This window comes from Myxocyprinus asiaticus, chromosome 23, assembly GCF_019703515.2.
Source record: "Myxocyprinus asiaticus isolate MX2 ecotype Aquarium Trade chromosome 23, UBuf_Myxa_2, whole genome shotgun sequence".
Classification (NCBI taxonomy): domain Eukaryota; kingdom Metazoa; phylum Chordata; class Actinopteri; order Cypriniformes; family Catostomidae; genus Myxocyprinus; species Myxocyprinus asiaticus.
The window spans coordinates 31,096,942-31,241,120 of NC_059366.1; the positions used below are offsets into that span (position 1 = coordinate 31,096,942).

Sequence of the window (144,179 nt, forward strand, 5' to 3'; positions counted from 1 at the left end):
TGATACCAGTGTTGTCAGATTTTACTGCTGATTGTAAATATGTCCTTTGATCGTAATCTTGACAAACCGTTAAGGAGATTTCGGTCTTTTCCCATTCAAGTAGATAGGAGCTGCACTGTCATGACTGGAAGTAGCCTCCTGAGAGCATTCCAAAGATGGCCGACAGTGGACTGACTTGCTAGAAAGATTTTGACGCCACCAAATGGAAAAATAAACAATGTTTTCAAAACGGCTTTCTGAATACAGGGGCGTATTCAGAAAGCCATTTTGAAAACATTGTTTATTTTTCCATTCAGTCATTCACCTGCAGTTGTTCAAAGAGTCAGATGTGTGACTCATTCTCTCATTTCACTCATTCTCTGAAACATGCTGCGCATGCAGAGTATTTTTCCCTTTAAATGCATCATTTTGTGATTCACAAAACTATTGTATGGCTTCAAGAGACTTTAAATATAATGCACGAGTCATATGGACCACCTTAATGGTGCTTTTATGCTTCTTTAATGTCATATTGGAGCTTGAATGTAACGACCAAGACGCACAATAGCACAGTACCCGAGCATTGGAAAACGTGGTAATGCGCAAATGACCAAAAGAGCGATCACTTCACTTTAGGTAATGTTAACTTTAATGTGCAACATAAACAAAGTTTTTCCCAGATCTTTGACAAACCAAGATGTTACTAAACTCTGGATTTGAAAGGGGAAGGTGGATTTTGAATAGTCTACGATGCACTCATGCTGTCAACAACTTTTTCATGCTGTGGGTGTCATCAAAGGAGTTCCGTTCTGTCTCAGCGGTAAAGCATAATAACTGCACCATCTAAGGGACAGTTGTAGAATTTGAAAAATTTAAATAATATAAATTTTTGGCACGTGAATATCGATACAATATTGTGAGGGAAAATATTGCAATACTTTAACATATAGATTTTTTCCCCCCACCTCTATCCAAGATGTGTATGATTTTATTTCTTCCGCAGAACACAAATGAAGATTTTAGAAGAATATCACAATCTTCTTTTGTTTTTGGTGATTTGCATTCTTCTAAAAATGAGTTCAGCAAAAGACAGCAAGTCAAACACATCTGGGATGACATGAAGGTGAGTAAATGATGATAGATTGTTTTGCATGAACTATTCCTTGAAGTAAATTTTCCCCCTTTTTTGGAATGACACAACACCAACCCTCCTACATTGAAGAACATTTATTTTTCTCATTCGTTAATTAAATACAGAGTGCAAATAGTTAAAGACTTTAAAATAAACGAACACTGAACATCGTACAAAGTCGGACAGAGTTTAGTACAGCTCTGCAGTCTGACTATCGGGCCCTACAGAAGGACCACAAAGGTTTCCTTTTAACACTTACATGTGTCCCTACTGATCTGCACAAAAAAAAAAAAAAAAAAAATAGTTACCACATTTAGTAATAACATCCCCAAATTATCATTGTGTTCAAATACACAGAAAAAACAAAAACAAAAAAACAATCCACAATTCAACTTGATATTAATAAGTTTGTCTGTACATAGAGCCACTCTACCAGTGACAGTGAATTTAAGCGATTAATTGACATGGCATCAGGAGATTATATGACAGGCATGAGCTTTGTTTTTGTGTCATATTTTATGGCAGGAAATATGCACTGCAAAATAAAGCAGAGAGAGAGGAAGAGCACTGCAGATATAGAAAATATTTACTCAAGACTGGACTTCATGCACTTAAATCAGAAGCAATGGAAGAGAGAAGCACTTTGTGTCCCTCTGGCATATCTATAGCTCTATGATCGCCCACAAGGTGTTACTTATGTTTGTGAATCATCAGTGTTAGCTATTAGTGCAGGGCTTCACCAGTGACTGGCAACAGTGAGTTTTTATAGGAGCCAATAGACTAACATGACAATCATTTTTTATTTTATTTATTTATTTTTAAGATGGTATGTTGGCCTCCTGTGTAGTTGGGGTCCTTCAGTGCTGGCAAAAGTTGTTGTTTTTACTGGCTATAGTGTTTACTTGTACAGAAGCGTAGAGTTTATTCCTTCTTTTTGGCCCCAGGAACCTTCTCTCTAATTCTGCAAAGCAAAACGAAAAAAAAAAAAAAAGATTTATTTTTTATTTGGGCTCCCTTGTCTTTACATTAAAAAGTAGAATTGAAATCCAATTCATTCAGTTCCAACATGGTTTGGGGATGTATACAGGGTTCCCACAGTCATGGGGAATTTGGGGAATTCAAACGGTCAACAGGGAATTAAAAGATTGTAATTTCCAGGCATGGAAATTTCTATACTGAATATACATTTTTGAACTACAGCTTAACATGCTAATAATAAGTCAAGCATGCCCACAGTCTATAGTGCTGTCTGATTTGTGAGCAAATATTTTGAGTCAGTTCTTTTCAATAAAGGTTTCACAAATCTGTCTAAAAGACTTGTTAGCAAATTGGTCTGAATCAAAAAAAAAAAAAAAAAAAAAAAGCTAATTGAATTATCACAAATGACTGGAATGGTCATGTAAAAATCACGGAAATTCAGTGGCCAAAATGTGTAGAAACCCTGTATGTAGTTTATAGAGCACTCACTTTCCCATTATTGAGTTAACATTGGAGCGCACCAGGCCCAAGTATTGATCAATCTGCGTCTGAAAGAGAGCGAAAAAGTGAGAATTCACCATAGACAGCAGACCATAGGAGTACGAAATGTTTTGCCAATGATCATTGTGTCGAGAACATTTACCTGGTACTTCTCGTAAACAACTGGCAAGGTGAACATGGAAACCACCACTAAAGAGAGAAAGAAACAGGAGTGGTACAGTATGATCAGGACAACAGTTACAGTTACAACAGACACTGAGTGAGCTGCTCTACCAAAATGCTGCATGATGTAATTTGATTACAGTTGTTTAAGGTTATAACACCCTGACCTAGAGCAATGTGTATGTGATCAACTTTCCTAATGTGTCCTATTGTAATTTTGAGTGTGTGCTTAAAATACACAAACACATGCCACTACAGAAACTGCTGAATGCTCCTTGAGAATCAGCACTGATTTTTAAGCAAGGTTTTCAAACACCATTTTAACACCAAATCAAAACTGGAGTTTTGTTGTCCATGTCTATTAGCTGTAAAGGCGTTTTGATGCTCGTGTACTCCCAAAATTTCACAAAATTAACTTTTAGAAGATATACATGTTCCAAATTTACAGTCTTTCACTTCTGAGAAAACATAAAAAATATTGATGAATCGTGTTGCACTACACAGATTTGAGTCAAATCAAATTTTCTTTAGAATGAGATTATCACTCCCCCTAATATCACCTGCAACTAACTATTAAGTAGTAAATCATGCTTGACGATGGTTATCTATCTAAAGCCTATTGGCTATTTTATTTTTTTAAAAACAGGACGTGCCCTTCTCGTCCTTTGTCCCACCCAAAAATACTGTTTCATTAGACTAGGAAATACTTCAAAACAGGAAAGAAAATGACTTCATGGTCTCTCTTCATGGGGTAATTTCATGTTCCAAAACATGAACCAACTCCCTTCACCTTCTAGTATAGAACAGTAGTTAGTGTACAAAGTGTTATGTGTACTATGTGTGTTTGGTATGTATTCTTACCTAGAATCATCAGAGTCAGGCCATTAAACAGAGCTCCCACATAGGTCAACAACCACATCAACACTGCAAACTAAACAAACACAGGTATTTTTTTATTTGTATTTATTTTTTTGACAAGACATTAGGGTCTTTTTGAAGGGACTGTCGTTTTATAGTGTACTGCATGTTATTCCTATCACATTTTAATTATCTTAACACCCATCATGCCAACTGAGTCATTTAAAGTTTTACCTCTAACAAAAGTTAATGGTACTTAAAGGAATTTTTCACCCAAAAAATGAAAATCCTCGTTCTTTCTTCTATTGAACACAAACAAAGATTTTTAGAAGAATATTTTACGTCTGTAAGTCCATACAATGCAAGTAAATTGTGGCCAGAACTCTGAAGGTCCAAATCTCACATAAAAGCATCCTAAAAGTAATTCATATGGCTCCAGTGGTTTAATCAATGGCTAAGTTTACATGTACACCAATACTCTGATTATTGCAATAATCAGAGCATAAGGAATAATTAGATTAAGATGTTTACATGATTTGGGCAAACCTCTTCAATGCAGTTTACATGCTACTTGCCAATACTCTGATTATCCACTGAGAAATGTGTTTTAATGATGAAAAAACATCTTGTTGCAAATATGTATCTTTAAATACAGCTTGGCATAAGGAAGTCTTTTTGTAAGTTTTATTAAAAGAACCGGTTAATAAGAGTAATTTTCGACTACACTGGATGTGCTGTCTGTTTTGATATACTAAAAAGAATCGGTTCATAATAGTAATTTGTTTGGCAGATTACACTGGTTGCTCTGTCCCTTTTGTTTCACTAAAAAGAATCGGTCACTTGTTTGAATCGGAATACACACGCTGGATGTTGTTGTGTTCCACCCGTGAGGACAAACTCATTTGAAAGACGTACTTACCATTTTTTTTGCAGTATACAGTCTTTTTTATCTTACCAACATTTAATTTAGACTGCAAACGGACATTCACAACTCGGAAAAATGTGTTTTCTTTTTCCGTGGGGCTGTAGATTCTGCAGTTGGGGAGTACCACTGCTGGAAAACAGTGCAAGAAAATGCTGTTTCGCATGAAGCCAAGAAGTGGGCTAAGTGCAGCTTCTGTTTCGTAATGTTTTATGAAGCTGTGCATGAGCTTAACATCATCCATCTGAAGCACTGGCGCAGACGCACTTTGGTCAGAGTGGAAGAAATGCGATTAAAGCGTTTACATGCCAGTATAAAGTGATTAAAATAGGAGTACTCCACATATCTTACTGCGATTATAATTACTCTGATTATTAGCATAATCGCAATATTCTGTTTACATGAGCAACAGTTTAATCACAGTATTGCCTTAATCGCATAATGAGGGTGCATGTAAACGTAGCCAATGTCTTCTGAAGCGATCCAGTCAGTTTTGGGTGAGAACAGACCAAAATTTAATTCCTTTTTTACTGTAAATCTGCAGTCTCCTTAGCGATCATAATTTAAGCTCGATTACACTTCCTAGCGCCATCTAGCGCTCTGCACTTGTCAAGCACTAGGAAGTGTAATCAAGCTTGAAATCATGATCGTGCCTAGAGACTGCAATGGCAAGATGTACAGTCAAAAAGGAGTGATATTTTGGTTTGTTCTCACCCAAAACCGATTGGATCGCATCAGAAGACATGGATTAAATCACTGGAGTCTTATGGATTAATTTTATGATTCCTATATGTGATATTTGGACCTTCAGAATTCTGGCCACCATTCACTTGCATTCTGAGGACCAACAGAGTTGAAATACTCTTCTAAAAATCTTCATTTGAGTCCTGCAGAAGAAAAAAGTCATATACATCTAGGATGGCATGAGTGAGAGTAAACAATAAGAGAATTTTCACTTTTGGAAGAGCTATTCCTTTATTCATAATTTTAAACATTATTATTAATCACATAAAGTGAAGACTATTAAGATACATCCCAAATGCACATTGGCAACCCCTCTTATCAGACACTTTTTGTTGCAGAATGAATTAATCATGTGATAAATTTGTTTGCGAATAGGGTATTTCTATCATGGCATTTATTGGCAGCAAACTTTTGCTTTTGTGCTCTATTTGTACCAATAGTGTTATTAAGTCCAAGACCAAAAAAATAAATAAATAAATAAATAAAAAAAATACCGAGTGCACTTTTAAATCTCAAGATCATCTGAAAAATGTTTTGAGCTGAATTTCTGGCCTTGTTTTTACCTTTACGGAGTCCACCAGATCCTGAACCAAGAACACCCTACGAAGCTCCTTCATGGTGGAGTTGACATACAGCTGAGTTTTATCCACATACTTACTGATCTGATCTGCAGAAAGAGCAATCTCTACTTCCAGATAAGCCCTGAAAGAGAGAAAAGCCATGTCATCTTGGAATACAAAATTAATCATCAATACTCATATACACAGTTTGGCTTACAAACTTCATTACATTTTCAGTAGCATGACAATATCCCAGTTATTTTTAAAACTGTGTTGTTTTTTTCCAGTAATAAGCTACTTTTCCCCTTAGAGTAGCAGTGTAGCATGACAAAACATTACATCAATGTTCTTTTCTTTTTTCTTCTTTTTTAAACTACATTTTCAAAAGAGTAGCTTGATTGTAGTCCTTTAAATTTTAAAATTTTTTCCATAGGAAGCTACCATTTCAAAAGTACCTTTCCCAATACTACTCATATCTCAAATGTAGAAGACGTTTTCACACCAACAGACACAAATGGAGGGTTTGACTAACTTGAAGGGATGTCCCTCGTCGGTTTTCTGCACTGCTTGCAGGACTGATTTGTAGACTCGGAAGCTGATGGTGGCAGAGAGGACAGCCAGAGCGAGATATGCTACCACGCTCACCACGCTGAACTGGGTTAAAGAGAACAGCAGCAGCAACACGCTGCCGAACACTAGTCCAGACTGCTTCAGATCCCGCCAGTGTAACAGATCTACCACTGAAGAGACAGAGAAGATATTTAATTTATAAAAAATAATTAGAATGGTGAATGGTCTTTTTTGGGTGAACTCCACTAGAACAGTATTAATCTCACATTTCAGCATGTGCCTGGTTGGTCAACATCCACACAACTAGTCACATTTACAGTAACATGTCGACATGAACACACACATGCTAACCTCTCTGCACTGGTTTTGTTGTTTAACTCAGGAATTCTGCTTTGTAAAACATTGTGTTCAAACAATTTATATAGACATCTCAAATTATAGGCAGTTTTGGAATGCTGAGTCACAAGCATTTAACATGTTTCTGCTGTTTAGTGTTTGTGTCACGCAGATAGTAATCTAGTTAAATAATAAGTATAATCATCCATTATTAGTTATAGCATTGCTTCTAATGGCTATTAATATTACTTTCCCATGTGTGTGTAAAACTTATTTCCAGGGGGAAATGTCTAACCTTGAGGCTATCTATTCCCACCTGTCTTCCTCTCAGCACCTGCTGCCAATTTATCTAAACCTAACCTTCTAGCCAGTAGTCACGTTATCAGATGTGTTGTAACATAATGGCCAGTGCACACAAACATACAGTGAGCCTTGTGCCATCAGTATAACAAATGCATTGAAAGAAATATTACAGGTTCAATACAAATTAAGCTCAATTGACAGCATTTGTGGTATAATATTGATTACCACAAAATTTTGTTGACTTGTCCCTCCTTTTCTTAAAAAAAAAAAAAAAAAAAAGTGTGTTAACAGGATTTTAGTGTGATAAAATCACTTACTAACCTTTCTTTTGTGTGTAAAAATCGTATATAACATTTGCATTGACGACATAATTCTGTAAACACTAAAACAACAAGAAATTTAGAAATGATACAATTTCAATGCTCAAATAATGTAGTTTAAACAGAAGAATGATTGTAAGTGCTTTTATAAAATTATATGCTTCACATTTCTTCCTTTACACCCTCCAAAATTGGCCCCATTCACTTTCATTGCAAGTGCCTCACTGTAAGCTTGATTTTTGCTTTTTTCTAAAGAAAAGTATGGACGAGTAGAAATAAATTTTTGTGGAAATCATCATTATGCCACAAATGCTGTCGATTGAGCTTTACTTGTATTGAACCCAGAATATTCCTTTAAGGTTTTAGCCCATTGTGATATAAGACCTACTCATTCTGAGACTACAGATTTAGTTTGACATTAAGAGAAATGTGTCGTACAGACCTTATTCACAGCAGCGGCATCTTAGATTTTTAACGGGAACGACAACAAGGCTGTGAGGAATAGACATACAGTCTCTTCAATGAGCTGTACTGCAGTTTCAAGTGTTTTTAAAATGTTCAGTGGACAAAACACTGAAAAAATATCTTTCCAAATTTCTCTCCAGACTACATGAGTTGTGGAAAATCAGATGGGATCTAGGAGCGTCATACAGCTTTATACCATGTGTGACACTGAAGAATTGGTAAGCCTCGTTTTCATCCATGTTAAAAATCAAAGATGGTGCTACTGTGAATAAGGTCTATTCTGGCACTGGTAGGAGATGAAACCCTGCCTATGTGCATATGGTTGCAACAATGTTGTATGGTAAGACAAAATAGAATTCAATAGAATCTTAATTTATTGCCACATGACTAGGGTGGTGGAATTTGTTTCCATGATTTTCACATGACATCGCCATAGAATAGTACCATTTTAAGTTACAGGGACAATCCCCTGAAGTGTCTAGCTCAATGGCAGAATGGTGTTAACTCAAGCATCGCCCCTTGCTGGGTTCAAAACTGCAACCTATTTCTTTACAGAACAAGGATACTTCCCACCAGACGTACATCTTACAAAACTTGAGATAACCCCAAGACAGGGCCTTGGTCTCTCACTCGACCAAAAAGAAATTAGTTAACAAACAAATCTATAGTTGCTCTAAGAGAAACTCCATAGACCCTAATCTAAAACTGAAACTCTCTAAAGATCCCAGAAATGGAATATAACATTATGACTTCCTTATACTTCCCAAGACATTAATGATCCACAGCAGAATCAAAAGCTATATGGATTCACCAACACCATCAACCTTTCAACAAAAGCTAAATCATTTACTATCCCTCTTTTCAATAAGAATTTATACTTTTGTAACTCCTCACTGGGTGAGTTTACATGCACATCGATAAAACATGTTCACCAACTCTGACCAAATATCACAAAGATGACATAAGTAGAATTGTTCACTTGTTGCCATGAGAACCAACAGATTCAGAACTCTGAATCATCTTTTTAGTCTCTGCGTCAACCGAGAGCTTATTTTTGCTGTCATATTTTTATTTTACACCTAAATCTTGACACCTTCAGTTGCTGCTTTGGAAAAACTGTTAAGCACACACTCACTGAAGCTGGTCTGTCACTTTCTGGTGTGTGCACGACATCTGCAGTCCCCTGTGAGATTCTCCCATCGGTCCTACGGGGCTAAATTTAGCCTGGCAGAGCTTAGAGGAGGGCAGAAATATCGGCCATTTTTATCTGGGATTTTTGCTCGAAACCAAATCCAGGATGTAGGCAGCAGCAAGTACAGACTCATCAGCTCTTTAAAAATGACACACTATCATCAATTATTCATCATTCTGATTGAGTCACATCAATAATAAAAACACCACAAAAAAAGCAGTAAAAACCCTTGACTTTAACAAAAACATAAAACAAAACCCTTCGATGGTGACAAATTCACCTGCTCTGATAAATCCTACAGTCTGAACTCATACAGGTCCCATTAAACACATTAAAACAGCAGCATTCACACTCCTCACATACAACTGTCACATTGCTTTATTTATTGAATGTACACTGAAGTAAAGTAACACTGTTTAAGTGACTCTACAGAACACAGAATTGACTTATCCATCAGAAACAGTGACATCAGAAATGAACTCATTACAAGCATACAAAACAATTGTTCCTTAGAGATCTTTTATTTTTGATGCTAAAACACTAATACCATCAGAAGAGGGAGAGAGACACTGACCTGAACCACCCATGACTGCAGACAGCAAGAAAAAGAGAGAGAGACAGTGAGTGGGAACACACACAAAAGAGAGAGAGAGAATAAGAGGGAGGGGGACGACTCATACTACCATTGGCTAATCAGGAACGCGCGCACACACACACACACACACACACACACACACACAGGCTTAAGCATACTGGGTGACAAATGAAACAGACTGAGGCAAACGCACAAAAACACAATCCTTGTCATACACAACTATGTGTAACCCATTCACAGAGGCTAATTAATCCACCATCTTTCATATGTCCTATGTGACGATGAGTGTGTGTGTGTGTGTGTGTGTGTTTGAGAAGAGAAATAAAGGGGGCAGCAGCAGTTGCTATAGATACAGTGTTCCAGTTTCCTTTACACACATTGCTTAGGGAGCTTAAAATAAGAAGGTGTGTGTGTGTGTGGGGGGGGGGGGGGGGGGTAATTGTGTATGAGTGTGTGTGCTAGTGTTTAAATGTCGGAGTGTAATTATAGCATCAGAGATCCACATTCAGCCTGGCAGTCATGCCAACATAATACCCAGCCTTTCATATCCTGAGTGAAAGGTCATCACCATGGGGAAGGCTGAAGTGGTCAAGCCCAGGTTTGTCTAGTTAGCATGGTCCAGTTAGTCCCTACTGGTAGATGCCATAACTACACCATCTGGGCCTAAAAAAAGCATTGTTCTCCATTGACGGACATTCGGAAGTAGCTGTGTATTCTGACAAAATACAACATTTCATTATATTGTAGTAGATGTTTTGCCAGTGCACATTTTTGAGCATTCTTTTTAGTGTGAAATGGATTTATATTTTTTGTGGAAGGGCTTGGGACTGGGCATGTTCTTATGTCAAGCAACTGCCATTGAGATAATAGCGAATGCTAACAGATAGCTTAATCTAAGTATTACTGACCTTCTTGTGAAGGCCTATATTGGGACAGGAACCAATTTCAATCAAAATGGTTACATAAACAATTTTGCATTAAAGATTACATGCAATATGTTTAGTTAAAACAACAGTATTTGAGAAACTGATGGCGTTAGCAATAGCTCAGACGTCACTTTCAGTGTAGCCAAATCAGTGTTGCTGCTGTCACATTATTGTGCTAGTTCAAGTTTTAATTAGGGTTGGTGGTGGCTTATTGGCAGGGTTGGGGAGTAACGGAATACATGTAACAGGAATACATATTTAAAATACAAAATATAAGTAACTGTATTCCACTACAGTTACAATTTAAATAATTGGTAATTAGAATACAGTTACATTCAAAAAGTATTTTGATTACTGAAGAGATTACATTTTATTGTCATTTGTTTCATTTAATATTTAGTCCTTTCAGATGGAAAACATTTATACATATAAATGATGCGATCCAAAGTGAATTTGAACAGCGGTGAAACACTTTCTTATGATGTGTTACATTCATACGAGCAGACAGAGAAGTAAGTTTGAAGTAAATTTGGAGCAGAAGAAATAGAAATAAACCTTGTGTATATTGTCAGCTTTAAGCTAAGCTAAAATGCTATTTCTAGCCATTTTACATGCACATGTTACCAGGCACGATCATATTTTTTTTTATCAAATTCACTTTGGATCATAATTCATTTTTTTCTAGTAAGACCTTTGATATTAGGGCAAAAATCTTATTCTTGATGATAATTTTTGTATTGATTTCCTGTAAAAATATCTAAAAATCCTTAAAACAAGATCAATTTGATTGATCTTGTTTTAGAAACAACACTGCATAAGATATTTAGGTTTTTCAGAGAATGTATTTTTAACATGTGTATTTTGTCTTACTGTACTGGCAGAGTTTTTATAGTCAAAACAAGTGAAAAAATCTACCAGTGCTGAAGAAGTAATCCAAAGTATTTAGAATACGTTACTGACCTTGAGTAATCTAACAGAATACGTTACAAATTACATTTTACAGCATGTATTCTGTAATCTGTAGTGAAATACATTTCAAAAGTAACCCTCCCAACCCTGCTTATTGGTTAATAATCTGGGCTGCTGACATAAAAATCTCAAAAATAGGTTTCCCAGGCAGCAACTGGAAAGTTACTGAGATTACAATCCTGATGCTCTTGATTTTTGCTTCTAAGACCACAGATTGCTCCAGAGGGAGTTGTCCCTGCAATTACTGTGCTGTAAATCACTTTCAATGGAAGAATAATGAAAAATATAAAAATTCAGGCAATTTTCTGCAAGCCGAAATGCACTTATCAGTGCATTAAGAGAATAGTATGTGCATTTGTACAGTTGAAGTAAGAAGTTTACATACACCTTTGCCAAATACATTTAAACTCGTTTTTCACAATTCCTGACATTTAATCATAGAAAACATTCCCTGTCTTAGGTCAGTTAGGATCACTACTTTATTTTAAGAATGTGAAATGTCAGAATAATAGTAGAGAGAATTACTTATTTCAGCTTTTATTTCTTTCATCGCATTCCCAGTGGGTCAGAAGTTTACATACACTTTGTTAGTATTTGGTAGCATTGCCTTTAAATTGTTTAACTTGGTTCAAACGTTTTGGGTAGCCTTCCACAGGCTTCTCACAATAAGTTGCTGAAAATTTGGCCCATTCCTCCAGACAGAACTGGTGTAACTGAATCAGGTTTGTAGGCCTCCTTCCTCACACACGCCTTTTCAGTTCTGCCCACAAATTTTCTATCGGATTGAGGTCAGGGCTTTGTGATGGAGACTCCAATACCTTGACTTTGTTTGTGCCACAACTTTGGAGGTATGCTTTGGGTTATTGTCCATTTGGAAGACCCATTTGCGACAGAGCTTTAACTTCCTGGCTGATGTCTTGAGATGTTGCTTCAATATATCCACATAATTTTCCTTCCTCATGATGCCATCTATTTTGTGAAGTGCACCAGTACCTCCTGCAGCAAAGCACCCCCATAACATAATGCTGCCACCCTCATGCCTCAAGGTTGGGATGGTGTTCTTCGGCTTGCAAGCCTCACCCTTTTTCCTCCAGACATAACAATGGTCATTATGGCCAAACAGTTACATTTTTGTTTCATTAGACCAGAGGACATTTCTCCAAAAAATAAGATCTTTGTCCCCATGTGCACTTGCAAACTGTAGTCTGGCTTTTTTATGGCAGTTTTGGAGCAGAGGCTTCCTCGTTGCTGAGCAGCCTTTCAGGTTATGTCGATATAGGACTCGTTTAACTGTGGATATAGATACTTGTCTACCTGTTTCCTCCAGTATCTTCACAAGGTCCTTTGCTGTAGTTCTGGGATTGATTTGCACTTTTTACACCAAATTACATTCACCTCTAGGAGACAGAATGCGTCACCTTCCTTGGTGGTATGATGGCTGCGTGGTCCCATGGTGTTTATACTTGCGTACTATTGTTTGTACAGATGAACGTGGTACCTTCAGGCGTTTGGAAATTGCTCTCATTTATGAACCAGTCTTGTGGAGGTCCACCATTTTTTTTTCTGAAGTTTTGGCTGATTTCTTTACATTTTCCCATGATGTCAAGCAAAGAGGCACTGAGTTTGAAAGTAGGCTCAAAATACATCCACAGGTACACCTCCAATTAAGTACACCTCCTATCAGAAGCTAATTGGCTAATTGTCTAAAGGCTTGACATCGTTTTCTGGAATTTTCCAAGCTGCTTAAAGGCACAGTTAACTTAGTGTATGTAAACTTCTGACCCACTGGAATTGTGATACAGTCAATTAAAAGTGATCTGTCTGTAAACAATTGTTGGTAAAATTACTCGTGTCATGCACAAAGTAGATGTCCAAAACAACTTAAAAAATGAGTTTTAATGACTTCAACCTAAATGTATGTAAACTTCTGACTTCAACTGTATATCAATAAAGGCAAATGTGTATAGGTCTGTTACAACGGCACTTTGGCCTTAGGCCTGTGAGTGGTTTTAAAAATGCGGCACTGAATGTTTTATATATATATATTTATGTGTTGGTTTGTGCATGTCTATGTGTGTGCATGACAAAGCACTCAGAGTAAGACACAGAAACACCAGAAGGGTCTAGAGTTTGATATGAATCATCAAAAAAAAAAAAAAAAAAAAATTAGAAATGACTTCACAGTGATGTTATCCTTTCCTGCAGAGAATTAGTGATGTCAGCAAATACAGCAAAATAGAAGAAACAGGGTGAGAAAAAAGAGAAACAACAAAAAATTCCCATAGGCTTGCAATGACTCATTGGGGTCAGAATATCACTGAGATTTTGATGTGGGCTCTTTTGTTATTGGGCCAGGAGCCAACCAGCCAGAACACCCTAGAAACCAATTAGAAAACCTTAGCAAATATTGGGAAAGTTTTCACGTCAATATAGTGGAGTTTTGCATGGGCAGAATCAGTAAATCTATTTACAGATAGCAGTTTTTGATGAAAACACAACCACACAAAACAGAGTGCAAATACTAACACAATGCAGTTTCTATAGAAATAGTATGTCTGCACTCCCTCCCAAACCCTTTGTTCTGGGTGGACATTTCCAATGTGCCTGTCATTCTAAAGGAACAGCCAAGAGAACAATCCTCACCTTTTCTCTCCTTTTTTCTTTCTCTTTTAAAATGATCCTTTCTGTCCTTCTCTCTTTCCCTTTTTGTGATCTGCTCTTCCTTTCGCTTACTCTTTTCTAGGTATAATGGATGTTGTAGAGTTGTTCTGGTGCAACATCACAAAACCAGCAAGGTGCGTGGAAAAAAACGAAGTACTAGTAAAAAGCAAATCCAGCAATACTCAGGGAATGGAGAAAAATAAGGAAATAAAACTTATTAAAAGTTAATAAAAGTTCTATTTCCTTATTTTTCTCCATTCCATGAGTGTTCCTGGATTTGCTTTTTACTAGGTATAATGGATGCCTGTTCAAGAGAATGATGTAATCAGGATGGGTGTGACCTGGTTGCTATAGTGACAGCCTCATCCAGCGCTGCTGCATCTGTGATTCAACATAAAAACAGCCTAAACTCTGACAATCAGAGCCTATCTAGCTAAACAGCAGGCGTAGCATATTAGCATTACTCCAAAACAGACGGACCACCAGCCAACCCCCCATCCCAAAACAGCTGCCTCCCCTCTCCTCTCTTTGTCCCACCAGTGCAGAGACCAAGGGGACACTAGTGCTTCATGCAATACGCAAAACCAGCGCCTGATAACAGGGCCATAACCACCATAGACATAAAGAGGGCACGTCCCCCCCAAAATTCAGATTAGTGCTCGATCAATATGGATTTTTCAATGACCGATTCTTAAAATGAAGAAAATATTTGGTCTCCCCCCAGTATTGAATATACTGCTACATTTACTCTCCCTCATGTTGTTCCAAACCTGTCTAACTTTTACCCCGTCTTTATTTCATTAATTAAAAAAAAACAAAAAAATTTAAGCATAATGTTACCCTCGGTCACCATTCACTTTTATTTCCATACAACAAATGTGAATGGTGACTGAGGCTAACATTCTACCTTACATCTCCCTTTGTATTCCACAGGAAAAAGTCATACAGGTTTAGTAGAAAATAAGGGTGAGTAAATGATGACAGATTTTTCATTTTTTGTTTGAGCTATCCCTTTACCATCCAGTAATACACAGACACAAACACAGAGTCTGTACCCAGCCCTCTCCAGCTGCTCCAGGTACATTCTTTCTTCCCTTTATCCATGTCTTCCCCTCCTCTGTCGTTTGTCTCGCTGCTTTTGCGCTTCCTTTTTCTCTTTTGCTGATCTTATGTCTTCCCGAGACCCACTACCTGACACGTCCGAGTGGCATGAATGGCCAGAAGAGAGATAAAGAGACTAATACTGCTACTGAATCACACAGACAGAGGGACGGAACGAGAGAAAGTGAGGGAGAGGTGCTGGTGGATGACAAAGTAAACACTGTAGCCTCCACCGCAGAAAGCGGATCGTACCATATGCAACGCCTGGGGCATGATGTTAGGAATCAGATCAAAAAGGCCCCGCCCTTTCCTCCCTCCCCCCACAAACCTTATACATAAACATAAGCACTTGTCATGTGACCTCAGTGCTGTTAAGGATGGCGTTATTGTATTCTCAATAAAAGGGTGGAGTCTATGATGTCAGCATTATTATTTTTGAATGCTTCACAATATCTGTGGGAACCTTAGATGGAATTATAGGCAATGTAGTTCTGCTTAAAAATAGAAGAAATCTGGAACAGAATGGTCCTGATGCAAGCTAGAACAAATAAATACACAGCCTTTTAATTCAATGTTATTACTGTTGCTGTTTATCTGTATGGTGAGTTGCATTCTTTGCTTATTCATTTTCATCCTCTTCCTCTTCTGTTTCCTGTAGGATCTTCCCTCAATGGGCTTGCCACAGTAACAGCTCAAGCCCCCTGCCTCCCCCATTACTACTGAAACAAGCTGATCTGTGCTGTGATCCACATAGTCTCAGAATTCTGGTCAGTTTAATGCACTGATAGAATTGCAGTTGGTATAATGTTTTAATATTATCCATTAAAAACACACTCCACACTTTTACATAAAGATCTGCAGTCTTTACCATTAGATCTTTAGGAGAGATTTTGAGGATTTAATTAAGTATTTCAATTAAAAATAGCTGAGCTGTTACATAAACATGCAGTCTTTATCGCCCTCTGCAGGCTGTCTGAAGAAGAGCTTCTAAAAAGGCGTTGACCTCTTTTTTTTCCCCCAGCATTCCAGAACCTTCATTTCCACTCACCAGACAATGCATGGTATATTCAGTACACTGCATATGTGTATAAATGCAATGCACAACATAAAATATACATCAATCTGCTATACAACATCTCTACCTGTCTGTTAATTTATCTGTAGTTGCCTGGATACAAAATGAGGGAACCAACAATTTAATTCATACATAATTTCAACTGCTGTTCCTTCATACAAATTGAAAAAAAAAAAAAAAAAAAAGTAATTATGCTTGTAGCATCATATTTGCATGCACCACCCCAATTTACAAGAGGATTATACAAAAATACTGTTTACAACAAGATGAACCACTTCATCAAAAATACAGTTAATTTCTTTCTGATCTAACGCACAACTTAAGTTTATTCCTCCAAATGGCTTTCAGGTTAATAGAAATACTGTGTGCATCAAAAGGTGGACTCAAGATCCAGAATTAACAGCTTAGAATACTTTCTTTTTCATAAATGTTCAGATCAAGGATTTATCAGTCTTCAAGAAATATATATTTTGGATTACTACATAAGCAACATTTACATTTCATTGTTAAATAAGAAAATTTAACTGAACTCAGAAAGGTTTTAAAAACAAATTAAGTACACCACCATTATTTGTGCTTTGTTATTGTGAAGTTTTGTTCACACATGACAGTGCATTTTTTAAAACTCACCACTAGAGGGACATTATCCCTTTATTTCAGCCTCAATCAACCACTCTATACCATAGAAGATCTTTCATTGTCTCTGAAAGTCTCTCACATTGAATCAAGTCCATGTGACATAAGCAGGCTTTTCTAATTACACTCTTTGAGAAACAGCAGCTGTGACAACAACCTCCTCAACACTGCATCCTCTGAGCAGCCTTACGGCCTTATCAACTTAAAGTCAAGTCAAGGAATTGATGATAATAATAATAACAACAAAAACAACTAGATTAATAAAGTTTGTAGACATGCTGGCTTGACAAAGCCTTGTCTTAAAGGTTTAAAAAGTTTAAAAGATAGATAGATAGACAGATAGATTGATAGATAGACAGATAGACAGATAGACAGATAGCATGTTGCAGCCTCATAAGCAGCAATTCATCAAAACTCTCAATGTGTTTCTCTAAATGTCTTTCATGCAAGGTAACTAAGTGATGATATAAGCATCTGACTAATCCAAATTACCAAATTAAGCAATCTTACTGATCAGCAGGGCTTCAACACACTGATTTTAGAAAATCTATTCCAGTTTAAGGCAGCTTGAGGTTAAGGCAAAAATTTTCCCCTCATGACACTTTAGAACAAAACAGAAAAAATAACGCTATACTATTAAACATCACTAATACATCAATTGTGAATGACCTAGATTATTTAGATCAGGGGGTTTCAAACTTTTTGATGCCAAGGAAGGACCCCCAAACATGATGATCCCCTCACAATGGACCCTCTTCTAAAATAATTAGGCAGCTTTATATTTTCATGTATAAAGTCCCATTTATGCTGTGTGAGAAAAATAGTAAGCGTGATATATTATATAAAGACAACATGTTGTTTGCTAAATTAAATAATTGGCTTTTCTTGTGTTATTGGGTAACACTTTACAATAAGGTTCCATTTGTTACCATTAATGCATTAGGTATCTTGAACTTACAATGAACAATAGGCCTATTTTTAAACAGCGTTAATCTTGGTTAATGTTAAATGATAAAAACCCAATTGTTCTTTGCTTATTGCATTAACTAATGTTATTGTTAAGATATATATATATATATATATATATATATATATATATATATATATATATTAGTAAATGTTGAAATTATTGTAGAAGTAGATCTGGCACTACTTTACCCACTCACAAGGTGCATGGATATAAACAACAGAAATGGAGCAGTGGAATCCAGCAACACTTGCAGTGATAAACTTTATTGGACTTTAAAATGAATAACTCAAACCAACACGGCATGTAGGCCTTTATCAGACCCTAAATGTTGAAATTAACCATGATTAACAAATGCTGTAAAAGTATTGTTCATTATATTTATGTTACAAAATGCAGTTAACTAATGTTAACAAAAGGAACCTCATTTTAAAGTGTCACTGTAATAGAGGAAATGAAGAAATGAAAAGTTTTAAATATCTATTAATATAAAGAAATTATTTTAAATATAATTTTAAAAATCTGGAAAATATTACTTTGTATTAAGTTGAGAGCATATCTTTTTTTCTACCCACTGTTAAAGTAATGTTAGTTGTACATATAAACCTGAAGAAAAACATTTTCAATTAAATTAAAATGTACTGGTAGTGTGATGTGCACGAGTAATCGAGTAATAGATTAGTCGTTCAGCACCAGATACTCGAGTATTAAAGGTGCTGTAAGTGATTTTGCCCTTCTGGAATTTTCACGAGCTGAGCCGTTGGATTAGCCATGCCCCCTCTTTCCAAAACCCTAGACATCATAGATACTGTAGAGACCAAAACCGAGCAGAAAGGGTTGTTAAACACAACAGTAGCAAAAATAGCGCCCTCAATTGACAACTGTAATGAAAAACATGGCATTAACATGGCGTTAAGCCTCAATATATCGCTGCAACTACAACACTATGCAAAATGATTGACAGGCAGAAAGCATTTGATGTTTACAGAGTCTAGAGCTATCACAGAGCTCTCCGTACACTTATTTCATTAATATCTTTCAGGGAGTATAATTTTTTTTTTGCATAACTTTCCATGAAAAAAATAGCTTACAGCACCTTTAAAAACACTGCTCGATTGTCGCAAATTCATTTTCCTAACCGCATTCGTCTGCCGTGCACAGCGCTGAATTAACTGTTTTCCCTCTGATTCTCTCACCAAATATCACAGTTACAATTGAGTCCACTGGGAGGCGGTGTTGATGGGTGTCATTCAACATCGAGGTGTTGGATGAGAGAAGAAGATATGATGGCGTCTTTGCCAAGTGTGGATTTGTTTTGATTCTTTTTTAATTCTGCTCTATTTGTATTCGGTTCTTGTTAGAGCCTTGCATACCAACGGATGAGGATCTGCTTTATTGTGGAAAGATATAAGGAACTATGAGTTTATCAGACCAGTATGTGTGTGTGTTTGTTAAATCACTGAACACATTTTTAACGAGTAATCGGTTACTAGTTTTTTGTGGATTAGAGTACTCGACAACAAAATTACTTGAAAATGCCCATCCCTAATTTGTAGTTTTTAGAAAGAAGAATTAAAGAATAATATAGTCAAATTGTTTGTTACATTTTTTTTTTTTTTCTGTGTACCCCCTAGCACCTTCTTGCAGTTTGAAAGTCAATTTGAAAACCCCTGATTTGGATCAATGTGATGTAATGTTATTTTAGAGCTGAAACTGTCATATACTGGTAATAAGATATATTCAACTTTTTTTTGTTGAACATGTTCACAGATGGCACTTGGTGACTGTGCTCGACAGATGAAGCGCTGGTCCTCCTACAACATCACTTCATCACAGTTCATGACATTCACCTCCTCTCATCTTACAGCTGTCAGACACCAGAGGCACTGAAGTTCTAGCCCTGTCCTAGCAAGGTTCCAGTAATGAAGCTTATAATAACCCCTTTCCCACGTACAGTCCTGGTACTTTCCCCTTCATAACTTTCTAGATAAGAACTCTTAAAAGTAACTGCATACCCCAAGAAGATTTCCCCTCTTGCATTTGCACACACAAAAATAACCCCAGTGGTGACGTCATCTAGTGTCGACCATTTTTCTTTTGACAACAAAATCAACAATGCCATTGGAGAATGCCAGGATTGGAGCTACACTTTTGTTAGGGCTGTTTTACAAAAACTGTGTCTTCAGGTTATAGTCTTCACACTGGGCAAATGAGCCGTGCGGTGCTGCATCTCTCAAGCCGCTGTGAGAAGAGAGATGAGGTGCTCAGCCTGTTTTAACCAGCCTATTTTAAACATCTTATTATTTATTTCCATTATCCTGAAAACTTTAAAGCAGTAATCCAGAAATCAATTTGTTTTCTGTCTAGTCACACAGTACATATGCAATGAAAACTCAAAGGGCATCTCCCATTGAAGTCACAAAGCAGCTCTGCTCACCCTTCGCGCACACATAATATGTAAAACAGGCGATACTCAGTTGGATACTTAGTTGTTTTTATGTTATTTTTGATAAGGACATTAAAAAATTGTGGCAATCCTCCGAGTAGCAGCCTAGCAGCCACAAGTTTGTATACTCATGGCAGATACCGACTCTTCGTGTTTCTCATTGCTTTGTGCATCATACATATTTGACCAATCACAGGTTGCAGCACCTCCCACAGCCCTTATTCTCTCAATAAAGTACCTACCCTGGAGTAGGAGCTAAAAGGTCCCTCTAATGTCCCTCTAAACGGCTAAGAGGAACTATAGTTCCTCATGTGCAAAAGCAACAAAAAGTAGTAGTTCTGAGTAAAAGTACCTAAAATGTGCTTTAGTTACTTCCTGCAGTGGAAAAGGGCCTACGTAAACACTTTCTAAAATGCACCTCAGTAATCTATGTCACTAAATCACAGAAAACCTGTGATAGAATAGCTTGGAGGAAGAGTAACTCAGAAGCCTCTTACCTTTCTGTCTGGTGAGGCTCTGAAAGAAAGAGGGAAGAGTGGCCTCTTTCTCTGTGGAAACACTCTCAACATTGCTTTTGATCTCCTTGTTCTGACTGGGCTCCAGAGTTGGAAAAGATGTTCCCATTACTGAAGGCCTGGGTTTGGTGGACCAGCTGTCCTCTGGTTGCAGCTTGGGCTTCTCAACGGGGGCTGCTTTTTCCTTTTCCTTCTCTGTTTCTTTCTCTTTTCCTCTCAAGGTGCTGGCTGGGGGTTCAGGGAAGGGAGAGGCTGAAGCGCTGGAATTTATGATGGGTTTAGAGGAAGTGAGGCCCGAGGTCAGTGGAGAAGATGTTTCAGGATGTTTTGGAGCTGAGTATTCCTGTTCCCGCTTGGGACTCTCTTCAGAGGCTGATTCGATTAGCAGGTCGCTGTCGAGCTCTGCCTCCCTCTCCTCTCTTAGCAGACTGTAGAGCGGTGGGTTGCTGGATTGACTGAAACCACCCTTCGTACCCCCAGACAGCTCAAATGGGTTACTAGCACTGACCTTGTTGGTTTGATCCTTGTCAAAAGTGTTGCTAGCTTTATCGGTGATAGATGTGTAGTTGGTCTGCTCAAATGGGTTGCTTGGTTGGCTAAATCCACCTTTTGTGGGTGTGGTCTTGGATGTCAAGTCGTATGCTGGTGAATCGGATTCTTCAGCCACTTGCTCAATCTCTGAATCTCCAGACTCATCTCCACTGCCTTGAAGGTCTTGTGCCCATGGGGAGGAGGGTTTGGTTGTGCCCTTCATGTTCTGGTCTCCTGGAAGATTGGAATGATAGGTGGTGTTGCTGGAATCTTTGGTGGAGCTCACAGACTTCATTCCTGCAGGCTGGAAGAGAATGTCGGATGGAGACTCTCGGCCTGGAAAATTGGAATGAGGAAAGTAATGCAGTGAAACCGAAATGGAGGAATTTAAGTACTGAATAAATGGCAATATTAGTGTTGCAGGGGCATAACTACTAGGAATATGCAAAACGATTAATTTCACTCATGTTTAAAGAAAATGTTGGAGTTGACTAATCTAAAAAGAAACCAACCTTCAGAAAACAGTAAAAAAAACTGTTTATGCAACCCATTTAAAATACTTAATCTATTCCAAATCCAATGCTAAATTCCGCTGAAAAGGGGCATTTATCTGCGACGTGCTCGCCTTGAATTATGATAATTGTATATTAAATAAAAAACACGACTCCCATTTACTGAATCAACGTTAGCAAATACAGGTTTATTTACAGAAAACAACTGAATGAATAGTGCAGGACTAGCAATTGCGCAAACCTAATAGCCTGTTCTAAATGGAATTCACCAAGTTAAAGTTACTTAACATATTAAAACAGTCAGGACATTATTGAAAATAATTAACAGGTAAGCCAAATCTACGAGAGCACTGAAAAGTTGTGCATATTTCACAAGGTGCAGTCATGCATTAGCCATTGATCTAATATGACAGCTGTTCTGTAAATAACATTAACCAATAACAGTTCTGATGTAAAAAAAAAAAAAAAAAAAGTTATAGGATAGAACAAATAGGCCTGTGATGTAGCCTACAATAAACCCAGAATAAAAGATAGTTTAACCCATTAAGCAGTCGGCACCTCGTTGAAAATAGCCTTCTTAATCAGCTTATTAAAAAAATTGCATTCCTAGCCTAAAATAGTCATTTTCTAGGCTACTTACTCAAAAGCATACATTTTAGATGAGCAAAATTAACACGTCAACATGGTTCGGTGAAAGACAGGACAGGCGGCTATCCTGCACTTGAAAAAGTCCTCTCATACATAAATATATATATATATATATATATATATATATATACACACACACACATTACAGTAATTTAAGTCCAGCCTCTGTAAAAATATAAAGCCTAACGTAATTAAATGTGTAAAAATGTTGAACAGTTTAATGGGGAAAACATTAACCGACTAGTAATTCCAGTGTCGACTAGCAGCATCAGAACCGTTTAGTCGACTAGTCGAGAACATCCCTAATAACTACCATAAACATTGAGGGGGCAATGTTTATTGAATTGGTTTATTATTATGGTTGGGAACTGAAAACCAGTTCTTGTTCAGAACTTGTTCCATGTTTTTTTAAATACTGGAACTGTATGATTTTCATGCCTTTCAGTTCCATTAACTTGCAATTTTCGCCGATGCGAACTGAACACTGCTACAATACTCTGACAGCATTTCCCGCTGCGCTATTCAGGGGTAGCGGCATAGCGCTGCACCATTACTGAAACAACCGCGCGTCCAGTGTAGTCTGATTCCTGAATGAATTATTTTCCTTGAATCTACAGTGCGAAACATACAGCGCTGCCTGTGTAGTCCAATTCTCGAACAAACCACTCTCATGAGCCGGTTCTTTTTAGTGAATAAAAAAAAAATACAGCTTGACTAGTGTGGTGGTTCCCAAACGAATGACTCGAGTGAATCAAAAACACTCATAGCCCACATCAGTCAGAGCAGTTACTGAATTTATCTTACTCACGTGCAAGTTGTGACTTTCGTTGTGTTGAGTAGTGTTGTACTTAAGGCTTGTCAGACTTAATCAGGTAGTGCAGTTACTGGCTGGTTTTTCATATGACAATGTGTAGTTAAAGTTAGAGTTTGTAAGGAAATTAAGTGTTTCCACATTTTTCGTTTAGAATTATTATTTAATACATAGTTAAAATCAATAATTCAATTGCATTTATGCATCTCAAAAGTCTGTCTAAACATGCCTTGTACAAGAATTGAATTACATTTATTTCCAAGTTGTTATATCTGCTCTGTCAAAATCTGAAATGATCTCATCATCTTTCTTCTAAAAGAATCGTTAAATGGAGGAACCGGAATCCTTAAGAGGAACCCGAACTGGTATCAATAAATTCTTTGCAATTCCCATCCCTATTAACTAATCAGAATAACCCAGTTTTCAAATTAGAGTACGACCGATATGGATTTCTCAATTCTTAAAGGTGAAGTGTGTAATTTCTGCACTAACAACATCAACAAATGGAATGGTAATGAAAATAATGACTCTCCACAAGTAATGTTTCCTCAATACTACCCCACTTGACATCAGTCGGACAAAAAGATCCAGCCCAAAAATAATGACATTGGTTGATCCATTGTTGCTATATCAGGCAGGTCAGGATGTTCAAACAAACAAGAGCAATATTATGAAAGGGCTACAGAGCCACAGTGTTTACACTTTTTGGGTAAATCGGCCTACAAATTGCTTATTTATAGTTATCTCTGCGTATAAAGCTGGTATAGGATTAAGTATTTTAACACTGAAAAAATTACACACATCACCTTTAATCTATTATATTTGGCTCTTTGCTCTTTTATTCAGCCCACTACCGATCGGGCCAAATTCCTCAAAAATATATAATTAAATAAATATTTTAATTACTCATTAAATACAAAATGTAATCTATTTGGCCCTCCATAGTTAACATCAGGCATAAATAAATTTTGTAAAGTGATTACACTGAAACAGTTGAGTCACAGGTGGGAGGGATCTACCTGTAGGGGAGTGGTTAGGGGAGTGGTTAGCTGAAGAGGCTGCGCTGTCATCCTCTGGTTCTGAAAGTGTAACCGTGGGAAGACCCTGCTGCCCAAAACTGAGCACACTCTCTCTCTCAGAAACGCTCCCTTGTGGAGACACTCTTATTGGCTGGGTCGATGCAGCATGGGACTCTGTTGTCACGGTGATCTTCACAGGGCTGGCACTTTGTGGCATTTCCATCCTACGATATGATTGGTAATCTGCCATATCTTCATCCGAAGGATCCTCCACGTACGGAAACGCATGCTGTCCGCCCGCCGATCCCTTAACGTCCTTCACCTCCACATCTTCAGAACCAAGAGGGCTCTTTTCCAAATAGCGACCCAGATCAAAGGGGTCGTGGCTGGATTCTTTACTTTCCTTTTCTTCTTTCTTCGGCTTAAAGTCCTGAATGTCATCTTCATCATCATCGTCATCATCTCCATAGATTCCCATGGGATGCTGCTGCTTATTCTTGGCACTGTCAACACTACCAAAATCACAGAGGTCATCACCCATGTCCATGTAGCTGTAGTGGTCAGGCTTGTGTGAGCTCTGCAGGGTCGTATGATGGTCTGAGGGGTCACCTGGGGTCATGCTGATGCCGGAGTCGGTCCCGGTGGGAGCAGGTGGAGAACGGTTGCCCTCAGAGGAGAAGAGAGATGCGCCATCACTGAAAGGATTGGAGGAGGACTTAGAGGAAAGGAGAGAGGTGTACAGATCTCCCTCTCCAGGGGATGACTTCAAAAACATGTCAGACAAAGAGTCACCTAGAGAGAGAGAAAGAAAGAGAGGAGGTTAAGGCACAAGCAGAGACGTTGTTCAGCATTGCAGTCGGGAATTGAGAACATGTACTTATTACATGGGTTAAATTTTTTCAAGAATACTGAGCCTCAATAATATTTGTTTCGTTAATGGTTTATAAACATGTGCATTCTTCTACCGATGCAGATGGAACACCATACTAAAATACTCTGACAGTGTTTCATAAGACTTAAATCAATGTAATTACAGGCCATTATGCTGAAACATCAAATGCAGATGAAAAATTATCGGCATCTGAAGATTCTTTGGGCAGTTATTTTCTGTTCTTCATTACTGTCTGGTTGACCATACATATACACATTCAGAACAGAGGTTTGTTGCCATGAATGGCACTTTAATTAAAAAAGCACTTCAATATGTTCCCAAAAAGATACTGTTTTTGTTTTGGATCTTTGTATTTAAGTACTGTATATATACTTGGGGAATAAAAAGTACTGTACAAAAAGTACTAAAAGGAACTGGAATCTGAATTGGAATCATAACCAGAATCGTTAAATCTGCACGATTCCCATCCTTATCCAATATTGATGAATTTCTTTAAAGTTTAATTTAATCTTAACTTAATATATTTGTTTGGTTTAAAGATGCATTTAAATTCCAACCCGGCAGCCTTCACTAATGACTATATTGTATAAAATATGTTACAGGAGCACTTCATCGCAGTTACAGCATATAGACATGAAAAGCCCCTCTCAGTGCCCATACAGACAGTGCAATCCCTGCAGTTATTTGACACTGCATGATATCAGTTACAGATGAAGTGAAGATGAAGATACAGTAATAGACAGAGACACAAAAGAACAGAGAGTAAGAGAGAGAGCAGTGAGTAAGAAGAAGAATCTATGAAGATAATTAACGTTTTCCAGAAGCACTGTAAATCTGATTCCCACTGGACTGTGATGAAGAGCAGATATGAACTGTGAACATGTAGTGACATTCAGACTCTGTGCAGTCTCTCTGTGTGCTGGCCGGCCACTGTGAACACTGCACAGCCGTCTGAGACACAGCTGGAAGCATTTGCTCTGTCTCTGTGAAATCAGTCGAGTCTTAAGGGGATTACACAAAGTTGGACAACGAACCCTGCGACTGTCACAACACCAATAACAAGTGGACACTTGTATACATGCCCACCAGCCTGTATTGTAATTGCAGAGGGAAAGGCATAGTAATGGACCAATGGCAGGTTGCGCTTTTAGACTGATGTGATTGGTTGAAAAGCACTACAAACACATGGAACAGCCAGACCAGTCCATACAGCAAACACAGCTGCTTTATGTCTCAGACATACACACTGATGTATCATTATTGCACAGAAGAGTGGATAAACACTACAGCACATCACGTCACAAAGAATGTTTTTGTTTATGCGCAAAATGTGTGAATGAATGGACAATGTGTGAGATGAAGGGAGGACCCTTTCTCTCTCTCGCTCTCTTATTAGAGCACAAAAGGGATTGCCCACTGACCTTGGTTCCGAAAGTATTTTTCCCATTCATTTCTTCAAATACATTTTACAAAGTTCTTCAATAAAGGTTTCATGAAACATGAAAAAAAAAGCCATGAACCACACCAACAAGCTTCAAGATGAATCACAACATTAGAACATTTGATTCACAGCAAAAAACTTTACAACTGATGTTCATTGTATGAAAAAAAAAAAAACATGCAATGAAAGTGAATGATGACTGTGGCCATCTTTTTGTCTAACATGTCCTTACACTTTCCAAGGAAGAAAGAAAGTCATACAGGTTTGGCACAACATGGGGCTACGTAAATGATCGTAAAAATTTCATTTTTGGGAGAACAATCCCTTTAACAACTTCAGAGCTCGTGGCAGGTAGTGTTTGTCTTGAAAGCTACTGTATATGCATTATGGCTAAAAAAATTATTTCTCTATGGAAGAAAGAATGGGATTTTTACTTTCCGAAACCCTAAAGTTGCCCTCTATTATAGTGGTCCTTGTATGCTCTTTGGCTTTGGCTGAAAGTGAGAGGAGGAATGCTCATTTCACATTCACACTGCACTGTTTGTTGATCTCTCTCTGAATCTCTATCATGCCTGAGTGATTTTGTGAATGCAGATAGACAATACACACCAGCATTCTTCCTCGTCTAGGCCTTTTACCTGAGTGTAACATCCAGGCAGACTGAGAGGGAATTAGCCAGGGGGTTAGAGAGACAGTCACAGAGAAAACGGTGTGTGGATTATGATGGACATATTGACATCTGTGAGTGATGTTATTGATGGTGCGACCAGAGTTACTTTTCTGCTGGGTTGAGCCACTCACCGTGTGGACAGATTTTATTTCAAGCCCATTTATGTTGTTTAAAGTCAACATGAAATCAAAATGTATCCTATTTATTTTCTTAATGCGCATTCCTGGTCTTATTGTGAAGGCATCTTTGGCACCAACAGCCAAATAGCTATTTAGGCTTTGATTTAGCAAACTTACATTCAGGTCTGGCTCCATTCTGATAAATAATGCCTACGTTTCTATGATCAAGTCAATTGCAGCTGGATAAAATCGAGTCCCGTTCTCCATTTTACCCCTTGAATATCCTGTTTCACTCAGAATACGTCACATTATGGAAGTAAAATGGGTTGCGAACGGTAATTCATGTAGACTTTAAAGAGCAGTGAGCTCACTGGCTTGGCTACTGTCGAAAGACTGTGTGATCTCTCTCTCACTCAGCCTATAAATAGACCTCCCTCTGTTTATTTAAAAAGGGAGAATTCTGAAGACTGAGCCAACTACAGCCCAAACCGACATGGTATGAAAGACAGGAAGAGAGAGTGGGAGAGAGAGAGAGAAATGGGGAGGGAGGGACAGATGAAACAAGAACCTCACCATAGTGAAAGTGTGAGAGAGGGAACAAGAGAGAAAAGGTCTTTGTGAAAGTGCATTTGAATGTGTTTAAAGAATACGCGTATTTGGGTTTGCATTCATGAGAGGAAGACAGACTTGATGTTTGTGTGTGTGTGTGTGTGTGTGTGCTGAAGCTAACAAGCACACGGGGGAGCTGCGGGATTTCAGGCTCATGAATATCTGAGCATGTGAGACAGACTGTGCATGGGCGTATGCGTGTATATGTGTGCATGCCCAGTTTCCCCATAGCTAATAATAGCACTTTGAGCTGTAATAGCTGCTTAATCAGACCCTTAAAGCACCAAGGAGCACCTGCAGAACCAGAACCTGAGAATTAGCACTAGAAAAAAAGCCTTGAAAGTCTCAAAAACCATTAATTTTATCACATGCATTATTTACTCACCCTCATGTCAGCTTTCAAATGAAGTCAGAGAATGATGTCAGTTTATGATGTCATAACGTTTGGTTAAGAGACATGCAAGAATAAATTACATTTGATGTTATCGATATCCAACATGTGGCATAGGCACCACACTTGATTTAAGAGCTGTAGCATATGGGGAAGGTTATCAGTGAATAATGACTTATATTTTTGTCTGTTAATCACACAAAGCTAAGTATGATTTCAGAACACTTGGCATGTAGCGCCTAAGTCATATGGACTAAATTATAATGCTTTCATTTATTTATTTATTGGTCACAATAAATACAAGTTAAGCTCAAGTGACAGCATTTGTGGTATAATATTGATTACTACAAAAAATAAATTCGACTCGTCATCTTCTTTTCAAGGTTACAGTGAGGCACTTAAATGAGAAGCTTACAATTTTATAAAAGCACGTACATTCATTCTTCTGATAAAACTCATGTATTAATTAAGCTGTATTTGTTTAAATCTTTGTTTTTATGGTTACGGTTACATTTTAGGGTTTACGGTGTTATGCTGTCATGACAACAAAGTTTTTAAATTGGATACAACTTTAAACAGAAAAGATTAGTATGTGATTTTATCACACTAAATAATCACATTTTAACACATGGCTTCAGAAAACTTGGAATATAGCACTTTAAGATGTTTTCATTTATTTTATTTTTTTTCAGATTAACAATTACTTAATCCTTACAATTACAGATTCACATAAATGAACATAAATGAACACAGAATCAACTCATTTATTTTTTATTGTTTTTTTGTCACAATGAATAGAATTTTTGGTCATTGTATAGAAAAGATCTATTAAGATACTTCTTTTGTGTTTCATAGAAAAAACAATAGCATACGGGTTTGCAACGACATGAGGGTGAGTAAATAATGACAGAATGTTAATTTTTTGGGGGTGAACTATTCCTTTAAATCTGTTATGGTAATCATAAGCAGTTGAAATACCATAGTAGTAGGCAGGTGAAATACCATAATAGGTACCTCTATGTTTAAAAGTTTGAAAACGCATGTGAGTATCTTTTACCTGATGTATTTTAAATACTTGGTATGCGATATAGGCTGTAGTCATGTCAGTGCTCTGTGACTAAGAGGATTTCTATAGATACGTTGCTACTTTATTTGTCACGTTGATCCACAGAAACACTAAAAGTACATTAAAGGCTGCAGTATGACGCACAACTATTGTACTTTTGAGTACCTGGATATCTGCCTCTGCACATCCACTACAACATATACTGTAATTGTATATTTAATCCACACTTCCTTATAGATCAGTGTGTGGGACCTCATCGTTGTCCGTGGTTTAGGAGTCAGACTTCAAGACTCCAAGCCATCCTTTTAAACACAGTAAACTCACTATTATTCATTCATTGGTTATGGTGAGTGATGATTTAGTTTTAGTGGCTCAGAAAGACTCTCGTCAAAGAGTTCAGTGAAAAAAGAAGACTCTTTCTTTTTATTCCATGCTGATAATTCCCAGGTCAGATGTAGTTAATAGGAATGAAACATCTGTTTCATAGCTGCTTCAATAGTTGAAGCAACATCATTTTTAAGTTAACAACACAAGTACATTTTGAGCCAGACCCACCAAATGAGATGTAGATACTGTTCATTCACTCCTCTTTGCATTAATCATCTCTTCATATTCAAGAAAACATTTAGGCAGAATGAAATAAGATATTAAGTGCTCTACTTTCATGACCGCGCTAGACACAGCAATACACGAAATGACCATGTGGTTCGTCTTAATCAATTTCGTAAAAGCGTTAATTCTAACCACAATTTTCGTGCTAGCACAAGGTGCAAGTGGGCGTGGGTGGGAGTGTTTGCACTATCTGTGGGCTTATTTGCGCAAACTGTATTGTATGTTAAATGGATAGTTCACCCAAAAAGGAAAATTCTCTCATTTACTCACCATCATGCCATCCCAGATGTGTATGACTTCTTTCTTCTGCAAAACTTTCACTTTCACTTCCACATTCTTCTTTTTTTTTTTTTTGGCGATTCACATTCTTCGTGCATGTCGCCACCTACTGGTCGGGTCTGGTCAAAGATGGAGATTTATAATAAAAAAGGTCTTAAATTTTAATCGATTTCTCGCCCACACCTATCATATCACTTCTGAAGACATGGATTTAACCACTTAAGTCTAATTGATTACTTTTATGCTGCCTTTATATGCTTTTTGGAGCTTCAAATTTCTGGCCACCATTCACTTGCATTGTATGGACCAACAGAGATGAGATACTTTTCTTAAAATCTTATTTTGTGTTTTGTAGAAGAAAGAAAGTCATAAACATCTGGGATGGCATGAAGGTGAATAAATTATAAGACAATTTTCATTTTTAGCGTGAACTATCCCCTTTAATTAGCCAGTTAAATTGAATATATTATAAAAAACTTTAGACTTTGAAGCTGGTTAGAATGTGAGTTAGTAATTTTTTAATACTTTTAATATAAGTTTGATGTAAGTCTGAACTGTCATACTGAGGTGAAGTTTTGATAGTCCCGCAGTGCTACATGAGGTTTATTAGAAGGGTGGACAATGCCTAATTTTTGAGCCATACATTGTTATTTAGAACAGCGAGACAGGTCGAGGAGAAAGTCGGAGAGCAGTGAGACAGGCTGAGTAGTGAGTAGTGACAAGACAGGGGAAAGTGAAATATGCTGATGATAGAGAAAATAATGATGATTATTGTGGTTTTATGAACATCTGTCTAATATTTTAAAATGTTTTAATAGGCTTATTTTGAGAAGTGTTCATTTACCATTATTGTTAAATTCTAAAAACAGTTAGAGACTAACATTTTTTTTTAAAAATGTTTAGTGTTTTGTGTGTTTGTTAGATCATATGCTTGAACTAAAACAGTTGCCTAGACTAGAGCACACTGCGCTTTTGTGTAGGCAGAGACATCCAGGCGCTGTCACACCCATGGCCTGCTGTCTCTTCGTCTCAAATTCATCATCATCATCACCTTTCATCCCCGGTTATAACAGACGGATCTCGCCACTAAAATACACAATGCGAAATGTTAAAATCCCGAATTTACCAGTAGATGCAGTTTCTATGGCAACTCCGCTTCCTTCAAAGGGATGGAATTGTTGCTTTGGCTCGTTCGTCGTCTCGCGCTCCCAGTTCTTCGCGTGCAGATCGTCCCGCATCTCGTCAAAACGGGGCCCTGCGCTCCCAAACATTCCGTTCTTCTCCTCCTCCTCCTCTCCGAACCATTTCCCATCCAAATTAGCGGACATGCTTACAATAGTTGCACACGGAGATCACGGCGCAGCAGATTTGCTCCGAGGCGAGAACGATTCGCTGAAATTGCAGGAGGAATTCAAAGATGTGACGCTTAATATGGCCGATGCTGACCGATGCTTCCCGTCTCGCGGCAGTGGAGCCAGTGGGCTTGATGTGTTTGGTTCAGTGCCTCGGAGCTGACGTCACTGTATCTGTGCTGCTCGCGGTTGGCACAGATTTAGGTCGGAGAGAGCGACATTCCGGTTAGAGGACTGTCCGTGTGCGCGCGCCTCCAAACTACGGGCGTGGTCAATACTACATCACAGTTTAATACACATACAACATTTAAGCTTTTTCAATAACTAAAGCACTAATGGATTGATAAGAAGGAAATGCCACAGTAAACATCCGATTTAAACCTCACTCAGAAAAATAAATAAATGTGTGGTTTAATATGACTTCAACATTTGATGTGGTTTTGCTGTTATTGTTGTTGGATAAAACCTAAGGGGCAGGTTGCCCATTTGAATGAGTTTGCGACGGTGTTTTAGCGTCATCTGCTGGAGGGAAGCGTCACGTTCCAACAGGGCTTCCTTAGCAACGACGACCCACGCTTCCTTAGCAACGGCCTGATGTAGATATTATATGTTTAATTGTAGAAGGTATGTTAAACACTTAACAGGCATCATTAAACTGTTGATAGATTTGATGTGCGAAGTGCTGGAGTGTGAAGGAATTTGACTTGGGCAGTTCACCTGTCGGGCTGTGGAACAGTGTACAGTATAAAGCCAGTACACACACACACACACACACACACACACACACACACATTGGTGCAGCTATCATTATGAGGACTCTCCATAGACATAATGATTTTTATACTGTTCAAACTATAGATTCTATCACCTAACCCTACCCCTAAACCTAACCCTCACAAAAAACGTAATGCATTTTTACATTTTCAATAAAACATAATTTAGTATGTTTTTTAAGCAATTTGAATTATGGGGACACGAGAAATGTCCTCATAAACCACATTTATAGCATAATACCCTTGTAATTACCAGTTTGTAACCTAAAAAAAAAGTCCTCGTAAACCACTTAAACCTTGACATCATGACTGTGCCTAGAGACTGCAATGTCAGGATTTATAGTGAAAAAGGAGTTATATATTGGTCTGCTTTCACCCAAAATTGATTGAATCGCTTCAGAAAACATGGATTAAACCACTGGATTCCATTGGAGTTTTATGGATTACCTTTATGCTACCTTTATGTCCTTTTGGAGTTTGAAAATTTGGTCACCATTCACTTGCATTATATGGACAAACAGACAACATATCTCCATTAAAAATATCTTTGATTGTTTGTGTTCCATGGAAGAAAGGAAGTCATACAAATTTGAGATGACATAGGGGTGAGTAAATGATTGTCAGGTGTATTTTGTTGATTCATGTCTTTTATTTTGAAAAGTTTAGTTCCTGTTCCCTAGTCATGTGATGTCTTGTTTTCCCTCCATGTTCATGCGTCATGTTTTCATTGGTTTATTGTTTAATTATCTTGTTATCAGTTCTGTTTGTTCATTGGTTTATGTTCTCCCATGTCTTGTATGTAAGCCCTCATGTTTTCATTGTCTGGTGGTCAAGTATTGGATGTGATTGTAGATGTTTAAGTCAAGCCACGTTTATGTCAAGCCATGTTTAAATCAAATCAAGTCAAGCCATGTTTATGTTTATGTTTAGTTTAGTTCACGTGTAGTCAGGGTTATTGGTTCTCACTTTGTAAATAAACTGCACTTGGGTTCTTCATCTTCACGTCTTCATCATTGCCAGTGCCAGCACATGTTACAATGATGAGAAAATTATCATTTTTTGGGTGAAATATTCCTTTAAGGAGAACAACTTTTTGATGAGTAACATATTACTGAGGTCATCTTTAAATATTAGTAATACATATAGCATTATAAATCTGTTGATTTACATTCTAATTGTTAACATGTTTATCTCTGAAGTCATAGTCTGGATCCCAACATCAATCTCCAAAATCTTAATCTCTCAGGGAATAAAATCAGTTCCTTCAAGGTATGAGGTATATTTGACTAATTTCATTTATCATAACAGAGAAATGTAATTTCATAAATAATGCAAGAAACATTTCAGCAAGGCAGTTCCTATGAAGTTATCAATGGTATTTGCTAAGGCAAGCATCACTATTACTATTGCTCATAGTTGGAGTTAGGAATTTTTCAAACTCCCTAACCCCTGTTTGTTTGCTCTAGTCCAGATTAATTATAACTCTTTTGTTCTGGTAGGAGCTGACCCATCTGATCCGGCTTCCCCGACTAAGGCATCTGAGTCTGAAGGACCCTCAGTCCAGTTCAAACCCGCTGTGTCTGCTCTATAATTACTACACACACATCCTGTATCACATGCCACTTCTGCAGCACCTGGACTCGTACAATGTTTCCAACAAACAGCTCAAAAATGCAGCAGAGGTGAGAGAGTGTGTTTTATGCTTCTGATATGCATTTGCACGTCTTATTTTTTTTCAGTTAATGAAAATTATCGGAATAATGGGAATATGTGATTGTGCATCAGTCTATAGTGATGAAGAAGATTATTTATTACACCATGCGGGTACATTGTGCTCAAAAACAGTTTGAGGAGAGAATATGAGTATAAACACACTCACTCAGAAATGTGAGTATATATACAAATAGGCTCCAAAATAAACGTTTAACCTCATCTGCCAATGGAGAAAATGTACAGTCCATAAATATTTCTTTCTTTCTTTTTTCTTTTTTTTTAAATTCCCCAATTTGGAATGCTCAGTTCCCAGTGCGCTCTAAGTCCTTGTGGTGGCGTAGTGACTCGCCTCAATCTGGGAGGCGGAGGACGAATCTCAGGTGCCTCCGTGTCTGAGACGGTCAACCCGCTCAACTCATCGTGTGGCTTGTTGAGCGCGTTACCGCGGGACTTGACCTCTGACCTTTGCCATGACCATGAGCAGGAACTGCAGAACAAAATGGATGCTATCAGAGACCGACTGAAATTCTGAAAATGGTGTTTGGAAGAGTGAGTGTGAGTGTACAGTTGTGCTCAAAAGTTTGCATACCCTTGGAGAATCGGTAATATATGTAAAATTTTTAAAGAAAACATGAGTGAGCAGGCAAAACACATTTCTTTTATTTCTTATGGGAGTCATATTCAACTGTAGGTTATAACAGAATGGCACAATCATAAAACAAAACATGGCGACAAAGAAAAAAATGAAATGACCCCTGTTCAAAAGTCTGAATACCCTTAGTTGCCCCCTTTAGCATCAATGACAGCATGCAGTCTTTTGTAATAGTTGTGTGTGTGGCCCCAAATTCTTGCAGGTGGTATAACTGCCCATTTTTCTTGGCAAAATGCCTCCAGGTCATGCAAAGTCTTTGGTTGTCTTGCATGAACCGCACGTTTGAGATCTCCCCAGAGTGGCTCGATGATATTAAGATCAGGAGACTGTGATGGCCACTCCAGAACCTTCACCTTTTCTGCTGTAACCACTGGAGGGTCAACTTGGCCTTGTGCTTAGGGTCATTGTTGTGCTGGAAAATCCAAGAGCGTCCCATGCACTGCTTTTGTGCAGAAGAATGCAAATTGTCTGCCAGTATTTTCTGATAACATGCTGCATTCATCTTGCCATCAATTTTCACAAGATTCCCCGTGCCTTTAGAGCTCACACCCCCCCCAAAACATCAGTGAGCCACCACCATGCTTCACAGTGGGGATGGTATTCTTTTCACTATAGGCCTTGTTGACCCCTCTCAAACATATCACTTATGGTTGTGAACATAAAGCTCTATTTTGGTCTCGTCACTCCAAATTACAGTGTGCCAGAAACTGTGAGGCATGTCAAGGTTTTGTCGGGCATATTGTAACCAGGCTTTTTTGTGGCATCGCAGTAAAGGCTTCTTTCTGGCAACTCGACCATGCAGCTTATTTTTGTTCAAGTATCGTTATATTGTGCTCCTTGAAACAACCACACCGTCTTTTTCCAGAGCAGCATGTATTTCTCCTGAGGTAACCTGTGGGTTTTTCTTTGTATCCCGAACAATTCTTCTGGCAGTTGTGGCTGAAATCTTTCTTGGTCTACCTGATCTTGGCTTGGTATCAAGAGATCCCTGAATTTTCCACTTCTTAATAAGTGATTGAACAGTACTGACTGGCATTTTCAAGGCTTTGGATATCTTTTTATATCCTTTCCCATCTTTATAAATTTCCATTACCTTGTTACGCAGGTCTTTTGACAGTTCTTTTCTGCTCCCCATGGCTCAGTATCTAGCCTGCTTAGTTCATCCAAGTGAGAGCTAACAAACTCATTGACTATTTATACACAGGCACTAATTGCAATTTAAAAAGCCACAGGTGTGGGAAATTAACCTTTAATTGCCATTTAAACCTGTGTGTGTCACCTTGTGTGTCTGTAACAAGGCCAAACATTCAAGGGTATGTAAACTTTTGATCAGGGCCATTTGGGTGATTTCTGTTATCATTATGATTTAAAAAGGAGCCAAACAACTATGTGATCAACAATGAGGGTCAATAACTTTGGGGGCGTGTTGAAGCGGGTTTCGCCCAGGGCGCCATACAAGCTAGAACCGCTACTGGTGATAAATATTGTCAGATTTTGCATGTGCGTGTCTTTGTGTCTCAGGGTAGAGGTGTGTCACCAGCATGATGTGGCTTTGGCCTCAGACAAGAAGTAGATGATGGTCCACTTCCTGCTGATGGAGCTGGAAACCGTAGGGAACATTTGCTTTGAGGAGGGAAACACTTTGTATTTGCTCTGAAATGGCTTAAAATGGAGATTTTTTTTCAATAACAGCAACCATCATTTTGCCCAAACAACCATTGTAGCCAAGTGGGTTTGAAAAGTAAAATATGGTAAAATAAATAAATAAAGCATGTTTTTCATTTTTTTCATCTCCAGCAATTTTTCACTAAATTAACACAATATTTATTTTCATGTATTGTACCAATATTACAATATATTAATAAACAGCAGTGTGACGAGGAGGAGGGCATGGCCAGGCCGTGTGGATCAGCTGATCAGCGGGAGAGCAAGATAAGGGGCAGCCGGAGACGCCGGTTCGAGAGAGAGAGAGACACACGTGGCTGCATTGCATGTGTGTCAGTGACTGTGTCTGTTTATGTTTGTTATAAGTTGAGTTTTACATTAAACCTTACGTTTACTGTTCAGCCGGTTCCCACCTCCTCCTTGCCCATCCTTATACTGTTACAGTGGTCTGGGAGGGAGGAGGGAGGCGTTGTCACGGAGTCCTCACCGCTGCCATCCGCCAGGGGAGCTGCCGCGGCCGTCTGACTGGGGACGGAGGGGTCACTGCCGGCCGCCGAGAGCCGGAGGAACCGCAGCCGTCTGCAGAGAAGGGGAGGAGCGGTTCCCACTGTCCAGAAGTGCTGTCTCGGTCTCATCTTAGATGGAAAGTAGAACAGTGGAATCCGAGCCAAAGAGGAAAAGGACCATCCAAGCTGTTATTAGCGTCAGGTCCAAAAGCCATTGTCTGTATGGGCCAGGGGTGTGTCAGTGCTCATTGCATGGGTAACTCACACTTCTCTGAGAACACCATGAATGCAGACAAATGTGTAAATATTTTGGAGCAACATATACTGCCATCCAGTCCCATCTTTTCCAGGGACATCCCTGCATTTTCCAGCAGGACAACTTCAAACCACATACTACCCAGTTTACAAGTGCATGGCTGTGTAAGCAGAGAGTGTGGGTGCTAGATTAACCTGCCTGCAGTCCTGAGCTATCTCCAATTGAGAATGTGTGGTGCAATATTAAGCACACCATCCGGCAACGAAGATCCAGTACAATTGTGCAGCTAAAGACCTACATAATGGATTAATGGGGGAAAATTCCACTTTCTAAACTTAACAAATGTGTGTCTTCAGTGCCCAAATGCTTAATAAGTGTTTTTAGAAGAAAGTGTGATGTTTCACAGTGGTAAACACTCAACTGTCCCAACCTTTTTGGAGCGTGTTGCAATCATCTTATTTGAAATTACTGTACATTTAAAAAAAAAAATAATAATAAATTCACAGGGTAAAACATAATGTGTAGTTGTAGAGCTTTCAATAAGGGTGATTATAATTTACAAATCACTCATTTTTGTTTTTATTAGCATCATACTGTCCCAACTTTTTCGGAACTGAGGTTGTATTAATCAATATTTATCACAATGCTTCTTAAGACATTCACAACGAGGAGCCATCAAACAGTGTAATGTGCTGTAGATGTGGGAATCAAGCAGTGAATATAGTTTGGAGCTACCATCTGTCTCTCTCAGGCACTGTCTAGTTTAATTATTCTGGAACTGTACGGGAACCCCCTGGTGAACAAACTGGAGAACTACAGGATCTACATGGTTTTTCCACCTGCCATCTCTCAAAGCACTGGACAGAGTAGCAGTAGTAAAAATATGTCAGATGCTTCTATATGTGTTCAGTTTGTTTTCATAAATACACTTTTACAATTTTGTAATGGAATCGCTCGCCCAAAACAAGGGCAACATTTATTCAACTTCATGTAACTCAAACCCATATGACTTTCTTTCTTCTATGGAACACAAAATAAAAACTGTTGAAGAATGTGTTGGCCACTCTTTTCCATTCAATGAAAGTGAATGATTGTGTAGCTTCAGAAGACTTGGAATATACTACAAAAGTCATTTGTACCACTTTTATGCTGTTTTATACAATATATATATATATGGCAGTATATATATATATATATAAAGTATTATTATTTAATTTTGGAGCTCAACAGCCCTGTTCCAATTTACTTTCAATATATGGAAGAGAGCAGCCAGGAAATTCTGCAAAATAATTAATACAGGTTTGGAATGAATAACTACTTTATGCTGAATTTTTTTTAATCATATAAAAAATATAAAACTAAAAAGAATGTTCTGTTTCGTTTTTGTTATACTCATTGCTTCTCTTCTGTATGGTCATTGTTGCTCGTAAATTGTTTCATTTGTAACCGATAGAGATGTGTGTGTGCCGTGTAGGTGATGTGTGAGTCAGAAACTGCTAAAGACGTGTTTGGAGGGCAAATTACTGGAGATATGGTAGCCGAGAAACTTGGGCACTCCAACTACAGAGAGCTATCAGAGCTCAATCTGTAGTCCAGCTCAATCGGGTTCACTTAACGCTCACATTAACGTTAACGAGAATGTGCTGGTTCTCTCTCTCTCTCTTTATGTGTTCTGTTTCTGTGTGTTTTAGGATGGTGGGTCTCGCTCCTGCTGATTTGTTCATTAATTTGTGCAGTGTTAATTTTAATCTTATTTTCCTACCCAACATCAAGGTGTGTATAGAAGGTGTGTTTAGAAATTGATTAGTGAAACAAAAGTCTTTATTTGATCTCCATTTATTCAGATTGCTGTGTAGGAGAAACAATTGTGACATAAAGAGATGTCATTTGTGATCTCTAATGGGTATGTGTTTTTGTATTTGTTTGTGTCTGTATGTGTGTGTTGTCCCAGCAGGTGCTGTCTCTGAACTATAATCACATTGAGGCAATTCTGCCATGTCAAAAGGTTCAGTCACATCAGCAGCAAGCAGATTCTCTATCATAAAGTCAGTTCCAGTGGCTATGGGCAGCAGAACAGCAGGCCCAGCAGGTACCATACACCACATCACTCAATCATGATCCATTGAGGTGATATAATTCTTTGTCCAACCACTAGGGAGCATCCCGATTACATATAATAAGTAATTCTCTTTCAGACAGCAGTGATTGTCTGTTCCAGCTCTGTGAAGGACTCACAGTCTTGTAGAAACCATACATGTAGAGTTTTGGGAGTGTCAACCTCAATTGTTTGTGGTAGTAAATCCCCCAAGAACACAGAAATCATTCATACTGCCCCAAACTTGCAATGGTTGACATTGTAATAACCATAGCAACATTTTGGCACAGTACTCTATATGGGAGGTGTTTGCAGGGAAGGGGTTGAAAATATGAGTGCTTGGTGACCTCAGCCAAAAAGGAAAGTCATTTCAGAAGTGGATGAAGTTATTACATTTTGGTAAAATATTACAAAGCTTTATACCTCTCATTTGCTTTCTCTCTCACTCCCTTTCAAAATCTCCTTCTCATCCCTTTGAATGTAGGGAGGGAGTATCTAATGAAATTCTGGAGCCTCTGATGTCCAATTTAGATGTTTTACATCTTGGCTATAATGACATCTCCAACCTGATAAATCTACAGATCAGCCGACTGACTAACCTCAAAGCACTGTTCCTACAAAGTACCAAATGGGCACACATAAACACACTCACATACAAACTTTCTTCACTCACGGTATCTCCCTCTCTCTCTAGGGAGTAAAATCAGTCAGGTGGAAGGATTGAAGGGTTTGCAGAGACTACGTTAATTGTTTTTAGATCGAAATCAAATTAAATCTTTGAACGAGAACTCATTCTTTTGGCAGGTGGTTCTGCTGGACTTGCACTTGGCAGAGAATCGCATTTGGGAATTGACTCACATGCAGCCTCTCACAGGTCTGTAGAGACTGTTCTTAGACATGAACAAAATACAGGTACACAATAAACACCTTAACATGCATACAATACAGGTACACAATATACACTTACAAAAAGTACAGGTAAAGAATAAACAGTAAAATTTTCTATGAAGCCCATATTAATAATGCATTCATGATGTCTCATAAAACACCTTATAATAAGTTATAACTTCTCATTAATAATTATAACTACAGTTATAATAAATTATAAGACTTCCCCTATTCTTAGTTATACTTCAGAGTATAATGCATTATAACACAAGCAACATCCAATTTTAACGCAGCAGAAGCTAATAAAGTTAATCGTATAAGTGCTGTCATGCAAAAGCAGCTTAGTGTAAACAGTCAAAAGGCTTTATGACATGATTATATTATAAGTGGTCTTTGCCTGCTTTAAGTTACAAAAGCAATATCTTCTTATAAACAACCATAATATAAACTTGTAAAATACAATACATTACAAGTCAAACTTATACAGTGGAAGTTATTTATAAAATAAGTCTCCAAAAAAGATTCACAAACATTAAAGTTTATTGAATAAAGTCCAGCATAGAATCAGTCTAATTTTTTCATTTTTATTCTTGGGTCTGTTAACACCTAAGAAGATTGGCTACATGAGTGATATATATATATATATATAAGAGAGAGAGAGTTTCTGATATAGTTTAACCTTGTAGCTTTAGAAGTGTTTTTCATAATATCTCAAAATTTAAATTGAGTGGGTGTTATTTTTTATTTTGTGCATGTGTAATGTGTATAATTTCCAGCATGAGTCTTATAACCACTTAAAAATATGTTATGGATGTTTATAAGAAGACATTGCTTTTGTCACTTTACTTAAAGCATATCTAATATATATATATATATATATATATATATATATATATATATATATATATATATATATATATATATATATATATATATATATATATATATATATATATACATTATAACTTCTGCAGATAAAATTGGATGTTACTGATGTTATAATGCATTATACTCTAAGGTATAACTATGAATAGGTAAGTATTATAATGTATTATAATTGTGGTTACAATTTTTTATGAGAAGTTATAACATATTATAAGGTGTATTATGAGACATTACTAATGCATTATAATGACTTTACAATGCATTATAAACATGGGCTTCACAGAATGTGTTACCGAATAAACATCTATACATGTATACACTGGGCTATATATAGTATTTTTTGTTTGTTGATGTAAAATATAGACCATGAAAACATTACTGCATGCATGAACAGCCTGGTATCTTTCAGTCCTAAACATTACGCTTTGTCAGCTTACACTCAAATGTTGTTAAAATGAAACCAAGATATCATTAAAGGAAACATTCACCCAGAAACAGACATTGTCATTAACTACTCAACCTCATGTCTCTCCAAAAATTATTGTTTTTCTTCTATGAAATGCAAAAAAAGATCTGTAGAAGAGTGTTCAGACTGCTCTTTTCCAAACATAGAAAGAATGGAAACCCTGACTGCTTTTTCTTGTCCTAAAAGGACACAAAAGCACCATACATGCAGACCATATTACTCGTTTGCTATTTTCCGAATTTGATGAACCCATACAATCCATACTTTGGGTGAGGAAGAGACTGTAAGGACATTAAAGTCATTATTCGCTAAAAACCCTGAAAAATGTCGCCATTATCCATAATATAACACCTCTCTAAGAACAAAAACATTTAGTATGAGAGTCATGGGATATTTCTTGAAAAAATTTAAGCAAGCATTTGGTTGACACATCTATCAGTCAGTCAGGAAGCTCTGTCAAATATTGTTTATCCTCTCATAGGGGTAGTTTATTGTATTATCAGGACATGTTTAAGTGTTGTAAGTCAGGGTTTAACATGACTTTATTAGCAGCATTCATAAAAAAAAAAAAAAAAACTTGGGTACACCATTGTCATTATCCAGTCCATGTAGTGTGTCTGTGTGTGCGTGTGCGAGAGCATTTGAGTTTTGCTTTTATTATTCACCTCTCCATTCCCATCTATCTGTATGTGTGTGCATGCAGTTTTACTGTAATTACTAAATTACAGTAATTCAGCCACTTAGTGTGTATGTATTAGTGTTGTTAGGCCCTGTGAGAGCACTGCCTTTTGCCTGCCCCTGAATATAGAGTAATTATAGACAGCTATTACTGCAGCACCAGCAAACCAGCCCAAGAGGACAATTAGCCAGTATTTATATTGACTGAAGATCAGATGTGTGTGTGTTCGTGTGACTCATATTGTTTTATTCACCTCTCCATTTCTCTCACTCTCTCTCTCTCTCTCTCTCTCTCTCTCTCTCGACTGTGTGTGTTGTAAATAAAGAAAATCATAATACAATTGTTTAACCTAGCATAAGATTTTTGGTTGGGTAAAATTCTGAATTTAAGAATTGGCTCAGAACAATTGACATTTATTTTTTTAATTGCACAAAAAATTAAACAAGTAGATTGAAAGAAAATACAAAACTAAAACAATATTAGTGCTGGAAAGTACAAAAACCCCAAAAGGGCTTATACAAAGTACTTTCACACAACTTAAAGTTTGAATGAAATCAATTAAGCTCTTATTTTGTAAAGAAATTATGGAACAATAAAAGACAAAAAGATAATAGAAAAAAAAAAAAGATTAAGAGATTTATTTATTTACATTTATACAATTAATAGTGCCAACAAAATAAGATTTTAATTTTGGTGTGGTTGTGGGAGTTGGTTATATACTAGTGTTTTGGGAGAAAATAAATTCAATGAAGCCTTTTACCCCGCGTAGCCTTTAGCCCCGTTGTACCCTACCTTTTTTCTCTTCTGACTGTCTTCCAATCCACTGCTCTTTATTTTTTCATCTTCTTCCTCTTCTGCGTTCTAAACCTGGATATGTGAAAACCTAAGAATACCAAAGGAGTGTTTTGTTCTTGCTCATTTTATTAACTGTTTGGACAGTAATTGAACTTAGTATAGAGAAATATGTCTAATCAGCTGAGAAAAATGTTTTCTACATATCAGAGAACAAATTTGCCATAATATGTGAACATTTCTAGACCATCTCCATATGTTGTGTTGCAGGATATTTCAGAGCTGGAGAAACTGGAGGCGCTCCCTTCCCTAACTTAATTGTCTGTATTTTGTGACCCAGTGAGTCTGATACACTCATATGCATATAGCACACATTTTGTAGGTTCTCTGGCTTTGTGTATATATGTTTTTTCTTCTATAGGATGAAGCTCCTCACTACTATATACCAGGTCCTCGTTTCCTAATAATGATCGATCTTAGTTGTTAAGAGCGATTTCTACAAACGATTTAATGAATTTTCATTATTTTTTACGTGTGTTTCCAAAACATGCTTGTATCAAGAACGCTCGTACACATCTCTTAAGTACTACTTAACAAGACAATGTCCATTTTCAAGAGGTGCTGAAATGTTGATTGATTTAGTGACTGAGAAAAAGTTAAGACAGATTTTTATTAATGAACGTTAACCAAAATAACTGATTAATCACAACGGTACACTAAATTGTGTTGGTAAAGATAACAATTTACATTTATTATTATTATTATTTATGATTTATATTTTATTATGTGATGAAAAATAGTTGACATATGACGTGCACGTTGCAGGTGTCATGACTTTACAATCAACATGATGCATCTATAAAATGCCTGCATAATACGGACACTGCTTGATGAAAGAAAGATGTCGGAATGAGAAAAACGCAAGCTTGTTTTAGGCCTGAGGAAGTTCAGATTATGCTGGATGAAATTGAGAAACACAACATGGTTTTGTTCAGTAGATTTAAAGGTGCTAACACCAACAAAGAGAAGTTGCATGTTTGGGAGACAATAGCTTTAATAAATTACAGCAACGAAAGGTGTGAAAAGAAGTGGCCAAGATATAAGGGGAAAATGGCAAGATTTTTCAAGTCTTGCCAAAAAGTAGGGGGCTGCACAAAAATCATCTTTAAATAAAACTGGTGGTGGCACTAGCTCTGCCAGTTCTCTTACCCTAGAGGAGGAGAGGGCCTGAGCATAATGGGCCACTTCCATAGATGGCATTATTGGGGGTGTGAATGTCCATGGGGATGTCTTGCCCACAGTACCAACAGCTTCCGTGGAGGGAAGATCAGGTTCCCCTTTTCTCACCCAGCCTGAGTCTCTTGTCCCTCCTGGTATATTTTGGTGTTGTTGAATGTACTGGGACCTTAATATAAACTTTGCAATAAGAGGCCATCAGCTTTCCAAAACCATGTTTGCAACATCATGATAATTGCAAATTGGCCATGATATTTAGAGCACATCATAAGTAATCAACACAACATGTCTTCAACATGGAACTATTTATTTTGGAATGGTTTATGAACTCTTCTCATATTAATGGTTTATCAACCGTTATACTCAATATGAGTGTCAGATATGTTAAATTAATTACTTCATGAGTTTAAATCACACACAGGCCCATCTATTATATTGTCACAGTATATAAAAGGGAGGCATTAACTGCTTGTTTAAACTATATATGGCTGCAATACCATGTGTGATTCATTTGAGGGAAAGAGAATGAAAGAGAGAGCTAACGATGACAGCGTCTTCCCAAGAGTAGGTTGGTGCAAGTCAATGCCTTCTTGAGACATACCATCAATCCACTGGAGATCTTCAATGATGCGGCAATACTCGAGAAGTATCTACTGCGAAGGCAAGAGATTTTGATACTTTTCAATTTGATTGAACCAGACCTGATGAGAGCAACCAAAAGGAACTTTGCACTGACCCCAGCAACCCAGCTCTTGGCATCGCTAAGATTCTATGCAACGGGAAGCTTTCTACAGGTTCTTGGAGATGGACATGGGTTCTCCAAGGCCTCAGTGTCAAGGTCTGTGCAAGCGGTCACCACTGAATTGCTTCGGCACATCCCAGAGCACATAAAATTCCCCACCTTCGGAGAAGACAATTTTTTTCTTCTAACACAATATCCCCCCAAGTCATTGGGGTCATTGATGGAACACTAATTCCTATTCACACCCCTTCCAATGAGGGCCATATATTCATATGCAGAAAAGGGTATGTTGCCATTAACTGCCAAGTTGTGAGCGATCATCAGGGGCTCATAACAGATATTGTGACGAGATGGCCACAACTCTTATGACCACGATTCTTTTTATCCAATTCTTCTGTTGGCCAGGAGGCACACGCTTCCAGGGGTGAATGGCGGCTCCTTGAATACAGCGAGTATCCCCTGAGAACTTATCTTTTTACTCCAGTGGCCAACCCCCTAAACGAGAGGGATGAAAGTTACAATGATGCTCACCGTGTGGCCAGGAATGTCGTTGAATGAACGATTGGCCGTTGGAAATTATGCTTCAGGTGCATCCACAAGTCGAGTGGTGGTCTGCTGTTTGCCCCACCAAAGTGTTGTGCAGTCACTGTAGTAACTGCAATGCTGCATAATATTGCGGTGAGAGCTAGAGCACCCTTGGGTGTGTGGGAAGAGCAGTTAGAGGAAGAAGCAGAGGAAGATGAATTTGCAGATGGTGAGGGAAGATCACACCATGAACCACGGCATGCCCAATATGTTGCTGGTTTTGAAGCACGTCAACATGTAATAAATAATGTTTTCTATGATGTTAACTATGATGTTTTCACTCCATGTGAACTTGAATGATCCAAATCAACTACATAAATAATAACTCTATCAAATAATGTCTGCACCAAAGTTCTTAATCTAAAAATACCCCAGTTCCAGCTGGAACTTTAACTTCTGTTGTCCCAAAATATAAATCAGTCCTTTGTTTTTTCCCTTTAAAAAACCTAACTTTATGCATCCATATGTAGTTTTTAGAGTTGGCCTGCTGGTGTCTACACTGAGCCTCTTTGCTTAAAGAGGGTAGCACACAGGAGGCATCTGGCAGACAACATGGTGCATTCTAAAATTAGAAACAACTGTTTTCAATGAAGGTAGGCACACCGCTGTCAGCGGCGCCCAGCTACGACTTCAGATGCTGCTCAAATTTCTGCCACGCCACGGAGTGCAACTCACATATTTTCCATTAAATTCAACCCAAATCATTATTAGAGGACATAGGTTATTTACTTTAGCGTTCTTCATTCTTGAACAAGGGAAAAACCTTGGTAACTTTTGTGTGTACTGTCTGCAACCTGAACCACATCGACGTGCCCCGGGTTTGATACCTGTGCTGTGTCCTAGCCGCGCCGCGGTGTGGCGCTTCTCATCTGGTGTACGACCGCCTTAAGCTGCGTTCACACTGCCAGCGACACACAGCAACAAAACAACCTCATCACATTCATTTTCAAAGAGAGCTGGCGACTTCTGGCGACACGAGCGATGGCGACTGGATGTGGCCGTGTCCAGCGACGTGACAAAGTTGAGAAATTTTTTACTTTATGCAAATGAAGAGTGACTTTCGGGAGCGACAGCCAATACGAGAGAAGATGGTAGAGCTCACGTGATCCTTCTCTCTCTCAGCTCCTGCAGTGATGGCAAGATGGAGGAAAGGCTAATCCTTGCTGTTAGCAATTTACCAGTGTTATATGATATGTCTCTGCCCACGTACAGGGACATGTTTAAGAAAAATTATGCATGGAAAGGTGTATCTGAGATCATGGGGATTCCAAGTAGGTATAAATCATCAAATAGCCTGTAAAATTAACTATTAAATAATTTGTTTTGAAAATGTGTTACATGTATGACAGCAAACGAAACCATATAAATGATCAGATATAGTGAATAAACGTACCATATTAATAACCTTACTAATATTTTAATAATAATATTAATTGTAAAGAAACAGTGCTGTTTAGACTCTCCATACACACCACTAGCGACCTAACTGCCAGCCACTGGCGACATGCAGCGACAAAGTAGCTGGCAGTGTGAACGCAGCTTTAAGATGCATTTAGTGATCTACGACTACTCCAGAGCACTCGTTAATCTACGAACATTTTCAAGTACTACTTAAGTTACGATGGCTTTGGGAAACGGGCCGCAAAACTAAGATGATTTGCAAGATGGGTTCTACGATCTACTTGGGTTTACGATACTTTTGGAAACGAGGCCCAGAGCTGTGTCCGAAATCACCCCCTATCCACTATATAGTGAATAGTGAAAGAGTGAACGAGTGAGTATAGAGCCATATTTCTGCCAAAAGTAAACAAACAAATAAAAGATTTTGCAAACAAACACAGCCTGCTTTGCAAAGGAAAACTCGACTCTCAAACAAACAGAAAGCGATTTGTTAATACAAAGGGCCATTTGAGAGAAAATGAAGAGAAGCTGTCCTATACCACTGGCTTAACAAACAAATGCATTATGTTTTACAAATATGAAGAAAAAAAAATGTGTTTCATATGATCCTACATGATATTTCACAAATAAATACTATCTATTCTACAAATTCGACAGGATTGTTGAACAAATACAAAGTCCGATGTGAACAAATACATACCACTTGTGAGTCACGTGACTTTAGGCACAATTTTCTCAACCACAGTCCTGATTTTCTCACAAATGGGCTGAGCCACCTCCTCTTTTAAAACAGTAGATAGCGCAGTGCTGCCACATCCTTTCACTCAATTATGTCGTTACTACATATTACATGGTAAAACGACTTATTTTCTATTAAAAAGTAGATCCTTTCTGGTAATAACAAAATATGTCATGAATAACAATATTTTGTAGTAAAAAGATATTTTTATCCTTATACTTTTACATTTTTTTTCTTGATCAGTTAATAACGAGAAATTTTTCACTAATAACGAGATAAAAACGACGTACAAGAATAGCGTTTGTAGTCGTCATAGTATAATTAATTTAACTGATCTATTTATAATTTATCCTCACTTTAAACCACAAAGAAGGCAGAGGCTATTTGCATTTTGCACTAAGTGCAAATAGCGTTAGATGCTATTTTCTCTAAGTGTAAAAAGCAACAAAAAGCATCTTATTTGCACTAAGTGCAAATAGCGTTAGATGCTATTTGCCCTCTTTCGAAACCGGATCTCCAGTGTGACAACACATATACATTCCTTAGTTACACCCAGAGCTACTACAGCTGCACATAGGGGTACAGTTTTGTCTTAAAATCCTGTGTTTCCACCAGACTATTGGTGCACAAATAGTCACTTAGTTATCCAATCTCTTAACAGTGTTATTATAGTTTGGGATTTTTCATTTAGTTTTATTTCATTCCAGATTTGTTTTAGTTTTTGTTAGTTTGAACAGTTTGTCTGTTAGTTTTAGTTTTAGTTTTCTTAGTTTCAGTTTAGTTAGTTTTTATTTTAGTTTTAGTTATTTTAGTTTCAGTATTTTTCATGGCTGCCAAAGCAGAAGCATTTACTGGTATCATTTAAAAATGTCTAACATCATTACATTTCTCAGGGCAGTCATGTTGTTACCTCTATTTGTATTATCGTGTTTAATTTGGATTGTAAATGTTGCAAATTTTATAACATAGGGTGAATATGGGTTAAGTGACAAAAGACATTTAAAATTGATCCCCATTGTATCCATATGAATTTCCTTTGATGATTACAAATCATTTCTTAACTAATCTTTGGGAAGTAAACAATTAAAGGTAGTTCACCCAAAAATGAAAATTCTCTTATAATTTACTCTTCCTCATGTCATCCCAGATGTGTATGACCTTCTTTCTTCTGCTGAACACAAAGTACGATTTTTAGAAGAATACCTCAGCTCTGTAGTTCCATACAATGCAAGTCATCACGGTAGAAAACCTTGAAGCACCAAAAAGCACATGATAGCATCCTTTTTTTACTGTAAATTTTGACATCAGCAGTCTCATTGGTGATCTTTCCTGTAGACTGCAATTGCAAGATTTATAGTGAAAAAAGAGTTACATTTATAATTAATTATAATTATATTTATTTATCACACATTATACATTTGCACATATACAGTGAAATTCTTTTTTTCACATATTTTGGTCTGTTCTCACCCAAAACCGATTAGATTTCTTCAGAAGACATGAATTAAACCACTTAAGGATTACTTTGTTACCTTTATGTCCTTTTTATAGCTTCAAACTTTTGGACCCAGTTGACTTGTGTTGTATGGACCTACAGAGCTGAGATATTTCTATAATATCTTTGCTTGTGTTCAGCAGAAGAAAGAAAGTCAAACACATCTGGGATGGCATTAAAGTAAGTAAGAGAATTGTCATTTTTGGCCAAAATCTCTCTCTCTCTCTCTCTCTCTCTCTCTCTCTCTTTCTCTCTCTCTTTTTTTTTTTTTGAGGTTTAAATTGATGATTTTTACTTTGGGATATGTGGCAGAACTAATTTCATGACCACCGTTGGGAAAAGCAATGGTAAAGAAAATAACAGAAATTTTAAGTGTATTATTTGTAAATGTAACAATGATTTATGATGTAAAATTGTTACAAAATATTAAAAAAATAATAATAATTCTAAATACTTTGTAGATATTTTCTAGATAATCATTTTTCCTCAGGGATTTGGTCAAAATAAGGTCTTCAAAGGTTCTACTTCTCAATATTAAGAATTTCTTAATATCCCCCGTAACTCAAATATGCCCGCCTTCATTTGATCAGCAGTTGACCCCAAATCAATCTGTTGTGGCTGAGTTTGGTCTGAGCATTGGTGGGCGGAATTAGTATAAATAGCCTCTGCCAACAAGATGGGCTATTTGCACTTAGTGTAAATAGACACTCTGCACAAGGAATGCCTGTTGGACACTCCCCCAATCAGCCATTGGTCGAACAGATAGCCCCGCCCCAAACTCACACCATTGGTTGTGTCAATGTTACTGCCTGGCGTTCGGAATATTTAAACAATCAGAGCAATATTTTTTGAGTGCTACAAAGATGCAGGGGGAATTAACTAAGAATGAATTGTGCCCGGTAAAAGCAGCATTTATACGCTAAAGTAACTATACCGTAACTATACATGACTGTTTGACACAAATAAAAAGGGTTATAAACCACAATAAGCAAATGGACTAATTAATTAAAAATAAAATAATTAACCCTTGTGCGACCTTCGGGACATTTTTGTCTTTTTCATTTTTGATTTTTCGATGATTTTAGCTGTGTTAATGCCAACGGCATACATTTTGCCAAAGGTGCCTATTTTTTGCCTCAGTTCCTATAACACATCTATAATACACTGTGTACACAAAATAGTTACACTCAGGACCTTCAGCACAAAAATGTCCGAATTGAAACCCATTAAAACTGCAATATTTTTATCCCAGTGCCATTAAAGCATAAAATCATGAATTCTATGATATTATGCTTTCATTCCGGAGCCCTGGCTTCAAAATGTACATTTGTAATATTTTTCACCAGATGGCACCATTTTTCTCATGTTTAGCCTATGGAGCAAATACATGCTATTCTCCTATTTTCTGTTTGCTGTATTATAGAGCACTGCAGGCCAACTGAATAAATGATGCAGCTAAAATCGTGTGGGTGTGTTGGTATGGATGTCAGAGTGTGTTTTGTATGTGTGTATTGAGAAATTTGTGTGTGTGGGTAAAAAACAACGGTGGCATTATGTAAACAAACTGGCATTTAAAGGGTTAAAATCCTGAAAATGAATGAATATTTGGAAGTTAATTAAAACAATTAACTCATTGAATGTGGAAAATAATATTAATATATAATATTATTATGGCAGTTTTTTGACGCGGACAAAAAGGACCTCTGAGTAACTTTTGACGCACAAGGATTAAAGGTGCAGTATGTAAGATTCAGAAACCCTTGTTATTAATGATACCTGTGGCCGTTAAGTGAACTGCAGCCTGTTGCTCGTGATCGCGCTCGTGCACACACTCCATAGGGACGCGAGCGAGCATGACTCCATAGGGAAGCGAGACTGAACGTGATTCACCGGCATCATGATGACTGATGAGGTAGCATAATTAAAATTACACGGTTGTGATTGTTTTACTACAAGCTTTGAGACTGTATATTATATTTGACTCTCCAGTGCTGGAACAGGGCTAAAACAAAGTGTGGATATAGGTCTGACTATGCGAGACTGTAGTTTAAAATAATCACTTTTCTTTGCATGATACATTGACTGCATTTATATTATAGCTTATGTCGGCGTTAGCTAGCTAGCCAGCTTTATCAATAGCTGTTAGCTAAATTTGGTGGACGATGACAGTAGCAGTTTATAAAATAGACTGTACATTATAAAAATGTTGACACAATTCAGTATTGATGTGATTCCATCACAACTGTCATTTTGATATATCGATGCGCTATTGTTTTATAATAATAGATTGTATATATTTTCTGTATAACCAAGTTACATTACACTAATGAATGGGTCTTTTTGCATTACCTTGAACATTGTCTAGCATTAATTTCATGTGTTGTAGTTTACCTTGCTGAATAATTACAGATGAACATTATGTCAGTTACTGTGAATCAGCATACCTGACTTTTAGCATAAAGAGAAGATCGTTGAAATTATTTGAAAGTTACGAAGCAAGGTAGCTTGCAGTTCGTCAGCGTTAGCAGGCAAGATCAAGTTATCTAAAATGACACAGATCAATCCTTATGGCACTATATTTCACATGCTTTGCAGTTATGTAAGCTTACCTGTCCAATAAGAAGAACGCCAGTTCAGGGTCGGTTTTGATCCCCAAAACCGAATGAAGTTCCCTCCAGGAATCAAATGCCCTGCCGATGTTCACTCTAGTTTTCACTCGACCGCAATCACGTTCCCACTTAGGCAGATGGGATTCAGTAGATTTTTTTTTGGCTTACTCGGAGTTTGTGTTGTGCTGGGAGCCGGATGTTTGCTGGATTCCATCTCTAAGATAACGTTACCTAGTGTTACAGACTGTCTGTTGACGCTGTTGAACAGCGGAAGAGAAGCACTGAGGCAAGGCTCTCGGGAGCGCGCATAAACGTCACATCCTTTGGATTTTCCCAGCAAAAGCGACCCGCTCCCTTCGCATGAAAATCTAGGAAGTCCGGGAAGGGCTCATTTTTTAAGTTGCGTTACAAGCCGTTCACACATTGGCAAAAAAAAAAAAAAAAAAGGCTAATATTACATGAAAAATGTTACATATTGCACCTTTAAAGAGAAAAAAACAACTAATGCTTTTGAAATTATATTAACTAATAGTCTATGATATGTTACAATGGAGCAACACCTGTTTCCCAAACCAGCATGTAGATTAATTGCTATGTACAAAGTGCATTATTACGAGAGCTGTCTTATACAAAGGTGCTGATATACAGCAGAAACTTTTGGCAATATGTCCAGGAGTTTGTCTCATCAACACAAAAATAATGTAAAAAAAGCTGGCAAATGTGGAAATTGCATGTCATCTTGTCTACACACATATTAAAGTTATTGAACATTTATTTAACCTGTTGATGTGCATGCCCCCCCCCCCCCAGAACTGATGTCACTTTGCTTAAATTAGTTCACATATACCATATAGTCTAGTCAAAAAAGAGTTAATAATGTTGACATATTATAAAGATGTATAATTTGTCAACATTATGAACAATTTTGAACAGCACACTATATGGTAATTGTGAACTAATTTAAGCAAAGTAAAGTCAAACCCATGGGTGGGTTAATAAGGGAAACAATTATGGCTTTGGGAAAGACAGGTTTCAGAAGTAGCCTATTGGTGCTCAGCTTCTTAGGGATTCATAAAAGTGGCCTGAGATAAATGCATTTAGTGTGATACTCGATTTTATCATGATAGTGGGGTCTTTTTTTTTTAAATCAAACTGCAGAATCAAGACTTTAAGATATTACAGCTTAATTTTTTGTTACAGCATGATTTTCTGTAAAGCTGCTTTTTTTCTTTTTTTCTTTTTCTCCCAATTTGGAATGCCCAATTCCCAATGTGCTTTTTTTAAGTCCTCGTGATTGCGTAGTGATTCGCCTCAGTCCGGGTGGCGGAGGACAAATCCCAGTTGCCCCCGCGTCTGAGATCGTCAACCCGCGCATCTTATCACGTGGCTTGTTGAGCGCATTGCCATGGAGACATAGCGCGTGTGGAGGCTTCACTCCATCCACCGCGGCAACCACGCTCAACTCACCATGCGCCCCACCGAGAACGAACCACATTATAGCGATCACGAGGAGGTTACCCCATGTGACTCTACCCTCCCTAGCAACCAGGCCAATTTGGTTGCTTAGGCTTAGGATACCTGGCTGGAGTCACTCAGCACACCCTGTGATTCGAACTAGCGAACCCCAGGGGTGGTAGCCAGCGTCTTTGCCACTGAGCTACAAAGGCCCCCCTGTAAAGCTGCTTTGAAACGATGTGTGTTGTGAAAAGTGCTATACATATAAAAATGACTTCACCTGGCTCTGCAGTAACCACTCCTTTGGTTGAACAGATGCACACAGATTAAGCATTGTATTGAAATACATATCTCCGTTAAGACACTTCATTCATTCATTGATCTTCTGGTTTCAGGTCTAAGCACTGTGTATTGTAAAATAATGTAATGTAAGCTGATGTTACACCTGGGACATTTGTCCTAGCGGCCACTAGAGGTCGCCAGGTGTATTTAAGACTTTTAGTTTGAAGTTCGGTGTGCTTCTTTTTTTCTTTTTTTTTTTTTTCTCCCAATTTGGAATGCCCAATTCCCAATGCGCTCTAAGTCCTCGTGGTGGCGTAGTGACTCACCTCAATCCGGGTGGCGGAGGATGAATCTCAGTTGCCTCCGCGTCTGAGACCGTCAGTCCGCGCATCTTATCACGTGGCTTGATGAGCGCATTACCGCGGAGATGTAGTGCGTGTGGAGGCTTCACCCTATTCTCCACGGCATCCACGCACAACTCACCACGTGCCCCACCGAGAGCGAGAACCACATTGTAGCAACCACGAGGAGGTTAACCCAACGTGACTCTACCCTCCCTAGCAACCGGGCCAATTTGGTTGCTTAAGAGACCTGGCTGGAGTCACTCAGCATGCCCTGGATTGGAACTCACAACTCCAGGGGTGGTAGTCAGCGTCAATACTCGCTGAGCTACCCAGGCCCCCTGTTCGGTGTGCTTCTTGTCTTGTCATGTGATATCCTGTTTCCCTCATGTTCATGTGTCTCGTTCTCGTTGGTTCATTGTATTGTTAACTTGTTATCAGTTCTGTTCTGTTATTGGTTCCTGTTTAATACTCTGTTTAGTTTTCTGAGTTTGTGAATAAAGCCTGCACTTAGATCCTCTTTCTCACACCTCGTATCTACAGATGTTACAGATGATCTTTAAAGCATATTTTGCAACATTACCGGGAAACAGCCTTAGGCATAAAGCTATTAACATTTCTTATGGTTAAAAATGAGGATAAAGTATAAATGTAATAGAATGGATTGTAGTTTTTAAATAGATCAGTTAAATTAATTATGCTATGATGACTACAAACGCTATTCATGTAGGTCGTTTTTATCTTATTATTCTTGTTTTTACCTGATATGGATAAAAATATATGGATAAAATATATATTCTCAGTGTTTTTTTATTCATGACATATTTTGTTATCACCATAAAGGATCTACTTTTTACTAGAAAATAAGTTGTTTTTACCATGAAATATGTAGTAACGACATAACTGAAAGTATATGAAAGTATGTGGCAGCACTACTCCGGTCCCTCCACAGGCTGTCAGTGGTACTGCATCAGTCTAGGCTGCAGGTTCTAGATGGAATCATGGTCACACTGGAGCAAAGAACCAAAGCAGAGCGCTTATTTAATGAAGCACAAGTAGCTCACACACAGCCAGATGATAAATTTATGAATCCTGAATTTTAAACAGAGATAATCACTTTGAGTTTGCTTGTGTAGGGTTCTGCACCTTGTTTAGGTGCTGAAATTATGTTGGTACCATTAATGACCTGACCAGCTACTTTGAGAGGTCCCAGCCTGACTATGGGAATACATACACTCATACCAGATCAGCAAGAAGACACACGTTAGATGTACGTATACATATATTAAAACATTAATAGATAAAAAATAAAAATAAAACAGCAATAAATGTGCATGTAGTTTATTTATGGCAGTTTAATTTGTGTTTTCAGATAAAAAGCAGAGAGCAGGTGTCTCTCTCTCTTGCGTGGCATTCAGAGGATCTTCTGGCCACTACATGACAGCCCTACAGCAGTACGGGCACAGAGTTCTCTCAACTTACCCTAACACTGATCCTGAGACTAGGTCTATCGCTCATACACATACATTACATGGCCAAAAGTATGTGAATACCCCCTTCTAATTGACAGGTTTAACAATTCCCGTAATTCCAGTGAAGACAAGTCTTAATGGTACGGCATACAATGATATTCCAGAGTGATCTGTGCTACCAAATTTTGGCAACAGTTTGGCAGGGGTCTTTTTCTAACCTCACTGATGCTATGAATATGTCTGCCATGTTTCAGTTTGGCTTCCCAGAAGAGTGGAAGCTGTTAAGGAGGTTAACAACGCTCTACCATTGCCAATGATTTTTGAAATAAAATGTTTAACAAGCACATATGGGTGTGGTGGAAGCAGGGTCAGAAATTAAAGGGGGCTTGGTGAAAAAATGTCATAGAAAGTGCCAAAAATGCCCCCATCATGAGTTCTCTGTTTTATTTACATTTTAGGCTTGGGTATACATATTACTGCATGAAACATAAAATATAACACTGATAATTTGTTAAATTGATTAAATTTTTTTTTATATCAGTAGTTTTCTCACTGGGGTCTGGGGACCACTTGGGGGCCGAAAGGGGGTACTTGGGGGTCCACCGAAAATAAAATAAAAATTCAGACATTATTACTGTTTAATTCTGCTGTGCTGTCTACAGAATGGTTGGAAATTACAAGATTTTTTAAAATCACGATGACTTTATTGTATTGACAACCATGGTTTAACCATAAGAAATAAAAACAAAAAACAAATCTGCATATAGCTTTGTGCTAAAAACAATTCAATATCTTTTAGCTGTCACATTTAGCATGCTCACTTTGGAACAATATTTATACCTAACATATTCTAATAGTGAAAATAATATGACAAGATAAAAGTACATTAAACAAAGTAAATTTACATACAAACATAAAGCTGCCTTTATATTTTAGGAAGGTGGTCCCTTGCAAGAGGATCATCATATTTGGGGATCCTTGGCATCAGAAAGTTTGAAACCCCCCTATTTTATATGATTAGAAAACAGTTTCCCTCATAAAGGTAAAAAAAAAAAAAAAAAAAAAAAAATCAAATCTAGAGGGCAAATATTGCCCATTAAGAGAAAAACTAATTTCTGACACTGGTGTGGTGTTTAGTGCCCACATACAAACTTCCATTAGGTGCTGTGAAGAGGGGTCCTGTTTTAATTGGCATTCTGATCATTGTCTTAACTTTGATATTCTCCACAGGTACCAATGTCACAGTGGACTCAGACCTCCTCCTCTGTAACTGCAGAAAGACAGAGACACACTGTGTGTGTTGGTCTTGTGTGTTTTTGTTAACTGAGGCTCACACACATTTTCATCAATGGACGCATTTTCACAGTATGATGTCAATATCATAAAAATATTAAATTTTCTTCTATTCTCTGAGTGGTCTCAGATAGGATTTGGACAAAGTCTTTTCCCATGCATGTAAATCCAAACTACATACATAGTTTATAGCTCTCTCTTTGTGGGTTTTGTTTTCCTTAAATATATTTGATGATATAAAGTCTCTTCTGTTTTAAGAATTCAAACAAGCTACTGTAAAGAGGTTTACTATAAAGGCAATGGTTTGGCTTTGTCAAAAACATTTCCTCTAAACCTGAGGTTGTGGCCAGTTAAAAGGTAGTTGCAAAACACAACCATTAGAGAAAATAAAAATAAAATAAATAGAAACAAAAATTAGGCTAAACAGACTAAAATAAAGGTTAAAGCAGTTAAAGATAAAAATACAATTATATATCTAAACTGTATATAAAAGGTAAGAAATATAGTAAAAAAAAAAATAGTACAATATGTCAAAACTGCAAAACAGAATTGTAGACAGCAAAACCTACTTACTGTGTGTAATGACATAATTATTATAGAATTATTATTATTTGTTGTGTTAGTAGTAATAGTTGTATTTAATAAAGCTTGTACACAATTTTACATGACCAATGAGGAAGACCAATGCCTGCTCATTTGTCACACACATACACCATCAACAATTGCCAGCTAAGCACTGCCCTTTGAACATTTGTGTCTATTTTTTACAATCACATTTACATTACATTTACATTTATTCATTTGGCAGACATTTTATCCAAAGCGACTTACAAAAGAGCAAAACATAAGCGAATCATCTTAGGAGACATTGGTATGAAAAGTGCTGTATTACAAAGTATCACTAGCATCATAATAGTATTCAAAACAGAATAAAGTGCAACAGAATTTTTTTCTTTTTTTTTTAATGACTGGTTAAGTGCTCATGGAAAAGTTGAGTTTTTAGTCGTTTTTTGAAGACAGAGAGTGAGTCAGCTTCACGGATGTAGTTGGGAAGATCGTTTCACCAACGTGGTACGATGAAGCTGAAAGTCCGGGAAAGTGTTTTGGTGCCTCTATGTGTTGGTACAGCAAGGCAATTTCCTTAGCTGACCGCAGGCTTCTAGTGGGCGCGTAGCTCTGCATAAATGATTTTATGTATGCCGGAGCAGACCCAGTAACTGTTCTGTATGCCAGCATCAGAGCCTTGAATTTGATACGTGCATCAACTGGCAGCCAGTGGAGAGAGACAAGGAGTGGTGTAACATGTGCTCTCTTTGGTTCATTAAAGACCAGACATGCTGCTGCATTCTGGATCATTTGGAGGGGTCTGATTGCACATGCAGGGAGGCCTGCAATGAGAGTGTTACAGTAGTCCAGTCTAGTTATGACAAGTGACTGGACAAGCAGTTGTGTGGCATGTTCAGAGAGGAAGGGTCTTATCTTCCTGATATTGTAGAGTGTAAATCTACATGATCTTGCGGTCTTTGAGATGTGGTCTGTGAAATTTATTCTGTTGTCAATGGTTACCCCAAATTTCTGACCGATTTGGAAGGCGTTACTGTAGTTGCACCCAGCTGCATGGTGATGTTGTGTTCAACAGCTGGGTTGGCTGGAAAGACAAGGAGTTCAGTCTTGGCTGGGTTGAGTTGCAGGTGGTGCTCCTTCATCCAGGCCGAGATGTCCACCAGGCAGGCAGAAATTCGAGCAGTCACTGTGGTGTCATTGGGCTGGAAAGACAAGTAGAGTTGCATGTCATCAGCGTAGCAGTGGTAAGAGAAACCATGTGCCTAAATGATGGGTCTCAGTGATGTTGTGTATATAGAGAAGAGAAGTGGCCCAAGCACTGATCCCTGAGGTACTACAGTAAGTAGCTGATGTGGCTTGGATACCTCACCTCTCCAGGCTACCTTGAAGGACCTACCTGAGAGATAGGAATTAAACCAGTCAAGCACAGTTCCTGTGATGCCCAGCGAGGAGAGGGTAGAGAGTAAGATCTGATGGTTGACTGTGCCAAAGGCTGCAGAAAGGTCCAGCAGAATCAGGACTGATGATCTGGATTCAGCTTTCGCCCGTCTCAGCGACTCAGTGACAGACAGCAGGGCAGTCTCGGTGGAGTGTCCACTTTTAAAGCCTGACTGATTGTCATACAGCAGCTTGTTCTGTGTGAGATAGGCAGAGATTTGATTGAAAACTGCCCTTTCAAGTGTTTTTGCCATGAATGGGATGAGAGAGACTGGTCTGTAGTGTTCTATTTGTGTGGGATTAAGTGCGGGTTTCTTCTGCAGCGGGGTTACTCGAGCCTGCTTAAATTTAGTGGGAAAAGTGCCTGTAAGTAGAGATGTGTTAATTATGTGTGTGAGTGCAGGTAGGATGGATGGAGAAATGGCCTGGAGAAGGTGAGAAGGAATGGGGTCAAGGGAGCAGGTAGTGGGGTGGTTGGAGAGGAGGAGTTTAGAGACCTCAGTGTCAGTCAGAGGAGAGAACATAGAGACAGAAGAGTTGCATACAGGAGACAGGTGTTTGACAAGGTGTGGCGCTGAGAATGTATTGCTGATGGTTGTAACCTTATTAGTAAAAAATGTGGCGAAGACATCTGCTGTCAGTGATGTGTCAGGCGGTGGAGGTGGAGGGCAGAGAAGTGTGTTGAATGTTGTAAACAAGCTGCGAGTGTCTGTGGTGCTGTTGATCTTGTTCTGGTAATAGGAGGTTTTTGCAGATTTAACGTTATCTGAAAAAGTTGCAAGCAGGGACTGATATTTACCTAGATCTGCTGGATCTTTAGATTTCTGCCATCTCCTCTCAGCTGCCCTGAGGTCAATCAGATTTTCACGAAGGACGTCAGACAGCCAGGTGCTGGGTGGTGTAGCACGTGCTGGCCTAGAGGAGATAGGACAGATGTTGTCTAGACAGGTTGTTAAAGTAGAGCTTAGTGTGTCTGTGGCGGTGTTTACATTAAGTGTGGTAAATACATTTTGTGTAGGAAGAGATGTAGAGACAGCAGTGGAAAGGCGAGAGGGTGAGAGGGAACAGAGGTTATGGCGAAAGGAAACCAATGGTGGAGTCTGTTTTAATGTAGATGGGAGGGTCATGTTGAACTGAACAAAGTAGTGATCAGAGACATGTAAAGGAGTAACAAGAATATTTGAGTTGGTACAGTTACGTGTAAAGATGAGATGAGATATTTTTCCTTTTAGGACAAACACATATAAAACACAGTTCAGAGTTTTGCAATCATCTTTGCTCTAGGAAATAAAAGCCCACTCTGAGCTCTCTGAGGTGGAATAGTTCTCTTTAAAGCTTTGGCAAACAGTGATTTGTGTCAGACTGTGACACTGAAAACAGAACAGAGGTTTTACCCTGATGTTTATTTGCAGAAGGCTGTATTATGAGGACAGTTTAGCAGCACAGCTGAAAATTCACTGTTTGGGAAAGAAAGAAAAAAAGACAATCACACATAATGTGTTCAGTAAACACCTGTCATCAGAGCTCAGGGTAATTCTTTTCCTGTTTTTCTCTAGAGTATAATGGTGAGGGGTTGGTGAGGTGGAGAAACAGAGAGAGAGAACCAAAACTGACAGAATGAAAAGAAGATATATTAAAATGTGGAGAAAATGAGAAAGGAAAGGCAAATTGAATGCTGCTGAATTGAATGCTGGACCTGCTGTGGAAATAACAGAGCACAATGTGTGGTCCGAGCTCAGCATAACAGAAGACAGATATATCTGTCTTGCAACAATTCCTCTTTTCTGGTTGCTTTCTTTTCTGCTGTTGCTGTTGACTGACAAACAAACCTTCCAAGAGTCTGTAAGTATAACTGATTGAATAAAGTGTATTTTCAGTCCATTTTTTATCATTCTTTTTAAATTGTCCCTAGACACATGCACTCTTAAATATTTGCTTTCCTACCCCTTCTCTCTCCCACACATAAGGTATGGCCAAAAGCTTTTTCTCATTCTTAAAATTCAGAAAGTGCAGTTGTTTCCATGTCTTCACTGAGTTATTGTTAGCTATTATGCATTAATACAGATCTGATGCTGCCGGGTTCTGACCCAGAACAGATCTAGCTATCTATTCAGGGGCGTAGATTCCAGGGGGGGATGGGGGGAGGTAACCCCCCCAATAATCAAAACAAGCAAGTACACCCCCCCCCCCCCCCCACACATTATTTATACCATGATCAATGGAAACATGTAAATGCTTCATGCTGCAATCGGGACCCTTCTGTATCAGCTGAAGTTGCTGGATGATGCTCGAGCAGGCGTTGTTTCCGGTATGCTCGTGCTGAGTTTTGCTGCCACCCTTCAGGGACTGGCAAGGTGTTTGGCATGTAGGACAGGGGTGGTGCAAAGGCTGCCAGCTGCCAATAACATCCTTGCAGATGAGGAAGAGATTGTCGGGTTCCGTTGTGCATGAGTCAGCTTGCAGACCTTTAGTGTGGTGGAATTCAGTTGCAGCTGGTGCCCAAATTTTCAGGTGGGGCTCTGAGCCAATGCGCAAGGGAAAACATTTTTTTTTCATGTTTTTTTGTTATGGAGGCAAATGGATTTATCAATAAATCCAAGTCCAGACGTAAATTGCGTTTTACACTGAATTCTATTTTATTCTTTATATTATTTAATGCCAATATTAAACAAATTACAATTTTACAAATGTGTGTGTGTCAATTATCTTTGATAAAATGTGCCTATTCTTATCCACCTCTTCATTGTGCTTTCTTACCCCGATTTTGTGGACTTCGTCCAGTTGCATAGCTATGTTGACTCTGCCAAGGATTGCTAGCATGACACTATTGTCCATATGCGCTCTTTTAGACTCATATTTCTTCGTTCTCTCTGATAAATATTTTAGGTCCCTTAATCCTAAAAAAGTCTATGTTCCATCTGTCCCCATCGTTTTAAAAAGTAGACATGGAAAGCAAAATAGGGCATTTGCATGACTACATCCAGCTAGCCAAGCCTTTCTGCTGTACCAAGTACGGGAGAAGCATCGTGTGTACGTTTTGCTCTTTTCGCTAGCCTGTTGTTTGATGTTGCTGTCAGGTTGATCAGGGCCAAGCTCTTTTACCTGAAGTTTCTCCACCAAAGTTCTCCTCTCAAATGAATTTTGCTGAAGAGATCTTATTGAATTTGGGGGCAGACTGGGCAGATGAGATCCTGCTCCTGTGTCCGCGTTCATCATTGCTATTGTATTACAATTTATTGGCAGAGACTGTCAGTCGTACAATGAGACGATGGTGAGAGGGAACGTGACTATGTCAAGAGTCCCGAGTCCCAACCACCACCGACTGCGTATGCTTGGGGTGCTTCTCTCAGCGCCCCTCAGGCCATAATATCGAGGCCGCTGATTGGCTAAATTTCTTTTGCACATGTGAATATCTTGTGTCAGCATTGGTTGGCACTGCCAATATATATATATATATATATATATATATATATATATATATATAAAATTTTATTATTATTATTATTATTTATTTATTTTACTTTGAGTAAATACGTGTTTACCTCATCTCTTTCGCTACCTTAGATTGTATTATGTAAGTTTCAGCATTGTCACCCTGTTCTCTGGTTATCAGCAGTCCTGGATCTACGGGGGTGCTTGAGCAAAACGAAACGAAACTTAGAGCACCCTCAATTGCAGACCAGGGCAAACTACTGCCCGCGGGTCGATTTATCATGAACGTTTTTTATTAGATCTTTCATTTATCTGGCTTTGGGACCTATCACGCATCCACAAGCTTCTAATATGCTCAGGGTTGCCAGATAATAGATGCAACTCCCCAATCAGAGATTTATACTTGCACAAATAGGAAATATTTCTCATGTCATACTTAATTTATGCAATATGGCAACCATACATGCGAGTGCACGTGCTTTCTCTCTGCAAAAAACAAACAAACAACAACTTAGCGCTCAATAGTGCACAGAGGGGACACGTGAGTAAAACCAAGTGAGAGAGGAATATATTTATTCTTTGTGTTATTTGTGAAATGCTGAAGTCCCTCACACTTGTATGTCAATGTTACTGTGGCAGTAATCATTTATCAGTGTCATGCAGCCTGTTTTATTCAGTGGTGTGCTGAATGAGGTGCCAAACATTGACAAGACCCACAACATGACCCATGAGCAAGTAAACAGGTTGATAATGTTCTGAGAATGAAACAAGTAAACGGGTCCACTTTGCAGCCAACATTAAAATAAGCTTTTAGAATCTCTTTCCTGAATATTTTATTTTACTTTTAAACCAGACTCCTGATATAGAGTGTTAAATTGAATACTAAATAACCATTGCATTGAAGTATGGTAAAATAATCAATTAATAATTTTATTCAGCCTTTATTCAGTTTTACTACCACTTGATAGAAAGTATAGCAGCAAAACTTCAAGCAATCGCAGAATGGTCCCATCAGTATGCACTTCAGAATATTGTGCATTATTCACTGAGTGCATGTCTAAGCTTAAAAGATAAAACTATGCAGAACTTTTTAATCTTCTCTTTTCCATGTTCTACTGAATGGCTGATGTGGCCCCAGTACCAAAATAATTGCACACTCCTGCTCAATTGAATATGTAAGACTAATACTGTAAATTGACAAGCAAATTTTCTTGAATACCAGCAAATACAAAAAAACCTTGCATTGTGTGAATGCACAAAATGCTGCATCAAAACTTATAAACATGTATGATTTTGCAAATCAGTATGTCCTAATCTGCAGGTGCAGCATTTTGCTGTCATTTTCAGCAACAGATCATGGGGAAAAAAACCCTGAAGCGATAAATGTTTGGTACATAAAACAAACAAACTTTTCTTTACGTTGTTTAAGTAGCATTTAAACATGATTTAATCTATAAAAAATGTGTAATTATGATACATCTCCACTTTATACAGAGCACCCCCAATATTTTCAGAAGCACCCTCATTGATTTTGATCTGGAACCGGGCCTGGTTATCAGCCATAAAACCCAATATGCAGGGATGCAGCGATCTGATACCTGGATTCAATATCAGCTCCAATATTATGTTTTTAGACGGATCGGGTATCGGGAAAACTTTACACATATAAATGATGTGATCCAAAGTGTATTTGAACAGCGGTGAAACACTTTCTTATGATGTGTTACATTCATACGAGCAGACAGAGAAGTAAGTTTGAAGTAAGTTTGGAGCAGAAGAAATAGAAATAAACCTTGTGTAAATGGTCAGCTTTATGCTAAGCTAAAATGCTATTTCTAGCCATTTTACATGCACGTTACCAGGCACGATCATATTTTTTTATCAAGAAATTGGATCATAATATCTTTTTTTCTAGTAAGACCTTTGATATTAGGGCAAAAATGTTATTCTTGATAATAATGTTTGTATTGTTTTCCTGTAAAAATATCTAAAAATCCTTAAAACAAGATCAATTTGATTCATCTTGTTTTAGAAACAACACTGCATAAGATATTTAGGTTTTTCAGAGAATGTATTTTTAACGTGTATTTTGTCTTACTGTACTGGCAGAGTTTTTATAGTCAAAACAAGTGAAAAAATCTACCAGTGCTGAAGAAGTAATCCGAAGTATTTAGAATACATTACTGACCTTGAGTAATCTAACGAAATACGTTACAAATTACATTTTACAATATGTATTCTGTAATCTGTAGTGGAATACATTTCAAAAGTAACCCTCCCAACCCTGATATATATTTGTATATTTGACCAATTGGTGTAAAAGATCTTCAAGGAATACTCCGGGTTCAATACAAGTTAAGCTCAATTGATAGCATTTGTGGCATAATGTTGATTACTACAAAAATAAATTTCGACTCGTCCCTCATTTTCTTTGAAAAAAAAAAGCAATGTTACAGTGAGGCACTTGAGCACAATGAAAGTGAATGTGGCCAACTTTTCGAGGGTTTACAGGCAGAAATGTGAAGCTTATCATTTTATAAAAGCACTTGCATTAATTATTCTGTTAAATCTCATGTATTGTTTGAGCTGTAAAGTTGTTTAAATCATCATTTTTACAATAATTTTAGGGTTTGTTGACATTACATCATTATGGCAACAAAGTTGTAAAATTGGCCATAACTTTACACAAAAGGTTAGTAAGTGATTTTATCACACTAAAATGTTTACACACATATTGTTTGTGTCTTGTGGCTATACTTTAGAAACAGTGAGTATTTTAACATTCAAAAAATGTTCCCCATTCACTTCCATTGTAAGTGTCTCACTGTAACCCAGATTTTGCTTTTTTTAAAGAAGGGATGAGTCAAAATAATTTTTTTTGTGGTAATCAATATTATGACACAAATGCTGTTGATTGAGCTTAACTTGTATTGAACCCAGAATATTCCTTTAAGGTAAACTGCCTCTTGTACCTTCGTTCATCCTGTTTGGGCTCAGCCTTTGTACAGCTGTGTAACTGTATGTACACCGATCAGCAACAACATTAAAACCACGTGCCTAATATTGTGTTGGTCCCCCTCATGCCGCCAAAACAGCTCCAACCCGCATCTCAGAATGGCATTCTGAGATGCTATTTTTCTCACCACAATTGTACAGATCAGTTATCTGAGTTACTGTAGACTCTGTCAGTTTGAACCAGTCTGGCCATTCTCTGACCTCTCTCATCAACAAGGCGTTTCCATCTGCAGAACTGCCGCTCACTGGATGTTTTTTGTTTTTGGCACCATTGGAAGTAAATTCTAGAGACTGTTGTGTGTGAAAATGTGAGAAAATCCCAGGAGATCAGCAGTTACAGACATACTCAAACCACCCCATCTGGCACCAACAATCTTCCATGCGATTATCTAATCAGCCAATCATGCGGCAGCAGTGCAGTGCATAAAATAATTCAGATACAGGTCAGGAGCTTCAGTTAATGTTCACATCAACCATCAGAGTGGGGAAAAATGTGATCTCAGTGATTTGGACCATGGCATGATTGTTGGTGTCAGATGGGCTGGTTTGAGTATTTCTGTAACTGCTGATCTCCTGGGATTTTCACACACAACAGTCTCTAGAATTTACACCGAATGATGCCAGAAACAAAAAAACATCCAGTAAGCGGCAGTTCTGTGGACGGAAATGCCTTGTTGATAAGAGATGTCAACAGAGAATGACCAGACTAGTTAGCACTGTTTTGGCAGCACGAGGGGACCTACACAATATTAGGCAGGTGGTTTTAATGTTGTGGCTGCTCGGTGTATGTGTGTATGTATGTGTCTGAGAAACTCAGATGCTTTGTATACATCCTTAATGGTCTCCTTTTGTTCACATAAAATGCAAGGTTATGAATTTCTATTTATAAGTGATGGACAACATTTTAAATACAGCAAACATACTGTGTAATACATCAACAAAAAAAAATTTTTTTTTAAAAAGCTATTAGCTATTGTTATTTTTACAGCAACCATATTGTGTGTTCTCATGTTGATTTAATTATATGCTGAAATATTGTGATGCTGATTTTTCAAAGTCTTTTGCAAATAAATGTTCAAGAATTCACAAATCAGTGCTTCTTTGGAGTATGATGAAGTGAAATGTTCAGGTAGTCTTGACCTTTGGCTTGCTGAAGTATGCAGAGTCTGCATCCTAGAAAAAAACGAAGATTCAGAAGATCAAAATAGATGAAAACAAGTTGAACTGAAATTAGTTATGGGGTTAATATACACTGGTGGCCAAAAGTTTGAAATAATGTACAGATTTAGCTCTAATGGAAAGAAATTGGTACTTTAATTCACTAAAGTGGCATTCAACTGATCACAAAGTATAGTCAGGTCATTAATAATGTGAAAAATTACTATTACAATTTGAATTTTTTTTAAACTACTTCAAAGCAGCTTTGCAGATCCTTGGCATTCTAGCTGTCATTATGTCCAGATTCTCAGGTGACATTTCACCCGACGCTTCCTGTAGCACTTGCCATAGATGTGGCTGTCTTGTCGGGCAATTCTCACGCACCTTACAGTCTAACTGATCCCATAAAAGCTCAATGGGGTTAAGATCCATAACACTCTTTTCCAATTATCTGTTGTCCAATGTCTGTGCTTCTTTGCCCACTTTAACCTTTTCTTTTGTTTTTCTGTTTCAAAAGTGGCTTTTCTTTGCAATTCTTCCTATATGGCCTGCACCCCTGAGTCTTCTCTTTACTGTTGTACATGAAACTGGTGTTGAGCAGGTAGAATTCAATGAAGCTGTCAGCTGAGGATATGTGAGGCATCTATTTCTCAAACTAGAGACGCTGATGTACTTATCCTCTTGTTTAGTTGTACATCTGGCCTTCCACATCTCTTTCTGTCCTTGTTAGAACCAGTTGTCCTTTGTCTTTGAAGACTGTAGTGTACACCTTTGTATGAAATCTTTTTTGGCAATTTCAAGCGTTGTATAGCCTTCATTCCTCAAAACAATGATTGACTGATGAGTTTCTAGAGAATTTTTGACCTAATATTGACCTTAAGACATGCCAGTCTATTGCATACTGTGGCAATTCAAAAACAAACACAAAGACAATGTTAAGCTTCATTTATCAAACAAAATAGCTTTCAACAGTGTTTGATATAATGGCAAGTGATTTTCTAGAACCAAATTAGCAATTTAGCATGATTACTCAAGCATAAGGTTTTGGAGTTACTTTTTTCAAAATAGTGATGGTGCTGTTTTTTACATCAGTAATGTCCTGACTATACTTTGTGATCAGTTGAATGCCACTTTGGTGAATTAAAGTACAAATGTCCTTCCGAAACAGCAAAATATGTACATTATTCCAAACTTTTGGCCGCCTGTGCATCTGTGAACAGTAAAATCTACTTGTGTGGATAGTAGTTTATATTTAATCATTTCTTTATTTTGATTAAATGTTCTTTTATAAGATGCATCCCCTCAGGTAGAAGAGGTAGTGGCTGAAGACTTTCTGGAGAACTGCATGAACTCATTGCATGTTAAGAACCTAAAGGCTTATGGATCTGTGAACAGCAAGCTGCTAGTACTCACCAGTCCTGCTTTGAAGTTCTGCACACGTTTTCTGCCAAGAATGTTAGTGATGTACCAGGCCAGAGTAGGAGTGTACTGCCACAAATAGCAGAACAGTAGAAAGGGCTGTTGAGCAATCCACATCTCTTTCACATGGTTGGCCAGACCTACCAGAATGAGGTGGGCACAGCGCTCTGTTGACATCTTGTGTGTTTGATCACCAGATGAAGTCACAGGCTAATGTGAAACAGGTAGAAAGAGTTAGAAACAGAGGCAAATAAAAAAGACCTGAATAAAATACACTGTTCTAATTCAATGATCATTTGTGCTGATGTTCTGGTACCTTTCCCAGTTCCTCAGTGAATGCGTTCTGAACAATGCTTGATATGACGGGTCCAGGGCAGATGGTACTAATTGTGATGTGTGGATAATCGGTGAGTTCTGTTCTCAGACAGTTAAAGAAACCCTGCAGAAACATTCATAATCAGTCCATACAAGAGCTTTTTTTTTTTTTTACTCTGTATGACCATTATTTGCATTTTACAGATAATCCTGCATCATTTACTTAAAGGGATAGCTCCCCCAAAAATGAAAATTCTCTCATCTCTCATTCACCCTCATGTCATCCCAGATGTGTATGACTTTCTTTCTTCTGCAGAACACAAACAAATATTTCTAGAAAAATATTTCAGCTTTGTAGATCTATAAAATGCAAGTGAATGGTGGTTAAAACTGAAGGTCCAAAAAGCACATAAAGTGGTTAAAACAACTCTAGTGGTTAAATCCATGTCTTCAGAAGTAATATAATAGGTGTGGGTGAGAAGATCAATATTAAAGTTTTTTTTTTACTATAAATCTCCACTTTCACATTCTTCTACTTTTGTTTTTGGCAATTTGCATTCTTAGTGCATATCGCCACCTACTGGGCAGGGAGGAGAATTTATGGTAAAAAATGACTTAAATATTGATGTGTTTCTCACCCGCACCTATCATGTCACTTCTAAAGACATGGATTTAACCACTGGAGTCGTATGGATAACGTGTATGCAGTTTTCATGTCCTCTTTGGAGCTTCAAAGTTCTGGCCACCATTCACTTGCACTGTATGGACCAACAGAGCTGAGATATTCTTCTAAAAATCTTTGTTAGTTTTCAGCAGAAGAAAGTCATTCATACACTCTAGAATGGCATGAGGTGAGTAAATGATGAGAGAATTTTCCTTTTGTGGTGAACTATCCCTTTAAAGTGTAGGAAACTTCTCTAACAATCTATTTTGTGCGATTTGCTCTAACCTGCACTGCGTGCTTGCTTGCAGAATACCCTGTTGCCAGGGGTGCCCCAACAAAGCCTACAACGCTACTGACGGTTGCTATGATACCACTACCACGGCGGGTCATGTGGGGCAGCACCTGCTTTGTGACAGATAAGGTGCCCAGGTAGTTGAGCTCCATAAGTGCCTGGTACACATCCACTTCAGTGTCCATACACAGTGAACGCTGGGTCCGACCACCATTATTTATAAGCACATCTATCTGAGAATGCAGATAAAGACACATAAAGCCAGTTTTAAAATGGACACATATTAAAAACTGTGCATAATAAAAAATAATAATAATTAACTTAGAAATAATTTTTTTTACTCTACTTTTACTGATTATTAATCAATCAGAAATAAAATCATGTCTAATCACTCTGATGGTCTGCTATGAAACACAGATTGCATTTACATCACCGAAGTGCTTCAGAGCTGTAGCAGTTTTTTCTTGATGCGATGTACGGTCCATCAAATCAAGCGGAAGCACAAGAATATCCTTATCCTTTAGAGAGGAGCGCTCTTATAGAAGGAGAAAGAGAATGTATTTCAACTCAGTGGGTCACAGAGTGTATCATGCTTTTAGTACATATTTCTGTGTGCACATATTCAGGATCACACTCAACAGCTAGGAGGGAAGGGACATGAAATGAAGGTAATTAATTGGCCTCTGAGGGTTTTAGTATGTTTTCTCCTGAGTCAAAAGCATTCCTCAGAGCGGACCATACCTAAACATGAGCGCTTCACCCTCTCCAGCTCATTCTCCCTACGGGCAGACAGCACTAGCTGAGCACCAAGTGCCGCAAGTTGATAGGCCAACTCTTCTCCAATGCCACTGGAGGCTCCGGTGATCCACACCACTTTCCCTCGCAACTTTGACTCTGTAAAATCCAGTACATTAAAGTAAAGTAATGACAGGAACGCAACAATAGAGCAGGACTTTGATATGACAAACAATGTCACCTCCACCTGGGATTGAACCTTATGCCTTTGTGTTCAAGTTATAGTTCACCCAAAAATTTACTTACCCTCATGTTGTTTCAAACTGACAACCTCAGTCACTATTCATTTTAAAGGAATAGTTCACCCACAATTGAAAATTCTCTCATTATTCACTTATCCTGATGCCATCCCAGATGTGTATGACTGTCTTTCTTCAGCAGAACACAAATGAAGATTTTTAGAAGATAGAGCTCTTTCAGGTCCTTATAATGCAAGTAAACCTGTGCCAGAACTTTGATGGTCCAAAAGTCAAATTTAGGCAGCATAAAAGTAATCCACATGACTCCAGTCGATCAGTTAATGTCTTCTGAAGCTAATGGATAGGTTTATGTAAGAAAGAAGTCAATAATCAAACGTTTTTAACTTTAAATCGATGCTTCCATCCAGGGCTCTGATACTTTTTGAAATGGCCGAACTCTCGCATTACATTCGTTCATCTGTTGTAAATAAGCGCTGCTTACGAATTCTCATGTGAACTCGCCGATGCACTTACGTCACGTGACAGCTACGCGATGCATCAACTGCTGGCAGGAAGCGCTTTTTTAAAAAAGTTAATAACGTTTTATTATCTATTTATTTTTTACACAAACTTATATATTTGCTTCAGAAGACATTCATTGATCGAATGGAGTCACATGGATTACTTTTATGCTGCCTTAATGTGACTTTGACCGTCGAAGTGCTGGCACCCTTTACTTGCATTATAAGGACCTGATAGCTCTATTTTTTTCTAAAAATCTTTGTGTTATGCTGAAAGTCATACACATCTGGGATGGCATCAGGGTAAGTGATTAATGAGATCATTTTCATTTTGGGGTAAACTATTCCTTTAATGAAGGCTGTCACTCCCTAACATTATAAATAACAATGTATCTCCCTTGTTCAGGGATGCCAACTTTCACAGCTAGCCAGGATGTCCCGTATTTTGGTCGAAATTACAACGTTGGGACGCCTGTTGTCCCATATTTTTGCAGTAAGATGCTCCTAGGAGTTGGCAAACCTACTCTTGTTCCATGGAAGAAAGAATGTCACACAGGTTTGGAGCAACATGAGGGTGAGTAAATAATGACAGAATTTTCATTTATTTTTTGTATAATTATACTTTCTATACCCAAGGTAATTTCACACTGAATGCAGGCAACAACTGCAGAGTGAACAGTCTTTCCTGGTAAAATATTCTCCTCTTTTTGAGTGTCACTGACCTCCACACACCTACACTTTAATTCCCATACAACTCAGTACACTTGACATTGCGTTTATTAACGCATTTGGGGAGTGCCTTCTTACACTACCTAGTTAAAACCTCTCTACAGTAATGCCAATATTCTAATATTGGTTATGGTGTTTGAGCCCCGCCAGTTTTGGCGTGAAGCTGTCCACTATAAATGCAGGTGCACAAATACCATTTTGTCAGAATTTCTTCCTTCAAGACAGTGATCATTTCTTGTCTAGAAGCCATCTACCCTTTGCATTGATATACACAAGTCAGCGGGCAGAATCATCACGCTCCCCTGTAGTGCTCTGGCGAACATCACTCCGCCTCGCCACTTGACGCTTCGCTGGTGAACGGGACTCAGCATCCTGATTCCCCGCAGCGCTTTGGCAGGTGTTATGTATTCTTACAAAGCAATTGCATAATGTGTATTGTATATTGTGTGAAATATACATTTAAATGTATATTTATTTATATATTTATATATCTAAAAGAGTCGCTTACGTGTTCGCATCTTTTTAAAGATGTCGTTCCGTAAATGTTCCTTGTGCGAGAGGCACATCCCGCCATCAGACCAGCATGAGAGCTGCATTTACTGTCTGGGCCGTGCCCACGCAGAGTCAGCACTCATGGAGACACTCACTGTGAGGGCACGAGTCTCAAGACACTTTGCTTGCGAATCGCCCTCATTCTGAGGGACGATTCAGCCTCACGTGCCCTCCCACCCACCTCTTCTGTGATACCCAAGGATTCACATGAGGAGGCATGTCAGGGCCATGAGATCAAGCAGGATGAATTTGAGGTGGTCCTCATGCCGGCACACGCCCCGCGAGCCCCTCGATCTCCACGTGGCACGTCTTTGCTGATACATTATGTGCGAGATGAGCTCCGGCCCTCTGAAAGAACATGCGGCCTCATCTCATTCAGCGGTTCTGACGCTGGGGATGATAATGACGATGTCATGTCTCTCGCTGCATCAGGCGAGTGGTCAGTGGATAATGCTGCCGCCCCTCCCCCAGCGAGGGCGAGGAGTGTGCATGCGCCACTGACAGGGAGATGCTCCGCGTCCTTACTAGGGTGGTCGAAGAGCTTAACCTCGAGTGGTCTCCCCCACAGGAACCTGAACAGTCTCGCCTCGATGAATGGTTCCTGCAGTCCGGATGCCGGTCAAGCGGCCGTGTTCCGCAAATCTGCCCCATTCTTCCTCGAAGTTCATAACAAACTGTCTTAAGTTGTGGCGCGCACTCTTCTCAGCACGCTCGCACAGTGACGCCATCCTCTCTAATGTGGATCACTGGGAAGAGAATGGTTATGCCCAACTACCCCCTGTGGAAGATGTGGTAGTGGCACACCTTTGCCAACGAGTAACAGGGCATGGAAATCACGCCCCATACATCCTTCCAAGCCGTGTCGACAAAGGTCCGTACTGGCTGGAAAAGCTTACTCAGCGACAGGGCATGCTGGATCAGCACAGACATTCAAAGAGCTCCGCACCGCTACAGACTTAGTGCTGCATGCCATGAAATTCACTGTGCAGGCCATCAGCAAGTCCATGGGCAACCTGGTAGTTCTGGATTACCATGTATGTCTGACCCTCAGTACATCACAGCCAGTTCGCCCTCACTCTGTTTCGAGCCAGCGACCGACTAAAAGCTTCATACCTGCTGCCTCAGTGGCGGCACCAGTGAGGCCATGTAAGCCGTGGCCCAAACAGAGGCAGCCATATCAGCGCCCACCTCACGCCGGCGGAACAAACCCCCCCGCACAGCAAAAGCGCACAGCCCGTTGAAGCGGAAAGCAGAGCCCACGGTTCCTTCCAGGTCTTTTCCAAAGAAGGTTCGATTGGAGACACAAAACACTGTTCCCCATCTCCCCACTGCTGTTTGTCGGGAAAGGAATAATGTTGTTCAAAATGTTGTTTCTGTGTCTTGCACTAAAATAAATGCAATAAAAATTGCAATAAATGCAAAAAATAATACAGCACTCGTTGCAAAAGCGCAAGATGCTCACACATTCTCAATAAAGAACACGTTTCCTCTTTAAAGCCTACACATTATGTGAAACTGCTTCCTTGTGGTGAGCAACGCATTATATCATAAGGTGAGCAAACCAAATTGCCCTCTGTCCCATTATGCGGACACGTGGCGAGCCCTAACGGGGATTTCAGAATGGGTGCAAAAAACTATCAAACATGTATATGCGATCCAATCTGTACGCCGGCCACCCCGTTTCAACAGCATTCTCTCTTCCATGGTTTCATCAGAGGCTCTGTTATGCCAGCACAGAGACTTACTGCTTCAACATCTAAACAGCTTGGGCCTCAATGTGAACTGGGTGAAAAGCACGCTCTTCCCCCAGCCAACAAATCTACTTTTTAGGAGTCCGCCTCGACTCCATGAGTGGGCATGTGCACCTCACGATCGAGCGAGTTCAGGCCATTCTACAGTGTCTGTCTCATTTCTAACTGGGGAGAACACTTCCACTGAAGCTGTTTCAAAAAGCATTGGGGTTTATTGGCGGCGGCATCCACCGCTGTATAGCTGCTTTAAACCGCCAAGGTGGAATTCAATCACTGCCACTGTTGAGACTGACGCGTCACCTCCTCCTATGGAGCGAGCCTCCTCTCCTCTTCCTGAGAGCGACATATGTCCCCAGCCGCCTGAATTACGGCACGGACCTATTGTCACGCAAAGGGGTGATACCGGGCGAATGGAGACTTCATCCTCAAACTGTATTGAGGATTTGAGAAATATTCGGCAAAGCAGAAATCAATCCATTTGCCTCAGTGGGGAATACCCACTGTCCTCTCTGGTACTCAAAGTCCCAAGCCCAGCTGGGAGCAGATACAATTGCCACAAATGGCCAGCGAAACGCAAATATGCATTTCCCCCGGTGTGCCTGATTCACTCTGTCATATGCGAAGTCCGAGAGCACAAGGAAACGATTCTATTGGTTGCGCTGAATCTCCTCTCTCAGGCGCAAGGCACAGTCTGGCATCGCCAGTCCAAGCTGTGGAACCTGCATGTGTGGCCCCTGAATGGAGTGCACTAAACACGCCAGAACTGACGCATTCAGTCATGAACACCTTTTACAGGCCAGAGCACCGTCCACAAGACGCCTCTACACACTCAAATGGAATGTGTTCACTGATTGGTGTCTCTCACATGGCAAAGACCCAGTAAACTGCCCCATACATGAAATTCTCATATTTCTTCAAGAGCGATTAGACGCAAGACTCACTGCGTCAATGCTCAAAGTGTATGTGGCGACTATATCTGCGTATCACGCACATGAAGCCGGCGCCACTATAGGCAAGCATGACGTCTCTCTCTTCACAAGTCCTCTCTGTTTAGAGCACTTGCTATTTCATTGGCCAAATATATATACTTATGCTCCTCCCTTTAAGGATGTGCTCCCCATCTTTTTACACAACCACCTGCATTCAGGCTGTTGTAATTTACCATGTCACAAGCACTTACATTATAAATAAACTCCCTTCCCGACTGGGTTTGTGAAGGAGTTAATTCATATTATATGACTTTAGTTCATATATTCATTCTGAGTGCTCTCCTCCTGGCCCATCAGGAGGGTCACTCACTGCGGCATACTCATGTCGGTCGCCGTCCCACAAGACTGCGGCTTCATGTTTCCTTTCTGGGATGTTATGTCCTGTAGTACTGCGTGATGGGATTCTGTTCCCCATATGCATTAATAAACACAATGTCAAGTGTACTGAGTCATAAGGGAACGTCTCGGTTACGTACGTAACCTCGGTTCCCTTAGATGCACTACAAGACTCTGAGTTCTTGAGGTACGAGCAACGCGCACCTTGTTCTTAGTCAGAAATTCTGAGGAAATGGTGTTTGTGCACCTGCTTTTATAGCGGACAGCTTCGCGCCAAAACAGGCGGGCTCAAACACCAAAACATTATTGTAGAGAGATTTCAACTAGGTCGTGTAAGAAGGCACTCTCCATATGCGTTAATAAACGCAATGTCTCGTTCCCTTCGTCTCAGGGAACCGAGGTTACGTACGTAACCGAGACGTTTTCAGGCCATTTCAGAGCACTGAAACGGTATTGTAATGTCGACCAGTCTGACAAAGGTCATAGTTATTTACAGAGTACAAATTCCAGGATTGTCACACCTGACTTTATTGCCTGAATTGATAGCTGCGAAGGAGAACATAAATCTCTTTAACCTTTAGTTGGCTTAATAGATCAATGCACTTCTTCACTCAAAGCAAACTTATTTCAAATGCAAATTAACCTCTACATTATTTTACCTGGTGTGCTGCCGACTTTGGCCGCCCATAATAAAGTCAGATCAGCGTCAGCGAAGATGAAGCGAATGAGTTGCGTGAGTAAATAAACTCCGATCGCGGCGAGAACCACACATGACCAGCACAAATCCATCATCTTTGCGCTAACCCAGCACCTTACAAACTTACGATACGATGTCAGAAAGACAGAGTCGCGTTAAATGTAGTTTAACTGAAGTTGGTGCTCCCCGTGCAGGCTGAGCGCTTAACAGAGCTGTGTGTATTACAACATAGTGTAATTGCGTCTTCCGTATCAGCTCTGCGGATTTAAATGTACAAGTTCAGCGAGCGACCCGGCAGAACACGCTTTTCGATTCAAAACCTTCCGGGTTATGCTTCCCCTGGCCTAAATTGAAGCGTTTATTTCTTATAATGTTTATAATTTCATTAACACAGAGATTTGAGTGGTGTGGATGGTGCGTTGTTCTTTGAAGTATCTATCAATAAAGTTACAAACCATATTAAAATGCACCATAGTTAGGCCTGCTTACCAAAGTAACTACTAGAGTTAGGCTATTTTACTGCTACTTTACTACTGTAAAACTATACTAAATTAATATGGGCTCACCTAAAGTGTCAGAAGCTCTCAGTATCTTTCTATTATTTTGTTTAATTTCTCTAAGTGCTTAATAAGCAACACACATTTGATATTTTTCATTATCTGAACTTCCCATTAGTGAATAAACAGAGTAAAATTACATATTATTTCATAAAAATACAGAATTTTCTCTATTCCCTGATTTAAAAAAAGAAAAGAAAAAAAAGCAATATAATATGAATATGTTGCATGTTATGTTTTATTTTATGTGTTCAGAGAAATGTGTAATTGTATAAATGTAAATGTGTTTTATACATCAAAATATTGTATTATAAAAATAGTACTATAAAGTATAAATCTTCCTTTGTGGGCTTCAGAAGGAAAAAAGTAATACACATCTGGGATGGCATGAGGATGAGTAAATGATAAAATAATTTTCATTTTATGAGAACTATCCCTTTATGAGATGTACTGTATATGGTGTGTTGATCTCTGATGTATATGTCAAGCAAGTGATACACTCCTTATAAAAATATACCTATTACCCACTACAGTAAAAACCATAATAAATTAACATGGGATCTCATTCAGAGTCAGAAGCTCTAGTATCTTTCTATTATTATGTTTAATTTATTAATTGCTCAGTAAGAGCAACCAACCCATAACCCACATTTTCTACTGTTTGAATTTCCCATGAGTAAAATGACATCTTATTTGATATATATTCTTATTTGATTTTCTTTTCTCTGAAATTTTTTAATAAAAGCCACATTATGTGGTTGCTTAGCACAAATGTGTAACTGTACTATTATTGTAAATGTGTACATGAATCAAAATATTGTAGGTTTATTTTTTAAGTTATGATACAAATAACTGCATTAAGTATTCATTCAGGACTAAAGATCTGAATACTATGAACACTTAAGTTCGACACATTCACAGTTCAGTTTAGTGCTCACCAGTTGTCATTCTACAACCACCTTACATATTCACAGCCATTCAAGTGGCTCAAGTGTGTGGAAAGGGAGCTCTGGAGGTTTGTCTAAGGCATATTTAAAATGGACAGTGGTGGAAACATAATAGATGAAGGATTAATGTTGCAGGGAATGTGATGAAAGGATGATGTATGGAGGGATATGATGGAGAGATGTTGAATTAAGTATTTATAATAGAGGGGTGATGCAAGGATGTGACTGTGAGGACAGAATGATGTACAGACAGAGGGATGATGATTTAAAAAAAAAAATTGTACAAAAATTTCAGGAAAGGCAAAGTACAGTTATCAAGACAAATCAAGACAGGAGAATAACCAACACATTTCTATACAAGCAAGAATTATACAGTTAGAGCAGGTTAAATTAAAAAACAAAGAAAAACAAAAAACGAATAACCCAAACACATATATACAAAGGAGAGCACCCAGTTACCATGGGCTTCTTTAAACAATTCTTCATAATGTTTAAGAAATCTTTTTTTTTCTTTGTTTTTTTTTTTTATGTTTAAGGGATTTTATCTGTGAAAATAATAAAATGGGGAAAATATAACAGGCAGTTTGCAAACTTCTGCTAATGAATGAAGAATTTAGCATACAGTATGATCAAATTTACAACATATTCAAAGGGTTTATTTGTAGTATTATTATAGTAAATACAGGGATGATGATGATGATGATGATGGAGATGATGATGTCATTCTTTTAAGTGCGCAGCCCTGCTAAATCCACATCCGGGTCTTGCGCTGCTGCTGATGTGCAGAGATTCGGTTCCGAGCACAGCGGACCAAAACAGCGGTCAAACCTGACGCTTTTCACTTTACACCTATATTCAGGACGCAAAATAAATGGGAATAATGCATCCCTGGCTCAAACAGAAAAGGGAGGTCCGCTCTTTCACAGACTGAATGCAAAGCAAAACAATCTGCCAGCCTGTCTCTCTCTCTCTCTCTCTTTCTCTCTCTTCAGCGCCGCGCTCAGTTTATATCTCTTTCTTTCTGTTTGTCCTTTTTTCTTCTTCTGTTTTTTTCTTCTGCCACAGAACCCTCCAGGACGTATTTTAAAGGGTAAGTTTCTGTGCTTTTGTGAGATACTCCTGCGAATGACGTTAGCATGCATGCTAAGGGTGTAGGTGGGTGTTGTGTGAGCTTTAGCGAGCTGACCTGCCGTCTGTGCCCGGCTTATGATGCTCAGAGGGCGGCCGGCCAGACACTCTGGTCTGGAGGCTTCACATAGGCTCTCATCAGCGTTTAGCTTGTGTTAGCTTGTCCTACTTGCGGAGTGCAGACCCCAGCAATAAACATATGACAGACACTTCACCGACTCTCTTTTTCGATTACATCCACTAATCGATTTTACTTTGTGTAAAATGTTTCGACTGAATTGAGATTGTCAAGTAGAGACGCGCGAACGTCAGTATTAGCATGAAGCTAACGCGCTAGCAGGCTCGCGACACTATGACGTAATGCGGAATCGAGGCGCGTGAACATGCGGCAGGTCTGCACCCGTAGACTTTGAATACTCTCCCGGTCAAATGTCACTTCTGCAGCAAGGGCAAAGAACATTGTTTGATCACCTCTCACTGTAAATGTAAATGTACTCCAGCAGTCAGTCCTATTTGTACCTAGATCAGGTTTTCAGAGAATGCTTGGAGAATATCGGACAAGAACAGACTGGGATTTTATAAAATGCACTGGTTTTGTGCTCCGAGTGAGCTGTATTTAAATAGTGATTGATGCGGGTGGTGGATACTGAATAATGGTCAGAATGTATCTGTACTTGTCTATTTTTAGTAAGAGAGTGTGTAGCATGCATAGCAGTGTATTGAAGAGATTAGCTGACGGCCATACATGGTCGGCAACCCACTGTTTGTGTGTGTGTGTGTGCGTGCGCCTGCCTTTGTGATGGTGTTTACACTTGTATTTAATGCCTGCCTGGCATGCATTGTTTTATTTTATTTATTTATTTTTCTAAAGTAGCCAGTGGCATGACAAGACTTTTGCAGTTTCAGTCATGAATTATAAATGTAGAATGTGTGCGTGTATGTTACACTGTTATTAGAGTGAATGCATTTTTCATGATACGTGCTAACTGTTTTGAAAGTTACCTAAATCCTTAATGTCACCATAAACTGAAGTAGTCAGTCATTTGTTAACAATTATTGATTGGCCCTAATGTTTACATATGAAACTTACGTTGTAGAACTAACCCTGTGTCTCAGTCAGTTCCCTAGCTCCCTATGTCGTGAACACGAATTCTGGTACTGATCCACTGAATATTGGGACACTTATGACTCAATCACCCGCGACACGTTAAAGAGCTCGCGCATTCAAGCACAGTTGTTATTAATCAGCACCGTCGCTGTATAAATGACACTATCGTTCATTTTCATTGAAGATATTCAAACGTACAGTGTTATTATAACAGATAAATGTCATAAATAAAGAAATAAAAATATGTTGGAGTGTATTTTAAATCTTCTTTTAACAACTCAAATATTTAAAAGATTGTTTCACTTTCATGGAAATTATGAATGAAAGACATTACAAACAACATCTCTTTTAAAGAGAAAATAAGGCTTGGACTTAATAGTTTTACACTTGTGCTCGTCATCTAACGACTTGAGAGACTTCAGAAGACATGACGACGTTTCCGGTAAGGAAACATAAGCTGTGTTAAGTTTCGAAGGCTGCGTGCTAGGTAGGACGCGTCCTTTGAAGGCTGCAGTATACCGAGCGTCCTCGTTTAAATGAGCAATGATGCTCCCTGGTTTTTACGGTGCACTGTGGGATTTTTTAGGGAGCGAACGTTTTAGTGCACTGGAACGATTTTGCGAAATAGACAGCCCTAAAAATGGCCGACTCACTGATCAGTGCCCTGACTATTGAACTAGGGAACTGATTGAGACACACCCTAAATTGAAAGGGGTTGTTATGTGCCCTCATGCAATCCCAGATGTGGATGACTTTCTTCTGTTGAACACAAATGAAGATTTTTAGAGAATATCTCAGCTGTAGGTCCATACAATGCATGTGAATGGTGACCTGAACTCTGAAGATCCAAAAAGGACAAAGGCAGCATAAAAGTAATCCATAAGACTCTAGTGGTTAAATCCATGTCCTTTGAAGCAATATGATAGGTGTGGGTAAGAAACAAATCAACATTCAAGCCCTTTTACTATAAGTTTACACTTTCACTTTCGCATTCTGGCGTGGAAGTGACTGGTTGGTGCTGGTCAAAAGTGGAGATTTATAGTAAAAATAAAATTAACTTAAATATTGGCCTGTTTCTCACGCTGTCACTTCTGAAAATATGGATTTAACCGCTGGAGTGGTGTGGATTACTCTTATGATGTCTGTGTTCTTTTTGGACCTCCTGTCCACCATTCACTTGCGTTGAATGGACCAACAGAGCTGAAATAGTTTTCTAAAAATCTTTGTGTTCTGCAGAAGAAAAAGTTATACACATCTTAAACTTGGCATATTAAACTTGCTTGTTGCTGTTTCATGCATGTGTGATGAATAATCCTAGGCTAATTCTTGAATGAACACCAGAAATGAAAGGTCAGGATCTCAGTATTAATTTATCTTTTTTATATATTACTTCTCATTCATCAACTGTTTCTATCCTAGATTCTTAAGCCGCTGAGATGGGTGCATTTCTGGATAAGCCAAAGATGGAGAAGCACAACGCTCACGGGGTTGGGAACAACTTGCGCTACGGCCTGAGCAGCATGCAGGGCTGGCGCGTGGAGATGGAGGATGCGCACACTGCTGTCATCGGTCTGCCCAACGGCCTCGACCCCTGGTCTTTCTTTGCTGTTTACGACGGGCATGCGGGGTCGCAGGTGGCACGTTACTGCTGCGAGCACCTCCTGGAGCACATCACCAGCAACCCTGACTTCCAGGGTGGTGGTGGAGGCGGGGGTGAGAACGTGGAGCCCAGCGTGGACAGTGTAAAATCCGGAATCCGTACAGGTTTCCTGCAGATCGATGATCACATGCGGCAGATTTCGGAGAAGAAGCATGCTGGTGCCGACCGCAGCGGCTCGACAGCCGTCGGTGTGATGATCTCACCCCGCCACATCTACTTTATCAACTGCGGAGACTCGCGGGGGCTGCTGAGCCGTGGAGGGGCTGTGCACTTCTTCACACAGGACCACAAACCCAGCAACCCACTGGAGAAGGAGCGAATCCAAAACGCTGGAGGATCTGTGATGATTCAGCGTGTGAATGGGTCCCTGGCAGTTTCCAGGGCTTTGGGGGACTTTGATTATAAGTGTGTGCACGGGAAGGGACCCACGGAGCAGCTGGTGTCGCCAGAGCCTGAGGTGTATGCTATCGAGCGGTCGGAGGCAGAGGACGAGTTTATTGTTCTGGCTTGCGATGGGATCTGGGATGTGATGGCAAATGAGGAGCTCTGCGATTTTGTTCGTTCACGGCTTGAGGTTACCGATGATCTGGAAAGGGTCTGCAATGAAATTGTAGATACCTGTTTGTACAAGGTTAGTGTAAATGCAGACCTTTATCTGCCTGTCAGGAGAATTTATGTGCTGTACAGATCATTTAATAAATGAAAAAAGCATGTTTACTGGAGCTAAATGTGATGCAGACTACGCCATAACCTTCATAATATCTAGGGATGCTCCGATCAGGATTTTTACAGCCGATATGATCACCGATCTTCTTGTCACCTGATTGGCCGATACCGATCATTTCACCTTTTATTAGGATCTCTGTCATAACTGGCTATATGTAAGCTTTCTGCACACTATCACTATTAATTGAATTTTCCTCTTCCCAGTATATCACTTTGCCTAGGATTTGCTGACAAAAAAAGTGTAAAAAGTTTAAAAGGCTTATTAAAAAACCTTTTTTAATAAGACTTTAAAACAAGTATAGGCTAACAAAATATTCTCTATATTAAGATAGACAGCCCTATAAAAATGAAGCTTAGTGTCAAGATGAAGACAAACTGATAACCCATAGGTGCAATTAAGTTTAATGTGACATTTTTGGTTATTGATTCATTGTCATTATTTCATATAATTATAATTATTACTTATATTATTTCTGTTTTATTTTTGCATTATATTTAATACATTATATTATGGTATCTTAATATGGTATAAATAATGATTATATTTATAAATTGTTTCCCTGCCTTTTCATTTAGTTGGATGATTGTATTAATAGTTAATTTTTCACTTGTTGCTGCTTGAATTTTAATGAGGGGAACACATGCTCTCTCATGAGGGCAAGAGATGATAGGAAAATGGAGAAAGAGTGCATGTTTCTGAGCTCTACAGGTGCTACTATGTGTATGCCGTTTAATCGGGAGATATTTAATGAAGATGTTGAAATGACACCACATCTTGTAACTATGCCCTTTAGAGACTGAGAAGCTGCCACCATAAATGATAATAAGGACCGTGTCACAGCTCGCGCTGTTTTCCCTTTGCCTTGTCGCGTGTGAAATGCCATATTAACAATACAGTAAACAAACTTTTCATATTCGCCATACCTCTCCCACTGCATCGTTCTTAACTGCTGAATCAAGTTTGCTATGCCAGTATTCCCAACACTCCGTTATGCCATAACAGTTCCTGATAGCACACGTACATCTCCCAGTCGTCTATTAGATGTGTGTGATTAGATCTGGAAGACATCTATTTTACGCCGTTTGCTCATCTTCAATACATCTGTTAGACATATTGTATCTGTTTCCTCTCATATGTCTTATTAGACATTCAGCAGATGACTTTGAGATATTTATGATTTGGAATGTTTATAAATCTGATCTTTAAGATGTTTATCAGATTGTGATGCTTTCCAGATCAAAAGATCGTGTCATAGGATGTGAATATCGGCTGAAACCGATCAGTGGCCGATCGGTCAGCGCATCATTAATAATATCACAGTCGGGACTTTTGAAATGGATTCTAAAGTCACACCTATTAATAGTTGTGCAACCCCTAGAATTATTACACTGATGAATTTGTGCATAATGTTTTTTACCACAGAAATGTATTTCTTAAAAAAAAAATATATATATATAAATAAACTGGGTTACAGTGAGGCACTTACAATGGAAGTTAATGGGACCAATCCGGAAACATTAAAAGTATAGCCACAAGACATAAACAATAATATGCATGTTAACATGATTTTAGTATGATAAAATCGCCTCCTAACCCTTTTTTATAGTTGAATTTTTATCCAGTTTTACATCTGTTGCCGTGATGTAATGGCGATTTAAACAACTTTACAGGTCATATAATGCACAAGTAAAAAAATAAGAGTTAATGTAAGTTCTTTTATAAAATTAGAAGCTTCACATTTCTGCCTTTAAACCCTCCAAAAATTGGCACAATTCACTTCCATTGTATGTGCCTAAATGTAACCTCGAATTTTGCTGTATTTAAAGGAAAAGGGGGATGAGCCAATTACTTTTTGTGGTAATCAACATTATGCCACATGCTGTCGATTGAGCTTAACTTGTATTGAACCTGGAATATTCCTTTTTAATAAATCATAATAGACTAAGATTTGTAGTTTATTTTTGAGTATTCAAGACTTTCCATTTTGGCCAGTAAAGCTTTAGCTACTTCACTTTTTTTCCACTTACAATTCACTTTTTTACAATGAATTTATTTGACTCCCAGAGTCCCAGCTTTATATTAACCATAAGTCAGTTACTTGAGTGGTTATATTAACCATCACTTCCATGGTAAGCAAGTGTTTGTAACCCAAGCTGTAAGCCTTTATCATTCTGCTGTGTTTCTTCAGTTGTATATTTTAACCCCTCTCTTCTGTGATTTGACAGGGAAGCCGTGACAACATGAGTGTTGTGTTGGTGTGTTTCGTTGGTGCACCGAAGGTTTCCCCCGAAGCTGTCAAAAGGGAGGCGGAGCTTGATAAGTACCTGGAAGGCAGAGTAGAAGGTAGGAACTAACTGACACAAACTGCTTGTTGTTGAAGGCTAGCATTAAGCCCATCTGGACCAGGTATGTACACAAGCTTGATTTCTTTTAATTTTCATGGGTATTACAGAGATCCTTAAGAGGCAGGGGGACGAGGGTGTGCCAGACCTGGTACATGTGATGCGTATGTTAGCATCTGAGAGCATCCCCAACCTACCACCTGGAGGAGAGCTGGCCAGCAAGTGAGTGATACACACTATCTCCCCCAGTCTCTTTAATCCTTCTGTCTAGCTCTAGTTCCAAAACCTAGTGATCTGCCCACCTAGGCAACAATTTTCTGCGCCATAGCCGGGTGAATTGTACTAAACCTGTAAAAAAATAAAATAAAATGTAAGTCATATTTCTCTTCGAAATCAAAAGAAAGAATTCTCTGAAATTATGTTTTGTTTGAAGAAAATGAAGCAAATTTTTTTTTTAGTTTTTTTTTTTTTTTTGATTTTTATATTCCCTTTTTTCTCCCAATTTGGAATGCCCAATTCCCAATGTGCTTTTAAGTCCTCGTGGTTGCGTAGCGATTCGCCTCAGTCCGGGTGGCAGAGGACAAATCCCAGTTGCCTCCTCGTCTGAGATTGTCAGCCCGTGCATCTTATCACGTGGCTTGTTGAGCGCGTTGCCATGGAGACATAGCGCGTGTGGAGGCTTCACGCCATCCACCGCGGCAACCATGCACAACTCACCACGTGCCCCACTGAGAGCGAACCACATTATTGCGACCACGAGGAGTTTACCCCATGTGACTCTACCCTCCCTAGCAACCGGGCCAATTTAGTTGCTTAGGAGTCCTAGCTGGAGTCACTCAGCACACCCTGTGATTCGAACTAGCGAACTCCAGGGGTGGTAGCCAGTGTAATTACCACTGAGCTACCCAGGCAATGAAGCACATTTTTAGACATTGAAGCACATTCCCTCCCCCCAGTTTTCACTACTGAAAAAAAAAAAAAAAAAAATTCTCAAGACTGTAATGCAAAAAAGCACTAGGAATCAAATTTTCCTTGATCTTTTAACATATAAGATGTCATTGCACTATAAAAACATACTGTAAGTTTCAGAACTCATAACTACCTCCTTACTGCAAAAAGAGCATTTGTTGAAACCAAGCTGCCAAAACGACTCGTTCTCTGCTTCCTCCACATTGTGATGTCACACTGTGGTAGACATTTGTATCTAACCCACCTCCACAACAACACATGGACTACTTTACCATATCACTTCTGTAGTCCCACTATGCAGTGGTGAGCAGTGAGATGGCAGGTCAGTCAAGAGCAGAGAGCCAATAATGTCAGTGGGCATTTACTGTCAAGGCTTAAAGGAGAAGCAACAACAAAACCGAGTGTTTCTGACAGAGGGTCAGAATGAGCGTCGAAAATAATCATGTTTTACAAATAAATGACTTTTTTTGTGCAAAAAAAAAAAAACAACAACTCATAAGTGAAACTCAAGGAACATAAAATAATAATAAGCAGTTATCTCAAATAATCAGTAGTATTAGATCAAATTATCATGATCAGGCGATTATGTAATAATCATGAAAGGCCTGTCAAATGCATCCATACTGGTTTTCAGTAAATAGAGCATACTTGGAAAGGCTAAAATGCAAAACTGTGTGTGTGAGGTAACGGCATATGAAAGCACGAAGGCTAGACTTAAGTGTATTAAAACATTAGCTTAGCAACACGCTAACATCACAATTAGAAAGTATGTGTGAGTGACTGAGTTGTTGCACATGAAGGGCATTTTCAAATCAGTCACTTATGACTTGGGTTCCATTTCTGTAAGGAAACTCATACTTGTGTCTGTGTTTGTTGTAGGCGGAGTGTAATTGAAGCAGTATACAACAAGCTTAACCCATACAGGAACGAGGATACAGTGAGTACATCATCCTGACCACATCGGCCTGACATTGTGTGCGTTAGTTCTGGGATGTGTTTGCTTGCCTTTTTTTTTTTTTTTTTTTTTTTTTTGTCCACTAGATGTAGTGGAGAACTCTAAAACTCTCAGTAGCAGTCTATGACTGTTGTTTGCCGCTATATCAAGTGTTTTTGTCATTTGTTCTTTCATTTGTGCATGTTTCCATCCTGCTCCATAGTATTTGCTCTATTCTGTCAGTGCTGGATAGGCTGAGCTGTGCTTTGGAAAGGGTTAAGTTGAGTCAAAGGAGGCCAATTCAGTCAATTCAAATTGATAAAGAAAATCTTAAAAACATGCAATTTAAAGTGTGAGGGTTAGTGTTTTTATGTTGAATGAATAATTGTCAGTATTGATAAGGTGAGTATATCTCTCTTTTTCAGTTCTGAAAATGTAGTAGATTTGAAAAGAAGGAAGGCTTGATGGTGGCATATGTATTGTGATTTAAAAACATGTATCCAAATGTATCTAAAAAAGACTGAAACATTTTATGAGAACTAAATTAGATTAGATTAATTAGATTCTCTGCACTCAGTCCATTGTTTTTTATTTTGATACTTTTCATGACTACCAGACTTGACCTGCCACATCTCTGGCTGCTCTTCCAGTTCACTTGTGATTTTAGAACCAGTTCAGTCCTTCAGCCATATGGGCAATCCCAAAACAACAAAAGAACAGTTCATGACAGTTCTGTCATTTTGCTAACTATTTGCATTAATTTTTATTCATATTCATGACATCTCATTCGTGTTAAAGAGAGACATTTCAGCCTGCTAAGTGTGAATTCTGATGGGTTGGTGAGAGGATTGGTTGGAATAAGCTGTATGATACATTGGTGGTGTTTTTTTTGGGGGGGGGTAGTACATTGCTCTTAGATGCAACCCCATGGATGGGTAAGGTTACTACCTTCCAGGAGCCATTAGGGGCCGTTCAGTCCGAATGCATTGTTGCATAATAAAAAAAAAAAATAGGGACAGCACAAAAAATAAAACAGATTGCAGGTCTCTCAAGACCTGTTTTTAAAAAGTTGAAGTTCCTTTAACTTGACATGGCATCTTAAAAATGCAACGGCCCTAAGACACTGGAAAAACAGCGAGATGCAGCACAATTGTCAAATACGTCTGTCTAGCACATAATTACATATTACTCTTATTACTGCTGCTACTACAACATGAAAATACCAATAATTATGAGCAGGGTCCCTGTCAACTGTTGTAAAATAAGCCTGAAGAGGCTTGTTTTGAATCTACTGTTGTTTTGGACTGGTTTCCCACATTCGGATTTAGTTCTGTCTTGTACTTTCAGTGATGAAACAACCAGGGCAATTTAGACCATGACTTGAGCAAATCTGAATTTGGGAAACTACCACAAAGTTTTTAATGAAGCCACAATAAAAACATTCCCTATTGGATCTCTCTGAATCCAAATTTGTATATGATGTTTTGCATTTATTACTTGCATAACCTTTGACAACACAGAGACACGTACTTAATAAATTGTTCAAATGATAAATCATGCTTTTGTTGCACGCTTGTCCATATGTGTCTCCCTCTGACTGGGCCAATATGTCCAACGTTTGTATGCTTCAGTTCAGACATTGATTGTCACTTTTCTTATCAGATCTGACCAGCCAAGTAATTCATTGATGTTTCCTAAAAGTGGAGCTTTTTGCAAGATCTCCAAAAAGCTTGTTGGCACTCAAACAACATCAAGTCTGTCACTTTCAATCAGATATCAGTTTGGCCAATTCAACCCAAGATGGTGATTTGAGTACTTGCATAATTTCCATCAGCATTTCCTAAAATCTTTTGTTTCTTTGCTTTCCTTGCACATCTGATTCATTCATCTTCATCTGTGTTTCATTCTGTTACACACACATGCACATACCTTTTCCTGAGTGGTTGGCAGTTGGAGCTTGGTGGCATCTCACAAGCTGCTCTCCTCCTCTCTCCATTCAAGGACTCTGCATCCACGGATGACATGTGGTAGCCCCGCACCTTTAAACACTGCACAGAGAATCCTTCCACAGGACCCGGCACCAGAACTCTGCACAAGAGCCCTCAACCAGACAACTACAACAGAAACTGCACAAGAACCCTACCACAGCCCAGCTCAGCTGCTCTGAACTGTTAAGAGGAAGAGAAAGAGGATGGAGTTGAGGGCTCCCTCCCTTGTTCACATAATCTTCCCTCTCAGAGCAAGGCAATGGTACCTTCTGGAAATTTCTGCATATTATTTTTTCCCGAATGGCTCTCCTCCTTCCCAAAACCTTTTATCCGTAACATCACCCACTTAAAACAAATCCAACACTTATTTTCCATTTGATTTTTTTTTGTTGTTGGTTTTTTTGGTGTAATTATTAATTTGATTCACATTTCCTTGTGTGTATATTTCAGCTTTTATTTCTGTGAAGTGCAATTGTCTTGTACAAAGAAAAGCCTGTATCAAATACAGCTTGAGTTTTAAGTTTATAAAAAAGAAAAAAAATGCACACATTTATTACCTGCCTGTTTTTCTGTTTCCTCTCCAACCGCTGAAGCCCAGCATAATGTCTGCCTCTCATATGTCTCCCTAGTTTCCTTTTACTATCTTTTTTTAAACAAAAAAAACGTTTTGTATTGTTACTTTTTAAGTGAAACGGGTAAATGATATGGGCTCACAGTACAGTAAGCTTTTTGTAAATCCCACAGCACAGTTGACAGTAATTATGTTCTCTCAGTACTACTGATTTTCTTCTTCTGGTGAGGTGGGTCTTTTTTTCCCCTCTTCCTCTGAGGAAACTGCTTTAACTTTTGCTTAAAGGAATGTTCTGGGTTCGATACAAGTCAAGCTTAATCGACAACATTTGCAGCATAAAACCGTCCCTCGTTTATTTAAAAAAAGCAAAAATTGCCGTTACCATAAGGCACTTACAATGAAAGTGAATGGAGCCGTTTCATAAACATTAAAATACACACTTTTTTGTAATAGTATAGCCACAAGATGTAAACATTATGCTTTTTAACATGAATTTAGAGTGATAAAATCGCTTAATCTGTGTGAAGTTATTACCAATATTACAACTTTATTGACATTGCAACCTAGTCCCGGTTAACCCTGTAATCTGGTTCATGCCGTTACCCAGTTAAATCACTAATTTTATCACACTAAAATCATGTTAACACAATGTTTACATCTTGTAGCTATGCTTCTGCAATGGTGTGTATGCTAGTGTTTATGGTCTGGCCCTATTCACATCCCTTGTAAATGCCTCACTGTAACCTCGATTTAAAAAAAAATATATATATTATTTTTTTACATACGAGGGACGATTCGTAATAACTTTTTGAAATGAATTATCATTATTCCACAAATGCAGATTGAGCTTAAGTTGTATTGAACCTGGAACATTCCTTTGAACTAAGCTGAACTTGTGTGTATGTGTGTGAGGGAGATATAAATAGTGTGTGTGTGTAAGAGGGTGTATGTTTGAACCACCAAACTATTCCCATAGGAAAGCTTGCTTTTTTGTGTGTCTGTTACCTTATGGGGCTAAACATGACCCTCTCCCCTCTCCCCTCTTCACTTTTTAAGATCGTAAACACTAGGACAGTGTTCTGCACTACTGCAGCTCTTGATTTTATAGTTTAAGACAGCCTGGGAGCATCTTGGAGGAGCTTGTGTACTTGCTGAACAAAAAGGACTTGCTAGAATTGTTAAGAAGCTTGCACTCAGAACTGAGACAGGCCCTCTTAAATGTTTTGTGTGTGTGTGGTTGTCCATGTATATTGTGTGAATGGTTTTGTGTGAGATTGCATGTTTTATTGTGCTTAAAATTATGTGGGTTTTAATGGGGATATTTAGGTTTTTGACAAACATATAAGGCTAATGTATAGCTATATTGCTCGCTCACCCATCTGCACTGCTGAGAGAGACTGAGTGTGTTTTTATATGTTCTGAGCTAATTTAACACTCAGATGTCACCACTCTAAACTGTTCAAGCTCTCAGACATTTCCCTACTTAAAACATTTGCATATTCTTATATTGATTATATTGTATCAGAACATTTTTTTTTTTTTTTTTTTTTTTTTTGGGTATCTTGCAGTTTTCAATTAGATTTTTTCTTTTTTTTTTCTTCAAAGAACAAATATAGTGTGATTCAGTGAGCTGGCCCGGTTTAGGGTTGTGCCTGCATGTGTTCCGCTGACCAGTAGGGAGCGCAACAGAGTTCTGTTTGCTGCTAAAATGTGTTTGATTTATTCATTGATTTGAATGCTCTTCCTTTATTTTCTCCTGCACCCTTTTCCCTGTTGCCCCAATGCTGTATGTAACACGTAGATTGGAAGTAATTTAATTTTTGAGAGGGGTTAATGAGATTGTCACTTATAAATGTGCATTTGTCCTATGATTGTCTAAAATGTGACATGGTAAAAATCATCCTCTTTGTCCTTACCTCCCCAAACTAAGTCATATTTTTGGAATAGATTATATGCATAGGAATTCCCTTGAGTCTAATAAATATAAATCAGCTTATTTTCTAACCCCATGTATTTGCCTACTGAAAAGGGAAGGTAAAATGTGTCTTTTTTTCATAAACCTTAAAGGGTGATTTATGAAAATTTAGAACTAACGATGTAACAAAATGACAATCTAACAGTGTATAGCTAATGTACACCGAACGAAGTTCCCTGTATCCTCTATGCTTTTGGCTTGTGTTGTAACATGGGCTTTAAGATGCATTGTGTTTGTGTGTGGAATGGTGAGCTGTATGTTTTCCCCAGTGGAAGTTGGAATATTTGTGTAATAGGAAGATGAATCTAAAACGAAAATGAATCTTAAAATTAACAGGAAGTTTTAGGATGGTCTTAGAGGTCTGGATATGTTCATGTTTTTATATTTTTTTTGCATCTGCAAAGCTGTGTGGAATCCTTTGTCACTTTAGGAATGTAGACTTGAGGAACAACGACTTTTTTTTTTTTTTTACAAAGGACTTTCAACTCACTTGTATGTGAATATTGACATGACAAAACTGAGAGTTGTTCCTGCAATGCATATATTCTATGTATGCAGTTTTGAGATCCTTGGATTGCTGTTAAGCTTGATATGCTCATCATTTGTAAAACATCCACTTAGATCTGGATGGTTTTTAGATCAAAAAGTCAAGTGTTACATTTTTTAGGTTAAAGAGGGCCATGAGGACAGGACCAGCAAGATGTTATGGCACACATTGAAACTTCCCCAGTTATAGATGGTAGAATTGTTTATGAATGTGTTTATTACTATGTTATATCTTGTCACTCAAGTTGGCAAGGGCATTTCACAAGGAATTCATATCACGCATGAACCGGTGCTTTTGTTGAATGCGCATAAACTTCTTGGTTCGCTGCATTTTATAAAAATGCTAAATACGTGTCACAAACTATTTCAGCCATCGGTTGTCCACTTAAGATGCACGTATTTGAGTTTTATTCTCTGAAATCCCACTTCCGTGGTCACTAGCTCTGTAGTGTTAGCTTGGAAGTTCATTTGAGTTAATTATCTGGACTTGCCTTCTGATGTATAAACCAAGTGAATAATGCAGCCTTAACGCCTCCTGCAAAACCCCACCCCCAAACTCTTGAACAAGTCACAGTGTGTGTTCATGGGGTACTGTAGGCTTTGCTCATTTTGCAGCAACCCATACACCCACCACAATTTTGTGTAAAAGGGAAATAAATTTTACAGCACAGTGTGTAATTAGTGGCCAGCCTCTTGGACATATTCTCATAGACAAACACAAGGTATTTTACGCTCTGTGGAATCCCATCTCAGACCCTAGCAGGATTGTTTTTGCTGATTTCAGTCATTTGCTGTCCTCATAAGCTAAGCTATTTTTGTTAAATAATTGATATGTATATTTGTATTCATTTATAAATATGTACACAAAATGAAGTGAGTAATCAAGGATAATCTCTCCTCCCTGTAACCCACTGTTACCCACCGGTCATCCTCTAACTGTTCCACTGTTCATTTTTGTTGTTTTAATCTTTTCAGACTGGAAATAAACCTATTTTATTTGAATAAAATAAAATAAAATTGTTGTATTATTCTTTCACTATATGTCACAGCTCTAAAGGGCTGTTGTTTCATGTTGGTTTGATGAATTTTGTACACAATCAATACTAGGGCATGGGTAAAAAATATATTTTTTCTGCTAAACTGTTAGCTTCGTTTGAATTATGATATTGATTCTTAAATCCCAAGATCTAAAGTCTACCTCAGTTTTGGTTGTGTTGATTATCTGTTAAATAAATAATAACTGAAGAGCATCATTTGGGCTCTGTTGTAATATTTTTAAATTCATATTTTCCTATGTATGTACCAAGTTACAAGGTTCCCTGTATATTTTAAAGTTTTAGCTGAGAATTTCTTTCGTATGTCAGCAAAATGGATATTAGCTGAAAAATACAGTGCCTATAAAAAGCATTCACCCCCTTGGATGTTTTTATTTTTTAAATATTGAATCATAGTGAACTTTGTCTTTTTTTTTGTTTTTTTTTACACTGATCAAATGAAAAAGACTCTTTAATATCAAAGTCAAAATATATTTTTTAAATATAAAATTTAGACTAACTGGTAAAAATATATTTTGACTTTGATATTAAAGAGTCTTTTTCATTTGATCAGGGGGTGAATACTTTTTATAGGCACTGTACCTAAATGAACTGGAATGGAATCAAAATGTATCAAAGTCAGAATCGAATCACGAGCTTGTGAATCGTAATTGAATCAAATCGGGAAATCTGTTTCAAAGCAGAGCCTCGTAAATTACAGGAGCAAGAAACTACTCTGCTAAAAACAATCCCCACTGTGGAGCTGATCTGTGTAATTAGAGAAGATTGGATGTTTAAGGAATCAGTGTGTTTAAAAGATTGATTCAATGTACAATAGTTTTTGTTGCCTGATGTTTTCACAGTTTCTAGACCCACATAACATCCCAGAGAGTAAATGTAAATTGTATGCTAACTGCAGATTTCCCTAAAAGATCATTTTTCTCACACTTCTGAATTGGCAGATTTTGTTCATAAAAAACATATTTGTTAATGCACTGTAACTATCACTATACTAGTACTGTTTAGCTTATTAAAATGAGCCATTGAAAGGTGTTCTATCCAACAAATATTTACCGACTACAAACATGAATGAAGAAGATCTGCAATAAGAGGTAAAGTTCATCCTGACATCTATTACTAGCACTCTGGTATTTTTGTAGTTGATTTACCAGGGTATCTGTAATGGCCTGAAAGCGTCCTTGAAAAGAACTGAATGGCTGGTTCAGACACTCTCTTTCCCTTACCTTTCATGTGTTCATTAATTTTTATTATAAATAATAATGTGTTGCATATGCATTGCAAAATTAATGCAAATGTTTGTCTTTTGTGCAACTGATTTGGATATTACAAAAGTGTAAAAGGGGAGTCACGCTGGCTCTGTACATGCAAATATTTCTATTGATTAGGATTTTCATTTTCATAATGAGAGGTTGAGGTTTGAGTGTGTGCGCACATGAGAGAGATAGAAACTGGGGTTCTAGTGTTTGAAATTTTATGTCATAATAGCCAGTAAAGTGAACCCAATGTAAATATGGATGTTAGTCTGTTTAGAATAGACTACAGTTATATTTCAAAACAGCTAAAGTTAAATAAAAATGGACTATAATCTGTAATGTAACTATAAGTCTAACTAAAGTTTTATCTTGGTTTTTGTTTTATAAAAATATATATATATTTTACTCTCAAACACAGATACAGTATATGTATGTATATCCCTGCGTTCCAAATGGAAGGCTCTTCAAAGGGAGAACAGTCATGATATTCATGCTGTAATGCCGTTTCAAACAGAATTTTCAATAATAATGAACTAAAAAAGTGAGCTCCGAATAACCGTTATTTTTGATCCCCATATATCTTTCAGCACTCCAAATACAGTGGAAGGTGAAGTCTTCAAAGGGATTAGGACATAGGGATGGTCACTTCTCAATGGAACGCCCCCGTGAATATGTGTGTACATATACTGTATGAATATAAAGTACAGTGTGTGTGTGTGTGTATATATATATATATATATATATATATATACTACCGTTCAAAAGTTTAGGGTCACTTACTCATTCTTTATTTTTTTCACATTTTAGAATAATATTAACGTCATCACAACTATGGAATAATAGAAATGGAACTATGGGAATTATGTTGTGACTAAAAAAATCCAAAATAAATCAAAACTGTGTTATATTTTGGCATCTTCAAAGTAGTCACCCTTTGCCTAGAATTTGCAGACATGTACACTTGACACTTCTCAACCAACTTCTTGAGGTATCACCCTGGGATGCTTTTTAAACAGTATTGAAGGAGTTCCCATCTATATGCTGGGCACTTAGTGGCTGCTTTTCTTAATTATTTGGTCCAAGTCATCGATTAAAAAAACAAAACAAAATTAAATAACATTTTAAATTTTGTAATTAAATTAATATGTTGGCACAATTATATTTTTGTCTGCAAAACTCATTTCAAACATTTAAGCATATGCCTTCAGATCAAAAGGCAAGTGACCCCAAACTTCTCAACACTCACACACACACACACACACACACACACACACACACACACACACATGCTCTCCCAGAGTCTTTCAGGTTCTATCATGTTCTTGATGTCATAGTGTGAGTTCTGTTCAGGGACTTCAGGTCATACAAAATAGCAAATACAATTAGAACAGGAAAGTTGGTCAAGAAACATTAATGTTGTCTTGGCAAAGCAGTATCTAAAAGCTTAAAACAGTTTCAAAAGCTTTAAGTTGTTGCAAACACGCTCTCATGGCGAAATCGTAAGGATTTGTACGACTTTTCTAAATTTGGCTAATTCGTATGATAAATGTGTAAATGCAAATGTGTTTTAGTTTTTCGGATACAACTACGTCAGTAATTAATTGCGCTATGTGATGAGATTGCGCTACAGTCATGCGTTGTTAAAGTGCTGTGTTGTGTGTTCTTGTCTATTTCTGTTAATTCTGCCATGGCAGTTATGAAGAACACAACAGCCACTGCCGTCTTGCAATCTTGTCACATGAACAATTAACAATATTCCACTAATTATTCCATTGGAATACACTTGGAAAATCTCGTCTCTCTCCTGAAATCCTTACTCGCTCGAGTCTCTCTCCTGTTTTCTAATCACCTGCGACACTCACGTGAAACCAGTCTTCGCTCGCGCATGTCAGATGAGAAGTAGCCTATATTCAAAGCGAGAATGGGAGTTGAATATCATTTAAATTTGCTTCGGTTACCTGAAACTTTGTCAGCCGCCCAAAAATTTTAAATGAAGGAATAAACCCTGACTGTTAAAGTGATATCCATCGATGTTTTTCAAATTCGCTAAAATAATTTTCAGTACCACAGCCTCTAATGTAATATGTTAGTAGTGTTTTACATTTTGCGCGGGTAACTTTGATTGGATCTCTATCCGATTATAGTGGAGACGCATTTGACTACAAGGTGTAAATGCAATCCAGCTAAAGAATATCCAGATACTATCAGCAGTGTCGGTTCTGGCTTACCCTCCTCCCTCCCAGATCTCCCAGCTGCAGAATTTTGGATGTATTGTAATCGGGCAATAGTTTTAGATGGTAGGCAAATAAAGAGGCAGTTACAGTTTGTCAAGAGGTGATGTTATGAAAGCATGAACTAGTGATTCTGCATCCTTCAAACTGAGAATGGGTTGAAGTCATGCAATGTGATGTAGATGGAAGAAAGCAGATTTAGTGATGGTTCTGATGTGGGCTTCAAAAGTAAGAGATGGATCTAAAGTGATTCCCAGATTCTTAATCTATATAGTGCGTATTGTATACTGTACAGTGTATGTTATTATTTGTATATTGTTGAGTGTAATTATGTGTATATCAGATGTTTAAATTGTGCTGTGTTAATCTGATGTTATTGTAAATTGGTACTGTCTCATCACTGTCACAACTGCTATGTTGATCGGAACTGCACCCAAGAATTTCACACACCATTGCACTTGTGTATATGGCTGTGTGACAATAAAGTGATTTGATTTTTGATTTGATTTGATAATGGTTTTAGTTGGTTTGGTCAGATTTACAGCAATATTGACACAAATGTCAATATTTCTTATAAGTGTTTGTGGCCCAGAAATCATGATCTCAGTTTTGTCAGCATTGAAGTTGAGGAAATTACTGTTTAACCAAATTTTTACATCATTGATACAATCAGTTAATGAGCTGATGGCATGTGTTTCATCAAATGTGTGGATGTATAAATCTGGGTGTCATCAGCATAGCAGTGATAACTGAGGCCATGACAACGGATGATCTGACCTAGTGGGAGAACATAAATTATGAACAGTAGTGGACCCAGTACAGAACCCTGGGGGATACGCTGAGTGAGAGGAGCAGTAGGGGATATGTTTTTCTTAATCGAGATGAAATATTGTCTGTTAGTGAGGTAGGAAGAAAACCAGGATAGAGCAGTGCCAGTAGTACCAATATCTGAAAGTCAGGAAAGGACTGTTTTGTGGCATACAGTGTCAAAAGCAGAGCTCAGGTCAAGCAAGATCAGAATACTGAGAAATCCAGAGTCAGCAGAGAGGAGGAGATCATTAATAACCTTCAAGAGAGCAGTTTCAGTGCTGTGGAATAGGCGAAAACCAAATTGGAAAGGGTCATAGAGATTATTGGCTGCAAGATGTGATTGTATAATTGAAAAGAAAAACAAATGGAAACAAACACACAAAAACATATAGTCCAAATGTGAAGTGGCAGCCAAACGCACACAGCGTTCTCAAACTGGAAGCGGAAGTCAGTTAGAAAATTAGAGCAAACCAAGTAACAGGCTTTGAAGAAAAAATCAGAAATTATAACTAGCCTACTTGCCATTCTCTTTCTTTCCCTCCTCTCAACAGTATCAACTGCATGCAGACCCAAACCCTCACTCTCTCTTGTTCTTAATCACTAAAGAGCACTGCTATGAGAAACAATGTTGCTAAATTAGCTTTTTTCATTTGGACCTCGTTAAGAGCTTTTGGGCATGTTTGTTAACCTAATCATGTTTGTTTCTGGCCTCTGTTCTGTAGAGCTTCTTTGATTTTTGAAGTAACTTCTCTCTCCACCAATGTCCATTTTTTGGATGTGTTTGCTGTGACTGATCCTTGTTTGTGAGTGTGTATTTTAACACAGCATTTTCTCTTTTCAAAATGTCCTGTGCATCTCTCTTTGTCTACAATCACTTCTTTTTATTCCTCTCCTTCAGGATCCAGACATCTTTCTCCTCAGAGGTTTCAGCTAGACTCTCCTCTCCATCATTAATCTCATTTAATATATCATATATGATATAGAAAATTGGCCTAAACATAACAGTTTTTGTTCTCAGTAAGAAAAACCTGGTCTCATAGAATCATGTTACCATATCTACATTTTCATAAAAAGAATTTTGTGGCCCGTTTTATCTATTGCAGTAGTTTCCTAGAGGTGATACAACAACAATGACCTTTATTCCTTTAACACAAATCATGAGTAAAATGGCAGATTATCAATATAAACACTTACTGTTTGCCCTGTTCCTCACACAATGCTATTTATGACATCTAAACTTTTATAAGAGCATGTCTTGTAAGGCGATACATTTTAACATTTGCATTACATTAAAAACCTTATTCAAGAGTGATTAAGTTGCACTATAGGTCTGATAGAGGTTTACACTTGCCAGAGTACAAGACCAGAAGAGCATGCGACACATGAGCCGAACAGAATCACTACACAATTATGTAGTTGATTCAGCAATTGTGTTTTTTGTCTCGTATATTACACTATTGTTTAGGTTTAAGGTGTAGGATTGGAAGGCACACTAAAAAAAGATTGTTGTTTCAATTTAAAAGGTAAGTGTTCGTGCTGCTTTAAAATTTTAAGTGGTCATTTTAAGAGGGAAGGTTGTTTAAGCAGAACAAAGTTGACTTAAATCAGTATTACTTGGTAAATAAGCTTAATGTCTTTTTAGGTAAACTTGACTTCCTTAGTTAAATCATCTTCATTCTTGTTCAGTTGAAATTGAATATAGAAGTTCAATCACCTAATACCATTTAATATTATTGATGATAATCATAGAAGTACAGTTATCAGATTGTGTGAGGTAAAACAAACTGCCATTTGATGGTGAACAGTTGATGCGACACCAACGTCTGATCCTTTGACTATTTTCAGACTAAAGTTTATCAAGATGACACTCATGGACCTCAGCACTTTACATGCAAATCACAGTGATGGTGACAATCATCAAATACATCATGAGTTTTGATTTATTGCTACATGACAAATAACTGAAAGTGACAACAAACACAACATCCAACAGCATAAATAAAAGGAGCAAACAGTAAAAAACAAATCAAAGACAGTAACACAGCAATTTGCATAATTTATTCAAGCTGAAGTGCATGCTGGGAATCTGCGTACATGAGCATGATTTGCGTAATTCTATCGAATTATATTTTTTACTTCAGCTGAATAGTTTTTCTAAATTCAATAACTTATCACAAGTTCTGCCAACAAAAACTTAAGATCATTGAGTTATCTCAACAAGCTCAATCCAAGGCAGTTATTCGAACACTTCAGTTTAAGTTATGATAACTAAAAGGCAAACCATATTTAAAACCATAGGTTTCGTTGATTTAAAACTCGATAGAGCATTAACCTTAAAAAATAAAATAAAAATAAAAAAATAATCTGTTTTCATCTCACATTTGCCTTTTATGACACTATCGGTTAGGTTTAAGTTCAAGGTTTATGGAAGGGAGGTACATTTTGTTAATATTAAAACAAGATATAGCAGTAATCTTAAAAACCTCATTGGTTTGGGAGAACATTTAACTCACTTTTAGCACCACACAATGGTCATTTCATCTTGAAACTGCTGCGATACTTGTCATAAATGTCATTTTGCAAAAAAGTCACCATGTTGCTTAATTTCCATGAAATCAGGCAGGATAAGTGACGTTGACAATATCAGACGACTGGGTTTTCATGTAACGCAAATATGGCACATCTTTCCTTTTAGCTTTCTACATTCAAAAGGCATTCTTCTTCTTTATAATGACCTCCCCCCATGAATTTGGAACAGCCCTTTAAATGTATCTTCCAATGCATTAATTGTCCATAAATCAGGGAACAATGATGCAGAGACCATCAAACAAGACATGAAACAAGGTCCACAGTGCTGCAGTACCTGACCCGATGTCTGAAGCAGAGTTTGAAAGAAGGTGGTAGGTGTGATGCTGCTCTTTGTCGTTTTGTTGTAATGAGGGCACACAGTTCCTAACCATCAGAGCAGATGTGGGGCTTGTGAAGGGACCAGTCCACAGTGAACCTCTCTTTATTCAGCAAGAGTCTTTTAATTGGTGCTGATGGTGCTGATTAACTACACGGGATTTGTTTATTTTATGACGGATCCTGCTGTGTGATGTTATAACTCAGCTTAAGCAGTAAATTACCTTCATGTTGATTGAGGTTTTTGTCCTCTCTAAAGTCAATTGCAGGTGCCGACAGTTTCCAGTTAACCAAATAAGTCATATTCTCTTTCGTAGGGCAAGCTGTCTTCTGTTTAGACGTTAGATTGTCAGAGCATTTCCGACAGTCTTCCTTCCTGTGTATGGTGCTAAATATTCAGTAAGATGACTGAATAAAGATTCACTCTCTTACCCTCTATCTGACTGTTTTGTCAGTTAACCTATAAAATGTGCTTCATGTGGTAACATCTAAATGGACTGGTTTTATGTAAGTCAAAAATAGTAATGACAGTCAACTTGACTGCATTGGGATACAGCAATATAAGTCCTTTTTAGGAGTCATGTCGGGTAGAAAGAACTCTTTAAGGTAATGTGCTCTTTTTACAGTGCGCACACATACGCCCTTACTCTCTGGTAGAATACTGTTCTCCGTAAAGGTCACTATGGTGTGCTACTGACACCCTTAGGTGTGAAGTTCCCTCATCTTGGCATTTTGTGTCTGACACACATAAACACAACATACACTATATCAGCTCTCAGTGGCAGATCAGTCCGACATCTGGTGCTTGATAGCTGTAGGAAAGTGTTCCTATCACAGGAGGAAAGACAGAATATGAGAGAGGCCTGTCAGATTGTGTGTTATTAAATTAACTCTCATAGATTTTGATGTAAATAATAATGCCCTTTGATTCATGCATATTGCTGAATTTTGTGCAAGACTGCCTCCCTCTCTCTCTCTCCTTCTCTCCCTCCCTCTTACTCACTCCCTCTTTTTTGTTGAACAGGTGCCACTTTGACCAGCAACAATGGTGCTTTAAGTTTGTCTTTCAATTGCTCAGTGGGAAGTCTTCTGCTTCCGTTTGCCATTTGGAAGAAGGGATGAGGCAAAGAGAAGGGAAAAGAGAGAGATTATGTGTCACCCTTGTTGATTTGGTGTTAAAAAAAAAAAAAGAGAGTAAGAGTCAGGGTTGTTGGTAAATATGGAAATGGTGTACTGTGAACATCCTTTCGGGCACGACTTGCTGAGCCAGTGGAGACACAAAGACGTTATTCAGAAAATGACTGTGTAAAGAAAATTAAAATAAGAGAGGGAAACATTTAGCGCTTAGAGACGTTGAATGGAGCTGTATTTGCTGCAGACAGAGCTGGAAAATCATCAGCCATAACAAAAAGAAAAAATCTTTATTTGCATTACACTAATACCAGAGCAAGCCCGTTGTAGGCCTTCCCATGTGTTAAACAAACACTTCTTAACTTCTCACTTGAAAAGAAGTTAATTATTTAGTAGTCCATTAGCTGATGCCTTTTGCAAAGTGACTTGATGACCAATAAAAGCTAAAGTTTTTCCTTATTACACAGACATCAAATTCTATTAGGCTAGTGGTATTAAGACTCCCCTCATTTTTATCATTCAAAATATAAGTTTGACTACCTCTGTTTCTCTCATGAGTTCTCAAATATTATTTTAATCACAGAGAAAGAAAACTCTTAGATGTTAGTTAAAGCTTATGCATGCCAAGTTACTGCAATCCTCAGTCAGAGCTTTTAAAAACTGTTTATGCCATAGCTGAATGCAGGTCAGCTTGCACTGCACGGCATAGCAACAATTATTGATTGCAGCTATTTGTAACACAGATGAGTGCAAGTCACAATGCTTATAACCAAGAAAGAAGTCTTGTATTTTTTATTTTTTTTACTGTTCCTCTCTATTTCCAGTGGAGGTGAAGGACATACATTCAGTAAAGTCAGCTAGCACACAGTTTGTGTGCCCTATAAATATAATTTTTTTGGTTAATATAGATTCCTTATTAAATATACCTTTTAGCCCCATAATATGTTAGAGGTGTCTTTGGAAGCTGTCTCTCAAATCTCTTTTGTTTTGATTTAATCAGTTGGCAAATACTATACATTTTAATTAAAAAGAATGAAGTGGTAGTTATTGCAGGTCATAACTTTGCTGGCTCTATTCACAAATTAAAGACTGCAAATATAAGAGGGGTAGACACACTTTCACATTCATTTCTGTATTTTTAAATGTGATTTTTGTCTTTTTTTTTTTTTATTTGTATGTGTTATCATATTCAGAGGTTATTTTAATTTCTCTGCTGGGGATAATTTACAGCAGTGCCTTTTGACTTTGGAATATTTGGTGTGGAAGGATTATTCAAAAACCTCACCTTGCCTTCATATATATATATGGATATATATATATATGGAGGACATATATGAAAAACGTTGTGTGTGTGTGTGTGTGTGTGTGTGTATATATATATATATATATATATATATATATATATATATATATATATATATATATAGTATATGTATGTATGTATGTATGTATGTATGTTAAATCAGACTAATTCAATACAAGAAAATAACACAGATATATTTCAAATGAAAAACAATGACTAATGCTTTTATTCCTGTACCAGATTTGATTCAAAATCAAAGTTGGCTCAAATGTTTGATTAATACTTTAGTGAAAGTTAGGGAGAGCTTTTTAATTTCTGTTTTGTGTAGACACTTCAATTATAAACTTTCATATTTCTTTCCTAGCACCTAATTGGAAAAATGACATTCAGAGTATAAAAAACAGCCAAATTAAATATGTTAGGAATGTACATTTTTCATTTAGTTATCATATAAAATTACAAAATCTACTATGTAAATTGTGCTTCAGCGCAGTATTGGTCCTTATTGAGCCTCAAAAATGACTGCTAAACCACGTTCTAAATGAACAACAAGACCCTCCTGAAAAAAAAGATATGTTTTCCAAAAAACATTGTGACATGTGAAACACTTTTCTTTAACGCAAGCACTAACATCCTCCCGTCCTATTCCCAGTGGTAGGCTACACTGTTTCTTGTCATGCTCCATTCAAGAGATTCCGTGCGTGGCCGGTTCGAGTGGCCCGCTATTGTCCCGCAACGGGCCGCAAGGAGGAAGCGCTGATTTGGGTGGTCCAACAGTCCCCCGCGGTCCACAATAGCGGGGTGCCCAATTATGATGAGGACGTTTTTCTACTTGAAGGTTGTTGATTTACGGCTCGCAGTTCAACCACCTCCAATTACCATTCTGAGTGCATCCAAGGTAAAGGGCGCAGCGGCAGCCTTCAGTATATGAATGAAGAGTAAAAGTTCAATTTGTTGTTAAGGTAAGAAATAATATTTTAGAAAAAGGTTTTCAAATATGTGTTATTTTATACTAGGCTAATTGTATTTGTCATTTAGCTCACATAACTGAGACAAATGTGTAGAAATGTTCTCTGTATAAGCCTCGACTTGGTTAGTTGACTTTAGGCCTATTTCGACCCCTAGAATCAGACAGGCTAACATCATGAATGAAAGATGGGTTTTAATACGAAGAGGTTTCTTTGCTGAAAATGTTGTTGGATTTAAACTGGTCTGGCAGGCCTGGCTTTTTTCAGGTTGATGGGGGCTGGCTTCAACATTAATTAAATATGGTAGGATAAATCGTAGGCTAACGAATATTTTTGATGCTAATCCATCCCCAAACACCATCAATTGCAGCCGCTATTTTATCTGCATTACACTAACACTCGTCAGTCTGTTAATATTGGATCATTCAAATTATAGCTTTACTGTGATGATGCTGATTATTAGACTTTTGCTCCTAATTTGTAATGTTTTAAAGTTTTTAAAGTAGCCACATTTAATTTATTATTATTATTTTATTATTATTATTATTTTTTTATTATTATTATTTAATAGCTTACTCAGCGGTTGACCTGTCGCTCCTTCGAAACGACTGCTTGCGACTAATTTTTCTTAGGTAGCCTAGGCTATTTCTCGGTTTGTAAAAAAATTAATTCTGAAATCACATTTTCAATTTAATTCGTCACAAGTTCTCTGTCCTAAATCGGCTATTTCCGAAGTTGAATATTAGAGTTTTTTATGTTGGATAATAATGCATTTTTTAAAGTGGGTTTTATAACGATTAAAGTTAAAAGCAAGTCTCTTTCAAATAAAAGGTGTAGGCTATAAAAAATTCTGAATTTTTCGCCTCAGTAGTAGGTATACTTTTTCTGAATTAAAATAATCCCTTTAATCCTTATTTACACACAGTTATTATTTTATATGCGTGGCAAACTAACCTACATATTTGACCAAATTATTTAAATTCAATACAGAAGAGTTAATACGCACAATATATTTCTTTAAAACATTGGAAAAACTAATATAGTCTGAGAAAATCTGAGTAATATCCTCATGGGTTATCTATAAACAGTAGGCCTACCCTGAAATCAGATTGTAAAACCCTGAAAACAGTTGTCTGAATTTTGTCCTGGATTTTAGGTTACTTTAATTAATTTTGTTTAAGATACACTCTGACGTTTCCTTGGTTGGGGTCATGCCCTGCTGTGCCCCTGTCAGGTGCTGTTGGCACTGAGGGTCAAAGGTTCACATCCAATCTCTAAAATTAGGGTTTTATAAGCTGTCTTGGTTGTAACGCCAGTGAGCTCTAAAATAACATAAATAAGAGGTATGTTGAACTCATGTAGAGTTGTAAATCTGTCTCTGAAATCTGAATGATGACTATGACAAAGTCTCTCTGTACTGAGTTTCTTTTACTAGTATTCACCTCGTCTCCTTTTAACACCAAAAATGCAAGAATTTTTCTCTACTGCAGCCTTTTCAGGGCAGATGCTAAAATCACACTGAAATATGTAAAGACTCTGACATAACATGCTGACTTTAAACAGAAATGTTCGAAATGTCTATACCAAATATTTGTTATAGATCCACAAACATAGATGGAATGTTCGTGTAATGGATAGAAACAGCCAGAGAAACATCCATACTCTTTAAAAATTTCTTCACAACCTTTATTAAGAGCTTATAACCGACCTTGTGTCCTTCACTTCTGAAACATTCCTTTCACTGCCGTGTTTGAGTTCTCTGTTATGTAGTTCCCCGGTATGTTGCTGCGTGGGTCACTGCTCAAAACTGACAGCAAATCTCAAATAAAACCTTATTCTGGTATGGACAGTCAAGGTTAGCATCCACTGTGAAGTTCTGTGAACACTTAAGTCATAAGGTTAGGAGAAATGTAAAGCCTGCTACTCTTTGTGGAGGTTTACTTCTGTGAGAGTCCAGATGGACTTGTTTGAAAAATATGGTTCTGCTTCATTGAGCCAGTAAAAGCTACTTACATTCCAATACAACCACAACCCTGTAATCTGTAAAGGAGGATGCAGGATCTTTCTACACTATTTATATTCAGTCCTTTTAGCAGAACTGAAGGGGATGCGTTTTGAAGAGACTCATGCAATATCTGAATGGAGATCATACACATATAGTCATAGCAGATGCTTTTATCCAAACCAACATACAAAATGAAAAGCAGCTTACAAAATACACGACAAATACACTGCTTGTTTGTTTTTGTATTCGAAACATATTTTACTCATTTATTCACCCTCTTTTAAACCCATATGACTTTCTTTTGTGTAACGTAAAAGGAACTGTTAGACAGAATGATTGCCTCAGTCACCATTCACTTTCATTTTAAGGAAAAAAGATGCAATGAAAGTGAATGGTGACTGAAGATGTCATTCGACCTAGCATCTCCTTTTATGTTCCACAGAAGAAGAAAGGCCATGCATGTTTAGAACAACATGAGTGTAAGTAAATGATGATAGAATTAAATTTTTTGTGTGACATATCCAAAATGTGCTTGTCATTACTGTTATCTGTCTGGTGATTTCAGAACTATCAAACACACTCTTCTAAGTCTATGATTTTATATGCAGCCCTCTCTCTCTCACACACAAGACATACAGGTTTATTGATTCACCGAATCTGCCATTTGATCTGAGGGTGTGCATTTTTTTTTTTTTCTTCCCACTGTTGTTCAACACTCAGCTAAAAGACCCCCCCCCCCCCCCCCAAAAAAAAACACCAACATACACAAGGAAGCTTTCTCATCTGTTCCGAAGAAGTTGCCTTCACCTCTGTATGCAGAGGGCAGATGGGGAGGGGGGGAGGGGGGTGGACTTGAGAAAGCGAGGAAAGTGAAGGAGTCTGTGAGCCTTAACAAGCTCCATATAGAACAAGAACATCATTTTCATTAGGCTGCCAGACAAAGGCAGAGGCCCCTGTGTTTTTGGGCAGGTCTACTCTGTTTGTGTGTGTGTATGTTTGTGAGAAACTCTGTGTGTGCGAGACTTTTTTTAGGGACTGTCCTCTTTCCTGGCTGCTTTGTCTCAGTTGGTATTGTGTATTTCTCACAAAAAGGACTTCCTGGTCAATAGGGAGTACCGTGAACTCGGCAGCCCCCCCACAACACTTACACACACACACATACAGATACACATTCGGACCCCACTCAGCAGGCCGGGGAGCTAAGAGAGAGACTGCAGGATGCGTTTGTGGAGAAGACTTGTTGCTAGGTGACTGACAGTGCTCCAATCAGGGTCCATTTTTTAAAGCTAAAATCGCACACTTTTTCTAAAGCGTTTGACTGAGAGAGGACAGAACATGTTTTTGGCTGGATAGATTTCTAGAAAAATCCAAGCACACAGGCCCAATAGATCCAGAATAATCATTCATGCAGGGCAGACAGTGGACTTATTTAATTTAGTATCATTCCCTGTGATGAATTATTGTTTCTTATTCTTATTACACGGCTCTCTGGAATACTTTATTCTGATTTAGTTGCTGCATTATGCGGTCGAATATTTGTAAAACAATGACAACTAAGCTTTAACATTTTATATATTTAAAATATAATAAATATTTCTTTATTTATTATATTTTATTATATATTTTGTATTTATATATTTAGATTTGTATTGTTCATTCATTCGTTTATTCATTAATTTATTGAGTAGCTGTGTAATAAGCCGTAAGGGTAATAAGACCCCTTCAATTCATGTCAGGGTGCTGCTAAACCCTCAAATTTATTTTCATTAAAAAAGGTATTGATTAAAAGTATTTCTTTTATCCGGCAAGTTTCTGTCTTGTTCAATTACAGTATTGATTTTTGGGTAGCAAACCTTTCAAATCCGGATTCTTGGTGATTTTTGTTGCTGTTTTTTTTTTTTTTTTGGTTTTTAGGTTTTTAGGTTTTTAAACATTCATCTTTCTGTCATGCCTGAAAGTGTTAACTCAGAACTGCAGCTGGAGCTATAACAAAGGACTTTAGGTGCATGGTACAGCACAAAGTCTTAACGGGTTGAACTGTCACTACTAGGACAGTCTGCTGTGTAAGCTGTAAAAAGTCAAGAACATGGACAAACACTTGAAGGAACCGAGGTTAAAATGGAACCTGTCAGTACTATGAGAACTGGCACATAAATACTTTTCAGAGAGACAATTGTCTGCCATTCTTCGTGCAGTGTGGTGCAAGTCAGTCCTCAGACAGGAAACAGTGGACAAGGGGATGTAGAGTCTGGTTCCAAAAGTAAAAATCCCATTTATTTTTTCCATAGGCAAATATTTTTTAAGATAACTCATATTCCTTTAAAGGCAGACCTACCATGAGCTCAGAGGTGTTTAGTCAAGTGTATACGCTTCTGTTGAAGCCATCAGTCCACGTTATTTCAACTTCATTTTTTAGAAATCGTGTTTCATGGCAGAATTCCTGGCAAAGAACTAGACTACCCATGAATCCTGAAGGAAAAAGCTCCACCAGTCATGAATCACGACCAACAAAGCATGCCAATTGAGCTCAGGAGCGACTGCCCACTCCCATGACACACTGTGAATGAAGCAATCAAGTCGCTCTCCTTACGCTCCTTAAACATCTGAACTTTTACAATAAATTACATTGTTTCTATACTTAAAATTAACCAACTTAAATTAACAGTTTTATATTTTTCCACTGGTTTTTAATTCGATTACATCATTGGCAATGATTTATGGGATTGTAGTTCATACCCTCAGGAAAGACGTTAGGTACACAGTCTGTCCGATACCTGTACCTGTCCAATTTTCAAATACTTTTTTGCTTCAAATCAAAGTTTGAAATGTTGAGATTCACCTCAGAGCTAGTTGGTTTGGTTCATGGTTTAGAATTCTTTTATAAAATCCCTACAGAATAAATTAATGGGAAAAATACTTCCAGAAACTAGGTGGCTGAAAAAGTAGGCGGGCACTGTTACGCTCTATTTTGGTTTCTTTTTTCTTTTTTTATATTATTTATTATTGACTCTGATGGCTTTTGAGTTTTTTCTCTCAAAAGTGAAACATTGCTCTAGAACCTCAGAATGTTTCTTTCCTTCTTTCCTTGTTATTATGTGTGACTGCAAAGGATTTTCTGTGTGCGTAAGGGCAGGGTTAAGTGATTGCTGAACTTTAAAATAACCCCATAACAGATGGTTTTGTCTGTTAGCTGATTGGCTAAAAGGATTAACCTGTATATCTTTACGAAGATAACTGTCTTGGACAAACTCACTCAACTATACACTACCTCTCTCTACCTCTCTCTCGCTCTCTCTCTCTCTCTCTCTCTCTCTCTATGTACAGGAGAGATACTGAGTGTACAAAGAAGCAGGAAAAAGCTAAATTCAGAACATTCCTTTCTAGCTAGAGGGCTTAAGGCTTGATCTCAGATTTATGAGTCACTCACTGCAAGAGTATCACAGCACAGCACCATCCTCTGACAGCTCAGAGGACACAGAGCAGACAATCGGAGAACCCAGTAGAGCCACACGGCACTTTTACTCTCTCTCGAGTGTGTGTGTGTGTGTGTGTGTGTGTGTGTGTGTGAGTGTGTGTGCCTTGTGGGAGTTAAAGTGAGATGAGTCTCCGCTGTCACTAGTTGTCAGAATCACTGCATCAGACACCACACACACATGCATATAGTAATAGTTTCTTTGTGAGATGACCTGTTTATCTTTGTCCTTCCCCTTTAGCTCAGTAACATACTCAGACAACTTGGACTCATACCTGTCACCAGTGACCAGTGAATTAACTGCCTTGAGACAACTAAGCATATGATGCCCCCCATCACACACACATACACCGTTTCCAGGTCTTTCTCATGAAATGAATCTTGTCAGATTGGCATTTGACATACACCCTGAGTACAGAGATCACGACTAGCCGTAAACATCCTACTGACACACACACACACGACTGACCTTGTCATCAGCACACATACACACTCCCATTTTCTTTCTGTAAATTGTGTAGCTTAACTCATTCAGCAACATAAAAGTCAGTTTATCCTTTATCAGATGGCATTCAGCGTGTAGAGCAACGGTGTTATTTATTTCTTTGAAAGCTTCAGCTCCAGCAAACATACATAGACTAGCTGCTATGTTGTCTTGTTTAATAAAACAACATATCATTTTGCCTAACATCTCCTTCTGTGTTCTAGAGGAGATAAAAGGTCATACGGGGAGTAAATGATGACAGAATAGGAATTGTTGGGTGAACTATTCCTTTAATGTCTGTGCAAATCACCATGGAAGTGACTCCTGCTAAAGATTTAGTTCTATGCCAGCTTTGGAGAATTCAGGAACACTCTCTTCTCCCTTTCTGTTTGGTTCTTGTGTACTTTTCAGCCCAAAAACACTTTTTATCAAGTTCTTCCTATTTTACACAGGTGAGAATAAACCAGACTGGCTTCAGGTAATTATAACCAGAATGAAGCCTCTCTGAGGTTCTTCAGACTTTAATCTGTTAATTAAAGCTTTTTGTTGGACTTCCTCTTCTATGAGGTGTGTAATGGTTATTAGTGTGTGAGTAAATGTTTTTATAATTTTGGCAGTTGGCAGTTTGTCAGGCTGTTTGTCTTGAGGCCATATAAAGATAAAATTAAAATCATAGCTTTCCTCCTCTTTCATTACAGACCAGGTACTGACAATATTAAATACTCATGTGATCCGCTCATGATAAGTCCTACAAACGTTTTGACTGAACTGTAATGTTCAGAACAGGGGTAAGTGGAGCTTCTTCAGTCCTGGTGTGTCTCGTTGCTAGGTAACAGTTAATGCAGACCAAAAATGTCTGTCTCATTTGTGTCTGTGATAGACTAGACACTGCATTGTAGGTTGTAAAAGCCAAGGATTTTGTTGTTGCTGTTTATTTTTTGAAATGCAAATCAATATGCTAATAGCAGAATTTGCAGCACGCTCTCATAATGATACGTTATTGTAAAGACATTTTTCCTGCACCACCAATATGTCACCTGTGGTCCATTGCTTGCTCATTTCGGAGGATCTCAGTACTTTGCGATCTCAGTACTTTCATTTTATTTTGATTGCGTGGGACACAAAGGGAGTTTTGAGAAGGTCTGAGCTGCGGATCAAATAATAAGAAAAGCACCACAAAATGTTGAAATCATGATCGTGCCTAGAGACTGCAATGGCAATATGTACAATGAAAAAGAAGTTACATTTTGGTCTGTTCTCACCCAAAACCGATTAGATCACTGGAGTCGTATGGCTTACTTTTATGATGCCTTTATGTGCTTTCTGGAGCTTAAAAATTTTGGTCACCATTCACTTGTATTGTGAGGACCTACAGAGCTGAGATATTCTTCTAAAAACTTTGTTTTTGTTCTGCAGAATGAATAAACTCATACACATCTGGATGTAAGTGAGTATAGATGAGAAAATTTTCATTTTTGAGTGAACTGTTCCTTTTAATTCAGCATGAGTCATTTGAAATACTTTTATATTGCTTTTTTGTCATTTTATGGAATAAATTATTGTGACTGTACTTTTATCTGCTTGTACTTTTGGTTAGGTTTAGGCATATAATGGTGGGGTTAGGTGTTCAAGAATATCTACATTATAGTGTAATGTAACTAAAATTATAGTGACTAAATTTACCTGCCTGTTACAAGTTCTATATTGGTTTTGGATATGATAGTGTAATGTAAGTAAACGAATGTATTTCTAAGTATAATACAACATATTGCAGTTAACACATGATAAAACTGAAGATTGCTGAGCCTAGAAACCTCCAAACTGAGGGGAGAATGGAATGACTAGGATGTTTTCATGAGGCAGGCAAAAAAAGTTGGTGGTATAACACTGTGAAGTTTTCACCAAGTAATAATATACAGCAAAGTAGTTATAGTATATAGAAAACTGAAAAATAACTAAATAAACCGCATGACTGAGTGAGCATGTGTTGTTGTGGAATGGATGTCACTTATAAACAGAAAGAGAGAGAGAGAGAGAGAGAGAGAGCAGGATAAGCCAGAAGGGTCATAGGATAAGAGGTCTTCTCTGTTACCACAAATCCCAGATTACATCCAAACGGGACAATGCCATGGCTGGACACCAATCTGTCATAACGATACACCCTCCCACACACACACACTCACCCACAGAGGCCTTTAACTCATCTGGTCTGCCCATGAACTAAAGCAAATGAAGATTATTTATTTAATAAAATCCCCCATTCGTTTACTATTATCTGGGCCAGTGGAGTATTAAGCCATTCCAGCTTTGCCAGACATGATATCTTAATTAGAACGTAAATCCCTGGCCTATAGAAAACCTCCAGCGTCTAGCTTCAACCAGCAGAAAACAAAGCCACAGTAGCTTTGCAGAGAAATTTATATAGTGGATGGCATTTCTCTAATAATTTGGTGTACGTGTGTGTCAACTTTGCCTTAAGGAAACAGTTGTTTGAAACAGAGAACTTGATTTCAAAAGGCCTCTGGCAAACCTAGATGAGTGAATCCTACATTAGTTCCCATCCATTAAAGCTGATTCTTCTTGAATGAGGAACAGAGATTTGTCTTGCTTTTGTCCTGCATTGCAGTGGGGTTCCAACAGCTTCAAAAGCAACACAGCAACTTGGATGGATCTGGTTGATTCAGACACAGTTATTATGATGTGATATTGTCTGGTTTTGTTTTACATTGGTAAAATTGATTGATAGCCATATCACAGACAATGACACTCTAAACCATAGTGGCGGATGGGACTTATGTGTGTGTGTGTGTAATGGCATAAAAACACAACCGATCATAGTTACATATTTTAGTCAAGCAGTGGTTAAACTATGTGTTTACCCAAGATTCTAATGTATAGGTTTGCCACATATCTGCACACCGTTTGACATTTGCATGGACATAAGCCTCTCCAGTTTGAACTAATGGATCATTGTTCATGTTTGCACACGGGTGTAACTGTCTATGGTAGTTCATTTAATATTTTGCTTATAAACTGTTGACTACAGGTACAGACAGGATTCAGGATGCTGTTGCATTGTGCATCAGCAACTTCACTTATGGTTTGTGGAAAAAGTTACACAGTCATGTATCCTCATAATTTAGCATTTGTTATACAGGATAGACCGAGTACAGTTGTAATGGAGTACAGATGTAACGCTGAACATATATCTTATAATGCATGTTTGAACTGTCTTAATCAGTGTGCACCTTAATATTATCATCTTGTCTCTGTGTGAGAATTTTGAAGGACATTGCCCACATTATTTATAAATTATAGGAGAAAATCTGTTTTGGGAGGTCAGTTTTACATTTTCTTACTGCTCTTTCATTGTGAATAAATCACTATTCCAGTCTGACCATCAAAGTAAGCTTTGCTTGTTTAATTATTGATTTACAACTTATTTTGGGACATGCTAGTATGCAAGGTGACTGAGAAAATCAGGCAGACATGCAAGGTGGTTAGCAGGGGACAAATGTAACCAAACATGGTTGTAAATGCTCCTGATAGAGTTTTTTTTTTTTTTAGGTTTTATTCAGCTAGAAAGCTTAGATAAGTATGTAAGACAAATAGTCAAATAGACATTGTACAGTTAGAGACAGATGGATGGACGGACGGACGGATGGACAGACAGATAAACAGAAAGAAAGAAAGAAAGAAAGAAAGAAAACAATCCCAGAGTATACAATGTGTCAGTAGCCTATATTTCTCTTATGGTAGGCCTAATACCTTATTTAACACATGACAACTGAGTGTTACAACTGTCCCTGTGTGGTGTAATACCCGGCATGAGGACAGTTGTAACAAATGCCCTCTTTGCCACACAATTGTGGTTTTTGACATTCATTTTGTTAGTAGACAGATACAAGCATCTCATGTGAAAAATTGCGCATTTGTTCTGGTCACTATTTGTGTTGTATAGCAAAAACAAATGCTGTTACAGCTGTATTTTTATGGGTAGAAAGTCAAAGTTATGGTCTTGATTTTTATCTGTGGAGGCTAAAAATTAAGGATATAAAGAATTTATGGGTTACAGTGCGCTCAATAAATTTCTGACTCAAAACAAAGTCATTACCCTTACTTCATTAAGAGAATGTTTTTACACAAAATTGAATGTTTTTAATTCAGTTTAAGTCAGTTTCATTGAGCCAACATATTTAGTTAGATTAGGTCAAATTAATGTACAATAGCAGTTCTAACTCAGCTTCATTAGGTTTGTCAAACTTGATTTCTTATGTTGTTCCAATTGAATTATTCTAGTAATCAGTAGTATATGGCAGGTTAGCAGGTGTAAGGACAATGAAACTGATGCACTGTCAGTTTATAAGCAACTGCTTATAGTGCTAATCAGCACTCAAATTAAGCATCACTTGAAAGTGAAAGTCAAGCTAAGCACAGGCACCATTTTTCAAATTGAACAAGCTGCAAAAACCAAAAGTTTGGTAACACTTTATTTTACAGTGTCCTTGTTACACATATTACATGTATTGACTATAGTAATAACAGTCAGTTATGCATAATTACAAGCAACTAACCCTAAACCAAACCCTTACCCTAAACCTATAGTAAGTACATGTTGTTAATTAGTAATAATCAGTAATTACTTGTGTAATTACACTGTAACAAGGACATTGTAAAATAAAGTGTAACCAAAAATGTAGTGTGTTCATGTATGTTGTAACTAAAAAAGCAGAAAACAGAACTCTTTTGAATGAGTGTCATTCTTTATCTTACCCCCCACTCCCTCTTTCTCTCTCTCTCTCTCTCTCTCTCTCTCTCTGTTATTGAGGGATAGTGGTGTCTGGCATTACATTATGTATGTAATCCTTATTATTCAGTTTGTGCATGCTTCGTCTCGGGCTCACACTTTGGCATATGCATGATGATGCAGGGTGTCATTTCGCCACTGAAGTTAAAGATCACTAGCAAATCTTGGGAAAATGATGAATGAGCCTCCGCATTTTATCTGACGGATTACTACCTTGATTTGACAGTCGAAATGTTTTATTTTGGTTATAAGCACTAACATCTGTTGCTGAAATTTGCCAATTTGACTGACTGTGCTGTTTGTAGAAATGACATTTATTTTAGTAACGTGGTTTGAAGAGTAAAGGATTGTTGGACACATAAAAATCTAAATCACAAATAATTCTGAATATTAGGCTAAACCACAAAATTTACAGCACTGATCTGTTAAAGGATTAGTTCACCCAAAAATTAAAATTCAGTCATTGTTTACTCACCCCTGTGTTGTTATAACCCCATTTGACTTTCTTTTTTTCTTAACACAAAGGGAGAAATTGTGAAAAAATGCTGTGCTCGGTGATGCCATACAATGGCAGTTTATGGTGACCACCTCTTCAAGCTTCAAAAGGACGCAAAAGTATAATTCAGAAGTCTAATAAATTATTCCATGAGACTCATGATTGTAATAAAAGCATACAATAAGGTATGAGGAAAACGTAATCAGTTAACGGCTTAACCAATGAATGAATGGAACTCTTAAGGGAACTGGTCTCTGGACAGTTTGAAGAAAACCTTATTTTCATCCTACCTCTGTATACAGCCACGAAGGCAGCATTTTCCAGTTTGTGGATGCAACCATAGACAGAGGAGGCTGAAGGCAGCCATTGTCACACCGTTTCCTAAACTAACGGCAAATGACATGCGATAAAAGGTATCTTTTCTATGTTAATCATAAGAGTTTTTTTGTCCTAACTATCTGTGACAAGCGACGGTACATTCTGTCATTCACTTGGTTTCTAATTTTGGCATCATCGTGCTGGGTAACCCCGACCGCTATGAACTTTCACCGGTCCGAAAACTTTCTCATAACAGTACATTGAAGCCAGCATCTCATGAGCTGATTAAAAACAACTTGATTTTGGCCAAGAATTTCAAACTTTCCGAATGTTTCGCTGAGGTCTTCAGACGAAGGTTCAGAATGGAGAACAGGTGACAGACAGTCCCGCCTACTCTATCTCTGTTTGATTGAATATTCTGTTTAAAAAAAAAATACGGCTGGGCATAGAAATGCATCTATTCTTGGACTACGAACTCTTCAGACATGTTTTGTTAGTTTGGTTCTCTGGTTTGGGTGCAGCTGTGTTCTGTTCTTTAGTATCACTGTGGCGGACCAGTGGCGGAATGCATTATTCACTTGAATGACCCATGTCACGAGGTGGCTGCGTGAACTGTTGCTCTCATACAGTCTCAGGAGCAAAGAAGAGAGCAACGGTCGGTCAACTGTTTCACTAAATAATACATTAGATTTCAGTTTGTTTCTCATCAAACCTTATCATATGTTTTCATAAAAATCATGAGTCTCATGGGATAATTTATTAGACTTCTGAATTATACTTTTGTGTCCTTTTGAAGCTTGAAGTGGTGGTCACCATAAACTACCATTGTATGACATCACTGAGCACAAAATGTTTTCGCAATATCTCCCTTTGTCTTAAGAAAAAGAAAGAAAGTCATATTAGGTTATGACAACACTGGGGTGAGTAAACAATGACTGAATTTAAATTTTTGGGTGAACTATCCTTTTAAGCTGTCAAAAATGCTGTTACACAGTACCCTCTCCGTACCTTGCCATGTTCATGTTTTTAGAGTCATTATTTATTGACCAGAGTCGTCTAATGATATGAAAAGCCCTCTATTTTTTTAGTGGGTGACTTAGAAAAATATGCCCTATGAAGTTATGTTTGGTTTTATTGTATGAAATATTTATAGAGCTTTAAATATTTCATTGCTGCTTCTCACCCCTTGGTGTACTGTGACGACCTCTTTTTCTGTGTCCATGGCCTGTAAACGTATAGCCGTGCAAATCCTTTGTTTATGATTATTTTACATGCCGGCGTTAAAAACTGTAATGAGAAGGATTAAAATGAACGCTATATAATCATCTTATTGTGTCTACCTCTCATTCTTATGTAGACTCGCCCGATTGTCACGCGATCATTGCATGGTATTAACCTGCCCAGACCATAGATAATTGATTAACTTTGTGGCCAAACACACGATGTTCCTAAGCGTAGATTTAAGAGGCTGGATATCTGTGGTCCATGATGTAGCCTAGGCGGTATAGGTTTAGGCTACGCTGGCTACTTGTTTTCATCTCCGCATGAGTTTATGTTTCAAATAAATAGATCATGTAGAGCCAGGGCTGTTGTGTATTTTGAGTCATATGGGCATTTTAAGTGCCACGCAGTGTATCCTGCGCGTAACGAATCATGACAACCAATAGCTCCCTCATGCAGAGGGCAAAGGAGGGCAAGTTCATGCACAACCATGGATCCTCCCTCTATGTAAAACATGCAAAAGTACCTGCGGCAGGTTTCGGTTGAATTTGTGTTTATCTGTGAAAATGGTTTGAGGCATTTCCGTCAAAATGTACTTTACCTCTGTAACGAGGCATGTCTGAATGGGACCCGATGCTTCAAACCATCTACGCTATCTATCTGTTTTCTTACTTACCAAGCGAGCCACAGCATGAAGCGAAGTGTTTCTGATACTACATCAGAGAGTCGGTCAGTGGCATTCAACCCAAGCTTTTTCTGTTTTTCTTCTGTGTTTAAATTGGTGATTTCTAGAGATTGTTGGGGTAGGCAATGCATAGCGCATTAAATATCTGCCACTTTCTTCCTTTCTTTATTTCGTTCTTGGAATGAGACAGGACCTTTTTTCTTTATCAACATTACTGCGTTTTATAAGTCTGTTTTATACGATGATCAATGATTTGGATATTTGGGGCACTTGTTTTTTAAACCTAGATGTAGGCTATTCATAGCCCACTTGCAGGCGTTTTTTAGCATTTGATTTTGTGATTCTGTCAAACATTTACCATGCTATTTTATTTTAAGATCGAGTTGAATTTTTTTTTATAAAAGGTGTAACATTGAATATGTAATCATTATACTGTATTATAACTGTGGTTACAATTACTTATGATGCATTAAAATTGCCTTTATAATGCATTATAGGCTATACTGTATACAGGCTTCATGGAAAGTGTTACTGTTTACAGTGCCGTTCAACACATGAGAGCTGCATTATAACTGACTCCCCTTCCCATCGTTTTATCGACGCCTCAGAGGGGTTGCATCCAGATTTCCACCAAATGACAACATCACATGCAGTGTCTCTGAGCACAAACGTAAAGGTCAAAATGATGCTTTGACGTTTTCACTAAAAGGCGCTGTTGCGCGTTGGGTGGTGCTGAAATCTAGTGCAGCTTCACGCGTGATTGGCAAACCTGACAGTGATTGACGTGTGTCCATGGCAACCAAGCAGCCAATCTGACAAGACCATCGAATTTCGGCAGCAGGGGCTAAATGTTCTTTTATTTTCCTCTCAGAATACACCTTGCTTACATTTTTTTTATGCTCACACACAATCAAAGAAGAGATTTTGCCGTCCAGGCTGCTTGAGCCTGCCGCACGGCATCGCTCATCTGCTCATTTTTTGAAACATCTGTTAACTTTTGACATTTTCTGTTTGTCTGGATTTGACAGAGACGCTGAAAAAAAAAAAAAAAAAAAACAACAACAACAACAACAAAAAAAAAAAAAAAAAAAAAAAAAAGGCGAGACGGACGAGAGAAGCAACACCAGACAGGAGGACCAATAAAGAGAGATTAGCCTACAGTCAGGGAGGATAGACAAACATCCATGTTCCAGTTGCCCATCTTAAGTTTCAGCCCCCAGCAGGTCGCGGGGGTCTGCGAGACGCTCGAGGAGAGCGGCGACGTGGAGAGGCTCGGGCGCTTCCTCTGGTCACTCCCCGTGGCGCCGTCCGCCTGCGAAGTGCTAGGGAAGAACGAGTCCGTCCTGCGCGCGCGCGCTGTCGTGGCTTTTCATGCGGGCAACTTCCGCGAGCTCTACCACATATTAGAGAACCACAAATTCGCCAAGGACTCGCACTCTAAGCTGCAGGCGCTCTGGCTCGAGGCGCACTACCAGGAAGCCGAGAAACTCCGTGGGCGTCCCTTAGGACCCGTGGACAAGTACCGCGTGCGAAAGAAGTTCCCGTTGCCTCGGACGATATGGGACGGCGAACAGAAAACCCACTGCTTTAAAGAGAGAACGCGGCATCTTTTGAGAGAGTGGTACCTGCAGGACCCTTACCCGAACCCGAGTAAAAAGAGGGAGCTGGCGCAGGCGACTGGACTCACACCCACACAAGTGGGCAACTGGTTTAAAAACCGGAGACAGAGAGACCGGGCGGCAGCGTCCAAGAACAGGTGACCAGACTTCCATCAGCGTGTGATAATTTACCACAACCGACCATGTGCCCATGATATTTGCTGCTTTTATTATTATTATTTATTAGCCTGACTTATTTGTCATAGCCTATTATCATTACCTCGAAATGCAATATATTTAAATGGTTATTCTCGCTTAATTGAACTAAATATCTGTGTCCAAATCGGCAAGTTGGCAAAGCCTCAATCTTAGCTTTATTATTATTATTATTTTTAATAATTTATTTTATTACTTCTCTGCAAATGATCTGCACTGTTTCATTCCAAACCGATTAATGTAAAAAAGTGCATTACATAAACATTTAGAAAATTATCTTTAGTTCAGGAAGCTTGAAACAAGACAGAACAGATGCTTACCTCTCAGATCTGCTCTGATGTACACTACCTCGAATTGTTAGATTCCTACATTTCTAAATCATCGATGGCAGATTGTTAAAATTACGGAATGCTTTGAATTCTTTAATGTAGGCTGTGCGTTAAATTCTGTAACACGTGGTTTGCTCTTATATTCTGAAACAAGTTTGTCTAAATTATTTTTGGTGGATTAGGCTACTCAAGGAAATATTTTCATGTCTCTTTGTGTATCTGACTGACATGTAATTATATTGGAGCGCTTATATACAGTGTGTGTGTGTGTGTGTGTGTGTGTGTGTGTGTGTATATATATATATATATATATATATATATATATATATATATATATATATATATGATTTGAACCCATATAAATGCACTTAAAATCTCTAACATTTTCAGTTCAAAAACAACACCTGTTGTCTGCTTTAAGAGGCATATTTGCCACGAGATTTTTGTTGGTACCCAAATCAACAGAAGGATTATGGGTAACACTTTACAATAAGGTTTCATTTGTTAACATTAGTTAACATGAACTAACAATGAACAATACTTATAAATCATTTATTAATCTTAGTTAATGTTAATTTCAACATATACTAATTCATTTTTAAAATCAAATGTTGTATTAGTTAATATTAGTTAATGCACTATGAACTAACATGAACTAACAATGAACAATTGTATTTTTATTAACTAACATTACCAAAGATTAATAAATGCTGTAACAAATATATTGTTCATTGTTTATTCGTGATACCGAATGCATTAACTAATATAAACGAATAGAACCTTACTGTAAATTGTTACCGGATTATGTAAACATTTGTTTATTCAAATTGTATCCAAGACTGATCAAATAAATCTGTATCACATCTGAGATTATTTTCATTTTCGGAGGCTTGTTCAGCTTTCCACTGTATCAGCCATTCATGTGGATGCATGCATCCTTGTTGACATTTGGACTGTCTCTTCACCCCTGTAGGCTACAGCAACAGGTTCTGTCCGGTGGCTCGGTCCGATCGCTGGGGGACGATGACACTACAATAGACCGTCTGGGTCCTGCCTCAAGCCCAGAGGTCAGTCTCTCAAGCAAGGCCGCCACCTCCGCCATCTCCATCACCTCTAGCGACAGTGAATGTGACATCTAACGTGACAGGCTTCAGAAGAGCAAACAGAAGAACTGTAGGAGACAATCAAACAAAAACGAAAACTTTAGTGCCTGTAACCGGCCCAAAGGGAGCAAAGAGGCTCCAAAAGGGAGCACAAAACGTGAAGGAATGCGTGACAAAAAAATTGATGTGATCAACAAAAAAAAAAAACAAACAAACAAAAAAATAAAAAAAAAAGAAGAAGAAGAAGAAAGAAAGAAAGAAACGCAGTACTTCTCGAGAATAGGGAGCTTTTTTGGTGGAAAATATCTGGGCCAAACCTATGTTACCTAGGCTATCTGTTAACCTATCTACTTTATGATGAAAAGACTGAATAGCCTAATGTTTTAATGTTCACTTGTCTTTTTTTAATATATACATGATGTTTATTTACTTAGCCTATTTAAAATATCATCGGTCTTTTGGCCTTTTATTTGTGTGGATTTTTTTTTTTTTTTTTTATTCTTATTTTTGTTGTGCGTATATACTGCGCATCGTGAAAGTTCTGCAAAAAGGATAGCCTAAACATGATGAAAAAGAATAAAATCACTGTTGACCTAAGCAATGAGCGCAGATTCAGAACGGTATTTTATTTACGGTAGGCTACTTCTGATTGTGTATAAACGAGTCTAACTCAAGTCGAATTGATCTATATGTGCAACATGTTATTTCATGTTTATATTTAACATGGCTCAGTGCCAGTGTCTACCCGAACCTGCACATATGCAGTTCAAAATGTGAATGTCAGATGCTGCAGAACGTTGTATATTCCAGAACAGATTTGGAACAGACTGGGATCAAACATGTTGCATGTTTTAATGCCTCTCTGTGAGCTCTGTCTCGCTTCTCACACTCGAGCAGTAATTGGCTAAAATGCTTCTCGTGGTGTAATGCGTTCTGACAGCACGAGGTCAGCGAAAGGCCGAGATGCTCTCTCGGATGTCAAAACAAGCCGAGCTGCGGTCCGGTGTTTCCTTAATCTTTATAGAGCTTTTCTCGCGTGTAAACCCTTGATCAAATTTGGTTTAGCACTGGTAAGATTAGATGAAAATACATTATTTTACTGTACTTATTTTACTACAGTTTATTCTAGATTCACAAAATGGGTTTAGTGCATGGCTATAAAAATCGACAATAATTATCTTTTAAACGTAGCTTATTCTTCTTGTAACATTGATGTATCCTGTCCAGAAAATCCTTCTGATTTTCGTTAATCAATTGTTAATAGCCTATAACTACAAAACATTAAGGCTAATTTAAAATATAGCAATTAATATATGGAACGTCTTAAGCATATTCATTTTTTACTAAATAATTTTCAATTCCTGATTTGTTTTTCCATATTTGTCAAGTGGCAGAACATAGACAAAGAAAAAAGGTCACAATGCACTTAACCATCAAACTTATATATATATATATATTATTCAATACGTTTCTTCATATTTAGAAGAATAATACATGCATATATTCTACTTAACGTGTTTGTTTCGTAAATGAGTGAAGGAGCACGCGCAAACACATAGAGCCTTTGTTTCCCAACTGCCTGAAGAGTTCAGGGTGTGCACCTGGGTTTAACCCGCGCCATTCATTATCGCTCCCAATAAAAAGCACAAGCTGTATTTTTCAATCTTCTTTCAGTCCAAACAACGGCGGGGCCAAACCGAGTGTTCCTGCCTAGAAAAAAGAGAAAAATAGAAGGAAAAGCAAGGGAGGGGAAAGGAGCACGTCTTTATTTAAACACTGGAGACAGAATGGTGGAAAATTTCCGTTTCTTTTGAGCTCTGGGGAGTGCAGGATGGGACTATGAAAAAGTATTTTTAGCAGTCAATAAGGTTGTCAAACTGGTCAACGGTAATCAGCACTAATGACGAGTTGGAGAGCGCCGAGCTAACAAAGAAGCACCCGCCCTCCCCTCCCCAAAGCCTCAGCATGAAAACTCAAGCAGGGGATGCTGAAGGTACAGAAATCCAAACTTTTTTCATTAATGCAAGTGCGTGTGATTTTCTCGATCGTTTTTTTATAAACTGTAAAATCGTATTTTACCATTCACTGTCCAGAGATCATGATAGTAATTATAATTAGTAATACATCACTTTCATGAAACGTTGTAGCTCAAAGTGCTTTTTGGACAATTAATTGTCTATATATATATATATATATATATATATATATATATATATATATATACTATAAACTATATATTTCATATTACCTTAAACTGCAATGTCAGTTTCATGTCCTGGATTGAATGAATACGCATAAAGCAACTGTTACTGAAACGTTTCTTTAGTTCAACTAGTCAAATGTTGCAAATAGCCTAAAGAGAAATGCTCAAATTAGCCCGAAGAACATACACATTTGAACAGCGTTTTGATGATGCATTTGGAACAAAAATGGTAAATGGTTGGAGATGGATGCACAGGTAGCCTATGTAAAACTTCATGTGAAGTGTGGATGGTTATAACTAAACCCTGTTTATACCTCTGTGAAAAAATATTGTTCAGCACCAAGCATTGGGTAGTTTGTGCTAGTCTGCCAGTTTGTAGACAGCTGTGATTGGAAAAGCTGCATGCTTGTCAACTGTAAGGTTTATTTGTGTTTCTGTAGTCACATTTACCAGTGCCAATGCCAGTATTCCTTCCAGCAAACAATCTCAAAACATACCCTTTAAAAAGCTATTGGAAACATATTGGTTTCTTTTTAATAAGATCATATAATCTGTAGAATGAGTCTCAAGACCTATTTATAGTTTTTATTCAACGTTCACAATATTTTCCATGTGCGCGCGTGTGTGTGTGTGTGTGTGTGTGTGTGTGTGTGTGTGTGTGTGTGTGTGTGTGTGTGTGTGTGTGTATATATATATATATATATATATATATATATATATATATATATATATATATATATATATATATATATATATACACGCGTCCTCTGGTGGTCAAATGTGGTGTTGCGCGACCCCCAACCACTGCCCTATCCAGCAATGAATATGATTTTACATTGTGAAACTATATATATATAAAAGTATTGTTCGATTGTTCCAAACATGTTTCTACACATTTATATTTAATCACTAATAGCAGCCGCTTTGATCCAAAGCGACTTAAAAATTAGGAATTCATCACTGCCTCAATAATTAGTAAGAATTATCTATTATCACAGTAAAACTCTGGTGAAACAGTAATTTAATAGTAGAGTTTTTAGGGTGGTTATTATGAGTAGCCTATGTGAGTAAAAAAAAAAAAGTAATTTTGAGTCAAATGTTCACGTGTTTTGGCTCGACGTATAGGTCATACAGACCAATTTATATGATATAGAATAGCTTAATATTATCTATGGTCTATACTTGGACGTCTACACACCCTGGATTTGACCTAAATCTCCAAAACGATTGTAAATGTCCAAGACAAGTCAATCATATAGAATTGCACTGAAAGAGCCATTATTCAGCACCTTGGACAGCAACATGACAAGAAAGACCTGGTCCATAATTAACAAATTCCCGTAGCACTGCGTTGTGTGTAGTTTTTGTTTTTGTAACACTTACATCACATAGAAAGCCTGCCTTTTTTCATCTGTTCATTTCCCCTGTGAGTAAATTTGGCTATGATATTACGAATCTCCACCAAGATGTGATGAACAAATCAACTGGCTGCCAAACAATCGAACTGGATTAACTAAAGAGTCATAAAGTACACCAACAATGAGGTTTTTCTTCGCCTTAACACAACATTATCTTGAAGTTCTCAAATGAAAGTTTGAGCTATTAATGACTGAGCAGCATAAATGTAAGTTTATGTCTGTCATTTTATCAATCTGTGAGTTTGGTAAGATAGGCTACAACACTGCCTTTCGGGCGAGGCCTTGTACATACCTCAAAAAGGTATATTCCTTGAAGAAAAATAATTTAAATCCAGGGCAACTATCGAGAAAACGACAATAATTGGAGGTAAGTACATATTGTTTTGACAAATGGTTTTTACTTGCAGTCAGAAAAATTGCAGCAGACAAATAATGTCAGACAAGAGCAATCAAGAGAGAGCGCGAGAGTAAGTTATTGATAAACGATAGTCAGCAGCTAATTACAATATTCTCGATCTGAAGCTTGAATGTCTCGGAACTTGACAGCTTCTCAATAAACTCGAGTTACTTAAGCGCGATTGTGAGCTGTTTACGGTCCACGAGACTTAACAGTCGAAATATGGTCATCCATAACTAATTTCTCTTTATTTAGCAAGTCCGCTTAAAAGTTATAAAGAGCATAACTCTGACAATAAACGCATCGCTTATTCTGAAGTTCTAACCAGCCCAGGCATTAAGGCTTAAGCCACACCAGTCCACCTTCAACTTTCTGATGATTTATTTTATTTAAACATTAAAAGGGTATTACAACACTCAGACTTTCTTGCATGAGTTTGTCTCGTGTCTAAGCAAAGTTAGAGAAGATAAGGCTTTTAGCTTCACACTGGCAACTTTAACTGATATGCTGGTTGAAATCTGATAAATGTTTTTACTGTCCTTGAAATGTGCATCGTAACATCGTAGGTTTCATAATGGGAAGTATATACACGAATGAAAAATGTAAATAAAATTCATAATAGCTCATTGTGAAGCACATTTTTGTATTGGGCTAGAGACCCACTCCACTCATTTCAGATTTCAAAGCAATACGCAAATAATAGCGAAAGGAAAATCCCTCAACAACACTATAGCTTTAAGTCCATAAAAAGATGGTAAGGGAGCAAGAGTACCGGTTATCTTCTCTGTATAGTTTGGTGAACCAAATATAATAACCTCTGACTTTCATTAAGTTGTAGAAAATTGTTAGATAGCCTAACCAACTTTTAATATTTTCCAAACAGTCCATAAGGGACTTCAGAGACTGATTATTCCCAAATTTCAAAGGTAGAAATAACTGTGTCATCCGCGTACATGTGATAAGCAATGGCATGATGGCGGCAAATAGACCCTAGAAGGTGCATAGGCCATATAGTGAAAACAGAATAGGACCCAAAATAGAACCTTGAGGGAGGCCATATTTTAGGGTAACCGAAGAGGAGGAATGGGTTCTAATGTTCACGGAGAATGTTCTATCACGTACATAAGAATCAGACAATTTTAGCGCGGTCCCTAGAATGCCAACAACACACTCCAAACGGTCTAAAATAATTGAGTGATCATCAGTGTCGAATGCTGCGCTGAGATCTAACATGGTTAAAATTACAGACAGCCCAGAGTCAACAGCAAACAGTAAATCATTTACAACTTTTAACAGAGTGGTCTCTGTGCTGTAACAGGTGTTGTGTCGAATTTTAATTCCCTGCCAGTATGCGACTGCGCCTCGCGTTCACGCGCATCACACAGTTTATATTGTGGTGCTGCGAGTTTGAGTAAATTTTTTCTTATTTACTCTAGCCGTTCATAAGCGAAATTTTTACACACAGCTAGCACCAAGAAAGCATAAAATGAAAATGGAATTGTTGTGCAAGCATACATTAATAAGCAGAATTTAAATTAGTTCGCATAAAGGATGCACAAATTTAGCAGATCGATTCAACTTAGACAGAAACAGAACCGAGGCTTCGACAGCGTTAGGAATGAAGGAAAGTTTACTCATTTCTCTTTGATTTTACCTTTTGCCAAAGCAAAGCTGTTTTAATGTCCCACTGAATTAAACTTGAGGTTAACGATCCAAGTCTGTAATGATGTGACGTTTGTGATGTTGACATTATTATTAATTCACTTGGTGTCATTTTATTCCCTCTTCCCATTGCATTTACTGAACATATGAATATCATATATAAAGAATACAAACATTTAAAAAAATCTTTGTATATGGAAAGATACATAGAAAGACAAAAAGTTTAATAAGAGTTTAGAAACATATATCAGACAAAATGTTAGGGAGTATATAAAAGGCAATTAAATATTTGCAGTGTCACAATAGGCCTGTAGATGGCATATCATTACATAAAAAAAATAAATAAATAATAAAAAAAAAAAACAGAAATAAACCAAATGATTAAACTCACCTCAGTTTTAAAATAGATGTATTATTTACTCTTAAAAGGCCAAGAACATAAATATACCTCAGAATGTTATTATTATTATTATTCAATCAATTTTTTCAACACCTTACGGCCCAAAAAACATGGTCATGTTTTTCTTAATTTTGTCAATTTAACAGCTTGTATAACTCATAAAAATTACATTGAAAAGACATCTGTCTCGAGGTCAGCTGTTGACTCAAAAACTGCTGCTATGTTATTTAAAGAGATAAAGATTGTTGATGCCAGATGCCATTTTATACAAAGTCACATTACTGTACAGTATGTGCTGGGACCCCCTTTTTGATAACTTTTGGAGAAATTTCACAGACACAACACATTTATGCTGGTGACATTTATAGCTATGAAGGCTGTGCCCTTAAAAGCTTTTGACTGTAGCTTCAATAAAATGGGTTTACCAGAGGGGAATATAATTTTGGCAATGTCATTATGACAACTGCTGAAAATGTATTCCCCTCCCAATCTCAGGATTACAAGGCCACAGAGACATCACATTTATGCTGGTGACATATCTTGCTATGGAGGCTGTGTCCTCAAAAGCATTTGACTGTATCTTAAAATTGATGGGTTTACCGGGAGAATATAATTGTGGCAATGTTGTTATTGCACCTGCCAAAAATGTATTTCCCTCTCAATTTCAGGGTTTAAAGGCCACAGAGACATCACATTTTTGCTGGTCACATTTCTAGTTATGGAGGCTGTGCCCTAAAAAGCATTTGACTGTATCTTCAATAGGAGGGGTTTACCAAAGGGGAATATAATTTTGGCATTGTCCTTATTACACCTGCTGAAAATGTATTCCCCTCCCAATCTCAGGATAACAAGGCCACAGAGACATCACATTTATGCTGGTGACATATCTTATTATGGAGGCTGTGACCTCAAAAGCATTTGACTGTAGCTTCAAGAGGACGGATTTACCAGAGGGGAAAATAATTTCGGCAATTACACCTGCCGAAAATTTATTCCCCTCTTGATCTCAGGATTATAAGGACACAGAGACATTACATTTTTGCTGGTGACATTTCTAGCTATTGAGGCTTTGCCCTCAAAAGCATTTGACTGCATCTTCAATAGTATGGGTTTACCAAAGGGGAATATAATTTCAGCAATGTCCTTATCACACCTGCTGAAAATGTATTCCCCTCTTGATCTCAGGATTAAAAGGACACAGAGACATCACATTTATGCTGGTGACATTTCTAGCTATTGAGGTTGTGCCCTCAATAGCATTTTACTGTAGCATCAATAGGATGGGTTTACCACAGGGGAATATCATTTTGGCAGGTCCATTATTACACCTGCCATAATTATATTGACCTCACTAATTCAGCTTTACAAGTTCACAAGTTCATTAAACTTATGGTGCTGACATTTCTAGCTATGGAGGTTGTGTCCTGAAAAGCTAGACACTCTACATTCAAAGGGAACTATTTACCAGAGGGCAGTATAATTTCGGCAGGGCTGTTGGTACACCTGCTGTAATTATATTGCCCTTACCAACTCATCTTTACAAGTTCACAGGTTCATAAAACTTATGGTGCTGACATTTCTATCTATGAAGGTTGTGTCCTGAAAAGCTTGACACTCTACCTTCAAAGGGAACTGTTTACCAGGGGGCAGTACAATTTCGGCAGGGCTGTTGGTACACCTGCCATAATTACATTGCCCTTACCAACTCAGCTTTACAAGTTCACAGATACATAATATTTATGGTGCTGACATTTCTAGCTATGGAGGTTGTGTCCTGAAAAGCATATGACTCTACCTTTAAAAGGAACTGTTTAACAGGGGGCAGTATAATTTCGGCAGGGCCGTTGTTACACCTGCCATAATTATACTGCCCTTACCAACTTAGCTTTACAAGTTCACAGATACATTATATTTATGATGCTGACATTTTTAGCTATGGAGGTTCTGTCCTGAAAAGCATTTGATTCTGGCTTCAAAGGGAACAGTTTACTAAGGGCAGTATAATTTCAGCAGGGCCTTTGGTACACCTGCTGTAATAATATTGCCCTCCCTAATTCAGCTTTACAAGTTCACAGCTTCATTACTCTTATGGTGCTGATATTTCTAGCTATGGAGGTTGTGTCCTGAAAAGCATGAGACTCTACCTTCAAAGGGAACAGTTTACCACAGCGCAGTATTTTTTCAGGAGGGCTGTTGTTACACATGCCATAATTATATTGCCCTCCACAATTCAGCTTTACAAGTTCACATGTTCATTAAACGTATACTGCTTACCTTTCTGTCCTGAAAAGCATGTGACTCTATATGTTCAACATCTTCTGTCCCAGTGTCCTCTCCAGCCTGCCCCGCACGAACATCTCCTGTAGCAAAGGTCACTCCAGCCCTTTCCACATTAACATCTCCTGTCTCAGTGGTCTCTCCTGTCTGCAACACACCAACATCTCGTTGCAGAGGTCTCTCCAGCCTGTTCCACACCAGCATCTCCATCTCTTATCCCAGTGGTCTCTCCAGCATGCTCCACACCAAAATCTTCTGACCCAGTGGCCTCTCAAGCCTGCCCCGCACCAACATCTCCTGTCGCAAAGGTCTCTCCAGCCCTTTCTGCATCAACACCTCCTGTCTCAGTGGTCTCTCCTGTCTGCAACACACCAACATCTAGTGGCCTCTCCAGCCCATTCTACACCAAAATCTTCTGTCGCAAAGGACTCTCCAGCCCGTTCCACATCAGTATCTCCTGACTCTGTGGTTTCTCCAGCCTGCTCCACACCAACTTCTCCTGTCTCACTGGTCTCTCCATTCCACAACACACCAACATCTCCAGTGGTCTCTCCTGCATGCCCTGAACTAGCATCTCTGTGTCTCTCCAGCTAGCTATTTACTGCCATCTCCAATATCTGTCTGTACAAACTCACAAGTAGCCTCAGCATCCCCAGGAGCTGTTCCTTCATCAGTGTCTGGCTCTTTTGATATTGAAGCATGTATGTATTTAGTACTTAAACTACAATAACAGATCATAAGAAGAATTTTGGTGGAAAGTGTGGTATTAAATAAAAAAGTAATATGATATGTAGACATAGATACCCTTGTTATCATGTTGTAATTGTGGCACCACATAAATATGTCTTGTTTGTGATAGACATGTATCCTCAACTTTGCTGGGGTTTTTTTCTGTCTCTGATATTCAGTCTTAGAAGGACAATATATTCCTAAACTTGTTTTTTACATTTACAAGTGTCAGAGAAGCTTGGAGAGGCAAAGATGTGTATGTGCTAGTGCTACTCTCTAAGACTGGTCCATTCAAATTGCTCTATGCAGACATTCACCGGACTGTACTGACAAAACAACTTGAAAGTGAGGTGAGTATTGGCCCTTTCATGATTACTGGGTCTGGTAATAAAATAGTTGTTTAAAACAATGTCTTCATTGTGTTGCTATTTCGTATTAATTTAAAGATCATTGTATGTTAAACTTGCTGTGCAGTGTGTCTTCACACAGAACACAGATGATATAGTGAGATTAAGGGTGTTTTCACACTTGGGTCCTCTTTAAAAGAACCAAACTCAGACCTCTTTAAGTGGGCCAAGAAGTAGACTGAGGGTGCTTTCACACTGGCAGTTTAGTTCGAAACAGAGCACGGTTCGCATGAAAAATTGGTAATGTGAAAGCTGTCATGCGGACCGGGGAGCGCACCGCGGTACCAAACCCGAGACTACCTGTAGGAGGTGGTCTGAGTTCAGTTGCAATGGAACTGTAGCGCGATTCGTGTGAATGTTAAAGCAACTCGGACTCGGGTGCGCACTCCTTCAGGAAGTAAAGTAACCTGCGCGTGCGTTTTAGCCGATGACGACATCATTAGTTTCGACTAATAAATATAGGGTATAATAGGAGATGACAGTGGCGATAACTTCACCATGGACATGAGCGTAAGCGTGCAGTGTAAAATAGGATGCAAATGAATTCCTTGCAATCAGCTGTCTCCTCAAAAAACGCAGTTTGCGAGCAGCAGCAAGCCTCCTTCCCCTGGACATCTGATGAGTTACGCCATGAAGCGCACATATACGCAGTTGTCGTTCACTCTGCTGTGCATAATGGCACCAAAATAACAAAAAAACAAAAAGTATGATGAGTCGCATTGTGTTCTCCATGCATGTTTGTGATGATGTAAGATGAACGCAAATGGACCGGGGTTCGATAGAATTAAGTGAGTGTGAAACCAGACCAACGCTGCGGGAGACACCGGGAACAATCACACTCGGAATCAGACCACAGCAAACGTGTCCAGTGTGAAAGCCCCCTCGGAAAAAGGACCCAGTTCTCTTTGTATTCACACTGTCTGTGACCTTGAAAGTGGGCTCAGATCTCTCTTTGGTTCACTTGACCTGTTTGGGGGACAACATTTTGCATTCAGACAATGTTGTCATTGTGGAAAATCAGACCAATTTTTACAATACAATATTGATGATAATAATTATTATTAAATGTTAAGAGGACAATTAGCTCAACATATTAAATCATGAGATTATTAAACATGTTTAATTCCATTAAAAATAATCAGCATGAGTACAAGTGTCTGTTAATTAAACATATTTTATTGATTACAAATTCTGACAGACACACACACACACACACATACACACACACACACACACACACACAATTATACAGTATATATAATGAAAAAAGAATGCATTAAAATAATGCATTGTTATCTCTCTCTCTCTCTCTCTCTCTCTCTCTCTCTCTCTCTCTCTCTCTCTCTCTATATATATATATATATATATAAATTCTGTATGTATAGGCAGAATTCAAGATAAAATTACTTTTCCATTATGGATCATAGTAGAGTAATCATTGTAACAAGGTTACAAGGAGGAGGCGGGAACCGGCCGAACGGTCAAAATAATGTTTAATGAAAACTTAACACATAAACACACACCAGCTGCCTGTGGCTCGCTCTCTCTCTCTCTTGAACTGCCGCATCCGGCTTGGCCTTATCCCTCTCCTCAGCTGATTAGCTCGATTGGGGGCCGGCCGTGCACTCACGGCCCGGCCCCGCCCTCCTCCTCGTCATAGTCATATTACCAACGAAATATGTGACTGGTCATGATTTTATCTATTGACAGCCTGGAGGTATATCCATTCACAGAAAGCAGCAGTAATATGTTACTGTCGTAATCTGTTAACTGTCATGTGATGTTCCAATGTGACCCGGTGAATCCCACGAGTCTTTATTTGAACAGAACACTGAAGAAAGGTTTTTGATTTTTGAGTTTAAATAGTTTCCATCTGCTACTTTTTCTTTTATCTCCATAGAATGTGGCTCGTCGTGTCTCTCCTCTGCATGTCTTCATCACTGGTGTACTGTAAGCTGTGAGGACCAAACATGTTTGCCGTTATGCAAATGAAAAAATCAAGGGAGCCCAACGTGCATTGTGTTCACAATTAGTGAACCGTACAACAAGCTGCAAGCGAACCGTACCGAGACCACCTCCCGAAACTAACAAAATGTTCACTTTCACATCAGAAATGCACATGTGACATCTGTTTAGTTTTATTTTTTAATTCTGAAATTGTAGACTTACAGTAAAAAAGGACTTAAACATTTATCTGTTTCTCACTTACACCTTGCATATCACTTCTGAAGACATGGATTTAACCACTGGAGTAGTTTAGATTACTTTTATGCTGCCTTTATGTGCTTTTTTGGAGCTTCAAAGTTTTTGACCCTGTTGACGTGATTGTATGGACCTACAGAACTGAGATATTCTTCTAAAAATCTTCATTTGTATTCTGAAAAGGAAAGTCATACACATCTGAAATGGCATGAGGGTGAGTAAATGATGAGATAATTTTCATTTTAGGTTAAACTATCCCTTTAAAATAACCAGACTATACAGTATATTATATATGATAAATGGCAAATTATATTAACATTTACATTATACAGTATATACATATACTCTCTATCTTTTTTGAGTATATGTGCGAGTATGCCATCCACAGACACTGACAAATCCATTGTCCGATTTGTCAACATCCCTTAGTGTCTATATTTTACAATATGTTTCTTTTTGTCTTATGTAGGGTATATATACATACGTTTTATTAATGTATTTTAGTACATGTATTTAAATTGCATGTTTAAAACAGAATAAAGCCGATTATTATAGACATTTTTATTAATGTTGTTCATATTTACAGTAGGTGCAATTGCAAGAGTCGATATAGCTGATGTTACATTAAAATGACAGGAAATGACGACATAACTGCATGTTGATTTACTTCAACTTGATTTTCACTGTTTTCATCCAATACATGGGTGAAATTTCTCCACCCATGTGCAGCAAACTTAACATTCAGATTACCCCATTACACACAATGTGCACATTTTACACAACAAAGGCAACATACAACAATGCACATCACACACGTACACAATATATGCACAAATGCAAATGGCAACATACTGAGTGTCTGGACTGCTGCATACGTCACAAACGCGAGGCAGCCGAACATTTGATTAAACTACACAAGTTTAATCGAACGAATACATTCAATTAATGCTTTTAAATATACTTCCGCAACACTTTGTTGATATTGTGTTGGTGTTAGTTGTGTGGAAAACATTGATTACAATCGGATTTGTAGGCACAAGCGTGCTAAACTCGCCGCACCAGCGTGATCAAATGACGTCAGGCGCAGTCAGAATCTAGCAGGGTGCAAATTTCGGCACAACACAGGCTCTAAATCCTGACTGAAATATATCCAGAATATCATTCTCTAATAAATAAATAATAATAAAAAGGGGGTAATGAGATAAGATAAAACAGCCTTCTCTAAAACTTTAGGTAAAAACGGTAATTTGGAGATTGGACAAAAATTGTTCAACACTGTGGGGTCAAGACCGTTTTTTGTTGTTATTATTAAAGGATGAACCACTACATGTTTAAGACAGGACGGGATGATACCATTAGTTAAGGAGCTATTTACAATGTAGTGTATACTAGGAACTATGGTGACAAACAGGCCTTTAAAAAGTCGAGGAGGAATAAGATATAAAGGAGTGGACGTCGGTTTCATATGATTGACTATGTCCGTTAAGACTGGAATAGAGACAGGTTCAAAACAGTCCAATAAACAAGAACTTGGAATGGAAATCGCCAGTTCAATATTAGAAGGTGTAATATGTGATCTAAAAAGATCAATCTTGTTTAGGCTACAAAAGAAGTTAAACAATTCTTCACAGGCATTTGTGGTTAAATCTACGAGAGGTGAGGTAGCCGGGTTTAGCACCTTATTTATGATACTAAAAGTACGCATTTGGGCAGTGCGCATTTTTATGAATTAAAATCTGAGATATACTTTGTTCTTGCAGCTTTGACTGCATGCTGGTATTTACAGAGAGAATATCTTAACATTTCATAGGAGATCTGTAACTTGTCTCTCTTCCACCTGTGTTCGGCTTTCATACAGACCTGCCTAAGAGCACACATCTCGTTGTTAAACCATGGCTGAGGTTGAGATTTGGGACGTTTAAGTCTGAGTGGAGTAATATCATTCATAATGTCCAGACATACAGAAATAAAAAGGACAATCAGCTCCTCTGTGCCTATAGGGTGGGCTTAAGGGTCTCAATAATAGTGAAAAATGGGCATGCTACATAAGCCTCAGCAAAACGATTTGCTGTAGACTCATTAACAGGTCGAAAATGACAATCAGCAAGTTGACTTTTAGATGTAAGAGAAGGAAGTTTAACATTGAAAAAGACAGGCTTATGGTCAGATAGATAATTGTCCTCTGTAAACACATTACTAATGGATAAATCCAAGGATAAAATCAGGTCAAGAGTGTGACCATGCCTGTGTAGCATCACAGACTGACTGTATTGTTGAGATATTCTTCTTAAAATCTTGACTGAGCAGGGAGGAGAATTTATAGTAAAATAAAAAAGACTTAAATATTGATCTGTTTCTCACCCACACCTATCAAATCACTTCAGAATTTATGGATTTAACTAGTCATCTGGAGTACTTTTATTTTGGCTTTACGTGGATTTTTGAACTTCAAATTTTGGCACCCATTCACTTACGTTGTATGGACCTAAAGAGCTGAGAAATTCTTCTAAAAATCTTTGATTGTGTTCAGCAGAAGAAAGAAAGTCATACACGTCTGGGATGGCATGAGGGTGAGTAAAGGATGAGAGAATTTTAATTCTGGGGTGAACTATTCCTTTAACAGGTCAGTGTTTATGATGTAATTCCTCCTGTTGTTCACAAGGGGGAGACAATTCTTGATCAGAGTTTGGGCTGGTTTACACTATCTTTTTTTATTAGCACGTACTGTAGGTAGTGGGTATGCTTAATCGTTCGTAAATTAAAAAGAGCCTTGGTGAACTTTTACATCCATTACGTGTGCAACATAAATCAATCTTTCTGCTTGTTTTTACATTTTATCAGAGACATACGATGAGGACACATAATATATAAACTAAAGCAATGTGATAACCACAAAGCCACTGTACACTATATTCGAGAATAAAGAAAGGTTTCTTTAAAAAAAAAAAAAAAAAATTATCGCCTTTTAAGTGCCGCAGTCTGTACATGTTTTAGGCAACAGGGTATCTTTTTGGCCTACTTTTCTAGCTTGCAACTAAAAAAGCAAGCTACAGCAAGTATTGACACCGACTACCACCCTTGTAGTCGCGAGTTTGAATCCAGGGTGTGCTGAATGACTCCAGCCAGGTCTCCAAAGCAACCAAATTGGCCCGGTTGCTAGGGAGGGTAGAGTCATATGGGGTAACCTCCTTGTGGTCACGATTAATGGTTCTCGCTCTCAATGGGGCGTGTGGAAATTTGTGCGTGGATCACGGAGAGTAGCATGAACCTCCACATGCGGAGTCTCTGCAGTGTCATGCACAACAAGCCACGTGATAAGATGCGTAGACTGACAATCTCAGAAACGGAGACAACTGAGACTTGTCCTCTGCCACCCGGATTGAGGTGAGTAACCACGCCACCACGAGGCCCTACTAAGTAGTGGGAATTGTGTATTCCAAATTGGGAGAAAAGGGGATAAATAAATAAATACATACATCATACTTATATTATTGATGTTAACGAGTGAGCTTTGAGTGACCATGTGAAACCCTTTCTTACCAAAGCCATTATCCTTCTTACTTTAGTCCTGTTCAGTAATGTTTAATGACATGTTGTATTTATATGCTACTGTTAAATGTTTAACAAATTAACAATTAATGCTCTCTGTTGTGCTTTGTCTTTGGTTTGATAACACATTGTTTTAAAAGTCTGATTATCCATGATCAGAACTCTGGAAATCTGCATTCAAAGAAGAATGATCTCACAGATACTATTTGTCAGAAACTATTTTGGATATCAATTATTTTTGCTATTCCAGCTCCCAAGATAGCTGTATTGTTTCATAAGGCATCTGTTCCCTGACAGAGCAGAAAAGCCATGCCATTTGTATATGATGTCACATACTGCAGATATTAATGAGGACTGCTAAACACCTGCACTTCTTATCATAAAATAGGCATCTTAAATAGTTTTATTAATGTCCATTCCAGGCCCGGCTCCACAGGGGAGCCTGGGAGGGCCTGGCCCACCCAATCATGAGCTTGGCCCACCTTGGCTGCCAACCATACCCCCACCCACCGCTCCAACTGTATGGCCCACCCAGAGGGTTCTATGGCACACCTTACACCTTAGAGCTGGAGCTGGGCCTGATCAAGTCTACGTGTTTTTCTACTGTATCTCAAAATTTAAGATTTACCCTTTAAACATTGACACACATAAATACAGAAGCTAAAGGCACAATTTCCTCATTAACAAGGTCTTTCTCTGTCTCTGGGATTTTCCTTTTAATGTTCAGATTTTGAAAATATAGATTGGGTGATTTTAATTCGAAACAAATTATTAAATTAGTGGAATTCTCAGATAGACTTCTTTTGTTTTTTTAAATGTAGTTCGAATATGATGTGCAATACACAGCTTAATCTATTTATATTTATCCAACATACCATACCAATTTTGCCATTACATTCCCTTATATAAAATTTGTCTTGTGTATTTCTATAAATACTTTATTTTCTATTCACTATATATTTTTTTATATTCATTTTTATATATTTAGTCTTGTTGCTGTATTGTTTGTGCACTGGACGCTTCTGTCACCAAGACAAATTCCTTGTATGTTTATGTATACTTGGCAATACATCTAATTCTGATTCTGATATCCGCAACTCTGACGTCGACATTATGTTATGCCTAACATTACCACTAGAGAGCAGAAGAGACTAGGCTTTACAATGAGTAACAGGCTGCAACTACAGTAATTAAGATCCTACCAACTTGTGCTGACACTAATGAGATAATGAGTATCATTCAATGTGTCAATGTATTAGTTGTATGTGCTGGAAGCTTCTTCATTCATAAACTGTTTTTATTTCAGCATGTGTGCACATATTAGGCCTGTTTTTATTAGTTTATTACACTATTATACAATGGATGTGTAAGATTATATTATGTAGGTGCTCACAAAACTGAGGGGTTGGTTGGTTAGAATTTAGCCGCAGGTCCCATGGGTTTCTATACATTTTTGTCAGTTAAAAATCTTCAATATTCAGATAGAAAGAGTTCCACAAAAGTGAAATGACAGGTTGTTGTGAGGGGACTAATATAGAGAGAGTGAAAAGAGAAAATTGGGGAAAATATGGTATGTATGCTGGGATACCATTTAGGAGTACATAAACTGCAGTTCTCCTGCTGTTCAATGAACTTTACTGGAATTTCATAATCAATGTGACTCTAGATCACCATGACTGAGATTGCCACTGGAACGTCAATACAACACTAAGGCAGCCTGTATTAAACAAGGAGTTGAGGGAGTGCTTGTAGTGTTTGTCTAAAATTATGGAATATATCACACCAATCTGATTGTAGCTAATAAATACACCCCTGAATGAAAATGCTCCAAGTCCCTATGAAAAACAGGAGGCTATCATATTTCTGTTTTCATTTCCTGAGTTTTTCTTTAATGGAGCCATCTAGAGTTTTATACTGTTCTCTCTCTCCTACTCTGGGGAGTGAAACTTGAACAACATTAATTACATTTTGTTGTTGTTTTTGGCAGGCATATTTCCAAAGAAGTCTTTTTTTAAAAACACAAATATTTTATGAGAAACTGACATTAGTGGAATTACTTTAACAGATGTTTACTGGAGCTAATGTTATTGGCTGTATGCAAATATGGTTTTATAATGGTTATGCCTGGACCTGTTTCAAACATAAAAAGTGAAGCTCTTTTTTTTGTTTTTTTTCCAGACATAATTTTCTATGCACATATTTTCTCTCAGCATTAGTTTTCTCCGAGATGTGTGTGATCACTGTAAAGCAGACCACTGAGAAATGTCTGCTTTAGTTTCAGTGACCTTCAGAAAAGCGTATTACAAAATGACTGTATCACCCATATCCCTTTCACACAAACATATGTCTTCAGAGGTGGTCTGGTTGAAGTGTTGTCAGGTCCATGCATCACTGGTAACAGAATCCCTCTCTTCTGGCTATAGCTTAAAAAGCTCCTTCAGTGCTGCCCCCCTCTCCAAAAAAACATCATATGAGTCAGTTTCCTTGAGAGTTCTGGATGAGTGGCGACCTGTGCAGGTGAACCTGTAAAGCTGCCTGACAAACAAATCCTAGAGTGTTGGATTGACTGTCACAGGTATGCAAATATTCCGTAGCATTTTTTCTGCACCTCTGAAGAGGTCAGTAATGCCGCTAAATAATAATCTGGTCAATACTCTAACATAGTCCCATATTAAATTTATTTCAACCTGATCTCACGAAAATTCGTATATATTTTACGAGTTGGCTATTTCGTATTATTTCGTACGATTTCGTTTGTATGAATTTAATCACCTGCCGGTTAATCATTAATGCCCGGATGTGTAATGCGGAAGTAAGTGCGAGTTCTGTGCGGGAAGAGTCAAGGACATGCTTATTAATATTTTGCCCCAAACCCCTTATCTAAACCTAACCAATCAGGAGAGTGTGTAAAGATGACAAGAGGCTGTTATGTGTGACAGAAGCAAGTAATTGTCGCGTATTAGATGAAAACCATATCCGGCGATGTCATTAGCTGTAGTGAAGTTCATACGAATTCATACAAATTAACCAAATTTAGAACAGTTGTATGAATCCTTACAATTTCACTGTGAGAGTGTGTTGTTTATTTAATTCGTTGTTTGCATTATGACAAGGGTTTTTAAACATTGTGTAAAAAAACAAAATAAATAAAATAAAAAAAAAGTGATGTCCAGAGCAGATTACGAGTAACTGAGTGTAGACAGGGAACTGGCAACATCACCAAGACAACGAAAAAACAAGCCCATGCGTTTCTCTGTCCATTTCTTTTTTTTTTTTTTTTTTTTCTTTTTTTTTTTAACTATACCAACATGAACAAAGCTAATGTAAGGAATGTCTATGCGTCCAAATTATATAAATTACCCGTTGTTTAAAACCCACAACTGACGTTCATACCAAGCTTTGGCCTATATTGTTCACGAAAGAATTTAATGGGTTCTTGAATGTTGAAAATCAGACAGACCGACAGACAGACAAATTCGTGTTGTGCAGTGTTTGTTTTCTTGTGGTCTTAATGAAAAAGTGTAATTTTATTTAAGCCCAAGATAACAGTTGTTTAAAATTGTGTTGACTTGACACAAGTGAAAGCATTTTTAGAAACACAGTATTTTGATTGGCTGGAGGATCCTGTGTCAGTTTTCGGTAGCCCAAAACTGAGAGAACAAACAGAGAAAACAACCAAGATTCCCCTTTACCGATTTCTCTCTTTTTTCACTCACCTCTCTGACATTTTTTGTGCAGTCAGTCACAAAAAAATCTTAATCAGACTTTTTTTTTTTTTACTGTTAAAATTGGCCCTACACGCAGCCTGATGGCGCCTCTTGGCCGTCTCTCTACCCCTCTACATAAGGGCCAATTTTTCTTGTTGACGTTTCATACGTTCTCATTTTTCACGCGCTCATGCCCTCTTCCGGCTTGGACGAATGACATGGATTAACACAGGCATATTTCATTATTATTATTAATATTATTATTATTTACACACACACACACACACACACACACCCACACACACATATATATATTATATATTATATTTATTGTACTTTTCCGGAAATGGGTTTGTTTTGGTTATTAGGCCTATCCATTATTTTTGGGGGGGGAGTCCAAGTCAAAGACAAATGTTCAAAACGTGATGATGATGAGTTTGACAGTTTATGTTTTAAAACAAACTCTTGAGGTGTTGGAGAACCGCATTGTTTTAGAAATAAAAATTAATTGTAGTGACTTCATACATTTTACTTGACTGCTTTTTTTTTTTTTTTTTAAGAATTTAAAAGAAAAGCACAATTGTCCACAATCATGTTAAAGTTGAAGATATTTTAGTGATTTTCTTATGGAAAATTCCCTGCTCTTTGTGCTGTGTAATACAGAGAAAGTTATATAATAAATAATCATTGATTACAACATCATAAATTATTAAAAGTTAGGCTAGGCTATTTAAAGTTTACGCACCAAGCAATACTGTGGGTATTCTTAAATGACAGCCTTCTGGTTTTACCATTTTTACGCACTTATCCAGTAAACTTAAAATTCCCCAAACTCTTTTGATTTTATCCCTTTTCTAAGCATTTTGCAACAGAATAGTTTATTTTAGCAAACGTCCTCTGCGTCATTAGGACATGCTATGCAGTAATACCGTAATGTTGTTTATAACCGTATTCCAGTCTTGTCGCTTAAAATGTGAACGAGACATCCTAAGATCCTAAATCCACCAGGCTGGATGCCAGAGATCCCAACAGCGAATCCTGGATGTGGTGAGGGTGTCCTTGCATACTGTGTACCGAATGCTGTGCACCGAGACCGGGCATTGGGTATGTGGAAGCCCCGGTATTGTTCATGTTTCCCTGCAGCAGAAGCACGGGGTTGTGCTCGGGGCTCTGCGGCGGAGAGAACTCATCCTCCGAGCTGGACATGAGTGACTTTCCTCCGTCGAGCGGAGACCCCTGGTTCTGCTTATTACCGCCAACGCCGTTGTTTTCGGTGTTCTCTCTGTTGGATGAATATCACCTGTTATTGAGTCTGACCACATTGTGTAAGAAAGTACTCATTTTATCATGGTGTTGAAGTTTAATTGTTTAAAATAGTTTAACCTAAAAATAATAATCACGTCAACAAAAATAAATAAATAAATGAATGAATAAATAAAACAAAAACAGATCATCACGACAGATCTTGCTTTATGTTTGTACACACTTACCAAGAAAAAACCCACCCTCCCTTTCCCTCTGTCCTCTCATTTCTCAAAAATTTCAATAAGAAATAAAAACCTTTCTTGCTTTACCACTCTCTTTTGTCTTTACTTGAGGAAAGATAATGAAGAATGTGATAATGTAATAAAGGATTGTGGTTATTCAAATTCTTGATTTTCTGTTACCTCAAATGATCACTTTCGCCTGTATGCAAACATGAAAAAATAATTGCTTGCTCATCGCATACGAAAGAAAATCTAGAGGATCTTTCAGCTTAAAATGTAATACTATTTTAGAGAAAATCACATAAAATGAAATTAAACAAAATATTAAATACAATATTAACATTGAATCAAACACCAAATTTAGGCCGACATTGCTCATAAATTGTCTTACTGTAACAAAAAACTGTCTAAAATACTTTTCTCTTGTAATTTTGATTCTGTTGGTGCAAAAATAAATCCCAACCAAATTATGATGAAAGATATATGAGCTATATATAAATTATGATTAAATAAATTTGACTGAATATATGTTTATATGCCTACAGTTGTAAAATTCAATCTATCTATCTATCTGTCTATCTATCTATCTATCTATCTATCTATCTATCTATCTATCTATCTATCTATCTATCTATCTATCTATCTATCTATCTATCTATCTGTCTATCTATCTATCTATCTATCTATCTATCTATCTATCTATCTATCTGTCTATCTGTCTGTCTATCTATCTGTCTGTCTATCTATCTATCTATCTATCTATCTTCTAGGGCCTGTATTATTAGGATATCATTTTGCAAACTGTAAAGGATGCATGCTATTTGGGAAAACTTTAGTTCCTGCACTTCACTTAACCTAAAAACGCTAACCTGTATTTGTGTTTGACAGCGACATTTTAATCGAGATCTCACCTCTCTTTTGCCTCAGCTGCCCGGTCTCTCTGCCTCCTGTTTTTAAACCAGTTGCTGACCTGTGTGGTTGTCAGTCCCGTTGCCTCCGCCAGCTCCCTCTTCTCTCGTGGAGATGGATACGGATTGTGCGTGTACCACTCACGTAGCACACCCCGAGACTTTTCTTTAAAGCAGTAACTGGTCTCCTCACCGTCCCAGATCGTACGGGGCAAAGGGAATTTCCTGCGCACACGGTATTTGCCCACAGCCCCGAGCGGGCGGCCCCGCAACTTTTCCGCCTCTACGTAGTGCGCCTTCAGCCACAGCTGCTGCAGCTTAGGGTGGTTGTGCGCGGAGAACTGGTGGCTCTCTAAGATTTTATAGAGCTCGCGGAAATTTCCCCGGTGAAAGGCCACAACGGCTTTCGCTTTGAGCACGGATTCGTTCTTGTGGAGGTGGTCACAGGCTGGCAGGGACCAGAGGAATCGTCCGAGCCTCTCCAGGTTCCCACCCTGCTGCAGCACTTCGCAGACGCATGCGACTTGCTCCTGCGTGAATCCGAAAGAGGGCAAGATTGACATGGCGTATCGATCCAGTTCCAATCCACCACGTAATTCCCCTAATCCAAGACTCGGTAGGTTTCCTCTCTAAATGAGCCACGAGATAAAAGCCCAGTGCCACGTTCAGAGTTCTCCTTTACCGAGATCAAAATCCTGGATCCGTTGATGCATCTCCAATATTAATAACCGTCTGTTGTCCTGTTGTGTGGGTCCACTGTCACCCTCCCCGGGTGTACACGTTAGATTTAAATGTGGCTTGTCCGTGTTGATATATGACAGAAACCCAGCGCAACGTCGTTCCGTGATTAGCTCGTCCAGGTCTGTGCTAGAACCGGTCAGCTGAGCAGAAATGCATCTACAGATCCGTTCTGTTTCCTCCCCGGAGGGCGGACGTCAAGGCCTGAAATTAGAGACCCTGAACACACATACTTACTCACACTCCCGTTGATAGGCCAGTGTAATCAATTATTAAATTATCACAGAATCCTCACGAGCACCTCCAGAGATCACAGGTCTATTAATAATAATTGTTTCGCACTACTCATTTAAGTTATTTTAAAGCTATTCCATATTATTTTCTATTATTCATTTTTATCCCCATTAAAACGAGGCCACTATGTTCTATAATGGGCGCAGGGTGCCTAATTTGGTGGCATTTTCACACCTTGTTAATTGTGGAGTCTTCAGGAGGTGTGATGATGGATTTAGGAGTGTGTTCAGGAGGCGAGAAATTTCGCATCAGCTCTAGAAAGATAAAGACTGCCTTTCTGGACATGGACTTGCTATAATTCAGCTAAGCACCCCGAAAATGAATTATGAAGAACTGCTAATAAATTATTATTTAAAATTTTGGTCATTGATAATACAAGCAATAATCTACGCTATAACAATCCACATATGCCAATAACTGCATTAAAGTTATTATTGCATTATAATTATGAGGTCTTATTTCTGACAGTGGAAGTTTAAGTTGCTTGATAAATAATAATCTTAGCTCTATTATTCAACTGATTAGCCTAAGGAATCTAATTATAATCGTTTCACATAAATAGCCTACTAAAATGTAAATTAATGAAACCTATTTTTTTCTGTTTTATTGTTAATTTATTTAACATGATCGTTTGCACATAGGCTCCGCTTATGTGATTGCTAAATGCTAAAAGTTTATTTAAATGTAGGCTATTTATAGGCCTATTGCTTTTATTCATTTATTGTATCATTTACCATCATTATTTCGTGTACATTAAAAGACGGGTCTTTGGAACATTTGGTTTGTGTGAAATCGTGTGGTTTGTAAGGTGGGTCTGAAACACTAAACCGATCCATTAGCGAATAACTTGTGAGCTTGACGAGCTCTTAGTCTCTGGTCACAGCTCTTTATCTCTCAAGATATCTGTAACAAGACACCGGGACTTCCAGCTGGGCCCGCCTGAGGTTGTTTTACTTTTTGGAAAAATATTACTCTTATTTTCTCCTATCAGTCTGAGGACACTGTGATGGCTTAGGACTCTAAATATACCTAATGCTAATTCATATCTGTGTAATCTTTAATTGGCCCCTGAACACCTGGAAAAACAATCAGTCCTGTTCAGTCTAACAAGGGGGAGTTTGTCTGCCTCTCTCGCTTAATGGTTTATTAATGCAATTAAATAGAAACGGTATAGGCTACTCAACGAGCAGATTTCATTACATTTTATTTTAAAACAATTTAGGCATACTTAATAGATGTGTATTGATCGCCAATCAAAACGTGTTGATAATTCTTGATAGTGTAGCCTAATTTATGCTGTGTGTTTATCTGGCAATTCGAATATGAATATGGACTTAACACAATTTAGCATTAAACAGTGCCAACGAACTACAAATAGCTATAATTAATTGCTATGTTCTTTTAAATAACACTTTGCAATTACAAACAGTTCCATATCTTATTTACAAAATACTGTACATATAGTATTATAGTACATTTTGTAAAGGCAATGTAACGCAAACAGTGTAATGTGAAGTGTGACCTAATAAATAAAATAAAAAAATTATTCTAAAAATAAACAAATAAAGATAAAAAAATATAGTAATTCTAACCACCAATTTGTGCACATTGCTGCGTACACCCATCTCCTTGGTCCTGACTCTTGAGCAGTAGACGGGGCCGATAACTGCTCAGGTTACAGATGTATGTCCAACACTATATGCACTCACTCCATCTCACATCAGATCATTTACCAGCCCCCAGCCAAGGCGACGTGCCCGCTCTCAGATCATGATCATTTCAAGATGTTCTTGTGGACCAACAGAAGCGCGCTCACACTCATAGTGCCCGGACACAAAAGAGCCCTACTGTGATGATACAGGTCGAGCACACACACACACACACACACACACACACACACACACACACACACACACACACACACACACACACACACACGTGCATCCTAATAAGCACAATATAAATGTCACCATATTTCATGTTCAATAGCATGTGTGCCACCACTGTGAAAGTGTAAACTGTTTTTCTTGTGTGTGTGTGTTTTTAGGTTACAAACTGGTAATTACAAGGGTATTATGCTATAAATGTGGTTTATGAGGACATTTCTAGAGTCCCCATAATTCAAATCGCTTAACAAACATACTAAATGATGTTTTATTGAAAATGTAAAAATGCTAAAAGTTTTTTGTGAGGGTTAGGTGATAGAATCTATAGTTCGTACAGTATAAAA

The 144,179-nt window shown here is 38.1% G+C and overlaps 5 protein-coding genes and 1 pseudogene across 10 annotated transcripts; 3 read left to right on the forward strand and 3 right to left on the reverse strand.

Moving 5' to 3' along the window:
* Positions 1-1,679: 1,679 nt before the first annotated feature.
* LOC127414117 (reticulon-1-A-like) lies at positions 1,680-32,110 on the reverse strand. 4 transcript variants are annotated; one of them, XM_051651887.1, is made up of 9 exons: positions 31,640-32,110; positions 24,435-25,226; positions 20,896-21,780; positions 6,369-6,576; positions 5,840-5,978; positions 3,614-3,683; positions 2,733-2,779; positions 2,579-2,637; positions 1,680-2,072 (listed from the first exon to the last, which is right to left on the reverse strand). In XM_051651887.1, the coding sequence occupies exons 1-9, from the start codon at positions 31,839-31,841 to the stop codon at positions 2,033-2,035; spliced, it is 2,442 nt and encodes an 813-aa protein (XP_051507847.1). In that variant the 5' UTR covers positions 31,842-32,110; the 3' UTR covers positions 1,680-2,032. The 4 variants fall into 4 exon arrangements, with proteins under 4 accessions (XP_051507847.1, XP_051507848.1, XP_051507849.1 ...); XM_051651888.1 differs by lacking the exons at positions 20,896-21,780; positions 24,435-25,226; positions 31,640-32,110 and adding an exon at positions 15,229-15,447; XM_051651889.1 differs by lacking the exons at positions 20,896-21,780; positions 24,435-25,226; positions 31,640-32,110 and adding an exon at positions 9,597-9,658.
* Positions 31,840-58,648, forward strand: LOC127413790 (leucine-rich repeat-containing protein 9-like; annotated as a pseudogene).
* A 7,549-nt stretch (positions 58,649-66,197) lies between these two features.
* dhrs7 (dehydrogenase/reductase (SDR family) member 7) lies at positions 66,198-76,010 on the reverse strand. Its single transcript, XM_051652181.1, has 7 exons — positions 75,693-76,010; positions 69,923-70,075; positions 69,610-69,716; positions 69,175-69,414; positions 68,227-68,349; positions 67,905-68,120; positions 66,198-66,506 (listed from the first exon to the last, which is right to left on the reverse strand). Exons 1-7 carry the CDS (start codon positions 75,823-75,825, stop codon positions 66,459-66,461), a joined length of 1,020 nt encoding a protein of 339 aa, XP_051508141.1. The 5' UTR covers positions 75,826-76,010; the 3' UTR covers positions 66,198-66,458.
* A 1,901-nt stretch (positions 76,011-77,911) lies between these two features.
* Positions 77,912-97,640, forward strand: LOC127414010 (protein phosphatase 1A). Of its 3 annotated transcripts, XR_007892724.1 has the most exons (7): positions 77,912-78,324; positions 80,890-81,761; positions 84,083-84,200; positions 84,310-84,421; positions 86,048-86,105; positions 87,765-87,905; positions 88,104-92,432. XR_007892724.1 is itself a non-coding variant. In XM_051651648.1 (6 exons), the coding sequence occupies exons 2-6, from the start codon at positions 80,907-80,909 to the stop codon at positions 97,463-97,465; spliced, it is 1,179 nt and encodes a 392-aa protein (XP_051507608.1). In that variant the 5' UTR covers positions 77,912-78,324; positions 80,890-80,906; the 3' UTR covers positions 97,466-97,640. The 3 variants fall into 3 exon arrangements, 2 of the variants coding, with proteins under 2 accessions (XP_051507608.1, XP_051507609.1); XM_051651648.1 differs by lacking the exons at positions 87,765-87,905; positions 88,104-92,432 and adding an exon at positions 97,430-97,640; XM_051651649.1 differs by lacking the exon at positions 87,765-87,905 and having other exon boundaries at positions 77,913-78,324.
* Positions 97,641-117,367: 19,727 nt separating this feature from the next.
* Positions 117,368-120,112, forward strand: LOC127414048 (homeobox protein SIX6-like). Its single transcript, XM_051651726.1, has 2 exons — positions 117,368-118,081; positions 119,442-120,112. The coding sequence occupies exons 1-2, from the start codon at positions 117,510-117,512 to the stop codon at positions 119,605-119,607; spliced, it is 738 nt and encodes a 245-aa protein (XP_051507686.1). The 5' UTR covers positions 117,368-117,509; the 3' UTR covers positions 119,608-120,112.
* An 18,957-nt stretch (positions 120,113-139,069) lies between these two features.
* On the reverse strand, positions 139,070-141,765 carry LOC127414261 (homeobox protein six1b-like). The gene is made up of 2 exons (XM_051652177.1): positions 140,921-141,765; positions 139,070-139,804 (listed from the first exon to the last, which is right to left on the reverse strand). The coding sequence occupies exons 1-2, from the start codon at positions 141,478-141,480 to the stop codon at positions 139,510-139,512; spliced, it is 855 nt and encodes a 284-aa protein (XP_051508137.1). The 5' UTR covers positions 141,481-141,765; the 3' UTR covers positions 139,070-139,509.
* Positions 141,766-144,179: the final 2,414 nt, after the last annotated feature.

What these genes read in the sequence shown, in the direction of transcription:
- LOC127414117 (XM_051651887.1), bottom strand. Translation starts at nt 31,841, where the DNA reads ATGTCCGCTAATTTGGATGGGAAATGGTTCGGAGAGGAGGAGGAGGAG. An exon ending in CCTGACTCTGATGATTCTAG is followed by an intron (nt 2,780 to 3,613) that starts GTAAGAATACAT and finishes TTCTCTCTTTAG; the next exon opens with TGGTGGTTTCCATGTTCACC. An exon ending in TTGTTTACGAGAAGTACCAG is followed by an intron (nt 2,638 to 2,732) that starts GTAAATGTTCTC and finishes GCTCTCTTTCAG; the next exon opens with ACGCAGATTGATCAATACTT.
- dhrs7 (XM_051652181.1), bottom strand. Translation starts at nt 75,825, where the DNA reads ATGATGGATTTGTGCTGGTCATGTGTGGTTCTCGCCGCGATCGGAGTT. An exon ending in CTCTGAAGCACTTCGGTGAT is followed by an intron (nt 69,415 to 69,609) that starts GTAAATGCAATC and finishes CTGCATTCTCAG; the next exon opens with ATAGATGTGCTTATAAATAA. An exon ending in AGAACTTCAAAGCAGGACTG is followed by an intron (nt 66,507 to 67,904) that starts GTGAGTACTAGC and finishes GTTTTTTTCTAG; the next exon opens with GATGCAGACTCTGCATACTT.
- LOC127414010 (XM_051651648.1), top strand. Translation starts at nt 80,907, where the DNA reads ATGGGTGCATTTCTGGATAAGCCAAAGATGGAGAAGCACAACGCTCAC. An exon ending in TAGATACCTGTTTGTACAAG is followed by an intron (nt 81,762 to 84,082) that starts GTTAGTGTAAAT and finishes GTGATTTGACAG; the next exon opens with GGAAGCCGTGACAACATGAG. An exon ending in CCTGGAAGGCAGAGTAGAAG is followed by an intron (nt 84,201 to 84,309) that starts GTAGGAACTAAC and finishes TGGGTATTACAG; the next exon opens with AGATCCTTAAGAGGCAGGGG.
- LOC127414048 (XM_051651726.1), top strand. Translation starts at nt 117,510, where the DNA reads ATGTTCCAGTTGCCCATCTTAAGTTTCAGCCCCCAGCAGGTCGCGGGG. An exon ending in GCGGCAGCGTCCAAGAACAG is followed by an intron (nt 118,082 to 119,441) that starts GTGACCAGACTT and finishes TCACCCCTGTAG; the next exon opens with GCTACAGCAACAGGTTCTGT.
- LOC127414261 (XM_051652177.1), bottom strand. Translation starts at nt 141,480, where the DNA reads ATGTCAATCTTGCCCTCTTTCGGATTCACGCAGGAGCAAGTCGCATGC. An exon ending in GCAGCTGAGGCAAAAGAGAG is followed by an intron (nt 139,805 to 140,920) that starts GTGAGATCTCGA and finishes TTCATCCAACAG; the next exon opens with AGAGAACACCGAAAACAACG.